The sequence below is a fragment of the Diadema antillarum genome, unplaced genomic scaffold, assembly GCF_040938485.1.
Source record: "Diadema antillarum isolate AM-2024a unplaced genomic scaffold, OU_Dant_1.0 scf00000007, whole genome shotgun sequence".
Lineage (NCBI taxonomy): Eukaryota > Metazoa > Echinodermata > Echinoidea > Diadematoida > Diadematidae > Diadema > Diadema antillarum.
In genome coordinates, this window is record NW_027270896.1 from 1,082,753 (window position 1) to 1,226,931 (window position 144,179).

General features: G+C 38.3%; 3 protein-coding genes across 3 annotated transcripts; 2 read left to right on the forward strand and 1 right to left on the reverse strand.

Annotated features, from left to right (window-relative positions):
- Positions 1-4,426: 4,426 nt before the first annotated feature.
- LOC139717422 (ral GTPase-activating protein subunit alpha-1-like) lies at positions 4,427-104,297 on the reverse strand. Its single transcript, XM_071628925.1, has 44 exons — positions 104,103-104,297; positions 101,110-101,270; positions 89,040-89,097; positions 85,796-85,839; positions 81,077-81,260; positions 78,362-78,477; positions 76,267-76,405; positions 74,817-74,949; positions 73,827-74,088; positions 72,285-72,356; positions 71,143-71,364; positions 69,908-70,069; positions 68,871-69,037; positions 68,442-68,550; positions 67,533-67,655; positions 66,588-66,897; positions 65,342-65,515; positions 63,194-63,274; positions 61,766-62,350; positions 61,204-61,400; positions 60,392-60,646; positions 58,182-58,310; positions 54,390-54,524; positions 53,099-53,266; positions 49,110-49,220; positions 48,451-48,519; positions 47,620-47,745; positions 46,838-47,022; positions 46,684-46,706; positions 46,161-46,216; positions 45,457-45,660; positions 44,830-44,968; positions 44,018-44,187; positions 43,059-43,240; positions 42,195-42,302; positions 41,336-41,407; positions 40,199-40,322; positions 39,213-39,362; positions 38,084-38,242; positions 27,923-28,050; positions 18,192-18,310; positions 15,687-15,815; positions 7,499-7,696; positions 4,427-6,884 (listed from the first exon to the last, which is right to left on the reverse strand). Exons 1-44 carry the CDS (start codon positions 104,206-104,208, stop codon positions 6,658-6,660), a joined length of 6,771 nt encoding a protein of 2,256 aa, XP_071485026.1. The 5' UTR covers positions 104,209-104,297; the 3' UTR covers positions 4,427-6,657.
- An 11,336-nt stretch (positions 104,298-115,633) lies between these two features.
- Positions 115,634-116,884, forward strand: LOC139716433 (histamine H3 receptor-like). The gene has a single exon (XM_071627983.1). It carries the CDS (start codon positions 115,634-115,636, stop codon positions 116,882-116,884), a length of 1,251 nt encoding a protein of 416 aa, XP_071484084.1.
- An 8,880-nt stretch (positions 116,885-125,764) lies between these two features.
- Positions 125,765-134,873, forward strand: LOC139717434 (NPC intracellular cholesterol transporter 2-like). Its single transcript, XM_071628935.1, has 4 exons — positions 125,765-126,071; positions 130,105-130,206; positions 131,127-131,299; positions 132,998-134,873. The coding sequence occupies exons 1-4, from the start codon at positions 125,891-125,893 to the stop codon at positions 133,082-133,084; spliced, it is 543 nt and encodes a 180-aa protein (XP_071485036.1). The 5' UTR covers positions 125,765-125,890; the 3' UTR covers positions 133,085-134,873.
- Positions 134,874-144,179: the final 9,306 nt, after the last annotated feature.

A 144,179-nucleotide genomic window follows, 5' to 3' on the forward strand; every position in this document is an offset into this window, starting at 1 on the left:
TACAGCCAAAGACTCCACTGACAAACTTGTCAGTTTGACCCACTATCGGATCGGAGTGTTGTCCTCCTTATGTGGGCACCATTACTACACCACGCAAAAGACTGCCCGGAAACATCGAGTCTACGTCAGAGTCCACATAATATGAGATTCTATCAATGACATATTTTCTTCTTCTTCTTCTTCTTTCTTTTTTGTTCAAAATAGAAATTGTAAACATCCAGCTTTCAAAAATGAAAAGCAAGACAGGAGAACCTCAAAACAAGAGATCAATTTTTTAAACATTTTTCAAGCGAGATATACGGATAAATGACGAATACAGCAGTTGTATTGACACATTTCTTTTTTTTAACATCACACTTCCCCCTTCGGGACCAGAGAATACATTGAGAGAACGAATATTACGTCGCTTTCCATCCTCTACTATACTATCGCAACTCAATTTTTGGTCTACAATCATTGGTAACAAAACAATACTTGACAGAAATGTGGTGGGTGCAACAGAGATTGACCATCATAAATGATACAGAGTCAATACTTGAAATCAATATGCAAATAAATATATATTTCGAGAAAAAAAACAACAACAAACAAACAAATATACGAGTAGATAGTGCGGAGAAATGCTGACACGGACTGCTAGTGCAGGATTTAAAAAGTGAATAGCATCATTTCTGCGTCCCAGAACCTAAGCGAATGCCACCTGTTTTTTCCCCTTCCCTAGACAATCTCAATGCATCCCAACACCATGGAGTCCAAGGACAGAATATGGAAATTCTAAAGGGAGAATTCGAAATTCCTTCGCGGATAACTGACTTGAGATGTTGATGGGTAAGAAAATAGAAGGAAGAGGAAAGAGGCAGAGAGGCGAGAGAGGGAGAGGGGGGAGTTCCTCGGGAGACTGAGTGACAAAAGGGACGGGTCTGACGGGAGGAAGCAGTGCAGAAAGAACCGGGTCAGCATCCATTGGAGCTTGGAAGAAAAGATTTCCGGCAGCAGCGAGCCAGTCACAGCTGCTCGCATCGCAGAGGTGTCGGCTGCCGAGGCTCTCTCCCAATGCCTCCGTACAGAGTCCTCTTGCTCGAACCCATTCTCAAATCTGTGACGGCCTTTAACACCTTCCTCTATTCAACGCGCCCTACTTCTTGGCAAGCCACTGTCAACATCGCACAAAGTCGACCTCGCACAACACAAGTCGAAGAAAAGTTATAGCCCGGAATGGATATAACTTTGTGTTCATTGTATTTTATATTTTGAAATTCTCCTAACTTGAGAAGTTTTCTCTCGTGCCTTTAAGTGGATTCCACTTAAAACATGGTCGACTTTAGTAACAAACCCAAAATATGCACGCCTTCGAGACCAATTAAACCTTGTAATATGACACAAAGACATATGACGCACACTTCTAGACGAAATATTAGCAGCAAGTGAAATGTAATCTACACATACAAACCCCTTCAAAAAAAAAAGAAATAAAAGGAGAGATACTCGAACAGGGAAAAAAAATCAAGAAAAATATGAGCTATAACAACTTGAAATAACATGAAGTGGTATTCTACCAGTGCACATTGCACAGGGTGTGGGTGCTGGCTTCTGTCAGTGGCAGGCAATGCATCTCCCATGCTCCAATGTGGATATGTGCAGTGTCAGTTTTGGCAAGGTTTCACTATAATCATAGAAATTCTGCCTATTCAAATTTATCACTGACCCTTCAAAGTAATTTTGGTACAGGGATTATCTTAGAATAGATACCTTTGTTTTTCAGGAGGACGCCTAAATGGACAAACATTTCCGGAATAATAACGGGGAATAGGATGATCAGAACTACTGAAATAAGCCATCAAAAATTCACTTTAATAGCAATTCTACTATCAAATTCTGGTCAGAAGTAATTACATCAACTGTTTGAAATATAATGTTTAATGTCTCAATAAAATCATACTCACCAGAAATAATCTATGACAGATGGATATGTGAAAAGAACAGCAACAACAGTAATATTGTTATCAATATTCTATCTTTTCATTCGTCAAGTTTGTCACAATACACTCTAATCTCTGCTGATCCCTAAATGTAAACAAAGCAACAATTAGAAAACTGCTTGTACAGTAAAAATTGATACATGAATTATTCCTTCATCTATTCATTTATATTCTTGTGGGGGGAGGGGGTTAGCTCTCCGATTGCTTGCACTTTTCTCAAGGTAGTCTAGAAAAGATAAGAGTTAAAAATTCATTGTTTGTCCCCTCAAGGTGCAGTATCATCACAAACAGGGGATATTTCTGAGTCTGGTGCCTACAGAATTGCTGCATTGCTTTAATAGCCTGTATAGATCTTCTCTATTGAAATCTCACGACAGGAATTTGAATTTGTTGCTGGATTACGGTCAGAATTGTGTGGCAGCATGTGTCTCTCTCCAATTCTTTCCAGGTGGCACAGCAAAGGGCACCAGGATTTAGACTAATGAACAGGAACTCATTCACTCCCACTATAAAATAATCATTCATTCCTGCATATTTTCAATCCATTTCGATTCTTCATATTAATGCACATTTTCACCAGAAAAGGAAAGCATGTCCATTTTGCTTGTTATGATTTTAAATATTTTTTTTCAAGGTTTAAGATTTCATTTTTCTCTACATGGCTTTCATTTGATCACTCATAAAATGATTTCACTCCATTGAGCAAGCAAAGGATATGAGCTGGCGTGGGTGTGTGGTAAGGGAAAATGACAGCCATAAGCCACAGGACGGCTAGAAACCTCAGCGTCAGGTTCAAAACCACAGAGCAGACCCGAACAAGACCTGGGAAGAGACACTTTGCAGTGGACATCAAGGTATCTGGTCTCCTTCCAATGGAGTAGAGACTAGGCAGCCTAATGAAGGGATGTGCACGAAGAGGAAACAGCCAAACCCAATGGAGTGAGGAGAGAGGATGTTAAATGATAATGGTGATGAGGGTGGCGGTAATGATGATAGTGGTGATGGTGATGACAGTGGTAGTAGTGATGATGGAGGTGATGATGATGAAAAGTGAGAAGGCTCGAGAGCAAGTACATACCACCAATCTCATTTCTTCTTTTCTGATTTCTGTTTGAAGAGCTGCTACACACTGTAGAATTATTCTCATTATGCCAATTCTACTCGTGTATATTGGCTACATACTAGCTCTTCCATGCAAATGTGATGCACAGGCTGTGATCTGTTACTCCCCCCCCCCCCCCATAAAAGTCACTCAATTCAAATATGACACTTGGAAATACAGTCAACCTTGCCTAAGTCAAATCTATTTGGACTGAAGAAATAACTTCGACTTAGAGAAAAATCATCTTTTGAGGGACTAAAATCAACAGAATATAAAGAGAAGAGGACTTGAAAAGACCTTCAACTTAGGTGATTATTCGTCTTGTGCAAGGTCAACTTAAGCGAGGTTGACTGTAGTTACAATATACTTTTGGATGCAGGCAACTCCTCCTCACCCTCTCCAGAAGTTCCATCTTCTAAATTTGTGTCAATCAAAAGAGGGAATCATTCATGAGGAAGAAATAAGAGAGTGCATGAGCTGACACAGTCCTTTAAAGTTAGCAGCGAAATCAGGATTTCATAAACCACAACAAAGTATGTTTAAAGTTAGCAGCAAATTCAGGATTTCATAAAGTATGCTATGTACACAGAAACAAATAATGGGGAACAGAGAGAGAATCTCTCCGAGAGCAATCATCATTTTTCGCGTAAACACCAGGCAATTATTGTGAACACTGTAATGAGCTGCATCACTCTTGAGATATACACTAAGACTAAAGGACCTTGACTTCACATAAATTGGACATCCATCAACACATCTGCATGACAACAGAGGGCATAGCTTATTAATTACAGTTTGGCTTTAAAAATGTTGACATTTACCAGAGCACATTCCCCCCCCCCCCCCCCCCCCCCCAATCACAGGGAGGGGGGGGGGGGGGGGGAAGAAATCCTGTAAGATAAATCCAGTGTGTTTGAGGGAGATGCACACGGACATTAGCACACAGTGAAAAAACAAACCCAACTAAAAACAAAACAGAACAAAACAGAGACACCTGATGTGAAAGAGTGATAAGCTGGATACAAAGAAACTTACATACACACATTTCACACAGTATTGCACTTTCTCGACAGTGGACTCTGCACATGCAAAAGTAGGCATGAAGGAATAAATCAGTCCAAAGTGTAAAATGTACCACGGTAACTAAATGTATAGATTTGGGTAGGAGCATTGTCTTGTATCATCCCTATAAAAAGGTGACCTATGTCACTGCAAGACACGCTGTCACTTTGAATAGATATCGGCTCTTCGTTGCTCCAGACGTTAATCAGAGTTCATCTTGTTCATGTTGACAATGCCGACGCTACTGGTTAATCTGAGTTTATCAGAGCCGTGTTGACAATTTTGGAAATGACTTGCATGGAATAGTGCATATTTGTGTTTCAATTCAGCACAAACTGGCTTTCCACAGACCATGCATTATTGAAATGATCGTTTGTTCTTACATTTAATACTTTGGGTGCTTCACTGCTCATCTCTACAGCTGCAAATCACAATCACAAAACATGTATGTCCATTTGATATTAATATTAAAAAACTGACAAATAAAGAGTGTCCTAATTGGAGTTCTGATATGTAAACATGGCTTATCATTCAACACTATGTTACAATAATCCTGCCCCAAAAGACTATCATGTGCTTTCCTATGAAGAATCTCCCTTACACTATTGATGCAATAAGACAATTGGTGAAATAGGTATCACATCAAAATCTTCCATACAAAATCGTGTAAGTTATGCATGTGAGGACAAGAACATCAGTATTTGCCGAGAATCTTTCACATAAAAAAAAAGTAATAAGCGTTCGTGTATTTAATTTCTCTATCTTTACAAATATCCTTCATGCAATAAGTTACTTATACAAGGTGGCAGTGATAGAAAGTAGTGAATTGCTCTAAAATCTATTGAGGTAACCTGTGAATAGTGCAAACGTTATGCTCCCTTTTTTTTCTAAATCTATGCCAGACACACAAAAGTTTGCAGTCCGCACAGACTTTTCTGCAGGAATCTGAAATTGTAGCTCTGGATGCATGTTCAAATGATGTATCGCCGAGAACCGTGGAGACACGGATGAATCACAGAATCGTTAGCAATCTTATGGAGATAATACTTTGGTGCATCTCAAACGGGAACAAACTTGAGTTGTATCCATGCTCAGTTTCATCCAGTGCACAGATTGATGGGGGGAGGGGAGGGGGGAGGAAAACACAAAGAGTGCAGTTCAAATAAACTGAACCCAAATTTCTTGCAACCGTCAAGTGTTGTCTCTTTGTTGTGTGGCGAAGAAGAGCAAGAAGCTGTGGCATGATGCAAAGCTGGCACAGACAGATAGATGATCTAGTTATTGGTGGATTCACAGCATTGTGGAGGGCATGGGCAGGGAGGCGGGGCAGAGGGCAGGGGGGAGGGGAGGAGGAGGTGAGCTTTCTGCCTCCGGTCAGCTCAGATACAAGATGGTTGCATCGACTGTATGATTAAAAGAAAACCAAAAAGGCCTACTGCTGCTGGTCTAAAAACAACATACTGAATGTGAAAGAGTGGTTGCAAGCAAACCTTGCTGGATTTTATTCTAAAGACACGGTATGGCAGAGGGGATATTAATGTTTTGTTCCTCTCTTGCCTAGTGATGCAAAAAAGTGTATGACTGCATTGTACGATAGGTCAAAAATGTATTCTTATCTTTGCACATTGATTTGGATAGTTTCCTCTTAGCTTGTTTGATAGGGGCATCGCGAAATTTTGATACGGATGAATTACAATCATGAGCAACAAACGTTAAAATTGTCATCATGGACTTCTCTGGAACCGGCCATGGAATATCATTATAGCTCGGTGACCAAGAAATAATGAGACACACAATCAATCAATGCAGCAGTCTTTCAATTGAGTTTGCAAGTGTAATATAGTCTATCTATGGTGCATGGGGTAATTTGGGATCATTACGGTTCCCTGCCAGCCATGCGCTGAGCTGTGAATCTGATGAATTTTCCAAAATACCGGCACTTGCTGCTAATGTGGTCATCGCAGTCTTTGGTGACATTATGAGAAAGATAGACACGAGAACTTGAAGGTCACTGGCTCTCAGCGAAGAGTCTTGCGAGATCTCGACATCTGGAGCCTGAGACTTCCGATTACGTGTATGAGGTTCCTCGTCTTTCTTCTTCTTTCGTGATGGTGTCGTGCCAGCTGATCTAGCATGGTATCACGAGTTTCCTCTCATCTCGGTGGCACAGTTCCTGATGTTCCAGAACAGCCATGCTGCTTGGTACTAGTATTGTGGTGCATGCCACCGCTTTACATCTTTCAAACCATGACCATTTTCACCAGGGAACTTCTGCCACCGTATCTCCACAAGAGAGTTGCCCCTAACCTGAGACTGCACACAGGAGACGCCTCTCCCAATCAGTTCTCCACTTGGGAGTCCTGCATTTTGCCCTCGTAATGGAGCAAGAGGACGAAGAGAACCCTGCTCAACAGCAGCTATCGCAGGTGACATTGTGTTGGTCTCGGCCAGAGTCGGGCACGCACTCCTGTAATGCTTATTTTGTTAGTCCCTCACGACCCTGGCGTCTGCACGTTATTTCTTGCGTGTCACTGGGCTTTCTGGAGGAGTCGTCTCAGAGGTCCCCGAGCCAGACGAGGACTGTCGCTTCGTGCGACTGTGCGGCCTGTTGGGGTTGATACCAGGGACTGTGGTAGACGTGGAAGAAGCTGTAGTTGCCATGGTGATAGAGCTGGATGATGCAGATAGATCCGTCTGGGTGCTCTTCTCTGGAATCTCTCCAGATGGTGTCCTCTCCTCCCCTGGAGAGTGAGAGAGAGAGATGGGGAAAATGAATCACGCCACTTTGTCTTATCTCTACATGAACATGGCATATTGGTGGGAATGCTTTGAAGACATGCTTAACGAACATTTTAAAGGGAAGCTACATCGAGCTGCATAGGGCGATGTGCTACTTCATTATTTGTCCTCTATGTTTGAGGAAGATGGCAAAACATTACATGTACATGATTACAATAACATGTGACCAATGTAGGAATTATGATTACTTTCCTGGACATCTTTTTTTTTTTTTTTTCTTTTTTGGAATGTGTAATATCTAACACAGAGTGATTTGACCTGACCTATGCATAAACTTTGTCAACCACAAGTCCTACACTGTAATGGGCATGGATTCTATCTGTAATATACATCACTCCTCTACTAGGATATCCTTGCCTTTTCCTTGATTAACAGGAGGAAAGATTTGTATGCCCTCCTTGTTTCATTTCACACCCTTTGGGATCCTATCTCATAAGCACACCAATGAACGACCCCTCCACCCACCGACGAGAGAGGGAATCTCTTGAGGCTCAGCACTATGCCTCAACTCATCCACAAACATAGAAAGTCGTGAATCTCGGCAAACTGGACCCACCCCGGGTTTCCTTGTGGCTGCCGAGACGAGGCGAGTGCCTGTCCAGAGTTCCCTGGCTGCCGGCCGCCTTCACCGCGGTCGACGGGGACGCCGATCCCGACTGGCCCTGGATGGCGCTGGAGAGAATCAGTCTCTCCGGCTGGGAGAAACTCTTGGGCCTCGTCACACTCCCCGATGGCGAGGACTGGTGGGGCTTTTCTGCTCAAGTTCATCGGTATCAGAGAGTGGGAGAGAGAAAGAGGGAAAGAGCACACAGGAGAGAGAGAGAGAGAGAGAGAGATAGAGAGAGAATATGATTTACGCGAAAAATGAGGCACAAGACAAATACAAAGACAACAGAGAGACAGGGCAGTGGAAGAATGGAAGAAATGCGCAATTTTAACACACAAAATTAGAAAAGGAAAAGATATAGGATATAGGCAAATTATTGCAATTTAGGATAATTTAGAAAAGATACAATAAAGATACATTACAGAAAAAAAAACAAGACATGAACAGATGATATGCAGAAACATAAAGAGCATATAAGGGGAGAAATTAGGATACAGTTTTACGAGGTAAAAGGAACATAGACGTTTCAAAAGTGGGTACAACAGTTAACATAAACAGGAGTGGTATTGGAGGGGGATATAGAATTGAACACAAATTAACAAGAGATGGAAGTAAACATCAAATTGAAGATAGAGATATAATATAAGATAAGATAAGAACCAGAAGACATGTCAACATAAGTTTATTAAAAATGCATTGTTAGATGGGACATAGGTGGACGGACAGATGTAGTAAAACAAGATGTTGGAGGGCACAGCCAAATGATTGATGTTTAGATGAGTGTTATTTGAAAAATATAACGGTAATTAGTCAGGCACGTATAGATGGACACACAGAAAGAATTACATGGTAGGAAAAAGAGACAAAGTTGAAAGGGGGAGGGGAGAGTTAGAAGAGGGAAGAGAATATAACAAATAATGACTATTTTAATATGATCAATGAAGAACAGAATAAATACTGCTCTCAGGCAAATTATCAGGACTCTGACATATTCATCAAGGAAAGAAACCAGACCTCGATCAGAGCACTCAACTCATTGTAAACTCTGATCTCTATTTAGGGTTTGGGGAAAGATGGATAGAAGTATACTTACCTTTTCCAACATGTTTGCATGGTATAAAAAACACTCGAAAGTCAATACAGAATTCACAATGCATGACAGTGGCCTTATTTCATCGAGTTATTATGGCAATTGGCAACTGTGTGTGTGAAATCAAAGATCACGCTACATCGCACAATGTGAAAAGCAGGGAAAACATTCTGCGAGTACTGAGAATCATACTGACTCCTGTTTAGTCAGGCATTATCCCACCATCTCCCGCGAAACAATGATACACTAGTCATGCAAGTGTCATGGAGCAGCCATGGATGAAATGTTGTGGCAGCTGTTTAACAGGTCGTCCCTTATCTAGTGACTTTGTTGTATTTCTCTTCAAGACTACTCAGTTAACAAAATCAAGGGCTCACAGAACAACAGTAAAGACGAACAATCAATTGCATCTCTATCATTGTGCAAAATAACCATAAGAAATAAAAAAAGGACATTTGTTTGGCTTGACTGTATCACTGCAACAAGTTCAGACAAAGGGAAATTAGATTGAATCTTATATAGACATTCCCCACACATCTCTCCTGCACATTATGTAAATCTGCACATTAGGAGTAAATTTTCAGACACAAAATGAACAAAGATAGTATAACGCTATGTTGTTTCAAAGTAGTATGTTAAATCTAAGTTGAGTGAAGGTTTAAGGATTGTTTTTCGTATTAGAATATTGTTTATTAGTTGTAAATTATAGTGAGGATATAAGTTATCTTAATAAGTATACAGCGTTGGGTAGGGTGATACCGCAGACACACACACGCGCACAGAAGCCCATAGGCAGGCATATACACACACACAGACAGTCTGCTCATTCTGTCAATATCATAATTATGAGTTTGCACCAGTGTAAACTGATCCAGATGATAAATCAGCTGCTTGGGGACTGACACCGGTGAGGTAAGAGACCATAACTAGTGCAGATCTGCATAGCCTACCTGGGTGTTACAGAACCTTACTCTTGGTTAAATTCTGGCACAGGTACAGCAGGCAATGTACCCCTATGTGTCACACCGTAAGAACCCTTGCTCTGTCAAAAACACACTGCACTCAACCACAACTGCATAGCTCTACATTTTGCCTAACACAGACGGGATACAGGCATATGCTTCATTCCAAACCCCGATTTGAAGTTCTCAACTTTTCAGTATTTTCTGGGTCAACCCTTTGTGAACAAAGTTCCAAGGAATTAGCGATATTTGAAAAAGAAGGACAAAAACATGCCATGACTTCACATCAATGAATTGTCCACACATAATTTTCTAATTATACACTTGCCGAAGTTTGTTCTAAGTATTGTCTGAACAAAACAGAACCAAATCTTTAAAAAAAAAGAGAAAAAACTGGCACATGGATGGCAAAGAAGATATCTTCAAGATGAATGATTTACCTCATAACAAAACACCTCTCATGCTATGTTGAAAGATGTGCTGCTAGGTCAGTTCAAATCAAATCTCAATCACTAAAGAAGTTACTGCACAAATATGATCTACTAGGATCTGCATCTGACACCAAAAATCATACACAACACTGTTCTCAGCATTAATGGATGCAGACTTAGTGATGTTTGCCAGCATGCTGATTATTTCATTGCATGTGATGTCAGTGTTGGTTTAGTTGCCACTGGAGTTATGATTACCTAGTGCACTAAAGAAAATGGTAAAAAAGAAATCAATACTTTTGACACAAAAACTTTTAGGCAATCTATACAATTGCATATCAAAATGTGTGGCAGAATGATAAGTTTTTTGTTATAAAAAGAGGTTGTTGATATATAGCTGATACCACTATCTGCAGAGTTATATGGCACATATATTTTTTTTCTTCTCTTCAGCCAATGGAGGATGAATTTCAGGGTGTGCGTTGTAGCAGAAACAAATCAGAGCAACATGCTCATATTCAATATATCCATCGTGTTAGTAGGAATACAAACAGCTAGTGATAGTTAGACACGAATTAAACTGTCAAACGAGATTTTCTGCCTTGTACTTAGCGGTGCGCGGGGCGATATGAATGACCAGCATGTCATGACACTTCTCATTAATCACGACCCGACGCTCATTTCCAGTTATTACGGAAAATGAGCTCCCAAAATTGTACAGCCAGATATTATCTTGTCAATCCAAAGCCATTGGCAAATAGCAATATCATTCTTAATTAGTAACCATTCCACCAACAAATTAGTCCAGTGTTGAGTTTCTCCATTTTTTTTTTTTTTTTAAAGAGTGAGTGTGTCCCCCTTCCATCTTGTGCATTCATGTCGATTGGGGCAAGTTTAGAAGCATCTTGGTGATATAAAATGACAGGTACTTGATTTATGATGCCACTGGGTATGGCTGAGATAAGCGTTAATTTGAATTCTTGGCACCTGAACGGTTTTCCATCATGCACAAACTAATCAAGAAAATAGAATCGCAGTCCTAGGCAAACACAAGCATACTCTGTTGATTCCCCCCTCCAGTGCATACAGATACAAGCAAAAGGAAAATTTTACAACGGCTGCATGTCAGTATTTGCACACATTTTTTTTTTTTGTCTCCTATTTCATTTAATACCAAAGTTACTGGTACGATCCAGCTCATCGAGTGGCTTTCATATTAGCTGAAAGGTAATATCACAAGTGGTTCGTGAGGGAGGGCGAGGTAGTTTGTCGCCACTGCAGAGAGCAAGACAAATTCCAACATGGTTTGATAAATGCATTTCTACATCCTGGTAGCTTCCTCCCGTCTTCTCGCCTCAATTCTGGTTCTATCACAGCAAACATCTCCCCCTGCCACGTCGTACATGTACACTCTTAGGCAGGGCACATTGGTGCCGTTACTATAACTCTGTCTTCCTACCTGCCAAGGTAAAAACATATATACAGTATATGCGGCTTTTGAGCAAATCTCAAGATATGAACGGACTTGCTTTAGAAGACGAGGAGGCGACATCACTTTGAATAAACTTTGCGAGCAGTGAGAAATGAACAGAATCCCAATCTAGACCCATTTGGCAAGTAAAACTCTCCTGAAAGATGTATACCAAAAAGCAGTTGATCACAAATGGTGACAGACACCCTGAAATGAAATGCTAAATGTTGGCATGAGGGTGTTAAACCTAAACCAAGTTGTCAGCTGAAAGTATATAAAAAAACACTGGACTCTCACTTTACTCCTAATACACAACAACTCCAGCAAAATCAAAAGCCCATCATTAGGTGGTGGTGATGTTAGGAGAGAGTGATGCTAAAAAGGGAAGTGGTTAACTCTAAATTGTTCCTCCACTGGGTGGCATCAGTGAGTACATGCATTGATAGAGGTGGGGGCATGTAGACAAGGAGGCGATTACACGTACCGTCAGCTCTGTTCAAAAGGGAACGTACATTTGTTTCTGGCCGACGAGTAATACACCACATCTTGTTTTAAGAACAATGAAAGACAGGAAGAAGACTGTCAGTGTGCATTTATTCAAGACGGCATCAGGGCCTTAAGTAGCTCTAACACTTTATCTACTTTTAAGTATCCCTTTTGGGAGAAAAAGGGACATTGATAAAAGGATGCAAGCAATCATGGACTCTCATTGCCAATTATCAAATTGATCTTCACTTGTCATGCAAATATTTTCCACAGCCCCATCTCACCCACACCTGAAAACAAACAAACAAACAAAACAAAAGATGTAAGAAAAGATCCGCATAGTATTATGGAAAAACTAAGTGGCATTGCTGTCTTGCAACAATGTGGATTAGCTAAGCCACAAACAAAAACCTATGTTATCTAACAAAACATAAAAAATTAAATAAAACAAGACAAAGCAAAGCAAACATACAAGATTGAAATAAAAAACACAAAATTTTCACCCACTCCTAAGATTTGGCAGGATGCCTTTTAAAATGGAAAAATCTGTCCAAATGTTTGACTGCACAATGACATTATATGGTTTGTGGTTGATGTATGAATTAAAGGACTGCATTTAAGTTAATGAACATTTGAAACTTCAAATCCAGCCAGTAAATGTCACAGCAGTGAGAGTAATCATACAGTTGTTAGAGAGCATGAAGAAAGTATGACAAATTCACAACATTTCATGCTGACCGATAAATCAGATCACACGGCAAGCGGGAGACAGGGATTGTAATTTTCCAGCTTCAGTTGGTTACATGGCACATAACAATGACAACAAGACAATAGTTACGTTCAGACGGTGATCCTTAACCTCGAGGATTAAGCTATTAAAGTTTGAGGATAAGCTCGTAGCTAAGTACGGGCGCCAAATGTCGCATGGTCTCTTTCGTCATGAAACGACAATTTTGTGAAGAAATTGTTTTTTCATTGACAAGTGACAATGTAAGCTTTGTCAATGAAATGACAATTTCACGATGAAATTGTTATTTTGTCGATGAAATTAACATCACTTGTCAAAAAACAAAAACAAAAAACCAATTTCGTCATAAAATTGTCATTTTGTGTTAAGAGAGACTATGCGACACTTAGTGCCCCATACTTAACGACAAGCTTGTCCTTGAAGTAAGCTTATCCTCGAGGTTAAGAGTCACCATCAGAACGTCATTTATGTTATAGCACTGACAGCTTTCACAAAAGGAGCTTATCCCCCCCCCCCCCCCCCAAAAAAAAAAGCCCCATGGATATCATATATGAAACAGGAAAACAAAGACAACAAATCAGAATGAAAATTATGTGATACTTCATAAAATCATTGTCTACTTAAGGCAACAGTAAACTACTTCAAATGGTTACCTATGGATACTTCCACGGTCTTAACATTGCTTACAATATGTCCACTATACGGCATGAATACATTGTATCAATGTCCGTGAGAATTTTTGTTTTGGAATATCTACCGGTATGTAAACGGATACTCCGTTGAGTCCTTAGCGGAGTTAGACAGCTTTTTATTCCTCCCCTTCCCCAAAAAAGAGATATTAATGACATCTTTTAAGTTAAAAAAAATAAAAGATTGCTGGGTAGTAAGATGACAATTATGAAATATCAGAATATCATTTTTAGCATGAAAACTGAAAAATTTCTTGACATTTCAATTTTTTCTTATATCCTATGCTTCTTTTACTTTCATTCCGCTGTCATTTTCTTTCCTGAGTTATAGTCACCTTTCAAAGCCAACAAAAACCAACCTGCCATATACACGGGAAAGTTAACATGAAATTAAAAATGTGATTAAATGTACAGTGAAAGTTATGGAATGTGGTGTGCATAAACAGGAATGCCTAGTTGCAAAACCAAGTTATCTTGCACAGTGATGCTATGTAAATCCTCTCACATGCAAGCTAGGCAGTGATTTCTGCTTCTAATTCTCACAAAAAACACCCTCCTAGCTAGTTTAGCACCATTATTTCTGCTGGTAGCTTTTTGAGGACTCTGATTCTGACACATGATACACCAAAGCGCCACATCAACAAAAATCCAGTGGAAATTGAGCCAAGTGTTGTACTCACTAGACATGTTCATGCATGTGTAAGGGCACCACCCACACAAATCTGGAGAGACTTAAAGTTCACTGAGTGCAATATGATAAGTTTAGAAGCCACGAAAATCCTGAGCACCTTCCAATAAGTACAAGATCACAGCACATACCTGCATGCATACAGGGGGACTTTACAAATCTATGAATGTTCCTTCCCACCTTTATAAAATGTACTACTACTACAAAAAACAAACAAACAAACAAACAAAAAACAAACAAAACACACACACACATACACAACCCTCCCCCTTCAGTAATTTAGTTTGTGTTAATGAACATAAACAATGATAATGATATCACATTAATCAGGGTTATTCTGACACAGGATATAAAATGTGACCACACAGAAGAAATCATTACCATGGCACACACTTCAACCTTCAATCTTAACTTCAACCTCCCATTAGTCATGTGCAACTGAACTGGTGTATGGACAACTATATTTCCATGTATACCTCCTATCTACGAACAGTGTAGACTTTAAAGCAGTAAACTAGACAAACACCGCAAGCATCACAAATACACACAACACGCTCAAGAGTGCTGCAAACTGACAGGTTTCTGGCAAGAAATTTAATGAGGTATATAAATTCAACTGTCAATTCTGAGATGCGGATAAGCAATCAAATTTTGAAATTATGACAAACGCTTTTGTAAAGATTGAAGAAAGTTACTTTTTCAAAATCTTATTTGCACTCATATCTTCAGACAGATTCCAAAGTCTTGGATGGTTTTAAACAAACCCAAGCAAAGAGAAAAAATATGCAAAGACCCATATAACCTGATTTGCCTTTCACAAATATCACCATGACGATAAGAGATGATTAAGAAAGTCACCATTCATCTTGATCACATAGAAAGATATCTCTTGCTAAAAATTACCTCATCCATAATGACTGTAGTTTCATCATGGGTAGCTCCCTCAAAGGATCTTCTAACATTCTGTACATTTAAATTCTATTTTGCACTCCAAAACTATAGACAGACACACACCATTATATCATGGCAAACTCAATGAAATAAGTGTAATGCACGAAATCAGGAAATGCATAGTTTTGTGAACAGTATGTGGATATGTGTGTAAATGACAGCAAAAAAATAAAAGAAAAAAATGCAATAATACACATCAATATTATCAACAACAACAACAACAAAAGAAAAAAGAAGAAGAAGAAGCAAGCCATGCAATGTTTATAAGTATACCCCCTGATAACATACACAAATATAGAGGAACAGTTAGCCCGGGAGATACACAGGGAATATTGTGAGACTATCGCAGTGCAAACAAAAAGAAACAAAAGAAAGAAACCCACTCAAACACCAGAGTTAGAGAGTTCAAGTTTCAAGATAACGCTCAGTGACAAATGAAGATAAAGAGAATATAGGATGTAAGCGCTGATTAAAGTTGAAGTTAGACTGATTAAGACTGACCACAAGCTGCACAACAAGGACACCATCAATAAACACGGACTAGTGTCCTCTGTCGCTGGACAAAGCGGTGTGCTCCCCTGACCGTTATGGGGGAGAGATCAGAGAGGGGTTTATTATTACCAGCAGATTTGGCGTTGAGCTGAAGCTTTGTTGGCAGGAAGGAAGAGCTCTTGGAATCAACAGAGGTCAGACCATGGCCATGGGCCGGGGCACTGCCCGATGACTCGGGGCTCGTGAAATACCTGGTGTCTGATGCGTGCAAGGGAAGCGGGGGGTATAAAGTTAATGGAGAGACTACAGAACAGCTCCAATTAGGTCAGAGAAGTGGCTAATGCAAGAATAAAGAGATACATCCATCACTTGGTGGACATGTGCATCTCCATTACTAGCTGCTGATAGCACACAGCTCTGGAGTCACTTTGTTTCAAGCCTATTTCACATCTTTTGCACAGCTTAAAGATTTTTGCCAGCGTGCAGCAGTTTTCTTTCTATAAATGTGTTTTTTTTTTCTCTCCCTCTCTCCTTTCCTTTTCCTGATGCATTGAGCCTATATGTAATTCAATTCCAAAATGAATTCCATCATGTTTTTCTAACATGTCCTGTTACTTCCTTTCCTCTTCTGTTCGTTGGTACACAGGAACATAAAAAACAGTTTCATTTTCCAGGATATCTCTTGACATAACCATGTAGCTCAGAGCAGCTGTTAGTATGGCAGTCCTCTCAAAGCTGGTTACTAGTATAAGACACTGCAACATTCAGGGCAACAAGACGATGGCATCTCACTCTATCCACTGCTATATTTTGGATCAAAAAATCTATCCTCTAATGATTGGTCGAAAGAGCTTCACTTGATTACAGGTATTTTCAGTTAAGTCAGAAAGTTGGCATGTTTGGCCATAAAATAACACGTGCAAAAGGATGTCACTTCTATGATGACATCTCTCAAATAGTATTACTATTTGCAATATGATGTCACAAAGAAACTCTGGAATTGTGCACAGCTTTGTACTCATCACTCTCTGATACGTAACTTTTTTTAAACAAACAATTGTTACATCACAAAGCAATGCTGACATAGTGCACTGTGCCACGGTACTGTCACTCTGTGAAATGTAACAAATCCTAACAAAACAATTATGATGTCATAAAAAGCAATTCTGACATTGCGTACTGCTTCGTACCGTCACTCTGTGAAATGTAACATTTTAAAACAAAATCACATAGCAGTTCTGACATCGTGCCCTGCTTCCTATGATGGTCAATGTAGGATCCCTTCATCGCGTCCACCACACGACTTCTCGCTTTGCATATTCCCCTTCCCATTTCCCCTTCTTTTGTTTAAATTTTTGATCCAACATATAAAACAAATAAAGTTTGCTTAATTTTGAGTTTCTGGTTAAAACTACTGGCCTTGGTGCCTCGAAAAGAACCATTCACTTCAAGGCTGTGCCCCTCACTGAATAGCTCTTTTGGAGTTACCTCTACCCATAGTTTTGACCAGAATCTCTCAAGGAAAAATATACATCTGATGGGTGTATCAGGTAGCACTTTCATCTCTTATGACAATATGTCATCTGGATCAACCGGATTATCCAATGGCACTGTGGCTCTGGTCAGAAGTTGACAATCTTTTCTATTTTTTTTTTTTAAATTGATGTCATTACAAAAAAATGGTTTATCAATGTGACAGCTATTATGATTCCAACCTATTCAGCACGCACATTTCTCAAACATAAAATCACCACAGACTCGCCTGCTTAAAACATATCACTCACTCAATCAGTTGGGTTTCTTGGAATCCTATGATTATTGCAACAGCCGTACATTTCATATTCCTACCCAAAATATTTTTGTGCACATACGCGCGAGAAACTCCAATCACCTAATGGAATGCATGAGGTGATGGGGGTCCAGACATACGACCATCAATCATGCATCTTCACTAATATTGATTCATATGCGATTTTTATAGTTCATGATCACATTATCAACGGAATAAGCATTTTTCCCCTCCCTCTGTGTGAAAGTGCAAAACATCACAGAATGCCGGAAAAAAAAAATGAACCTGAGAATGATTTGTTGCATAAACAACGTATGCACTGGTAACCTTCACAAACCAAGCTATACTGCTTGATCTGCTGTATAAAAGAGAGATACATGTCACCTTTGTTCTTTTTTTTGCTGAACAACAAATTATCATATCAAAAACAAAAGAAAAACAGTCCTTGATACATATGTTCATAATAATGCCTCCACAGCTAAAAAAAACCACACTTTCAATTTTCACACAGGTATGATTTCTCAGAAATTATCCTTTCCAATGAATCTATGTTCTTTTTCTTGACTTTCTAAGACTCTTGGAGAATAAATGCAATCATCAAATTGAGCAAGTATTGCATCATCATCAGTACTCTGTAAAATAATTCAATCAGTATATAGTTCTGTAACATTATCTCTTCAAGAAAAAAAAAACTAAAAAAAGCAAAAGAATACTACCTTGTTGCCTAGCAACATAGAAAGAGAGTACTCTCTGGATTGATTGGGCTTTAACATCAATCCAAAGGGGAAATTGTTCTGAAAAACTATTCAGATTGAAATGGATAATTCAGAGAGAAATGAACTTACTCTGGATCTTCTGCCTGGCTAGTGCTGGCTCAAAGACGTGAGCTGAGAAGTCCTCAAAAGTGGACGAGTCCTTGTGGTTTTTCACGATGGTGTCAAGGTACTTGGCACGTTCCTCATAGCTGAGATTTCACGGTTAAGGAACACATTGAAATATTGTCTTCTTACAACAGTTTTAGACAGAATTATATGTTGGATCAACAATTTATCCTGTAGTGATTGGTTAAAAGAGCTCCATGTGATTGTAGGTATTTTCAACCATTTCATAATGTTGGCATGTTTGATACTCCATGGTATAAAATTTGGAAAATGTCACTTTAATATCACAAATTTCCAATTAGTACATTATTTGTGAAATATAGCAATTGTGACGTCGCACGCTGTTTCGTGTGATTACTTTGTGAAATGTCACAAAGCAATTGTACCCTCCTTCGTACCATCACTGAAACATATTAGTTCTCCCGCGACTCCACAGAGACTAGGCTAGTCTCTAGGAGACATCGCGGAGACTCAAGTCGCCATAAGGTCACCGCCTAGTCTCCAAGCCATGGGCTGGGAGACAAAGGAAACACTGTAGGATTGTCTGTGGTGTCATTTCTTTCATAAACTCACACTCTCAAAGTGACTTGATGGCTGACAGTGACTTTAATCCCCTGTTCAGACGCAAGCCAGTTGATACCAAAACTCGATAAAGAAATGACGTATAAAGAATCATCGTATGGCCGACAGACCATTCAGACGCTAGTCGTGACTGTTCTGGAAAACGTAGAAAAACATGAAAAAATAAATGTGTAGTTTCCCACTGCGCATGCTGTTATGGTCATGAGTGACAGCTATGGGGTCACCTTTGGTGCACGCTCCCATTAAGCCCCGCCCAGTTATACCATTCTATGGTCGTTATACGTTCAGACATACAATGGACACGATGGAATGCTGATTCATTATCGAGTTCTAGTTCAAAATGATGCTCTGACCATTGTTCTATTGTACGTCCTTTCATTAGTCAGCGTTCAGATGTAGAAATTCATCGTATGGATATACCATTTTGGTATAGCTATACCGTTCGAGTATAGTCTATTTTATTTTTTTTGCATCTGAACACCCTGTTACTTGGTACTGTGCTATTTCACCTTGGCATCAGATAACTTCATGGCCCTGCAAATCATGGCAATGATTACTAATTCAAATACTAATTTAGATGAATGCAAAGTACTTGAATTTTTAATTGGAATAAATGCTTTTTCCATCAAATGGCAATTGATAAGTACCATGATAAAAATTTACATGACACATTCTTCATATGTAAAAAAAACAACATGCAAGTACAGTTCTGTAAAATGACCTAGCAAAATTTCTAGTCTTGTGTGCAATCCTAAGAGACCAATTCACTAACACACTCGAATCTCTACATAACAAAGACTTTTCTTTACATCCAGAAAGCTTGATTGAGGCATGCCTGACAAAGCAACAACGTATGAACGCAAAGTGCATTCTGAAGCCATGTTTTAACAGTCCTTACCGCGACAAGGTTGCAACAACACTAAGAGGACAAAATTCCTGGCCTCGGGCAATAAGACTACAGGAGAGAGCAAGGGGTACCATTTTAACAGAACCACACCGAAAAACCTTCTCCAGGTAGGTTTCCACAAAGAGGCTGTGTCCACTGATACGACTATCCCGCCCACCAGCCAGCACCACCTATAGCTAGATTGTGCACATCTAGGCAGGTAATCGTGTTAGTGAACAAAACGTGGTTACAGTCACTGATCTCAACTACATAGAGATCAGTGGTTACAATCCATGCACATGATCAGCATGCGGTGTGTCTGTCATTCTCTAACTGCAATGTTGCACATATATATATATATATATATATATATGCATGTTGAGTATATCAAAGGAATGTTACCATGGTTGCATCCTGACAGAAGGCTTACCCAGGTAATGTCAGGGCAATGTCGCCGTAATTACCTTTATAGCTGGCTTGGGCAGAGTATGGCAAAAGTTACCGTGACAACATCCAAGCAACATTTTGTGGGAACCGTTTTGACAGGCAGGGTAAAAAAAAAGTTACCCGAGTGCTACCTGGACGTTGTCATGGTAACAAGGCTTTGTTACAACAGGGCTTGAGTTTATATAGGTGGATGGAATAGCCCACCTTGTCCTTGGGAGAAAATAATCATACCAACAAATTTAAGGACATGAGCAGGCTGGCCTCTAGACTTCTCATGCATTTCACTATTCTTCTCTCCTAGCTTTATCTTTACAATTCCTATCTTACGCAAAAACAATGACCGCCAACAGACCGTATCTAGTAATGTATCACATTTCATTAATGTTTCTTTTCCAACAGCCTAGTAATGAAGCACTTCATTCACCCAAGCATTCCCTCCCATTATGTTCCAAAGGCAGGAATTCACTTAGTGGTTGCTAGGTAGGGCAAGTCTCCCGGCAAGCTTTGCGGTCGTGTAGGGCAACTTTTGTGAACAAAGCATGAATAAAATCTGAATACATTACAGAACCGGCCTACAGTTTGTATACAGTAGCAGTGTTTGCATGAACAGCTGGTTATATACACATGTATGTATATGTAGATGAAGTGAGTGTATTGCCATTGTGTACATTAGTGTTTGATTGTTTGGCAGGTGACCACTGAGGGAGGGGAAAAAAAAAGGAGAAAGAAGTGGGGGCAGAAAGACAGAGAAACAGTGTAAGGTGGGGTGAGGGGGAAAGAGGAGAGGGCGAGAGATGGAGATGGAGAGGGGACGAGAGGCGAGAGGGAGAGTGAACTTTAGACTGCTTTCCATCAAATTCCACCGGCCCATTCAGGAGGGATATGGGGGGAAGGGGGCAGAACAATGCCTGCCCACTCACTAACCAGGGGCAGGCTCCTACCACCAGCTGCTCCAGACGGCTGCCGCCCCAATGCTGCTGCAAGCGGGCCCTGAAATGCGCTGGGGGCAGTTGAATGCAGGTCTTAAAGGACCATTTCGACTCAGGAAACAAAAGGGGGTAAAAAATCAATTGTGCCCCCCACCCCCACCCACCTCCCCCCCCCCCCCAAAAAAAAAAAACTCACAAAACATAACACAACAAAACAAAAACGATTATATATTCAAGTTCCCCAATGGAATAATCTAAATCTAGAATTGTTTAACTTGTCATTCAAAGTCACAATTCCCTGTTATTAAATGCACAAAATCAATCAGGAATGCAATAATAAGAGTGAAAACACAGCAAAATTTCCTTTTCCATGTTCCATTGATTATGTGAAGACAAATCAGCAATGCAGCATCTTATGTAAAAACATTTACTGGGTAAAACAAATTTAATTCTATTTCTTAAATAATGCCTCCGGCACCACTTCATGGCAGAGGCATAAAAAAGGGGTAACTCTTAGAAGGAAATTTGAAAGGAATACTCCCCAAGATTCTGGGCAAACAGTTCACCGGTACACACTAATGTACTGTACCTCAAAACAATTTGCAAAGTGGGTAAACTACATTTCATCTCTTTAACTAAAAAAGAGAATGAAAGTTTCTTGGTTATAACTCATTGGTGGTTACCATGGCCCCCCCAAAAAAATTGCATATGAAGTACAATCTCTTTTCCATTTATGCTGTGTGGGTAATCTCTCATGCCCTTTGAGCATTCTCACAGAGTCATAAGGGGAATTGCAAATATCCTGCATTATTGTTCATTATTAACAGAGGTTTATTTATCAGTCACTTTTTCTTTTTATTGAATGTCTTGTCTTAAGACATAAAATTCAAGAGAGATAACATCCAATTGTCATTGCATTCGCACATTAGATTACTCTTTGAGCTACATTGAAGATGCAATTAGAAATACATCACACTCAAAGCATGAATGCGGGATAAAAAAATCCTTTCACAAAGAATATTGCATTTGCATTTTTCTTGACAAACAAAGAGACTTACTTCTTCCCCACGTCATATATACTCCAGGTTGCATTCCTGGAGTTAAGTCTTGAAAACAAGAAAGAAAGGAATAAAAAAAAAGCCTTCTGCAAAATTGCAATTATCAAGTTTGATCAAATTCTTTAAATGTCTATTTTGTTGCTAATCTTGAGACAGCCAGACAGAGAGAAGAACAAGACAGTACGACAGACAAACCTCCTTTGTTAAAACACTACTCCTAGTATCTGGCTGGTCTGGAGCACAAGTGTAGTAACCACGGCAACAACAGAATAACAGTGCCGGAAGTCTTCTGAGAAAAAAAAAAGATTGGGAGCCATAAAAATTTTTTTCATTGCACTCACTGGGCCCATTTACATGCAAGAATTATAATTCCCCTCCTCTCCCCCCCCCCCCCCCCCCCCATCGCAATGCAAAAATTGATTATATTCATTCACACATTGGCTAAACTCACTGGGTTGCAAGCAAAGAACTTTAAATCTCCAAGCTGTGCATGCCTAAACAATGAAATGACCGGGATAATGACCCGGGCCACTCTCACCTTGGCTCTGCAGTGCAATGAGTTCAACAATGAGAGGAAACAAAATTCACATCTTTTATTTGAAAAAGACAATTTATTGTGAGGGTTTTAAAAAAATCCCATCAAGATCCATCAATCTGAAGGGCTGATTTTTGCATCACAATGTTGATCAGGGCAATTACCTTGGTAATTATTTTTTGGGGGTGTCCACACACACGAATGATCAACCTAAGAGTGGCATTTCAAAAATTGATTTAAGAAAATCACTTTTGTAAAAATGTGTGTAAATGGGTTTCATGTGATCATTTGATGCTTTGTCATCAGAGATTACTTGAATTACAACAAGAACAACAAAAAAATGCCCCCACATTTGCTTATGTCCTTTTCAAATATGGACAATACTGCAGATATTGAAGATTTTCTTTTCCTTAAAACCTTAAAAAGAAAACAAATGAAAAAAAAAAGAGATTCTTCTGCTTGTTTTAATGATAACCAAAATTCCATGGATACTTGATTTTTTGTAAATGGGCCCTATTTGCAGGAAAATACTGTAATTAAGCGTGGATAGAAGCATAGACTGGATTAAAATTCACTTCTAAAAACCACTTGGTCACTAGTAGTTTTCTTCTTTTTTCTTGGGGGGGGGGGGGGGGAACCCTGTCTCTACTTGAATTCTGGGGCATATCATGCACTAATAATTAACATCATTCCCCAGGTTAGGTTGTATGTCTGCATCTACCCAAAACTGGAAATGGGAATGGAAATATGTCACACACAGGTGAATCAATTCTGGGTTTGGGAGACATAATTACAAGCTGTGCATAAATGTGCTAAATTCAATTTTCACTTGGAACACACAATAAGGGGGCCCTTGTATCAAGTGATCAATTTCTGCATTTGCTTGGTAATAGAGCACCCCTTCTCTCTCTCCGCGGGCCCCTGATTTCTATCTTACATTGTCAATATGATGGCATGCAACATGCAGATATGGCTGCATGAAAATTCATGAGAAAAGTAGAGTATTGGAGAAGGGGGCGGCAACTATTCCCCACCCCCCTTTTCGAAATGCATCGCTATGATTGTTTAAATAGGGTGTCAGATTTCTGTGCAGCGAGGAAACTCTACCTGCGATGATTGTTCCATTTTTCCACTGCTGCTGGTTGCACAAATATTGGGTTGCTCTTGTCGCTCAAGAAGGGAGACACCCTGGATCCATTACACCCTCCTCTTTGCTGCGCACTGCTTGCCAATTTTCGCCATTTGCTGCAGCCAATTGACTACCCACTCACATGTGACCGTACACTCCACAACACTCTCACCTGTGCCTATCAGGTACCTATCACGGGTACGAATGAGCATAGTTCTGCTTGACAGATATCTTTAAGAAACCCATTTCCCTTTGGATTCGTACCGGCCTGATGCTGCCATATAAAGACTTCATGGCAAACATTTGCATCTCACAGACAGAAAGCGTGGTCAACGCTTATCTGTTGTTAATTACTCAAAATAGCGATGCAAAACTGCAATAAGTAATCACAGGCTTTAATCAAGGGGAAAGAGAACATGCAATGTAGATACATCGAAAGTCAGACTACATCGGCACAAGTGCCAAGTTCTGCATGGGAGTAGATACAACTTGTAAAAGAAGTAGAGATCACTACACAGGTTGTATGAGAATACCTGCAGTCAGTGAACAGGGTGTCTGGAGCAACCCTTATGGAATATCATTACAGCAAAGCCACGACGCCTTCTAACAAGTATTCTTGGAGGTAATGCTGCGTGCTTGACCACTTTGCATCTACTCTAATCAATTTTATTAGATGGGAAAGTCTTGTTGATCCATCATTCTAATTACCTCGTGCTAAAACTGACAAGTTTGCTTCGCGCTTTATCCCGTCCTTCCTTCAACCTCAACAGAGGGGTAAATTTTGTCAGTATCAATTAGCTCTGCTCCACTAACCTACATAGCCTAATACCAGGACTTGTGCGCCAGCATCCCGTTTTGCATGCCGAGCGGCAATGTAGTTGCAGCTTCCAATCCTGTAGAATCAAGCAACTGATTAGGATGCTTTTAGCAACAGGTATGACTGATGCCTTGCTTGACGTGATGGGTGCCCCTCGCTCTCCCTCTCTCTCCTTCATTCCACGACAGAGCTTGACAAGTGTTGTGCCTGCCAGGTACCAAACTCTTAACCAAAAAAGCACGAAGAAGAAGAAAAAAAAAAGCAAGACGAAGAAGAGAAAGAAAGAAATGCTGCCTAAATAGAGTCAGCTAGAGGATGGATAGATGGATGACACCAAATCCTACTCAAAAATTCTTCGGAGATCAGCAGTTGTTGATTGTAAACTTCAATATTATTCTCCTTTCGAGGTGTCACTTTGCATTACGTTGCATAAATTGCCCCAGAACTAGCCCCGGTAAAAGGGTAATGTATGATTGATACCGAAGCTGAGGAGTTATAGACCCACAAGAAATATGCCAGTTTCCCGTCCTGCAAGACCAAAGATGTCAGAATGAGTTGTGTGGGGGTTTCCAGTCTCTCCGATAGATAACAACTGTGGAAAGAATGCCCAGTGGCTGGATTGTAATGGAATAAAATCTAGCTCACGAGGCAGTTGTTTTTATCATGCGAGTAGTATCTTCCCAATGATCGAGCCTGTCTGCTTTCTGTTCATCTGACTGCCTGCTTGTCTTTACTCTGTATTACATGTGGAAAGTCTATGATGGAGATTTCAAAATCTTGTAGGAAACAAAAACAAAAACAAAAAACCCCTACCAGATATGAAAGTACCTACATGTTGCAATTAAAATAATGATAAAAAACTGCACTGCATTTTATAATTCCTCTAGGTAACTTTTAAGGCCAGTAAGACTGCACAAGGGACTAAAAATGCAGGACTTTCACATCCCAATACCTCTTCACTGTGCTCAATTAGAGCCATTTCTTTGATTTATAGTTCTCCTGAAGAGCAGACATACACACTTTGAGCGTACGGAAAAAAAAAAGTGGTTACCAAAGTACCAACAGAAAGATCAATACATCTTGAATGACGAGTAAACATGTAAATAAAACACAACATTTAGTCCAGCATTAAAGTGAAAGTATCTGGCATAATCCAATTATCATCTATATAGGATGTTTTAGCGGTGCATTAAAAGCGTGTGTTCTTGTCCACTCAATTTTCACTGTGCAATACGAGAGCGTATTGAACGAAACGCATCACGCCAAAGAATTAATTCCCCAAAGGCAACCGCTGTTAATGGCTGCGCAATAATACACTTTATTTTCTCTTGTCTATTGCGTGAGCGCTTGCTCCTATACATGCGTGCGTGAACTCTTTTTACACTAACAAGCACGCAGACATCTTGCTACATAGTGACATAGCGTAAGCAAGTGCAAGTCGCTCCTTCACAGTGCAGAGTGGACTTCAAAGCCTAGAAGTACGGTACTTTTTTAAAGTTTATGCCCTCTCTAGACAATCATTATAGATGATAATCATCATATTGGATGGCTTTACTTCATGGAATACCAGTACTGGGAATATTGCACTCGTTAGGGCCAATATTCCCTAGTATCCCATTCATTGCCATCCAATACGATAGAAATGTAACATCACTACTATATGCTATGCACATTGATCAAAGCATATCACAAGGCCAATAGATTATCATCATAGATTGTGTTTGAGAGGATCAGAATGACATCATCATCCCACCTTACATTATCTCACCTGATATAACTTGAAAAAAAAGTTATTTTAAACCTAATTGCGAACTCAGAAAACCACTTACATAATTCATCATTTTGTGACATGACAATATTACCTTGTAATGCACAGTAAGCAAATAATCAACATTGGTGAAGGTGATGGGACAAACTATCACTTCCGAGGCGATCTGGATGTAGCTATCTTACCGAAGCACAGCTGAGGAAAGATAGCGTACACATTCAGATCGCCGAGGAAGTGATAGTTTGTCTCATTGCCTGAAACTAAAAGTTGATTATTTGCTTTATATTCCACATCTAGGTTTTTAGATATTCCCATTTTTTTCCCACATCTGAAACCATTTTAGCCGTCTTAGGATATTCTCAGGGCTTAGGCTACATAGTTTACTTTAGACGTGTGCACGTAGATGACAAAACAACGAATTTGCTCCGCGCTCCGCGCCCCGCGTGTGGCACCAAAATAAAAGTGCGTTGCACTGTGGTCTATCACTTGACCCAGGTCAAATGATGGACCACAGTGCAACGCACTTTTATTTCGCGCGTACTCAAAATTGTAAGTTATATCACGCGTTAGGACTGTGTGGACTAAGAGATCAGCGAAACAAAATGACTATCATCATAGAGTGTAACAAACTTTTCTTCTCAAGTGATGTGATGGGCAAAACTACGCTTTATCACGTGATCAGCTCTTGACCAATCCTATAGCAAGATTCTTAGTATGTGGAATGTAATAGAGTATATTATCATCATAGTAGCTCCGCAATATAAATGTCCTTTATTAGTATCATTATTATTACACACTATGCATAGAGAGAGAGAACTTCCCAGAAGCCTGGAACTGTGAAACAACACAAGGTGATGCTTGTCACATTGTATCTTGCTGACTTGCAACAATTCACTCACTAGCAGACTTTTGTATGTGACCTCTAACAACCTTTTCATAAGCCTCGTTTTAACCGAGCCTTTCAAACCAAAGTTACTGCGACAATGTCTGGGCAATCTTTTTTTTTTTTTTTACCCTGCCTGTTAAAAAGGTCCCACAAAATATTGCTTGCATGTTGTCACGGCAACTTTTGCAAATTCTACCCAAGCCAGCCAGGGTAATTACCGCAACATTACCCTGAACAACACTTATGTTAAAACGCTCTCATAGTAACATTCCTTTGACACACTCAACACGTAAGCACAATAGAACAAAACAGAAAAGGTCTGTTAAAACAGGGCTATATAATAGTAAAAGGTCTCTGCAACGGTGTTTTGTGCACTGGCAGTACTATGAATTAGTTTTGCGTACATAATGACAAATTCTGACTTCCAGAAGGCAGACCTGATATAATCCCATATGCATGCAAATTTCTACATCCATAGAGTTACATGAAAAAAACAAAAACATGAAAGTAATATACAAGAAACTGATATTTTGGTTGTCAAATCATAACAAACATGCGCACACATACACATAAACACGCACACACAGAGGAAAATGTCTTTTGAGGCATTACATTTGAGGTTAAGGGTGTCTGTCTGTCAGTTTAATAAAAAGGATACTATTGCTTGTAGAACTCCAGTTGGGACCGTTTGATGCGGCTGGCATTGATGGCCGTTGCTCTCACCAGTCCCGGCAGCACGCGATAGTCCACGATGGCTCCATCAAAGAGTGGTCCGAAAAAAGGCACCTGTGTGTTGGGGACAGATTGGGCAAACAATGAAGACTTCATCACATTTAGCTCTCTCATTGTTCATCATTTAACAGTAAAGTCACTGAAGACAGTAAGTTTGATTTACTGTTTAGAATCAAACATGTGACAATACCCCCGTTGTAAATTTAGCATATGAGTAATCAAAAACTTGTTTCTTTCCTTTATTTCTTTTTCTCCTTTATGCTCTGTGAGGAATTTTTTTTTTTGTGCCCTTTGAGTACTCAAACAGAAATTTGGTATTTCCAATACCCAATATTACTTTCCATATTATTATTTTAATCATTATCACCATTATCATTAGCACGATGATGATGATGATTATCATTATCACAATCATCATTATCATTATTGCTATTATTGTTGTTGTCGTCATCATCATCATCATCATTATTACCATGAAAGGGACAAAAAAGATATACCTGGCAGCCCAGACATTAAATCTTTAGGCATTTCTGCTTAAAAAAGACATCTGTCTGATAAAACATGATTTATTTACCATCAATTACCATTCCCATTTCATCTACCATTTTTATTTTTCATCTTTCATTTTGTCTTAAATACATCTCTTGAGTTAATGCAAATACAGCATACATTGATAGATTATGGACTGCAATAAGAAATGGATTGATACTTTTAAGGGCGTAGAAGTAACATTTATAACCAAGAATGAATTAATGTTATTTGTTTTTATTGGTATCAGTAATTCCACACTGACCCCGCGTTCACATTAGACCCCGAGTCGCGAGGATAGTCACCAGAGATCTTATCTTTTTTTACAACTGACTGTCCACACTGCTATCTCATCTGTCCCCGAGCTGTGGGGGCATTTGGGCTTGGAGCGAGCTCTGCCACTTGAAACCAGGCATAGCGCATGCGCACATTTCATGAATACAGCTGGACGCCATCAATTTCGCCCCAAGGTCACTCTCCCCTCCGAATCTTGTCCCCGTACCCGACTTGCTTCGAGGGGACGAGGGGACAAGTCCCAGCGAACGTTTACATTATGGTTTTTGAGGAGCGTCGCGGGGACTAATGTGAACGCAGGAAGAAGTGCTTTACTTTTTGAAAGAAAGGAAATTTATGACTGTAAATTAAGAAAAATGATACCCCATTTTTATTTATGTGCAAATAGCTTTAGGGAATATCATAACAATGAAAAATTTATTGCAAGAAATAATTATAAGCTGCATGTGTTTCACAAGAAATAGTGTCTGCTTTTACATTTGTTCTCTTGATAAAGTAATGTTATGATGTTATTAGTCATGACAGTTCATAGCTTGTTTTTTAAAGTGTTTTTGTTTCAAATAGAAGTATTGAGACGTATATTTGTTTCAATGAACATTGTAAGCATTTTATAAATATCCCAGTAGTGGGGGAAAATTATTTACCTTCAAGCAACACATAATTATAAACCATATAAAACAGATAGTTTATCAATTCTTCATATCTAACAACAGAGTAAACAAATCATAGATTAAAATTTTGGAAGTATTCACAAGTACAAATGATAACAAACAGAAATGGAAAAAACAAACAAACAAACAAACAGGAAGACATATTTAGGGAAGGCAAACTTACAATCATGGCATATAATGAGAGTAGGAGTAATAGGGTACAAGTCTAAAGTGCCTAAGTAGCATCCCCCTTACTGCAGACACACAGATGCATACATATAACATAGACCCCCTTTACAGTGCGGGGCTGGGCCGAGCCGCGGCTGAGCCGCGGCTGAGCCCAGCCTCAATTGCGGGGCCAAGCCCCCCAATTTTGTCTGTTTACACTGCCGGGCTCGGCCTCGTTTTTAATTCAAACCTTTCAATATTTTGTCGTAGTGGCGCTCTGCTTGTAAACAAACGCAATTTGGTATAGTCTGGTTTTCAGACCCTTTGCCAACTGGATTCCGTGGCAACGAAGTCGCCGTTCGGGCAAAGGTCTTTGCCGAAGGAAAAATCCTTTGCAGGACAAAACCACCTTAAACTATACTAGTTTTCGATGTTGAGGGGGTTAATATCGTGAATAGCGAAATAGTAAGGGCAGAGGGTCTGGAAGCCAGACTAAAATTGGCCGTGCATTTGGCCCAGTTTGCGTTTACACTAAGAAGAGGCAAAACACGAAGCGGCCAAGACCACCTCCAGAGCGTGGCCAAATGCGCGGCCAATTTTGGCCCCGCATTTGGCCTTTTGGGCGTTTGCACTGAAATGAAGGCGGGCTTGGCAGCGGCCGAGCCTCGCACTGTAAAGGGGGTCATACACACCCACACCAGTTACAATCTTTCAAAATGTCGCTAAAAGAAACCAGCATTCAGATCCCAATGATACGGGATCAAGGTGCTGGACAGGGAGGCAGTATTTTTGCTCGAATGGATGAGATGCAAGAGATATTCCATCGAAAGGCACTGGGCACGTTTCAAACTTTCAAGGTCATTCAGTGTGGAAAACAAACAAAAAAAAGAAAAGAAAATAAGAAAAAGAAAACTTTCAATACAGGATTGAAGGTGTATATCATCCAGGGCCCTGTTTTATGAAGAGTTATAATTGATTATAAAGTTGATTTCTATCATAAGTCTATGGCAGCCTGTGTGATAAGAAATTTACAATTGATTGTATCTTTTGATAAAACGGGGCCCAGAGGGATAAGATTGAAGGTATCGCAGTTAAAATGCATGAGTAGGAGGCTCACATATTTCAGAAATGTAGCAATGCAATCCAATATAATACCATGTGCTTAACGAGGTCACCTGGGCAGAATTTATGCCTGCTTTCTTCTATTACTCTGCTTCCTTGAGCCCCCACTCATGCATTCCTATGGTGAAATTGCTATGTTGTCATCCTTTTTCATTGTGATTTGTTATAAAGTTATTACTTATCCTAGTCACTATAAATTCTGAAACTCTGTACTCAGTATATAACCAATTTATAGTTGTTCAAATGTAAAAGTCTAATGTTGCAAAAAGAAAAGAAAAATTCAAAACATCACATCAGGCAACGCATGTTTTGGAGGAGAAGTTTTCTTGTGCATTAAATTTGTTGAAATGGATGCAAGATATTCTCTGAGTATCTTTTGTTTGTTAGTCTAATGTGGAACACTGCGGTATTAAAAGGTACAATACACATCTCATGCAGCTGCCCGTGGCAATGATTAAGTGAAATAAAAAAATAGTCTATATTGATGTTAAAACTTCACAGAGACAAAGATAAAATGGGTAGGTAAATTGAAATATTTCACAGAATCTACACTATAATGTAGAGTAAGCATAACCTAAACAGTGCAAATAATCAAACAAGCACACACACACACACACACACACACACACACACACACACACACACACACACACACACACACACTAAACACATGCCAAAATTACAGATTAAGAAAAAAAAATGTACACCAGCAACAAAAAAGTGGTTTCCTAGAAAATCAACTGATAAGAAAGTAAGGCTATGATTTCCCTCATGGAAGGAGAAGGATGCCAAAGGCACAGTATATCCAGGTTACAAACAAATAAATGTGAAGAAAACACAGGATCTTTCAAGTTGACCAAAGACCAAGCTACTGTAGCTGTAAACAAAACAAAACAAAAAGGGTTGTTGTCAGTTTTCCAGAGCCTGGTTATGAAACATCCTGCTTTTGTAGCACTTTTTCATTCCTTCTTTTTTTTTTGTTTTAGATTCCAGAGAAAAAAAAAAAGATGTAGAAAATACATTTTTATATGTAAGAATAGCAGGAAATCTGTTGCTATTTTAATAGCACCAGTGATGGATGGCGGGTAGCCCCTAACGACCGCCTGTACATTGTTGTGGTGGTGGCTGGGGGGTGAATAACCGGGGAGACGGATGGAGAAGAATCTCCTAATTGCCTCCTCTCTTCCATTTTCCCGCCAATGAATATCTCATGGTGCATAAATGGCGTGATTATTGATACAGTGTTGGTATACACATGACAGCAGATTCCCCTAACAAGTATTAACAAAAACAACCAATAACAAAAAACAAAAAAACAAGCACCTTCAAACCCATTTGCATAATTTTGTTACTTTATTTCCATCTTTGTTTCTTTTCTTCTTTTCTTTTATTAAACCTCCGGAATGTTTTTACTGGGCTGGCCTCCAAACGATAAGTTTGCATAGTTATAAAGTCAATGACCTGGCGGTACTGAAACATGCAAATCCTCAGTATCCCCAGTCGGAGTATTTTAGTGATTTCGCTCCATGTCATTAAATTTAACAGTTAATACACTTACACAGAAATGGAAATCCCTTAATGTGAGCTTTGGGCAATGTCTGTACCTTTATCACACTCCAGACAAGCAAATGAGCGGAATTTTTACCCCTACCTCTACTTTACACTAATCTGACAAGTACTTCCTGCACAATATTCATGTCTTGTGCATGGGTGCATGTGTGTGTGTGTGTGTGTGTGCATTGTGCATGCGTTTGTCCGTGTGTTGGTTGGTGGTTGGATGTGGATGTGTATTTGGCAATACTGATAACTCTTGGGATGATTAGAAGCAACCAGAACAAATGGGATCATAATACATTCAATCCAGAGCTACAGAATGTTTTATTGTGTGTTCACAAAAAAACAAACAAACAAATATTTCTTATGTAATCTATACTCTGTGCCTAATTTTCACAAATTTTCAATGAAATCAATGTCTCACATATATAGATAGAATATCTTGAGTAGATACAATAGAGGATGATGTTGCTGCTACTTATTTCAAGTCATTACTCTAGCTGATATCCACAACACAAAATTTGCAGAAAATACACACAGCTAGTATAAGGCCTGCCACAACAATATTCCCCATTTTTAGAATATCAAAGGCAAAATCCTCGCGGTCAATCTTGTTACGTGGCACGAGCGTCAACGACCTCTGCACCTTTTGAATATTATTTGGTAGTTGATGGCTTTTCACATGTGACGTTGGGATAGAACCCCGACCAAAGAGTGGTCTACCTAGCCCCAAGGCTGGCTACAGTGTGTGAAGCTATAAGATGTTTGCCATTAACCTACTCATCATCCTCTTCTGGGGGCTATCCAGAGTGGCCAGAAAATTTAAAGACAATGATAAAACCAAACTGCTACTATACAAATAGTGAATGGTCACGAGTGCGAGGTGAAAGATAGAGGCGCTCTATTCAACTAGGCGAAGCCAAGTTGAATAGTGCGCCTCATCTTTCACCGGGTGTGAAATCTTGTTCCATTGCACGAGTAAAGACCATACACTATTTGTTTATACAACACCTCGAACGTCAACAGATGTGGTCCACACAGATTCTTGAATTTAGCTCAGAAATGGCAACCATTTTCTGTGAAAGACGAATAAGTAGCCGCAAAGTCACATTCACCGTGTATACGTGCATATGCAAAGCCGATCGGTTGAAGCTGTTTATAATGAGTGACAGACGTACGCGCTTTAGCACGCTTGTAATTGTCGAGCACACATGGAAAATGTTTGTTTATTGTGACATCAGAGCCGTGCGATGGAACAAAAACTTCGAGTCAATAGTGAGTTTAACACGGGAGTCAGCAGAAATGGGCGACGTCAACCATGCGCTATCCATTTTTGTCCAAACAAAATTGCATGGCTGACAGCCATTGCGTGCTATGGAATTTTAAACTAAACTTTACGTGATGGGCAATTGACCAATCGGATAGCTACATTCTTTTTAGGTGTTGTATAAATCCATAGAGTGCAGAACTGGCAACCATCTTGCATGAAAAGAGCATGGTTCGACATTGTATTGTGGCACAGCCCTCAATATAAGCGATCAGTTAAAGTAGTTGTTGACAGTAAAATGAGTGTGTGCGGCAAAGGTACATGTGTATGTTGTGATGTCACAGGCGTACAAAGGTGCAAAAACTACTTGTTGAATATGAGCCTAACATGGGAAGTAAATGTAAACAGTGACGTCGGCCATGTAATATCCAATGTTGCTCGACAAAAATTGCATACTCATTAGCAATGATGTGCAATGGTATTTTTAACCACATGGCGCATGGTGAGCAAACGACCAATCGGAGAGCTAGAATCTTTTTCGGTGTCGTAAAGTTACACACTGCTATTGTGGCAGCCACATTTCAGCTATTGGTGATAACCATCCTAGTGTCAATTCATCCTTGCAACCAAGTGTTAATTGTAAATGCAATAATGATGATAAATTTGGTTTAATTTTTTTGCAAAAATATTACCATTTTCAAAAAGAGATCATTTGGAGGGATTTATTTCATGTATTACCACTCATTTATTGCATCATCAAAATCACTGACACAACAAAATCTTCTTGTATAGAGCACAAAAGTTACTTCCACCCATTTTATTTTTTTTTGAAACCTTCAGTACAGCTCAAAAACAAAAGCAAAAAATACTAGAATATCTGGATTATTGCTTAATAACTTCTTTACTACTTGCCTACCCAAATAAATGTTTTAAAGATCTATTCTGAACAACATTGCTTCAAAATAAAAACAACAACAACTGGGGTTTTAATTTCAATTCAATTCAATTATGGAGCTCCTTTTAAAGGGGCTGTACAGTACTGGTTGAGGCGGGGATTCATGTTTTTTATATTCCTAAGTGAGATAATGAGAAACCTCTTTTGAAATATGAAAGAGCATGTAATTTTAAGAAGGATTCAACGTTTATTTGATGAAAATTGGTTTTCAAATGGCTGAGATATCCAAAAAAGTAATAATAATAAAAGACTACAGACCACAACTTTATTAGGATCTCTTTGTTTCACGTTGTTTTTGGATGTCTCAGCCACTTCAAAACCGATTTTCATCAAATAAACTTTTGATACCCCTTAGAATTGCATGCTCTTTGACATCTCATAGAGTGGTTTCTGAATATCTCGCAAAACGTTAAAAGCTAAATCCTCACCTCGACCAGAACTGTACACACCCTTTAAAAGTGCCATCAGCTTTATTTGGAATAATCCAATTCTACAGGCACTAAGAAAATATGTCATCCAATATGTCGAATTTGACAATCCTTTTGCTCATGACCACATCAGATGTTTCACTCTCATTCAAAATAAGTTGGCTTAACCCATTGAGGACCAGTCCCGAGTATACTCGGACAGAGTCGACATGAAATGCGTGCTGTAGCAAAACTAGCCCGTCCTCGATGGGTTAATTCTTGTCTGACTGCTACCAGTATTTTTTTTCTTTTTATATTTCATGTATTTTGCATTTCCCTCCACCAAAATCTGTAACTGCCCAAAAGTAGGCCTTCCATCTCAGTGGTGGCATGTATGAAAAAAAAAAGAATGCGATAAGTCCTACAAGGTAGCAGTACCCTTTTGTTTCTGGCTTGAATACATGCATTCCTGATAATGCTACCACAACTTGGGCACAGGGCAAAAATGTTCCTTTCTCGTTTGACACTAATGTGACTTGTCCCACTTGATGGACCTAAACAGATGACAAGTAAAGATCGTTGTCTGTTTGTTTGTTTGTTTGTTTTTTGAAAGGTATTCAGAAGGCATTTTCACTGCCAAAGAAATTCTCCTTGCCATACTTGACAAGAACAACCAGCATGGATTCTGGTATGCACTTTAGAAGAGGCATTTTCCACCTGCTATGCAGATAGATTGGACATAGCCTACAATCGTACATGTAAATCTAGCCCACAAGGGATAAACGCAATCAATTCTCACTTGATATGTCTTTTCTGGTTCAATGAAAAAAAGAAAAAGAAAAAAGATGTATATCAGTAGTTCAGAGATAAAAGGGTGAAACTAAAGAGTAGTCTCATTAAATTTTGTTTCTCAAGTAGCATTCCAAGAAATGAGATTGACCGTGAAGTGCGAATCAATCGTATCTTGAAGCAGGAATACTTTCATGCATTAAAATACATTGAATTTCTCACTATTCATCCAGCTCAATGAGCAGTGCATAAGTATCCTGACAATAGTTAAGTGCCAGATTTCCCCAACAACAAATGTATATATTCCCATTGTTTCTAAATTTCTATCTTTTTTTACCCTGATATTATAACCAGATATTAAATGCGGGTGGGAGGGGGGGGGGGGGAGGGTACAGAGATTTATCATGCCTGCCCAAGAAATATCAAATTGTGACAATCCATGGGTAATTAACATCAAACAGAAAAGCACTAGGGGAGTGCAGACCTCTGCAAAGCAGCTCATTTTCACCCATATACACAAATACATCTATATGCTAAAAATGGCCTATTTCCCAGTAATAAAGAATCTTTTCTAGTGTCTCGACCTTAGCTTCCTGCTGTGCATCAAGCATGCACTCCTCAAATATCCGGAGCTTGAATCCCTTCATTTGCTGGCCTAAAACAATTAACAAACATTTTTTTTTTTTTAATCCTGGGTCCAGACGGATGTCCACATCACTTCCAAGATTCATGTTTCAACAATCCACAAAACTGTCACAAAACCTTCACAGGAGAGGTACCAACAAAATCTCTTAAAGATCACAGGGGCGTCCATAGAATAAAGCAAATATTTTTCACGAGTAGGGACGCAATAAGCTGGGAGAACCAAGTTTAACATAGATCTATGTATGTATTTGCAAGCTTTTTTAGTCCAAGAGCACCTCAATGTTGACTCTAACTTTGACAAACACAATACCAAAAGCACAGAATATTTAGTTTCATTTAAGTTAAAATGATACAAATTCAGGTTTACAGAACTGTCACATATATACATCATATGAGGTGATAATGTAAAACTTCATATTTTTAGAGATTTTCTTCGTTTTTTTTTTCAAATACAAAGAATGTATTACATCCATTGGATCATATGATTGCATGGTTGTCATGACGCAGCCTTGTGGACATAATTCAAGGGGACTGCATTTGATAAATCATCCCCCAGAAAAATGATATGCATGCTATTCTCATAAATAATCCAATACAACAGCTTCAGGCAATTTTTGTTGACTAAGCTTTCTATGTAGGCAACTCTGCAACTGCACTCTTCTCTGGTACAATCAGATCCTGGTTGAGTTTGATCGATGCATTTCTTTACACAGAAGTGCATGCTGCACGTGGGGCACTCATAAAGCAGTATGACCTGAGAACATGTTCTGATGCACAGAAATGACACTGTATTGCAGCGACTAACACACACAATTTGGACACACAATACGTTCAATCTTGTCACACCTACTCCACATTGTCAAGGTAGCACATCTATTCCACATTGTAAAGGTAGCACATCTATTCCACACTACTAAGGTATCACACCTATTCCAGACTGTTAAGGTAGCATTCCTATTCCATACTACTGAAGAAGCACACCTATTTCACACTGTTAAGGTAGCAAACCTATTCCACACTGTCACAGTAGCATACCTACTTCATACTGTCAGGAAAGCAACCCTATTCCCACAGTCAGAGTAGCAAACATGGCCTCTCCATTACAGTTCTAGGACAATTACTCCCTGGACAATTACCCCAGACCCTTCCCCCGGCCCATACCCTAATCCTAATCCTGAACCTTATCCTAACCCAAATCCAAACTTCAACCCTAAACCTAATCCATATCCTAATCTTTACGCTAACCCTATCACTAACCAGTATTTAGCGAGGGGGTAATTGCCCTTGGCGGGTAATTGTCCTGATCTGCTCCATTACCTATTTTTTCATGACTTTCATTTTGAGGGCAAGCTGCCTCACCTAGTGGGGACATTTGAATACTCTGAGGCAAGGTGCAAATACCTGTACACACATGTGCATTTTGCCCCTAAATCAGTGTTTCCCTCGCCTTTTAGCACTCAATTTAGCAATAATTTAAAGTAATGATCTTATTTTCAGCAAATATGGACATAACTGTTTAAATCTCTGAGGAAAATTCTACTATATGTAACCTTCTCAGATGAATTATTCATGCGATTCTTACAGTGAGCATAAGAACCATTTCTTCAGACTCTATACTTATCAGGTGGGTAATATGTTTTGGCAGTGCCAGACAGTGAAAGGAATAGTGATTTAGAAGATTAGGAAAAGCTTGTCAATATAAACTCACGTCTCCCTTGCGCTGAATCTGGATCCTGAATAATTGGTTCTTCAGCGGGTAAATGACGATGATGACATCCCCAAACTCTGTTGCTATGATACCCCTCCGGTAATCCCTGGAGTGCTCGGACCAGACGATGTGAACTTCATCGTTGCCAAGGTGACGCATCTGAATCACCAGAGAGCAGACAAAATCATTGCAATCAAGTTTTCCAGAAGAGACATGCAAAAGGAAAATGTGGGCGGCACAACCACTTTATCATGGGACATTATCATCAGAGCATTGATATCTACTGCTGATAGAGACATGGTCTCCAACCATTCAGATTATACATTCTAAGGGTGCACTTGACATCTCTTTCTACAGCTGCAGAAGATACAGCAGCCACATAGCCTTTGCAGCTGCCACTGGAAATTCTTCCCAGGGAAAAACGGTGCATCAAGGCCCTTGAGTAATAGTAAGCACTCGTAGGGCTCACGACCTCTGCAGATCAAAGTAACATACTACATTCACAGTGTAAAAAAAAAAAAACACCACAAATTCTGGAGTAGAAAAATAATGTTATGGTTTTCAAACGGGAATGTCTCACATACCTAGCATGCTACATCAAATTTCTGGAAGACAAATTTTGACAAAAAACAAACAAACAAAACATACTAAGCATCTAAAAAATGTATTATACACACTGGCAGCTCTACACAGGTCCATCATGGCGAGCAGTTACTGTATACGCCAAATATTTCGTGAGGTTTTTATATTTCTGAATTTCGCGAGTCACGTGCTATTCGGGAAATTAAAGACATGCGAAAATATTGACTCTGATCCAGATGTGGATGTGACGTACGCGTGTACATTTCTCCGTTCAGTACAGGACTCCACGATCGCGAATTTAATTACTCGCAAAATCATCGGGAATTCCTGATTCACGAAAGTTTAGACTCACCAAATATATGGCGTATACAGTATTCACTACGAAATCTTACATTCTTGGTAGCCTGGCTCAGTTCTGTATACATTGAAGCACACACACACATACACAAGGAATTCAAATCTCCATAGCAACATCTATAAAGCAGGGATGGACTGATTGCCCTGAAACTTGGTAGGCTTGTGAGAAGTAGAGGAGGCGCTGACTTACCTTCCTGTTGAGATCTGGCCCAGAGGGCATCCTAGTAGAAACATGGAAGACAACCTCCACGGTGGAGGTGGCATAGTACGGCGCCGTCAGCCCTGTGCTGCCGTTCTTTTGAAGGCCCCCAAGAAAGCCTGGATGGGTGGTGAGATCAATCTACAAACCAGGTTTCAGAGATAGAAAGAGAGGAATGACAGAAAGAAAGAGAAAATTAGACCCATAGAAGCTTTACAACTGTTACAGCTCTTTCAAAGAAATTCTCTTTATGTTTGTCCTCTATATCAAATCTATAACAAATATGAATTCCAGTATGTTCCGAGGTCATGCATGCCTCCAGACTAAAGCTTACTCAATGACACAAACTTGCTACAAGCCTTTCCAGTTGGTACTACCACAGTCAAACCATATTCATGACATAATACAACACCACATTTCAGGAAGTATACCTTTACTCGTCTATTTCATATAATTGTGTTTTAGATAATCATTCCCATGCAGTATAACCAAAATGCACTGCAGAGCTACACACATGCACATACACACAATTTAGAAATAAACTTATTCATTTAATGAAACATTACATAGCTTGCAATGCAAAAGTAGTTTTAAGACAGCAGGGTTAAACAGGAGCACTCCTATATCTTTGGGTCTTTTTGGTCTAAAAAGTCTAAACAATTAACTCCTGTAAAAATATCACTGAAACAAAAATCAACATTTGAGGAAAATTTTCCCACCTCTGACCTAGGTTGATCCATAAGGCATACAACCCTTAAAACCTCAATTTGTAAGAGCAATTTAGAGACACATACTTTGCCCTTGCACATGACATGTAGTTGACTATGTTGACACTCAACAGTCCAAACTTCACTTTAAATTGGTATTTATGATTGATACGCATCATATTTTCTGCAGCCCAAACAGATCCAACTTCAATGGAGTAAACGGTATCTGGCCATCTGGGTTCAGACATTTGGATGATAAAGAAATGTTACCTCCCAGCCGAGTCCAGCGATGAAGTTTTCGTAGGCCTGGCTTCCCCCACAGTTTGACAGCACCGACTGCTTGTCCTCCTGCCCTTCTGCTACATACAGTACTGCAATCTTGTGCGTTTCACGGCTGCAAACACACACATGTAAATCACAGAGTTTCAATATGGAATTTCTTCACTTCTCAGTGGATCGTTAATTACAGTCAGAAAAAAGCTTGACTCAGCAATGTATTCTCAAAGACTGTGTGAGCCCTTAACACAAAATCTGCTATGTGACTATGATGGAGAAGGGGTGAACCAGAATAACAAAATAGTCAGTTTGCATTAAACAGTGATTCAAATTATCACCTACAATAGAAATGCACAGAATGCCACTGTCAACCACTGAGTGCTTGAGAGAGATAAAGAAAATATATTTGGCAAATCCTGGGTCACACCTATGTACAGTCCTACAGAACACAGAACAGCACAAGGTTACATGTAGAATGCACAAAAGTGTGCAGAATAATCATGGGATTCAAGAGTATTATTCATCATGATACCTTGCCATGAATGCAAAAACTGCAAGTACATCACACTGTGTTCTTCATGATATATGGATTGTTACGTAATGTATACGCAAATATTTTGCGAGTCAGCTGCTATTCGCGAAATTAAAAACACGCAAAAATATTGACTCTGATCCCGATATGAATGTGACATACGCGTATACATTTCTCCGTTCATTACAAGACTTCACGATCGCGAATTTAACCACCCGCGAAATCGTTGGGAAGTCTTGTTTCGCGAAAATTTCGACTCGCTAAATATATGGCATATACAGTATACAACTTGGTATCTTGGCCTAAAATGCAACACAGAAGACATTTCGATCAAAGAGCATATGAAGAACAGTTAGGACAAATTATCTAGGTCATACAATTTTGATAAAAATACATCGAGTCCAGAAAATGGAAAGGAGGGACAATGAAACACAAAATGTGTACACATTTAAAGCCTTGTAAGCATCTCCCAGTTACAGCTCCGTGATCTCAATGATGGTAAAATTTGGGAAATGGAAATGAATTACCATAATAGCAGTTAGCTTTGCCTCATTACATCCAGAAAAATTGCTCAAAATGAGGAACATGACCGAACTCACCACTGTCTCGAGTCAAGATTCTTCAGTTCTCTCGCAAACTGCTCATTCTTCTTCACAATGTCGATTTCACCCCTGAAAGAAATGGAGTGCAAAAGTGTCGATGTAAATCAAATGCAGCACACCAAAGCTAAAGAATAGCAAACCAGTAGATAAAGAAACAAAACTCCACAGAGGCTGACCCGCTATCGATCAGACTCATGAAGAAAGGCACACTGGCAATAAATATCCAAGGACTATTATAGGTGTATGTGACTGAACAATATCCCCCTAATTTTGGAACCCCACCCCATAAAGAAGAAAGAAAAAAAAAAAAAAAACCACACCAAAGAATCAAAATCAAAACACAAACCCTTTTGTTAAACATTAGTAAACCTGGAGTCAGCATCAGTTTGATTATCATCATGCTTTTATGGTTTCTTTCTGCTTTAAAGAAAATTAAGGAAAAGACAAATTACACTTCATGGCACTATCAAAACAGACAAATAAAACTACACTATCTATTAAAAGCTAGGAACATCAAGGGGGCATTTCATGAAGCATTTTGTGCGACAAAACGCTTAATGAAATACCCCCAGGTAACCTTTATAAATTTATACAAAAGGAAAAGAAAAAGAACATAATAACTGACAGTATCACCGCTATGACAGCAGAGCATAGGTAAGACGGAAAAAGTATCTGTGATCATCCACAGATACAAGGTTTTTAATTCTCCATGGTTACTGTCCTAATTATCATGCGGGACTTATCGTCACTGACAACTTTTACCCAGCAACGGACACCAGCCAAAACAAAAACTGCGGGTTGAGAGGAGGAGGAGGGGGTGGGGGTGGGGAGAAGGGAGTAAAGAGTGTGTACATACCTCTTATCCCAATTCATCATGCCCAGCTGAGAGATGAGCTGTCTGCACAGGTAAAACTGGGACTGGGGATCCTGGTGTGCTGTCTGCCAGCACTCCTCAGCAACCATACTGAAAGAGTGAGGGAAGTCAGGTTATAGAAATTAAGAATAACAACAAAACAACCTTATCTAGTCCTGACAATCTTAACATTCAACACTGTGGGACGATCCTTTTTTAATTCATCATCATCATCATCATCATTTTTTTAGTATTATCATTATTTTGCATTTCTCCTAAAAGATTGTTGTTTTCCCCCTTTTTTCATGGACTGCCATGTTTAGCTTATATTCATCTTCAAGGCATAATTTACCATTTGAAGCTGAAACAAAAACTCAACATTAGAGCTTTAAAATAGTTCTTAAATGTGAGTTAAGGATAAAAACAACCACCGTAAAAATCTGAATCGGTAAAATCAATGTTGAGTATTGTTAAACATACAAAATGTAAACAATAGTTTTGATAAAAATGTTTCAAAACAAAACCATCTACAGTTACGGTTTATTGAGAAAAATACAGATATCTCCTTATATTTTAGGCTAAATTTTATATGATAGGATGTTTTGTGGTACAACAGACCTACACATATGCACTAAATGTAATATCTTGAACATTTTTTTAAATCACTGTTCCCAAAGGTAAACAGGACCTTTAACTTTAACAGGACGAAGTGATTTGCTATAACACGCATTTCCCACAGACACCCATCCAAGTATACTAGGGAATATAGTCTTCAACAGGTTAAGATAAAGGTAATATATACCATTATGGTATGAAGCCATGATAGCAATAAAAAAAAACATGGAAATTTCCCTCTTAAGAGCTTACCTCTCCTCCTCTCCATGTCTTTCCACATACTCCACCTCCCTGTCACACTCCTTCAGGAGCGCCCCCATGGCATAGCGTTCCATGTCAGAGCACATGTCCGCTGGGGATGGGAAGGGGATGTTGAGGGGCACCCCGGGCCTCAACAGACACTCCGGACTGGTGAAGCCGATGTACTGTTGGAGCTACGGAGTACAGAGAAAATGGTAGACTGAATACAACACAATGATATTCAAGGAGAAAGCACAAGCCGTTATTCATAGTCAATTAGCCATATTTCAGAATCCATCAAAATCAACACTGCTTATAAGCCAGTTTGAAGTAAGCTCATGTGTACACGGGTACAAATAACCTTTCTTTTTTTCTCAGTTGGTTATGCACTTTGCTCCTTTCAAAGCGACATAATGCATAAACTTGCCTAATGAAAAAATGAATGGAATTCATAGATCCTTTTCAAATAAATAAATTAGGTGAACAGAATGGTCCTTCAATTAACACTTGGGAAAACATGCATTTCATTATTTTGCATTGAATGTATTTAACAATCTTTTTTTATCGATATTGCCAAAGACCACTTTTGCTGTAAGGTGGATATGCTGGCAGGCACCATTCATAAGGATTGTTGGTAGAAATTTCTTTTTCCTGCTCATGCGAAAAGAGGAACCCAAAAGTGGCTTATTCATCTACCACAAAGTATTGCCTGCACAGTCACATGAGACGACTATCTAAATTTGGGGTGACTCACTGGGATCTTTCTTCTTTGAGAGACTAGACCAAAACTGTAGTATAATGGGCATAACTGCAAAAACTGACTGGAATAATACTAGCTCAGCTCGAAGGAATGAATGGGTAGTGGCAAGCAGTATCGAGAGTGCAGGTTTAGTTCTTGGGTTGGTAACATAATGAGTGAAGTCGTTGGACAAAGTGACGTGAGGGTGAGACCACGGAAGCGTTGCACGCACCTCATTGAGGACGTCCAGAGAATCTCCCTCCTCCTGCCATGACGGAACCGTACTCCTCGTCCTCCGGTTGTTGGTGATGATGTCCACCGAGAGCTTCTTGGTCTTGGGGTGTAGCCAGAAGGCCGAGTCGTTGTCCTCCACTGGAGCTACTGGAGTCTTTCTTAGTGACACTGTGAAGGAATGGGAGGAGGGGGGGGGGGGAAGAAATACACAGATTGACTATGTTTAGCCAAATGAGAGGATTGTTTGCACAGGAGACTTGTCATTTTCAGCAACCCTATATGCTTGCAGCTCAGGTATACTTCTGAGGAAAGAAAATGCAATTCAACAGACTGACCAAAATATATTCCTAACGGTCGTCTACTCAAAATATCCCTCATTTTCATGCATGTGAGGACTACAAAATCAGAACAACAGCAAGCATTCTTCATCTATTTCATATTAGTCTTCATCACAGTCACTTCATTTCATCACACTAGCTACATGTATAAGGAATATTACTAGTGATGCATCAAGAACTCCTTCACTCATAATAAGTGGAACTACACAGTATTTCAAATTTGTTGGGTGAGACATAAATCTACTTCATTATCTTGAACAATGAGTTTGGAGAAAGTAAATATCACCAAGACATGAGGAACATCTGCTGCAGCAAAGTCAATGCCTGCTAATACATTCAGATGGACTGAACGTACATGTATCTTTCTTCCAGTCAGAACAACTCATAGATTTCCTTGGGAAGAGAATATCTGTGCTACTTTTACCAACACACAGTGTCACAGCTAATGCGAGCAGCTGATGGGTGTACTGACCTAATCTTGTCCTCTGTGCCTTGCACTCGGCCGGGCCGTAGATGATCCTTCCGTCCCAGGCAAACTTCCCCGTCACATTGCGCACCACCACACGGAGGTCAGAGGTCGCCAGTGAAAGATTAGACTCGGAGCCATCATCCTGAACAAATAAAAAACAAACAAACCCCAAAATGAAGTCCCACACCCATGTTGATGCAGCATTCCACAAACAAGGAATGAAGAAGCTATGGTACTGCAGCCCAGCTCTAGATTTGAACAGACCGAGAGCAGCCCCATATCGCACTGCAATTCTTTTAGCACGAAAAAAAAAACCTCTTCAGGGATCAGCTCAAGGCCAACTTCATGTTAAATGTAATAGTTCAAAGAGGTCTGAGGCTTAGGTGCCTCTGGTCTGATTGACGCAAATCAAATCAAATCAAATCAATGATTTAATACATTCCCTCCAAGGACAAAAGCACGCACGAAACAGGCGTACTGTGCACATATGCATGTCAATGTGCATTCAGCATTGGACGTCTATAGGCATATATGATATGTTATGACAATTTGTGCAATCACAGTTTGCATAATCTACAGGCTAAATTAAAACTACTTTTGTGAATGTGGGTCGTGTGTCTGACGACATACCAGGGGAGGCAGCTGCTCTACAGAGATAAGGGCAGCATCATTGTAGATGAAGAACTGGACGTTCTGGGACTCAAACAGGCGGGGAGTGATGTCGTCCGTCTCGAATCCTGGGAGGTCATCCACCTCGTTGACCAGTGATGTCACACACGCTGGCCCTCCCCCGAGGGGGAAATGTCCAAGTTTGTCTACCAGATGGGCTAGCACCTTGTGGTGCAAAGAATACAGAAGCATAACATAACATGTAGAGCCAGTGATTCATACAAAATCCAGTCTATGCTAGCAGCAAATTCCACACAACATAGAAACTCCTGTGCCATGCCCTGAGATGTTACAGGCAAACAAAATGGAGTGATTGAGCAATTACTATAGTCCTCTCTTCAAATGAAAGGATACCTGACATCAATGGAACTTAAAGGTGTCATATTTGTAATTATGATGAAATACCATCGAAACAAGACATTTCAACAATCAATGGAACCATTTCCATCATTTATTGATGTATTTTGCTGTTGCTCTCCGAAATATCTTAAAAAGTAATCATCTCGTTTTCAGTTGATACAACAGAAGTAAAGCCAATTGTTATCGAAAATGAACACTATCATACTCTTGCACATGCTCAGCAACATTGCTTTTTATCATCATCATAATAATCATCACCACCATTTAAATCAAACCAAGCCCAATGCCCAGCGAATCACACTTACTGTTTTTGCTGTTAATCTTGTCAGCTCTGACGGGAAAGAAACTGAAACCGGCTCTGCTGATGAAAGAAAGCACACCATATTCAGTATTACAAGATGAAAATACATCACCTCCAGCAATACTTATGACTTGCATCATGTTCTCACAGAAAAAAGTAGAACCAGTGCTGAAAGTACAGTGAAATTTCTTCAACCACTGGGTCTATCATTCACATAATTTCGACTGGTAATACCTGCTCATGCAGGTGAAAAACACAAAAATAGAATACTATACATTCATATAAATTGAAATTTTGCGGAATTCTCTTTACACTATTTTGTTAACCTAAAGTGATAACACATATTGTTGTAGTATTCTCATATATCAAGCATTAACTGTACTGAAAGATAAAAAATTCATAACTATTGAATGGATAGTCTAATTTTCCTCAAATTTCACTGATTTGTTCTGCTAACATTTCTGCATTTACCTGATTAACACATATATTTGGGTTTCAACTCCTTCAGTTTTTGATGAAACTTCTACTGTTCTGTATCCCTGATTTCATTCTATTAAAGTCCAATTATCATGATGTGAAATTGCTTTTTTTTTAAAAAAGAGCACTCACAAGTTCAAAGCATCATACAGATGAAAAACATGCTTGCACAATTACATGATGTGAAGCATCAAAGCAGCTCACTCACCATCCTCGAAGGCGTACTCCGTGAAGTCCGGGGTGTTGTTCTTGAGGGCAGGGTGGAGGGTGTGTCCATCCTTGAGGGCGTCCAGATTGATGTGGGGGTCATAGTCTGGTGATGCCAGCTCAGCAAAGTTCACCATGCCACGGGTGTCCTCCGGCATCTCCTCTGCCGCCGTCTGCAAGACCTGTATAGACAAAAAAATTAGCATTGCTGCATGGATGAAATAATTATGTGGCTCGTGTATTGACGATGCATTAGAACTGGGTTTTTGTGATTGTTGTTTTGGTGTTGTTTTCTTCATGGGGTGGGCTCATCTCATTATACAAATCACTAAGTATTCTAAAAGCATCTTTCTTTAGTTGCATCAGGTCCTTCAATGAAAGTTCAAATTCCGGGCGGGTTTTTGTAGTTGTGTTGTTTTGTTTTTGAGGGGAAGAGGTTCGCAGATGTAGCTATCATAGAGATGATGGCTGAGTAAATCATGCAAACTCCTATTTGACAGGGTGTGCAACAAATCTGTTCCGATGAACTGTCATGAGAGCCTGACAACATTACTTCTTGAATACTTTCTAGCTACATGCATAAGGCTTTACATTGACAATCATCAGCACATCTTGAAATTGATACAGAATGACGCGTCCTCTGCCTCAATATCATTGTGAGATACAAGATCTCTGTGTCTTTGAATTTATTCACTATCCTCCCCCCCCCCTTTCCCATGGATGAAGCAAATTCATCACAGACAAACAAATACTACCCGTGGCCATGCCGACCACCTCACCTTGAATACTGTGTGAATGAGTGGGCTGTTTTCTCGCTTGGACTTGTTCTCTGCACTCTCCTGCAGCACACCCAGCGGGACGGCCATGCACCACTCGGACAGGCAGAACATCAGGGACACAATCAGCTGCGACAGAAAGCAGGCCATAGACAGCCCGGTGAAACCAGCTCAATCTCAATGTGGTAACAACTATGAGCATTCTCTTTCACGATCCTACCCATCAGAAATATTCACTTAAAACGATGTATGTCAAATTTATTAATTTCATTTCCGGTGAACAACCTATTTTCATGATCCTGTCAACATGTATTCTCTTGTATGATGTATGACAGATTCATTAAAGTCATTTATAGTGAACAACTTTTGTTTTTCAGGTCAGACTGGTAATATGAATTAACATATCAAATTCTTTCCTCTCAAGAGTGCCGTGTAAAACATACTGTAAAACATGATATATTCGTGGCATGAAATTTTTGCGAATTGGAGCTGACAGCCTTCTTCCTGGCATGAAATTTTCCCGTATTGCCACTGGCGTTCAATGCATATAGTGTAGACAAAAACTTTTGAGTGTATTTTAATTTCATGAATCTTGGCGTTCACGAAATTCGCGACATTAAAATGCACGCAAACATTCCTTGTTTTACAGTAGTCTCTGTTTCATACTTGAAATCTTACTAAAGATATGCAGGATTCATTCACCTGTCAGTGCTTTGATATTATTCTCATCATCAGCATGACATTCCATTGAAATTATTCCAATCATTATTTTGCATGATGAGTATAGATATGGATGGATATCTGGCAAGAGCAAGAGAGTTATTCTGAGCTCACCTTTCTACCCTCTTCATGTTCTGTCATCTCCGTGCTTGGCAAGAGACTGGCTACTGTCATGGCTATCACCTGGGACAGGGAGAGAGAAACAAATTACTTGTACATTTCACATTATATTCTCAGAGAGGCAGAAGGATCAATGTGACAAAATCCAAAAGCACAAGTATGGGGAGGCTAATCTCTATGTTTATGTCCTTGGATCCTCTACAACACCTACCTCTCAATTCACAAGGAACAATTGGGTTTATGTGGGTTGATTTAGCATGTGTGTGTTGTTATCAGTGGCAGTCACCAAGAAAGCCCCCGAAGTGGTGGAGCTTGTGCAGTGTAGACATGGGTTTGATCTCAACCACAACGGTAATAATATATGCTTTGAGAACCACGCTGGGGTAGGGAAAGTGATGTATGAAAAACAGCTGCTGCTTTTACTATTCTTCTAACCATTGTTAGCATCATCAGCATCATCACTTCTTTTATCATTATCATCACTGCTGTTGTTATGATTGTCAAAGAAAAGAAACTTGAAACATAACTCGAAAGGTTGCAAGATTGTGTATTATCAAGTTTGGGGTATCGCACAATAATTCAGCAGCATAAATTTCAGGTCACACCTACTTTGTCGGCACTATGGGATATTCAGAAGGCCGTATGTCACTCACTTCAATGATTTTCTTTGGGGCTTCTGGCATATGTCTCCTCAATCTCTCAGCATGGTCACATATACACAACAGCATGTCACAGGCAACCTGTCCCACCAGCTTGTTGTGGAACTAAGTTTGTTTTGAGAGAGAAATCATGAAATACAAAACCACAAAAATATTAATTATTATGGAGATACAAAACCTAGAAATGTGAACATTTGAAATGGGGCAATAAATAAGTATTTAGACAGAAACAGCAGTTCTGGATATTTCCAAGTGAAGACTAGAACTATCACTCATTGTGATTAATATACCCCCACCCACAACTGAGGAAATTAGCTCAACCAGGATTTTTTTTTAACTTTTTAATGAAAAAAAAAATTACCAAGGCAATGCACTGTCCAACAGTAAATAAATGTATTGCTCACTGTTAGTCAAATGTCCCACATCTCAAGTCAAGTGCTTAAAAACTGAGTGAGCAAGATAAATAAACTGACGATTTCTATGGTTTTTATTAAAAATTGTATAACCACGGCGCAACACAATGTTGGATATTAAGAGAAAAATGAAGTTTTGCACAACTATACATGTATCATAGCCATCACATGTGCCAAATTTCAAGCCAAATGCTAACAGGATGAGGGGCTTAGTTGAATTCAAAATATTAGTGTATCATTTTCATTCAAAATATACTGTTACCATGGCAACACATTTTCAACACTGACAAAAGAGTTTTTGCACATCTAGGTAATGTAGAGGTCACATGTGCCAAATATGAAGCCAAAACGCTCTAAACATAGAGAGTTAGGATCTAATCGAAATGTTTGTATGATTTTCATTCAAAATGCACTGATACCATGGCAACACACTGTTCGAAAATGATGAAATACAAAGTTTGCATATCTCTGTACTACAATGGTTGCATGTGCCAAATTTCAAGCCAAATGCTCAAAGACTGAGGGAGTTACCTGAATCCACAATATTTTAATATTGATTTTCATTCAAACTATGCTGTTACCATGGCAACACAATGATCAACAATGACGAAAGGTTAAGTTTGCACATCTACATACCATAGTGGTCAGGTGTGCCAAATTTCAAGCTAAATGCTCAAAGACTGAGGGAGTTGGCGGAATCCACATGCTTTTTGGTGAAAAATTGTTGTTACCATGGCAACGCATTGTTCAACAATAATGACAGATTAAGTTTGAACATCTATATGCTATAGTGGTCACCTGTGCCAAATTTCAAGCCAAATGCTCAAAGACTGAGGGAGTTAACTGAATCCAAACTATTTTTGCATGATTTTCATTCAAAACATACTGTCACCATGGCAACACATTGATCAACAATGACCAAAGACTATGTATGCTCATCTACGTACTATAGTGGTCACACGTGCCAAATTTCAAGCTTAATGCTCAAAGACTAAGGTAGTTACCTGAATTCACAATATTTTTGTATCCCTTTTAGAGAATAGCTGCTGTTACCATGGCAACCCATTGTTCACCACTGACGAAAGATTAAGTTTGCACATCTATATGCTATAGTGGTTGCATGTGCCAAATTTCAAGCCAAATGCTCAAATAGTGAGGGATTTAACTGAATCCACGATATTTTTGTATGATTTTCATTCAAAATATGCCGTTACCATGGCAACGCATTGATCACCACTGACGAAAGATTACCTCTGCACATCTACGTACCACAGTGGTGTAATGTGTACCAAATTTCTAGCTAAACGCTTGAAGACTAAAGAAAGTTAGCTGAATCCACAATATATTTGTATTTTTTTTGTTAAAAAAAGCTGTTACAATGGCAACGCATTGTTCATCACTGACGAAAGATTAAGTTTGCACATCTATATACTATAGTGGTCATGTGTGCCAAATTTCAAGTCAAATGCTCTAAGACTGAGGGAGTTAACTTCATCCACAATATTTTCGTATGACTTTCATTCAAACTATGCTGTTACCATGGCAACACATGGATAAAAAATGACGAAGTAGTAAGTATCCACATCTACATACAATAGTGTTCACATGTGCCAAATTTTAAGCCAAATGCTTGAAAACTGAAGGAGTTAGGCTAATCCACACATTTTTGTATGATTGGTAAAAAAAAATTCTGTTGCCATGGCAACAGATTCATCACCACACACATCAAATGTGTTTTGCACAAATATACATTACATTGATCGCATATCCCAAATTCAAACTGAATTGCTACAAAACTAAGAGATTAGAGCAATCCACAACATTTTGTAAGATTTATATGAAAATCTTCCGTTGCCATGGCAACGCATTATGAAATAATCACGAAAAAGGTCTCTTGCACATCTGCCTGTGATAGCGGTCACACATGCCAAATTTGAAGTTGATTGCTCCAAAAATGAGAAAGTTGTTCGATCCACAAGTTTTTATGAAAATATGCCGTTGCCATGGCAACGCATTATGCGACACTAATAAAAAAGGTGTCTTGCACATCTACCTTTGATAGCAGTCACACATGCCAAATTTGGGGTCAATTGCTCAAAAAATGAGAGAGGAGTTCGATCCACAACATTTTGCTAGATTTTAAAAAAATTTGCCGTTGCCATGGCAACTCATTATGCAATACTAACGAAAACGGTGTCTTGCACATCTACCTTTGATAGCAGTCACACATGCTAAATTTGGGGATAATTGCTCAAAAAATGAGAGAGTAGTTCAATCCACAAGTTTTTTACGAAAATATGCCGTTTCCATGGCAACGCATTATGTGATACTAATGAAAAAGGTGTCTTGCACATTTACCTTTGATAGTGGTCACACATGCCAAATTTGGGGTCAATTGCTCAAAAAATGAGAGAGGAGTTCGACCCACAAGATTTTGCAACGGACCGACCGCCCGACCGCCCGACCGCCCGCCCGCCCGACCGGCCGACCGACCGACCGACCGACCGACCGACCGACCGACCGGCCACCCGACCTCAGGATGATTCCTATATACCCCCCCTACACACTATGTGTGGGTGGGGGTATAAAGACTAACCTTTTATTCATCACATTTCTAACTATATACCATATACATGAATATCATACTCATAAATGACAGAGTGTCATATCATTCTATACCTGTGACAGCTACAAGATTGTTAATAGTCTGTCATTCCGAAAAGAGCTCACTGTCTTTAATGCACACACCAGTTCAGAGAATGCATTTCTATCTGGTCTTGTGAGGAATCCTGCTGATTATGATCAAATATTAACAAAATACGACCCTGATGCTAGTCTCGCACTCACTGAGAGCACAAAAGATACCACAGACCTGAGACAAGACCCAGAGACTGTCTTTCACGTAATTCAAGGCTGGGAGTTAAGATGATGGTCGTTTAGCTCAAGATGTTTTTTGCAATCTTCTCCCATAAAAACCTCTGATATTTCAATCTAAACATGGATGCCTGCATCTGGATTTGCATCAGCAGTTAGGGTAGAGGATAGAGGAAAATTAGGAGGACAGGGTTCAATCTGACCATTTCAATGGATGCAATTTGTTGACATACACCGGAACTGCCTCTAGACATGATTAGAATATAAAATCTTGTGTACATGTGATCAATACTTTGACAATTGAAATGCACATATATTCATTTGTTCTCCATAGCGATGCATTTATGAGCACTTATTGCCTGTTACCTGTTTTGACCAGCGACATGATATAAAATGAATATTGTGTGATTGACTCTTTTCACAAGCAAATATTTCTCTTCATAAATGAATAGAAAAATAAAGAAATAAAGAAATAAAGAAATGAATGAAAGAAAGAAAGAATGAATGGATGGATAAATAAACAAACAGATTAATTAATAAAGAAATATATATATAAGGAAATAGAACATATATTATATAACCCTGTCACATACACATAACTTATGTTGAAGAACACTTTAAAAATAACATCAAATAGAATTGTTATCCGCCAGCTTCGGGGAGTGGAAATGTAAGAATTCCTTCTCTTCGACTGACCTTCAGGCTGGCTAAAAGGACGTTGATTGCTTCCTTTACTCTGGGGTGAAAGGTCGTGTGCACAAGCTCCTCATACACAAAGATGCCAAGTCCACAGAGTGCAATGCAGCGGGCTTCACAGTTAGGTTCCTTCTTGCCGCACTTCAGCAAGATGGTGATCAAGTGATCCTGATGGCAATATTGTAAAAATTAAACCACTCTCATTACCAGGTACTCTTGAAAATGACACTTCCTTAATTGATGCAGAAGTCAAGGGCTTACTTTCAGTTCTAATCGTTCTAATGTTGTGTCTTTGCACACAATCTGGAACCTTTTTCTTTACAGCATAAACGTACAACGCGGACAAGCCAAATCAACAGCATCTGTTCATTAATGATTTACAGCAGAAAAATAATGGAACTTTTTGAGTGATTTGAAAGACAGTTACTGATCTTCAAATATGCACTAGACATTCTCTTGGCTACGACATAACTTCAACTGCACTGCAGCACACACAGTTCCAATAATGTGTCAGCATTTAATTGTGACATGAATGACCTCCAGGCCTTTTGGCACTGTCTGTTCTAAAAACTCACAGAGTTAATGGTGTCATGGCTTATGGAGTTACAGCTTTCTAAAAATGCTTGCATTTGTTCAGAGTTTAAGGTCATTTTCAATGAAGCCAGGAATTGTCTACCACAACAATTTTATTAATGCCCTCTCATTACACTCCTCAGGTATTTGAATTGAAAAACAAAAAGCATAATTTCATTCATTTATTGATAGAAGTACTTTGTTATATAGTTGCCACTGTCATTTATATGGATGACACTTTGCTTCAGTTTCTTTTGAAATTACATTGTACTTTTGTCAACAAAAAATGAGTTGCAGTATTGCATTCACAAACCAAACAAAGATTCTTAATATCAGGTTGTGGGCATACATGTATTTCCATCTTGAAAGTCCAGCATATCAAAACACATAATCCATCAGCAGGCATTCACACTTTGAGATGGAAACCATGATTGGTTGAAATAGGTATAACGCAACCAGGGGGTGGGGGGTATTTCATGAAGGGTTTTTGTCTGACAAATTTGCTTGCTGCCATTCAGATGCAAAGATTTCAGGAGCTTATAACAGTTTGTCAGATACTTTTCCTCTCGGGGGGGGGGGGGGGGGGGGGGGTATTTCATGAAGCATTTTGTCAGATATTACTTTCTGACAAACTGTTATAAGCTAATGAAATCTGACAACTTTGTCGGGCAAAATGTGTAATGAAATGCCCCCCTGGGCGCACTCCCACTCCACCCACCTTGACCGGCTTGATGTCACTGCAGACCATGGTACTGAGATCATTGGAGGAGGGCTGGAACACCGTCAGGTTGCAGAACATGTTGGGAAAGCACACCAGAGAGCCTAGGAGGGAGAGCGCTTCGACCCGCGGAGCCTGAGCGTCGAGACAGAGAGGGGATAGAATCTGTCAGATTTCATAAGATGGCCAACATTCATTTCCAGAAGTATGTGAGGTTCATAGAATGGGTGTAACAGGCAACTTATGTAACTTAAACAAACTAACTAAAAAGACCCATAGAAGATGAGTCCAGCAAAGAATATATTTCTACAGTGTAACTTAAAAGGAAAAAAAAATCAATCATCTTGGCATTTTTATTCAACTTCAAACTTTATGTCAGCCTCAGTTGCAGTGATTCCATGACACAAAGTGAAACCTGCTTGATTATTGGTTAACATGGTCTTATGACAATTTTTTTTTACAAGTATTCTTTCATTTTGTTACATTTCTAAACAAATGCTAAGACTCTAATTTTAGCTTTAAAAAATAGGCAAATAAAAACTTGTATTTGTATATTTTTACAAATTTGGAGAGATTTCAGCACATAAGATTAAAAAAGTCATACTTCCATATATGTGGAAGAGTTTGAACAGACAAATTGAGTCAAAACTTCTGTATGATTGAATAATGAAATTTGAGGAACATATTCAAGCCTGAGTCAAAATGTCTTTGTTATGGCACATTATACATAAAAATGGCCTAGTTGTTGACATAAAGTGTGACATGCACTGAAGCATACAAAGTAATGAATGCTACACCATGGGAATTAGAAATAAGGCCTTGCAGATGAGATACTGCAGGATTACTCTGATGTAAAGAACTCTATGCAAAATGACAGCACATAAACAGTAGCCCAAACAACAGTAATTTGGCAATGCTGTTAGGCTAAAGTATTGAAATTAGGAAATAATTTTGGTGTCCACAGCAATGAGCATTACTGTACAGCTATTTTTTCTTCTTTCATTTTCCAACACTTTGTGAATGATGTTCGGCACATTGTGGGAGCCTGGCGCCTTTGAATGTTTCTACAGATAAATGGCACTACATAAATGCTGTTTCATCGTCATCATCATCGTCATCATCAATTTTGCAGCCAAAACAGCTCATGGCAGTTATCTAGCACAGATAAAAAACAAAAGTTTAAATCCTGAAGATACTGCTGCAACTTTTACTTTGGTGTCCGTCCCTAACGAGGCAATACAGGTTTATGACAGATTCGAAAAATGATTACCAAAACAAAACCAAACAAAAATTGTCTCAAAAGATAATCAATGCATAAAGACTAAATCTAACATTTAAACCCCCCCCCCCCCAAAAAAAAAAGGAGAAAAATAAAGAAAAGAAACAAACTTTTGGCTTTAGAAATTAGGAAGTCTCTAAACCTTACAAAACAGCTGTTACAGTTGACACCAAGCATAAAATGATATAGATTTCCACTGGAATGCATGCAAAATTTGAGCAATTGTTTAAAATTTCATAGCCTATCTCTTCCTATCATACAAAGCTTCAAACAAGTCCCATGAATATTTCACATGTATTTTGATCATTTTCATTAGAAATCGAATCATAAACATGTCACACTTCCATTGACCAATACTGAAAAAGGACTCACATTTACACTCAAATTATTAACCATTAATATAAGATTCACGACTGTTCCAAAAAGACTGCCGCTATACTACCAAAATTGCCCTCTCGGGCTTTCAGGGGTATAAAACAAAGCTTCCTGAGATAAACATGACAAAACAAATAACATAATGTAATGTTTTTAGTCAAATGCAAAGCACTGGAAAAAAACCAACACACTATAACTTCCTTATCTATGTCCTATGGGCTCATGATACATACAAAAAGAGAAACAGTAACATACTTCACAACAAACACTTCCTTACGACCACCACATGATTGACAGCGGCACATTCTCACACAAAAAGTTAGAAATAAAACTAGAATTTGGTATTTGTATTTGAAGGACTCACCACTAACAGCTAACTACTACGCCTTTCGGGCAGCATAACAAAAGTCAGCTGATCTTTGAAGTTCAGACAAGTTCACATGAGCATACATCATAATTCAAGTAGAAATGCAAAGACAAGATATGTACTATTACATACAGAGAATATGCACTAGGCTTCTTTGCACAGCTCACAACAGCAAATACCATAAATACAACACTTACACGCACAGTGAGAGCAATTAATCTTGCAGTGGTGACAATTCAAGGGGCGCCTCTCGAGTTTGTCACGTGGAAGTTACTGCCACTGGCACTGAACTACACGGCGATAGAACTCGGCGGCTTAACTGGCTCTGCACTACTATCCATCTTGGACTTTGCCAAGTAGGTAGCTATTTGTATCTTTCTGTGGCAGCAATACGGCACATATAATAGATATCTCACAGCCATGAAATGACAGGAAATAACAACTGCCAAGTGGCGTGACTGAATCACAGCACAGAGATACTCAAGTCTGGCCCAAACACAGCACTTTTTTTTCTCTCTCTTCTTTTTGATAGGACGTTGACAAGGATTAGGGTATGCAAGTCAAATGTCAACATCGATGAGCTTTAAGTGTGTACATGCCAGTAAGGGGGGGGGGGGGGGAGGGGAGAAGGAGAAGAATTAGGCCAATGCTTTTCCTTTAATGATGACTCAATGCAGTAGGATTTAAGTGTTGATCTCCCTTCCAGTGACAGCATGATGATGCAAGCTGCTGGAAACACTCACTCATGATGACTACCCCATATTCTGATGCAGTGTATGCACAAATGCAAGGATATATTAGGGAATTTTACATCTGCATGTTTGTTTTTGTTATTTTTTTGTTTTTTTTAGGGAGGGGGAGGTCAACTCAGAGTATGTACATCTACAATGAACATAAACACAGAATTACTATCCCTTTTACTCTCACATCTGTAAATGAAGGTAAATTTCAGTCATATTAAATGTAAGTGGCATCCACACACCTTTTTTTTTAATAATCTTCATTTGATTTCTATAATTTTACAAGAAAAAAAAAAATTTAACATGAATGTACAAACACAATATACAATCAGCAATGTTCGATCAACTACAAAAAAAAAAATACTTATAAGGAATAGAAAAAGCAAACACACATACATGCATATACAAACATATACACACACATACACACATACATATATGGATACATACATACAGTGTACATACATGAAACCAGGTATGTAGACTGGACATATAGGCAGAGAAGCCAACAGGGAGATAACAGTACAGCAAACATGTTTCACATGAACACACACACACACACACACACACACACACACACACATACTTTCACAGGAGTTATGTGATCAAAAAAAGAAAGCGCTACCGGAACAGGTACCTGGGCACACTAGTAAATAATTATACTGCAAAGCAAGATACTTTTGCAACATGAAATTTTCGCAAATGGCAAGTTGCATTAAATACATACAGTCTAGACAAGAACCTTCACATGAATTTTAAATTGCAAATTTCGGGCTCTCACAAAAATTAAAATGCATGTGAATATTTCTGGTTTTACAGTAATTAAACATAGTCAGCTCTCTCTCCCCACCCCCCTCAACAAAAAAAATAATAACAATAGTAATAATGATAATAATAACAATGATGATGACACATAAATTTACAAAAACACACACATGCACACATAGTAAAAACAGCAGGCATCCAGGCCCAAAGACTGTACACAACAACTAGAGAAGAGGAAAAGAGGAGAGGAGAATAGAAGTACTCACTTCCAGGTCATTTGTGGATGCTATCATGTTGGCTGCCTGAATGAAGTCCAAGATGAGGAGGGTAGCACCGGGCAGATCACAGGCAAAGAAATCTGGGGCGCTGTATTGCACTATTGTGTTGATCACATCCTGTATGAGGAGAACGAACAGGGGATGATTTCACACAATTTCCACAAGAGTTCTTGCCATATTTGATGCTTATGTTGAGAAGCAGGGGTGTGCGAATTCAGTCGTCACCTCTTCAATCGCGACGAATCACGAGTATGAATTTAGTCAGAAATTGAATGACTTTCTCAGTTTAAAGCTCAGAGTTCACGACATGGGCCTTCACATCACACCCACACACACACACCTGAATATCACTACCAAGATCAGACTGTACATGAATCTGTATGCCTTCATCAAACACAACTTCCCATTACTTTTGGCAGCATATTTTGTGAACAGAAACTAGTTTCTCGGGATTAATATGCACAAATATGAATATCAGCACATTTTATCTAGACATTGTAAAGGCTAGATCCAGCATGCCAGTAGACTAGTACAGGACAATGATAAATTTTCAGCTACTGTTAAACATTCTTTTATATATGCAGGTTAATGAGGATATTGCAAAATCCATGCCACGTTTTATTGTAAATCTATTGAATATTCCTCCTTTGTAAGGATGAATCTTATATATTCTTTTCCATAAAAATGAAATTAAGTGTCTCATTTTACCGATATCTTCTTGTTGCATAATACCCAATGCCCCTGTAATGATACTAGAATAGTGTTCCCTTTCATCCAAGTTATAATAAACCATGGCATCTCTATTTCTTTGTTTTTCACAGACAAACACACTAAATGCAAATCTACCTCATCAGCAAAGTTGGCCTTACAAGAATCAAAAGTGTTTATCATACCTTAACATTTTCTGGTGTTTTGGTTCTACCAACATCAGAATAAAAAGGTACTTGCTATCAAAACAGCTTCACTGGGATGCAACTAAAAGGAAATATGGCTTGTGCAAACATAACAGAAGTATTGCCTGATAAATGTTTGATTGTTTCTCCTGTATCAATTCCAAAAGTTTGGTTTAGATAAAGTTGAGATTTATCAAGAGAGTATTTTAGTATGCTAGAGCTCGATGATGAGAACACAGTAGAAAGAGAAATGCTTGACCCAACTTGACATGATTTTTCATGTGAAGCTCTGCATATTGCTTTGCAATCCTGCATTAAGAATATGATAAAGACACAGTATCATCAACTCATTTGACAGACAAACAATTTGTTATTTGGTCATTTATCACATCCACCTCATTGATTTGTACAGCTGCAATCCCCATTTGTGTCATTGTTGTTGTTTTTTTTTTATCAAATCAAACTGCACAATACATCAAACAAACAAACAAAAACACCTTCTGACTAAAATCAACATCAAACATGGTAGCTTTTTTCATGTTTGAAACACTGATGAGAAAACAGTTTCTGATGACAGATTCAACACATCATGACAACATGCCCATTGTTGTGGCCTTCATGGCTTTAAAAGATGGACAACACTCAACATTTAAAACATTTCTTGGCACTCACAAAAAAAAATGGTGTCATGCATGATTACAAATCATAGTGATCATAAGTCCTAATTTCCAGTTCATACTTCTGAGTGTTCAATCCAAGAAAAAAAAAATGTATGAGCTGTATATAAACTGCTGCTGCCATGGCAACACATTTCTTGACACTCACAAAAAAGGTATCTTGCATAATTACACATTAATCATATGTGTCAGATTTCAACTGAATTGCTTTTAAACAGAAAGTGATTCAATCCACAACATTTTGGTATAATTTTATGAAAATGTGCCATTACTTTGGAAACACATTATTTGATACTGATAAAATAGGTGTCTTGCCCTTCTACTTATTAAGAGCAGTTTCTGTGCCAAATTTTAGATTAATTGCTCCAAAATTGAGGGAGTAGTTAATAGATCCACAAGATTTGCAAGGGACCAATGGACAAAACGGCCATTTGACCTCAGAGTGATTCCTATATACCCCCATACTCACAATGTGTAGGCAGTGGCATAAAGAAAACAGTATTTAACTACTGTAATATTTTTATTGTTTGCAAACTCATCCATAACTGATGTTTTACTTTTATTTCCCCCTCCCAATCATGTGCAACTGATCTGACACAACAGGATGAGACTGTGCTGAAGCACTCACCTGATCTGTGCCGATAAGCCCATAATGGAGGATGCGGTAGAAATGTACAAGGTGGTCCTTAGGGAGTGAGTGGTCCTGTCGCCTGACTGTCATGGCACACAGCTGCTTGTAGGCAGACAGCCGCCCGTGCTGGTAGCCAACGGGGAGGTAAGTGGCCCGGAAGAGCCAGGGGGAGAAGAGCAGGAGGGGCGGAATGTTTTCTGGCGGGGGCGGAGTGGTTTGGTTGTCGGTACTGATGCCCTGGTTGTCACGGATCTATAGGAACAGCCAATAAAGAGTTGATGGTCAGAGTTGATTGTGGGGAGGAGAGGGAAGGGAAGAAGCAGAGACAATCCACACCAAAGCTATATCAAGATAAGCTTTCTGTTCTATGAAGAATCATCTGCCCAGCTTTTGGCATACTAGTAACTTGCAATGCATTTTTCTATCCTCCCTCAAGCATGCTCTAATGCTACATTTCCCACCTTCATCTTACCGGAGCTCTTTCCCTGTTTCCTTTCTCAATTGCTTGGAGTAACATGCTCTGATCAGAATATGGTTCGTTTAGCCATACCTCATTGCGACAAGTGGCTGGACACTGACATATGAATGAAATGCCATTTTTCCAAAATGAATATTTTGATAAAAACTCAACCTAATGTTTAGAAGTTTTGCAACATTGCAGTCCCTCTCCTGATGTTTTCATTTTCGTGACAGCCACATTGACTCAACAACCCATCAGTTTCCAACAAAACCTCTCTCCACGATAACTAAATTCACTTGACTCGTGGATGACTTGTGGTGGAAAGGGATGAGACTGTTTCCATGGTTACCTTTGCAAGCATCTGCCAGATGTCCCACAGACACTCTAGGACCACCCAGTGAAGCCGCGGGTCACTGATCTGGTTGATGTCGCCTAGAATACCCAGGAGCCTCCTCCACACCACCACCGCCACATCGGGATGCCATCCGATCCTCGTACCCCCAGACATAACACTGGCATCGGGACTCTGGACGGGTCCTTGATTACCTGCAAAATAGGCGGTGGATGTTACAATATCATGACAAGTATGCAAAAGGGAAAACATAATTTTTTACTGATACTACCACTACTATTACTACCAGTGTCAAAATTTACAATGCAGATGCAAACCCTTAGCCAGGGCTCAACAGTAGCGACAACCTGGGACCACTAAATATTGATGACGGGCCACCACATTTCTGAAAAGGTTATCTTTTGTTGGTCCAATCGGGGAACTAAGCTTCAAAATGGATTGTTATGTTTCCTCCTTGAAATGGTTTGTTATGGTTCCTCTTACTTCCAATTCATTTATTTTCCAGGTCACCCAAAAAAAGTTACTGTCAAGCACTGTAATAACATTGGGTAAGACATACCAGCATCTGTTTTTTCACCAGCCAGTTCCATCCTGTCGTCTATCTGGATCTGCTGGTCATCATCATCCTCCAGCATGGGCGACTCTTTGGCCAAGTCCACCTCGACTCCATTGGTTTCGAGTAACCCCAGCAACGCCGTCTCCCTGCTACCCGCGACTGAATCGTGGTAGTTGTTGCCTTCTCCCGGTGACGTCCCTCCTGATTGGAAAAACCCCGGCCCGCCAGGGGAGGTCCCGTCTGAGTTGTAGAGGGGTGTGCCCAGCACAGGTGTTCCCCCTCCACTCACGTCACTAGCACTGTATGGGTGCTGCTCTGCCACCGGTGTACCCGGGCTGCTCCCCTCTAGGGAGAAGTGCGAGGCTGTCATGGCCGGCGACAAGGCGATGACCTCCTGGTCGATCTCTTCGATGAGGCTGCTGGTTGGAGTCAGCCGACTATTGTCGGTCGGCGTCGTGTGGTTGGTGGAGTCCGGAGACGGAGCGTCCAGGGAGCTGTCGTCAAGGCTGAGGTCATCGCGGGGTCCAATGAGGGGCGTGAGGCTGTTGTTCCCAAGACTGAGCTCATCCACAGAGTCCTTGTCATCACCTGCAACAGACCAATGCCATTGGACCATGTATACATTAACAAACACTCATGACATTCAAACCAGCTCCAGTTACGAAAACATTGATACTGTATACGCCGAATATTTCGCGAGGTCTATATTTTCGCGAATTTCACGAGTCAGGTGCTATTCGCGAAATTAAAGACACGCAAAAATATTGACTCTGATCCCGATGTAAATGTGACATATGTATGTACACTTCTCCATTCAGTACAGGACTGCACTATCGCTAATTTAACCACTCGCAATATCATCGGGAATTCCCGATTCGCGAAAATTTAGACTCGCAAACTATATGGCGTATACAGTATAGACTGTTTGACTATTTCTGAAATTTGGGCATATTCATATGATTTGGAAGTCATTTCATTGAAAGGAGGAATATATTCACAACAATAACAAATAATACTGCTGGCTTGGAGAAATTTAGTTCATTGGATATGAGTCAATCAGATGCACTGATGCACTGCTTCAAGCAAGAGAAAGTTTCTACAAAAAATTATCACTTCATATTCAAGTTCATATTCCATTCGCAAATCAAGAAATCTACCCTAACTACATCTTTGTACAGAAAAAAAAAAAAAACCACTACACCCTTATTTACTAGTCAAACTTGTTTGAACACTCTCTTCCTCACTCAATGTAGGTCTTAAGAACACATGATCAAGAACACCCTTGAATTTGAATGGGTAACAGCACGAATGAACTCTTTGGCTTTAAAGAACTCAGTGAATGCTTTGGCAGTAAAGAGCTCAGTGAACTCTTTTGTAGTTAGGAGCTCAGTAAAGTGAACAGCTGAGACAGGCAGAGAAACTGATACGTACCATTAGCTGGCAGTAGGGTGGTGTGCCTCATACCCAGGGGGAACGTTGTGGACTTCACCATACCTTCTCGTTCCCCATCTCCTGAGCAGAAATGACAAATTCAAACAGATTCAGAAAGCACATACCCAATAAAACAAACATGAACACATTCAGTTGTGAGAGAGCAAAAGCGCACCCAACACTCATACAATTCCACGAACTTACAACAACAACCAAAATCAGAGCTTTGGAAATAGACAAATGTCATGAGCAAAAGCATTTGATATTCATAAAACAAAACGATAACTAGAAATATCACTGAAGGTGATTAATACCCCCGCCCCGTGACGACAGTCTTACCCAAGGAATGATCTTTCCTTGATCTTCTGCCATTTAAATGCCGTTACCATGGCAACGCAGCTTCCGACACGTCCGAAAAATATGTCTTGCACATCTTCCCACCAAGACTATTGTGTGTGCCACATTTCATAAGCTTTTGTCAAAAACTGAGGAAGTAGTTCAATCCACAAGATCTTTCCTTGATCTTCCGCCATTAATATGCCGTTACCATGGCAACGCAGCTTCCGACACGTCCAAAAAATATGTCTTGCACATCTTCCCACCAAGACCAATGTGCGTGCCACATTTCATGAGCTTCAGTCGAATACAGAGGAAGTAGTTCAATCCGCAAGATCTTTCCTTGATCTTCTGCCATTTATATGCCGTTACCATGGCAACGCAGCTTCCGACACGTCCGAAAAAAATGTCTTCCACATCTTCCCACCAAGATCAAGGTGTGTGCCACATTTCATAAGCTTTGGTCAAAAAACTGAGGAAGTAGTTAAATCCGCAAGATCTTTCCTTGATCTTCTGCCATTAATATGCCGTTACCATGGCAACGTACTTTCGGGTACTGTCAAAAAATGCGTCTTGCACATCTACAACCAAAGGCACACATCTGTACCAAGTTTCATGGAAATTGGGCAAAAACTGAGGAAGTAGTTTGCAACACAAAATTTTCCATCATTTTGGCTCATAATATGTGAGCTGTTACCATGGCAACATACTTTTTGTCACTGTCAAGAAATGTGTCATGCTGACCTATATCCTAAGACAAACATTCAATATGAATTCCATGAGAATTGGAAGAACACTGATGAAGCAGTTTTGCCATGAAGCATTTTGCCCTATATTTTACCAATAACATGCCGTTACCATGGCAACGCACTTTTTGCCACTGCAGAAATATGTGTCTTGCACATTAACATATTCAGATGAACATCTGTACCTAATTTCATAAAAATTGATCAAAAACTGTGGGAGGAGTTCGCGACGCAAGATTTGTACCCATTTTTGCCCATAATATGCCGTTACCATGGCAACGTACTTTTGGGTACTGTCAAAAAATACGTCTTGCACATCTACAACCCAAGGCACACATCTGTGCCAAGTTTTATGGGAATCGGTTGAAAACTGAGGAAGTAGTTCGCGACGCAAGATTTGCAACGGACCGACCGACCGCCCGACCGCCCGACCGCCCGACCGTCCGCTGATTCCTATATACCCCCTTCAAACTTCGTTTGGCGGGGGTATAAATATAGATGTAATGAGCACGCAGCTTTACAGAACCCTTTGAAATCCATAAACAGAGTAACTTAGAGCATATATTCAGGGAGAGAGTGTAAGTCCGAAGAGGAGAATTAAAACTGACTACAAGACGGTTACAAGTCATAGTCATGGTTATGTTACAGGTCATAGATGACAGGTTAATTCTTTTTAGGGGTATGGGAACAGCTGTTTGGGAGCCATGGTTCTACTCTCAAGGGTACATTGAATTCTGCACATCAGAAACAACCTGGTTTTTTCAGGGGGAGAGTAAAGAGCAACGAAGTTTTATATGTTCCCCTTTTAGCACAGGAAATGTTGAGGTCAAGTGTTAACTACTACCATTATAAACATTTGAGGTATGATATATTCGATTTTCGCAGTGGGAATTGTTGAGGTATAATGTTCTCTTTCTCATAAAGAAACATTGAGGTCTGATAATCTCTGTAGACATTAAGAGATGCCAAAGTGTGTTATGTTTTCTCCTATAATTCAAAACTGCTGAGGTCTCTTGTTCCCTTGGAACATCTCAGCCCTACTGGGGTACTTGCAGTAGTGCCTCACCTCGATGTCTCTGCAAGTTGAGCTCATCAAACAGCTTTCCAGCGCTGCTACTCCGAGGAATCTGGACCGAGGCGGGCGGAGACAGCTCCTCCCGCTCCGTACTCACCGGGTCCACGGTCAAGGACCGCTGGCGCGTCAGGTTGGGATGTGATGAGTGGAGTGATATTACATCACCTGAGAAGCGAAACCACAAGATACCGTTGCTAGATATTCCTTTCAAGCCCTACTGCAATAACACATGATCAATTACCAGTCCAAACAGCATTCAAGAAATCTGTATGGCTCCTCGCGAAATTTTGCCAAAATTTCATACCATTGTTAGAAATTCCTTCTGTGCAATGATAATCTCAAAATTTGACGTTAAGTGACCTGACTATTAGTTATGCTATGTATATTGTGCAAAAAATGTTAACTAAACAAAATTTTCTGCAAAATGAAATTCAGCATTTAAACCATGAAAATAACAATTTTCCAGAGGGCTCATACTCTAATGACAATGAGTAGGTCATGAGGGATCATCTCTCTAAATTTGGTGTTTCTATCCACTATGTAACAGTAATTTCATTAAAGCAACCTTACTATAAATAAACAAAAGCAAACACCTTTCAAATTTATAAATTCTTGCATCAAGTTTATCTTTGTGGCAACTGGTTGACAAATTGCCCTTCATCGATGTCAATGAAGGGCAACTTGCCAATCAGCTGCGATAACAAACACCTTGATCCTAACACAATGTAACTACATGGTCTTGATCCATTCATCCCTTCCACATTCCACCTCAACCTGCACCACCTAACGTCACACACCATCATTCACACGTTCTATTTGAATCTCACAAGCTATCAATTCGATATCAGGCAAGTATCATGGCATAAAGATACAAACAGCTGTACATGACCCATTGCACTTGCTCACTCAGCTCTGTGAGTCAAGGGTTGAAAAGATCATGTTTCTTTGATGTGCGTGGCTTAACATGCTTGCAGACAAATGCTATGAATACAAACAGTTTAGTTATGCCACATTTGACGAGACAGAATACAACACGCTAAATCCAACTATCCATGTAGAAAAATTTGTTCGGCCATGTCAGAGGGACTTACACATTCTTATTTCTTCGTAGCACTGCAGTGTATTATGATGACATAAACTGTTTATTTACTCTCCAGTCACGCACCTATTAATAACAAAAATATGTTAAAGTGAAATAACAACTGCAGAACCTTTTATAGGTGCTCAATGAACTCACCGTCATCTTTGGCCTGCCGAATCTCCCGCAGCCGCGAGAGGTCGCTCTGGCTGCCCACCGTGTTGATCCGGTTGCGCTTGCGTTCCAGCTCCTCGGTGCTGCAAGGGGAGGTGGAGTCGCACCGGCTCCAGCCGCGGGAGAAGGAGCGCTCGTGCATGCCGCGCCGCAGGTCCGTCTGGAGGGGCTGGGTGCGGCACGTGCCCCGGAGTCTCTTCTGCTTCTGCTCGCTGAGCTTGTCCAGCGGCAGGCTGCTGAGGTCCAGGTGATAGACTCTACGGGCAAGGACCCTGGTCAGTGTCTCCATGGTCCGCTGCATTTCACATTGCAGATAAAAGGAAAACAACACACATAGCGTAACAAAGGAAGTAAATTCATAAATGGCATCCTCCATCTTCTGAACAGTAAAATGCAGTAAGTCTGATGGATATGGAAAAGCACAAAATCAACATCAAATACAAGAAAGGCATGCACTGCATATTCTATAAAAAATCAGTCCTATAAGATTGCGTTGAAACAGCCCAATTTAAAGGAACAGTGTGGCAAAAAGGCAAATATCAATTATTATTGTTATTATTATTATCATCATCATCATCACCATCATCACCATCATCACCATCATCATCATCATCATCATCATCATCATCATCATCATCATCGCTATCATTACCAAGCACCGTGGTATGCTGCACACTTTGATCATAGGTATCGTCTTCTGGACTCCAAGAGCTGGACCTGATATAGGTAGGAAGGACTCTCACCCCTTTATCATATGATCCATTCGTGGCAGTGATTTAATGTTATTAACTATTTTACGAACTCCACGATTTCCACGAACTCCGACCAAGACGGCAGAAAAAGCCAAGACCTCATCATGAGGTCATCCCATACAATATCTTTTAAACTCGCTGTCTGCTCACGTGCAGAAGAGTTTGGGAAAGAACTTACCGACCACTCCTTGATGAGTTCCTCCCAATGTGTAAGGGAGGAGAGAACCCGAAGGAAGTCCTCCCACAGACCAGTGGAGACCTGGATCTCAAGGTTGGCCTTGATCCACGTCACTATCAGTGTCTGCAGACATGAGAGAAAATAATGTCAAATGGCATGGACTCTGCACAGTATACATCTCCCATTATCGATACAATGCTCAGACTTTATGGTTTCTGTACACTGCACAGCAAATATGATATTCAAGAGAATGTGAAATTTAGAGAAACAGAATTTAAAGCAGAGGTGACAGAGATCATCTACAAATTTGCAGATCTATCTGACAGATCATGTGCACAGTTCCTGGCATGAGTGACAGAACAAAGTTCTCTTTTACCAACCCAAAGGTGGATACATCTCATTTCAGGAAAGGAATGTAGTGACTACTGCTCAACTCTTATCCAGGGATGCCAATTAGAATGAAAGAGAGAGCCTAAAAATATCTAAAAGAAGCTACTTTGTACATGAAAGAGCCTGAAATATGATTCTGCCAGGGCCTGAATTCAGGCTTTTTGTCTAAAAAATGGTATCTCTGCTTATCTCTCATGCAAATTAACAAGCCATGCAAAAATTCCATCTGTATCATACCTAGCTTTTTGAAAAGTCATCCACATCACTTAAACCAAATACACTCCTATATTGTCACCTTTGGCTTTGTTGACATGGGTTCATCTAGGGTCACACACATGACTAATAACATCAAAGCACAGCTTAATGTAATGCAGTATCTTATAATATATATTACATTTTGTAAAATGAAGCTCCATCTCCAAGCAAGTAAAAACATAAGGCCATGAATTCTTCACCTTGGTCTCACTACATTTTGACAGGTCACAAGTAATGGGAATAATTCTCCAAACAACGGTTTACCTGGAACAGGATGTGAGCAAGTTGCTGGCCAAGAGCTAGGCGTGGCTTGCTGGGAGTGCCTCCCAGGATGCTCTCCGTTACCCTTAGCAACACCATCAGCAGCTGCTCCCTGAGTGAGGACAAGAGGGATAACGATGAGCATTGTGGACAGGTCATATTTGTCAGACTGACAGTCCTGCCACTAGTTGTAATACAAGGTACAGTCAGAAATTGTAAAATACGCTGCACACATTACCTATTCATAACTCCTAGATGGTGTGCTATAAGGCTGTGACTTTTCAGAATTATCTGTTATGAAAGAAAAAAATCTCACGACAAATAGCAAACAAACATGTAACCATAAAGTAGTATGATCTCAATAAATGTCTAGTTTCATGTATTAATAATGACATTGCTTTCAAGCATGGTATGAACCCGTTGCGACCTTACCACGTTGTTTTCTCCAGCTTGACGTTCATGACGATGTGACGATAGCTACCCAGCACCCTGCGGCATATATCCGCCTGTTCTCGGATGGGACGGGCGGGGTCTGGAGCACCTGATGCTCCCCCTCCCGGCTCCTGGAGGAACACATTGGAGGAATTTGTGATGAAGACCTGGAGGAGAAAAGAAAAAAAAAAATGCATCGTAATAAAACATAGGAGCATTGCATCATCACAATTGCCATAATGATGCCCTGTCAATTCTGCTTTAAAATATCTTGATCCAGAGCACAGACAGATACTGAAAATAGAGTAGATGATCCTCTCTGAGCACTGTAAATTGAAGTAATTGCCAAAGTCAAGCAAAGCAATCCAAGCGGTAGATAAAAACAATAACAAAGTAATGTTGCAGTACATTCTCATGCCTTCATTCATATGTCACAGAAGGGGACAATTGTTCCACCTCGTATGCGTATGCAACTATCTCGGCCATAAAAACAGTGCATATGCCATTACCACAGCTCACAGTATACCAACGTGTTGACAGAGCAAATTGGTATGCAGCCATGCATGGCAGCATAGCTTTTATCACTTTCTCATGATATGTGTCCGTTTACAGGTACTTGTCTAGTTGCTGTTATTATATGCATGTAACCTTTGATGATTTCCGGCAGCTATCCCCAACTTCAGTTTATTTCCAACCATTTTGTCACTGCTGTAGCTTTGAGCATGATTTTTTTTTTTAAATGCACCCTGAATATGCATGAATTGGAAATTGGGTACATACTCTCATACAATGTACACTGTAAAATTTACCCCAAAAAAGTCAAGACTATTTAAACAGAAAGCAACATTCCATTAAATCTCCAGAAGGCAACACTGAGGTGATTATGCACACTTTAATAATATTTTTTTTTCTTCTCAGCTTCAACCCTTTTCAATACAGGCCTAGATGATGATGGTGACGTGGATGATGGGTGTAAGGTGTAAGTGTGCAAAATGGTGTCATCCCCACCACACTAGGAGGCACTTCATAGCCATTACCTGGACTACTTTCTGGAGTCCTGCCCCAACATTGCACTTGCCCATATCGTCACATATGGCTTGGTTTATTGCACCAATGTACGAGTTGCTACGCCTGGCCTTAGTCCCGTCCGACGACACTGACGCACTCTTGACCAAGGGTGGCACCCTAGTCTCGCCCATCTGCCGGAACAGAGGGAAAACATGGGCTACTTCGAGACAATTTGCATATGGTATAAATATTCACGAGATACGAGTAGTCACATTGTAAGAGACTGGCAGTTCCAGAATCATTTTGTGACACCTACTGCATTAGTCTCATGAACAGAGTCATACCTGCAAGTCTGTAAACACAAGCAAATCAAATACTGCACAAAGGGAAGAACCTGGCGATGTGCACTCTGAGAAATACTGTAGATGCCGAATAATTTGTGGGGGTTTGTTTTTCCAAAGTAACAAAAATCCCCACATCTAACCACCCGGCGAAATATTGCCCCCACAGATTACATGAGTAACTAAGTATGAGAGCAATTTACGTATAATGCAACATGGGCAGGCAACAGCTGCACACAGATGCCTTGCCTAGTTTACGCACATGCACGCCTACATGCTGAGCACATGCGAGCATTTTTGCGTTCCCAATCAAGAATTCAATCACACACGAAATTGTCTTACAACTACCAATTTGTCAAATCTTATGCCTGCTGAATATTTGGCATCTACTGTGAAGTTTTGAGGACAAGAATGACAAATCATCAAACAGCTGTGTATTCCACAACTACAATCATGGTAAGTCAGTTGTCAGCCTTTAGATTGAAAAGAAAAATTACATATTTTGAAATGTGAATTGTTGACATAGACTAAAATCGTCTGACTACCAGGCAATACATTTGATAATGAATGGCTGATAATTCACAAGGAAAAAAAACACAGGAAAATCAGATCAAGATATAAATCATGAATATAGATAGGGACAACCCCCCCCCCCCAACAAACTCTGAATAAAATTAAACAAAAATATAAGTGCATTAAGAAAAGGAAAACAGAAATAACAAAATAGACACTTCAAATTTTAACTTATATCACACACACACACACACACACACACACACACACTCACACAAGCAAGAATCAGAGATTCCTGTGAAAACAAAAATAGAACAAGGTATAGCACCAAAAAAACAGAAGCTCTCAGTTAACATAACACATTAGACAGGTATCAGTCCATACGCCATTCCAGAACCCATAAGACTTACATCGACATCAGGCCTATAATTGGCGAATGTCTTGTCCACTGTTCCCTGGGGAGGGCTGTCGACTTCGGAGACCCCGCCCTCGTGGGATGCCTCCAGGATGGACGTGATCTGGCAGGCCAGGGACGAGGGCGGGTCAATCTTCTTCAGGCCAGCGTTCTCCTCGTTGGCACCTTCCTCCTCCACCTCAGGCTCCTCCATGAACACCGGCTTCACGGAGGTATTCTAAAGGAATTGGTTGGCATGGAAACACAAATCAACACAGTGGCTCTCACAGAATAGCAGGGAGGTTACCGTGGCAACCAACATTGTGCGCAGACAGACAGCAATGCCATGCTCAGCTGCAAGCAGCATACAACCTTTACCAGTACATTGACTAAATAAGGTTTAAGAACCTAGTGCTGAACATCACTTTGTCATCTTCTCTTCTTTTCTATAGACAACATCTTCAGGGCTATCACTGAGCAGTTAATACCTATTATCACTTCTTTTCTGTTTCTGAAACACTGTTGAAGTGCACAGCCAGACCTGAAAGGCTCAATTAACATCCCTGACCTATTAAAATGTAAACTTCAAAGCATTTCAATGGCATATGAAAGCTGTAAATGTCATTCAATAAGGGTAAGATTTGCTGCTACACATGGTGATCTAAATTCCCCTTTAACGACTGTAGCACGCTTTTGCAAGCACTCAGTCTGTCAGGATTGCATTTGATGCGAGAGGAATGAAAAGGGCAGGGAAGCCACTGCAGACGCAGTAGACACATAGAGCATGATAGGGTAATGTGCTCAGGCTGAGAACTCTTCCTGTATTGTCACTTAAGATGGAAACAGTCAATTTAACACAGCACAGAAGTCTGGCAAGTGAATACGTTAAAACATGGACACAGCGTGTAGCATCCGATGGATATAAAATACTTATAAACCTTGGCAGTTACACTTCTCTTACATTTATAAAGCCAACAGAATGATCTAACACTCTGATCAAACACTTGAAAACAGGTTTAAAACATCTACACACACAAACACACACATCAATCTTTATGAACCTGTAGACCATTAAAGGACAGAAGCACTAAGAGACACACTACATCAATCTGTACTTGACCCACAGTCTTCACCTGGACATCAGAAGTGACGTCTTACCTGAATCCACTCATTGTAGACCTTCAGCGATAGCTTCACAGCCCTGGACTCGCTCATCGGCAGCAGAAAACCCTGTGAGATCATCACATGTGTGAAGAAATGACAACACATCTCTTGAAAACAACATCAGGAGGGGATGGAAGGTCTTCAGTTACTGAGAGAAAGATCACATTACTTTAAGCCAGGTCAGTTCTCTTTATCGATAACAAAATCTATCTAACCTGTGTGGGCAAGTTATAGACATCCCAGGCAAGTTTTCGTTTTTTTTTTTTTCCATTTCTCCTGTTATAAGAAGATGGTATTTGAAATAAAGAAAAAAGCTTGTACCAAATTACAGAATTCTTGCACAGAGCAGAGAGGAATCAAAGGTTGTTACCGAATTTTCTTTGGGTGGCAAGTTATGTGGAGTTAAACAAAATCTGTGGCAGTCACAGTGACATCATTTATGCTAAAATCTAAATGTGCATTGAGCACATAAATAAATAAAATATTATTAACTTTTTTTTGCATGGCTGAAAGAGAATCAATTTTGTCAGATGTTCTGCAAGGAAAGAACACCTTAATACTATGGACATCCTGAGCAGCCAAGGATTTGTGTGTGTGTGTGTGTGTGTGTGTGTGTGTGTGTGTGTGTGTTGTGTGCAGGAGAGTGGGAATTTCAGCTGACATTCCATGATCAAATCACACTGAGAGTCTTCTCCAAGTGACCATCATAGGCACATGATTGAGGTGATCATTTTCAAGTGCCCATTTATTCAAACCACGTACCAAACTACTGAATGACATTTATAGCATCATAATTTCTTCACTGTCTTCACTATTAAAATCATATCTGTACGACACTGCTTTTGCTTCACTTCATCACTGCAAAGGCGACATGTTAACTAGGAAAGATTTTTCCTTCCGAAACATTTAGCAACACAGCAAAACACAAGTACAATTTACAGTGCAGCAAGTAAATGATGTATCACCATATGAACTCTGCCATTCTTATAGGTAACCTGGTTTTGTACAATGGCACTGGCATTGACAGACGATGCCTCTGAGCGGGTTAAGTTACCAGTTATAGAAACAACACACTTTTGATTCCTGTTTCCTCAAACCCACCATGTATGTGTATTGCAATTATTCTACAAACTTTTTTTTTGCAGCTCACTTGTCATAAAAAAATAAGGACAAACGACAAGTAATTGAATTAAAAATCTACTTTGTTAACATATATAGGAGTTCACAGAAATATTTGTTAATTCTCATATCTTGGGAAATAAAAGAAGAAATGAATCTTTGAGTTTAAATGCTCTTTAGCAGCTTTAAAACAAAACATGTACCTATAAATTACATCAGAACACACACAAAAAAGTCAAGAAATACTTTTTTTTTTAAAGTATGTAAAACCTTCCTGAAAAAAGTACAGAAATCCTTTCAAAAAAAGCAAGGAAAACCTTTTAAAAAAGTAATGAGAACCTTTGAAATCATAATGACAACCTTAGAAAAAAAAAGAATAGAAACCTTTGATTACAAAAAAAAAAAAAAGGAACTCACCTGTCTCAGCACCTCCTGGACGAAGTTAATATTCTCCCTGGTGGAGTAGAGCACACGCTGCACCAACTCTTTCCCAGACGTCTCCAGGTCATCCTGTATGGGGACCGTCAGCGAGATGGTGCTGGTGCTGAGGGACAGGGTGGAGTTGGGGCTGATGGTCGCCGTGGATGAGCCAGAGTCACTCTCCTTCAGAAGGATGGTGTCAAGCTTCCGCTCCAGTGAATCCCTGGTCCCCACCTCCGGCCTCTCGGAATGAGGGTGGCTGTGACGACGGATGAGAGAAATACGAGGAGGACTGAATTACCATTAAATGATGGATATACCTTGACAGTGGATTTTCTTACATGATGGATCAGAAGGACTCATACGTGTTGCTTGTTTGTTTTCTCTTTAAAAAGGAGTTTCATCTTTTTAATGGAAGATCTTGTTAATATCAATTTGAAGTTAATACTTAAATAATTGATATTTCTTGGTAGGGAGATGGATTTCCATGTCAGATGAACAAGTCACCATTCACATAGATGCAATGATAAATTCAGTTTAGTAGAGTCCTCACTTCAAATAACCTAGCAATAGTTCAGAGAAAGAGCAAGGTTGGGTTAAGTAAGCTGTTTTTCCGGTGTTAAGGGATTTTTTTGTTCCTTCCTCATGTCAAATCATTATTTTGTCACCTAATCCTTACTTCCACACGATATCCCGCCACCAAAGTTGGACTGAAAATGAATATGTACACTAGCACACTGGTTCCCCCTTTATTAACTTGTATGTTCCTCCTTGAACTATGCAAATACTGGAAAATAATCTTTAAGCATGCAGCATGGACATCTCTCACAGACACAATATCACAGAGTCTTCTAACTTGCACTAACAACCTGGATTACAAACATCATGCCATGTCAGGTACTCAAAGAGGTACTGACTTGACATTTAAAACCAGTATTGAAGACAATGTCAGGTCATTGAACTCTAATGCCCAGATAGAAGCTTTACCTCGATTTTGATGAGCCTTTGCGTGTAGTGATGAAACCAACCACCCAGTTGACAACACTGACTCTGCACGCAGCAAGGTTGTTGGTGTAGCTGGAACTGCTGTTGCTACAAGTACTTCTGGCCTGAGGGATATCTAGAAGTTGATGTTTAAATTGGGAGGAAATAGGGTTCTCAGAGCAAAAGGAAATCTACACGGTCATGTGCAATCTTTCGAGGCCCTGGAGCAGGAATCCCACTTGGCTGATTTCTATCCAGTCAATGCCTCTTTGCTGTCTATTCACTGTTTGTTACAAATACCACTTTGTCACGATGCATGCAGTACTGTTATTGAATGAATACTTTATATGTATCTGCATAAATAATCATGTGGCATACAAAACTCCAATATGGTCATATATTCTGAATAACTTTGACCCTGTACAACACCATGTGGGAGGTATGCTCACATAAACAAACTCCAACAACAAACTCCCCATTGCAGTACAACTGTCTTCGTCTCTGAATATATTCAAAACAAATTGTTTAAGATTTACTCGCATGCTTTAATTGTTTTTTTCTCCTATGAATCCAAAAGTTCTAATTTTCTTTTTCATTAGACATTTTTTTTTTTTATAATAGTTATATGCTCTTTCCTTTTCCAAATTGCTAAGGCCCTATAACCTTTGATGTACCCAGTATACAGTATATAAGTAACAGAAATGTACAGTAGTTAAGTTTATTTCTTTTGTTTGTTTATGTCATTGATCTGAAATTGTCTGAATCGTGTTACTACAAATGTATTGTTATTTTATATTTTGTGTATATACAGGGCACCATTGTAAAGCAGTTAGCAAACTGAATGTGCCTACCCTGTATCTTTTTAAAGAAAACATGAATAAATAAAGAATAACCATGATGCTTTCATTGACAAAGAAGTGCACCACACAGTTACTGTATCAGATTAAGACTGCTTTCCAGCAGTTATAGTACAAGCTACCCATCAAAATGTGAATAAGATAGAGTGTACCTGTGTTCTACAATCATTAATTCAATTTCTCCGATTGCTCGAGTGCTCCTCATCAGTTTGTAACTGAGGCATTGCTTTCTGCCCCTTTGAGGAAAGTGTTACCAACAGACTTTTGATTGTCCATACCTAAAGACGATTCCTGTCTGGTTTGGCTGAAATTCTGAACTGGCAACTTTTGGTGGTACTGTGATTCGTTGATACATTTTACTTTGTTCTAACTTGTGATATCCTGTTGAGGAGCATATCAATAAATCATGGTGCATCTACTTGTAATTCCTCCTTGCTTCCCTACAAATACCTGGTGGAAAAAAAATCAAAGAAAGTCATTCTTTTTGTTATTGTTATTCACTTGTGTGTGTGTGGGGGGGGGGGGGGGGGTCAATTACCAAACAGTGCCCTTGGCAGCCTTGGTGTTCAGGCAAAAGCAAAATGAATACAACATACCTAGTATGGGCGAATACAAGCTGGTGCTATGAAGAAACTCTGGAAATATATGTGGCAGATAGAATCTCTTGAAGTTCTCCAAAAGAAATATAAAGGAGTCATCCTTCTTGCTTGGGTCATTCCACTCTATTCTTGGTACCTGTAATTTTCAAATGAATTTCAAAGAAAACAAACACATGGCAAAAGGAAGGAAATAAGTTGCTTACGTACATTCCGCCAAAACACACAGAGCGGATTCATTAGGTGGCACGACAGTTTCCATTACATACTCTTTTCTTTCTTTATTTCTGTCTCTCTTGCTTTTTCCCTCTCCCATATATTACTTTACTTTATCTGATGATTTCGATGTTGTTTCTGTCTGGTTGATAATGCCCACAGGTTTTATTTTTCTATTTCATTCTTAATAAGTGGACAGGGCTGTGAGCACATCAAGTTCATTCTACCCTGCAGCTCCTCCCCTTATTTCTCTTTAACTGTAATGTACCATCACCAAATTCTCAAACAAGGTCATGCTGTCCATGAATTGCCAAACCAGCCGAAATGGTGGTGTCTCTCAATTTCGTGGAAAAGAAAAAAAGAATTAATAGATATATCAGGTGCTGGAAATGCAAGATTGTGTAAGTGGCAGATGGTTTTCTCTACCAAAGTGGCCCACAGAGTTGCTATCCCTGGGCACTGTGAGCTTGGGCAAAGATGGTTAAAGCTAAAGCATAGTTCTCAGAAGGGCTCAAAGTTCATCTTCCATCACTTGGCGTTTACTTCCAATACATCAACAACGTCTACCGAGAAATTTTCTTCACTGACAGGATTTACCAGAATTGAGCATTTAGTGGGAGTGTTTTGAGATCGAAAGCATTCAATAATTTCAACTGCAGTATATCATTTATATTCAAGAATAGCCATTAATATCAACCCTGCATTCAGAATTGCAGGAAGGTAGAACATAACATGATGATCTATCGTGTGCTTGTAATCATATTTTCAATCAAGCTGCATGCGATTCATTCTTGCACAAAAGATTGATGGATACAGCTGCAGTCTGATTTGTGAACTACCAACAATTGATATGTAAAATAAGCAGCAACCACCATGGGGTAAGCTCTGAGATTATGGACTTCTGGCAAACCTTTTGGGCTAATTTTTTTTTGCATTTTTATTACCCAGCTGAAATTGTTTTATTACAGCATTATTTCATACATTTCTTGTGCAGACATGTACATCTTAGAGCAATAATCGACAGCTCTGCTGGTACAAGAACTATGTTTTTGCTTTATTTAATAGTGCCGCATTTCTTTCTTCTTCTTCTTTGTTTTAAAGATATTTGTCCTTCTGTAGTTTTTGTCTTTTTTGTTTTTGTCTTTCAGAAACTAACATCACTTTGAGGATTCTTCCTTTTGTATGTCTCCCAGAATGAGAAAGAGACACACCTACCATTCAATGGGATCATCTATGAGCATCATTTAAATCCTGATGGCAAAAAGGTATGAAGACAACTGTGTGCTGACCGCAGGAGCACTCCAGCATTTACAAACCCCTATGAACATGTACACTTATCACAGAAATATCAGGAATTAAAGGCTGACCCAGTGGAGTCAAACAAAGGCAGTTCGTGAATTGCATAAATGTTTTCATACCAACAAACACTTGAAAGCACTGTCTATCATAGGTGAATTTAACTCTACATGACATTTGACAGTTTAAAATGAAATAAAGGTATACACTTTACTCTGCATACTTAGAATATATATTGTGGTAGCAAGAGTGTTTTTAGTTGTATTTCAAAACTACACACTCTCAGCTGTTTCTACCAGTATAATTAGATTGATATTTCCGTAGTCCCACATACTGAACACTTCGAGAGAAACAATGTCATTACAAGAACAGGATGACGAGCTCTACCTATGTGTGTCTACCGTCACCATTGTATTCGTTATGAAACCGGGTACTTCAGTGGACAGATTGTTCATTATATTTTTACAACCGGTGTTTGTATAATATTGTCATATATAGCCCCGATGAGCTGCGGTATCTTAATGTAACATGCTAATTGACATTAGCACAGTTTAATCAATACTTCCTCTACAATGCGACATACCTGTGTGACTGTGTACTCCAGTAGTCTCTCTAGCAGGAGTTTTGTGAGATTCTCTGAAGATTTCTCCCCCGGTTGGGCTGGTACTATGGGATTTATTTCAACCTCAAGTACAGGACCTTGTGCGCAAGCAGACAAAAAGGAATGTGAAGACAAAATGACTCATGAACCATTTGGGGTTAGAGAAAAGTGCGTTGTTAGATGCTTAACACCAATCATCCTTCTGTACTGGAAATTCTATCATTGGCAATGCTCTGACATTAAAACACACACACACATACACACAAACACACACACACAAATAAAGGCACTGTTTACCATTTGCAGATGAAACAAAAATCCAGCTTCAGTGCTTTAGAATATTTCTAAAATGTGAGTTAGGGATAGAAACAAAAAATGTTAACATTTGAATAAGTATAATCAATGTTAAATATTGTTAAATATACAAAATGTGAACAATAGTTATAATAAAAATGTTTGAAGACTAAACTGTCTACAGTTATGGTTTAGTGGGAAAAATAGTGATATCTCCTTATATTCTAACCTTTACTACCACATGTTTGTTTGTTTTTTGTTGGTTTTTTGTGATACAACTGACCTACACATATGCATTAAATGTGATTTCTCGAACATTTTTCAAATCACTGCTTCCAATGGTAAACAGTACCTTTAAGACAATGATTTTAGACTGCCTAAGTGTTCTTTCGTTTGGGCAACAGTGTCTGGAGTGGCAACTCTACACTAGGTTTTGTGCTTTAAAGGGAAATTCCATCCTGATATCATGTTACTTTGTATGAAAACAGAAAAATCAAAGAAGGAAATCACTGAAAATTGGGGAAAAATCAGACACATAAAAATAAAAGTTATGAACTGATCAACTTTAGAGTAAGACACATGGCAACTCTGTGTGATGTATGTGTTTAGCAGCTCTCCATTTGTTTTCACACAAAATTTCCCTAATTTTCATTTTCTCACATACTTTGGCACAAACAGAACTTATCGACCGAGGAGGACACGCAAATATATATTACTCTTATTATTACGCCAAGAACAGATCTGAAGAAAATTTTCCTTGTGAAAAAAAAGAAAGAAAATCTGTGACTTACAGGGATCGTATAGTTTTGGTTGAGACCTGATTTCAGGTTTCTAACATTTTTTGGTGAGATAATGAGAAACCTCTAATGAAATGTGAAAGAGCATGTAATTCTATGAGAAATTCAATGTTTATTTGATGAAAATTGGTTTTGAAATGGCTAAGATATCCAAAAAAGAGCGATTCTAATAAAGTGTGGTACCCACACTTTATTACGATCGCTTTGTTTTACTTTGTTTTTGGATGTTTCAGTCATTCCAAACCCGATTTTCATCACATAAACTTTGAATTCCTCTTAAAATGGTATGCTCTGTACTATCATAAGTGTTTTCTTGGTATCTCACAAAAAGTTAGAAGCCCAATTCTCATCTCCACCAATACTGTACTATCCCTTTAAATTAAAAAGTAAATTGAAATTATGAAAACTAGCTGGAGACCAAATGTTCTTCACATCACCAGCATGAACAATGAATAATGAAAACTGCAAGCCGGAGATGACTACTCCTATCTCCTTTATCACCAAGAATAATGTCAGCATGGTTATTTAACAGTTAATATTTCACTTCAAAACAAAAAGAAATATGTATTTTCATCCTGACCTATTTGCTGAAATTTGTGTAATGGTTGCCATGTAGACATGAGATTCTGGTGTATGAATCAGTATTAGACCCACAGGGAAGGAGGTGGGAGGTCTTTATGCATCCATGCATCCCTCACAGGTAAATGTTAAGGTATGGATCACCTTTATGTCACCTGCTTGTTTCAAGCCATTGTCACATAACAAGGAAATTAAGCAATAGCAAAGTTCTGTCCTGTACACTATACATAGGTTTCCCATTGGTTTGATTTTACCGGTTGGCTGAATTATATCTAATGAATGCAACAAATCCATATTTGGTATTTGGTAGGCAAAACTACTGCTTTACAGAGTTCATGTCACAGCTGCCTCTTCACAACCCCCCCCCCCTTTTTTTAAAAATGTATGCTTTAAAAAGATATGAACTGATAATAATGGTGGCAACTTATATTGCATAACTAATAAGCACACATACTCTACTGCACTCATAACATAAAACTCAAGTATTAGAACATGCTTTCAAACAATACTGTACATATGTGATATTTTGCAACTATTGGAATTTGACAGATATTTGTGACATAAGCCCGGAAAAATATTGCCTCCTACAACACTTCATAATATGCATTGTATATGGCCTCCAATGAGGGAAATGGCCAATGTTTTCTATAGACAATTGAACATGGTTCTTGATCAAGGGCTCAACCAATGGTACAATTATTTGACTAAGTCCTAATTGGCAGAACATAATTAAGGCGTACACACCATTGAAAAGCAATTACTCTGACATACGGAAATAGTACTTCTCCTCAAATGAAGCCTCTCATGATTAACAAAGCATGCACTTTCATTATTACACTACAAACTGAGTTTGTTTGTGGCACGGTGTACAAGTCCAGAAGCCATTCATCCCATAATCTCAAGAAAAGGGTCACGGATAGCACACTGTATGTATGCAATTTCCTTCCAGTGGTAATGAATATTTCCTGAGCTACAAAACAATGTGGCTTTCCTGAGACCACACATAGGACGATTTCACCTCACTTACTGTCATAGTTTGGCGAGGTTCTAGAAGCGTGTGTCATGATGTGCTCCAAACTGGTTCCGTAGACTCCGGTGGGGACTGGGAACCCCGGTACTAGGGTGGCGTAGAGGAGATAACATTCCTCCGAGGCGTTCTCCTGGAGGATCTGGAACCACAGCAGGAAGAGACGCATGCCGTCCATTCGGTGCTGGGAAGAGTAGGAGGAGGCAATAACCAAGCAATCATTTCATCACATTTGCTTTTGGTGTCACTACCACCATTTTATCAACATCATTATCATCACCCTCATCATCATCATCATCATCATCATCACCTCTATCATCATCATTTTTAGCTAAGCAACATCATTACTATCATTATCACAATCATGCCCATGGTTGATTCCTGCTCAGTCTGCAGTCACTTTTAAAGAGCACTGGTAATATTCACCTGATAATGGGTCGTAATTACCCAAATTTATTATACAGTGCACTCCCGTTATAACCAACACAGTTCTAACGAAATTCCGGCTACAATGAAGTAAAAATTCAGGCCATGGCCATAACATTATCCACTCTATGTGATTTTATCGTTTATCTGTTCGGTTATAATGAAATTTCGATAAAACGAAAGAAAACTGCTGGTCCCAAGGTCTTTGTTATAGCGGGAGTCCACTGTATTGGTTTCTAATGAAAGAGGCATAAAGCAGCTTGGCCCATTCTTGCCTGAGCATTATTTACGATGATCTAAAGATCAGCCATATCACTAAAACAGCAATGGCATAACCTACTTCTTTGCCACGGCCTACTGTAAAGCAAGATATTTTCGCGGCATGAAATATTTCACAAATTGGACCTGACAGCCTTTTTCGGGAATTGCCACTGGCATTTAATGCATGTAGTGTAGACGAGAACTTTTGCGTGTATTTTAATTTTGTGAATCTTGGCCCTTGAAATTATAGCAAAATTGAAATGCACAAGGACATTCCTGGGTTTTTCAGTACCTTAAAACCCTTCTTTCCTTTAATATTGCTTTCAGCCATTGTACATGCTCATAAAAGGCCAATAAGGATGCACCTATGGCAATGTGGAATATTCAGAAAAAAAGAAAGAAAGTGTGGTACACATAATATTATTACCTCCGCCAAGGGAGGAGGTTGTTTTCATTACCGTTGGTTTGTGTGTTCGTTCGTTCATTCGTTAGTTAGTTTGTCCGTGTGCAAAATAACTCAAAAAGTAGTTAACGGATTGGGATGTAACTTGCAGGAAAGGTTGAGAATGACACAAGTAACAAACAATTAACTTTTGGTAATGATCCAATAATTTTTGGGGAATTTATGAAGGATATTTGATGTTTTGGCAGGTAGGGTCAATGAACTTGGGAGTTCAGGCTGCGCGTATTTGAGGTTTGCCTGCGCGCACTAAAGTGCGTGCTCTAGTTTCTGCTGGGGCGAGGCGCGCCGTGCAGCTGAAGGCTTATGACGTAACAAAGGCTTCTATATTTGGAAATCTGGCGACTTTTAGCACTGATGTTGTGTGTGCATATGATATCTCTATGGAAGAACAAGATCAGTGTAGTGGTGGAAATAAGCTTCCTGCTTGGCAGAGGTCTGCGCTCTCATACCCCTTTCATAAACTCATCCTCCAATTATCCGCCTACGAATAATGCGGACATTTCAATAAAAAATGCGTTCACAAACTCTGAAAATTATCCGCATTATTTCTACGAGCGCCCGTCCTGAAAAAGGCGGATAATCGTCATGGTGACTGCACACGTCCCTCCTGCCGGAAAGACAGGTGACGTTTTGACCGCACCCCGGCAATTATCCGCATTATTTGGGTTTGCGTTCACAAACTCCAAATCTGGTCCAGATGCTGCTATTATGCGGATAATATAAGGGTCGAAAAAAAAGCAGATAATTCTTCCCCCGCTCCGATTTTACGACCAAATGATGCAGATATTATCCGCATTATTGAGTTTATGAAAGGGGTATCAGAGTGCTTTTCTAGTTAACCTTGCTAAGCTTTCCGGACAAATTACAGACAATGAAAGACAGTACAACTCTGGCTGATATTTTGTCTTTCCATCATATGTGCAGCTACAAAAAAATAAAAGATGCAAGAACAAAGACAGCATTTTCTCAGAACCAATAAAAATTTTCTTAAGTCCCTGCCATTTAACAGACAGGGACATAAAGCTTGATATATTAGGGGATGAGAATTAATACAGGAGACACTGCAGCTTTCTGACATATATTGCTTCTGGAATTGATTACTGGAGTGCTTAGAGGAGAATTCGCTATTGTCTTAGCCCCATGTTGACACAACTTTTTCCAGGGGCATGGCTGTAAACTTTTCTCAACAGATTAATAGTGATCACAATTTACAGGCCAATGCCCTGATAATGAGCAATTTTGTTAATGCTTTTCTTATTGTGAATGAATGATGCAGTATTCAGTACCCTGGGGTACCAACTGAAAAGCTTCCATTCTGTTGGGTGTACTGTACCCTGAATTTCCTAAAAGTGGGTAAAAGTTATCCTAGTGCTATGCATGCATGAAGATTCTGTTGCATTAGCGTGAATGAATGCTTAACATCAAGCAATGCTTTGATTTAATAAGTTTTTTTATTTCACTCTCTCTATCGCGCTGATTACGGTACCTTGTATTACAGTGCAACACTGATGCCCTGCCACCATGATGGCATAGGCAGTTCTTGCATGTGCCAAATTTTCAACAACAGCACCAGAAACACTGCACTAGCATTACCATTCAAAAGCAAAAAATACACATAGTCATGGGCAGGCAGTTAAAAAAAAAATAATAATAACATTTATCTCTTTCTTGCTGTATATTTGTTAGACTTATGCTGTAAGGACGTACCCCTCCTCCATACTGCTGCGTTAATAACACAAACAATACAAAGAAACCCTATACATGTATTCCGTAAAACACAGATAGACAGACACACACACACCTGTATACATTTATATTATCGTTGGGGCGACAAGACCTCAAATCTTAAAAATGTCAAATGTTCAGGAGAGCAAGAAAACATGACAGCCAAAGCACAATATCAAATGGGATAGACTTTCCTCTGACATGCTGTGGTGGCTTCTTTCTAGGGGTAAGACAGCTAGGATTTGGGCAGGACATCACTTAACTGATTATCTGACCATTTATCCAAAAGTCATTTTCACCAAAATTTGAGATACAAGGTCTCGTCACACTAGCGACGATATATGTTTACTCTTATCCAGCACTGCAATGCAAGAAATATCTTCATATATTACACATCTATATGTTCCACATTTGCGTGTATCTTTCACACACAGCAACTCTGCGACATCAAAGAACCATCCCATTGCCGATATTTGCACCAGCTGACGGGAGCAATAGGCATTCTAATCATGCTGTGTAGCACATACATGTGATATTTGTGTGCAGCTTGAGAAGACACTAGTACTTCCTTAAGATGCTCCAAGTGAGTGGCTGTCTTAACCATATGGAACCACAGGACAGCACAGGGTATGTACATCATTGGTATCAAGTCCTCCAGATCATTGTGCGCTTAAATGGATGTCATATTTGCCAAACCATCATGTATTTGTACAACTTCCTGTTCATTTCTTTAGAACTGGTAAAATTGATGGTGAAGTCAGCCATAATTGTGATTTATGCCCATAACCTTACTTATAACAACGGTATTTGAACTTTATAACGGAGAGAGAGAAAAAATATATAATGATGGTTCATGGAGATATGATGGGCCACATCAAAGTCCCACAGGTGGAGACTCTTTTCTACGAAAAAAAAAATGACAACAACTGACAAAGGCATGGCCACTGCTGAGTCAGACAAACAAGAAGATTCCAAATTTATGTCTGACAGTGAGTGATCATGAAAATGTACCATGTCCATTCCTGTTGATGCATTCATTGTTCACTGTTCTTTGTTGTTGTTGTTGTCGTCGTTTGATTCACATGTACATAAATTCTATTTATAAAAATTTGGTTCATCAGTTACTTTGTGGCACTGGGAATTATAAATAGCTAGTTTCATATCATAAATCTATCACACAAAAAAAGAGAAAAAAATGTATAATGAGCTTTCAAATAAAAAATAAACTTCCCTAGACTACTCGAGAAGCTATGGGTCCACAGATGCTGATGAACACTCACAGACAGAAAAAAAACCCTTCATATTTCAGCAAAAGAGGCAAGATCTCCATTTATAATCAGAAAATGCTAACTTTATGATCTACTCTGATTGCAATAATTGGCCTGAATTAAAGTTGTTGAGCATATCTTCATGACAAGTATCCATTTTACAGAAGTGAGTCAAAACCTTTTTTTTTTTCCTGTCACTTGAGTTTAAACTTGAACTGCATTTATAAGAGTCATGCATCACATCGTTAGCAGTAGAAGGCTTCAAGGTACACCACATATTCTTTTTTGAGCATGTGTGTGGCCCTGAAAAGGGCCTATCCACTCTCGACATTTAGTGGAGCATGTTCTTACCGTTCTCTTGAAAACAGTATTAAAGAGCATGCTCACCAAAACGTCCACAGTGGGTAGGCCCTTTTAAGTGGCATGATTACTTCAACACATAGTCAAGTGCTTCTCTCTGCCAGCTACACACAATTTCAATTGCCATTACACAAATCTTTGCAGACAGAGTATACTAGAACTCAAAATGAAACTGCACATCTCATGCCTATCACTAAAACAGTCAGTACATTTTACCTTGAGTCCATTGCCAACATGCAGAAGTTTCTTCATGATTCGACCTGGAAATAGAGCAGTCAAGAGAATGAAAGGCTGTTACTGATGACAATTAACAACATTATTGACATCAATACTAATTTCATGACACCTCATTTGCTTCTCTTTATGCAACATATGAAATAAAAACAATATAGTTTACTTGCACTTCACATGGCTTTTGAGAGCATTGTCACTCACCCTTAATCTCTCACAGAACCTTTTGATATACCGGCTTCCCTGTTCCTATTTTTGGTAACATCTGCTGATTGTGACTGCATATTAACTCTATCCAAATGTGAGATTCCTTCAGTTCTAGGTCAAATGATATCGTCCAGTATGAAATTCTCTTTCACTCATCATAGCCAGTTCACACTGTAACATCGGTGATTTACACTCAGAAAAAAAAGAAAGTAAACACTTTTTCGAGATTATATTTCTCATATAATATTTGGCTAAAAGTTAATGTATTATACACCATATTAAAGATAATTTAATTGGCTATCAACCCGGTAGGTCAACAAAAAGGAAAACTTTACCCATGAGTGAACACCATTGTTTTTCTCTTCCAGGGCACAAAAGTAAAAATTGCAAAACTGAGCAAGTTGTCATTCATGCGTAGGCGCTCTTCCATATAACAATGTGAACAAACAAAAAATTTCACACAAAAGGCAACGTGACTTAACTTGCGAAAATAAACCTATGATCTCTAAGATATCTTTAAAGCCTAAAAGATCAATGAAGGCTAAAAATAATGGAGGAAAAAGAAGAATCTTCTGTCAAAACTAAATTCAAATGAAATAAGAAAAGAAGCAATAATCAACCAAAATGGCAGAAATTTTAGTTGTTTCTTTTTTCAAATTAGAAAATTGTCTAGAATGTTTAGTTCTTGAATTTGTCTTATGAATTCTTTAAAAAATGAAATAAAAAAAATTCTGTTCATGTAACCATGTTTACGCATATTACTCCCTATATCATTTGAAGTTTGAGTTGACAGAAAATTCTTATTTTCCCCCTTTACTTCCCCACTTTGTTTTTGTTGGAGGCTATAAAGAGATAAAGACAACAAAACCATATTTTTGCTATTTCATTCATGTATCTCATTGCATTAAACTGGTCTTTTGTTGTCATTGTTATCGTGAAGGGCATTTGCAAATGAAAGGCAACATGTCAATTTTTGCAATTCTTACTTTTGTGCTTTGGAGGACAAATAACGAATGTGTTCACTAATGCATAAAATTTCCTTTTGTATTAACCTACTAGCTTGATAGGCAATTAAATTACCTTTAATATGGTATATACTGTATACGCCATATATTACGTGAGCCTAAATTTTTGCGAATCGGGAATTCCCGACGATTTCGCGAGTGGTTAAATTCGCGATCGTAGAGTCCTGTACAGAACGGAGAAGGGTACAGGCGTACGTTACATTCACATTGGCATCAGAGTCAATACTTTCGCGTGTCTTTAATTTCGCGAATAGGACCTGACTCGCGAAATTCGCGAAAATAAAAACCTCACGAAATATTCGGCGTATACAGTAATACATTGATTTTCATCAAAATCTTAAATGAAAAATATGAACTCAAAAAAGCGTTTACTTTCTTTTTTTGCTGAGTGTAGAATCTGATCATCACTGTGGACAGCATCAACATCCAAAATGGCCTCTTAAGGTGATTTCTAGAAGTAAGCAGACTACGATTGTAAATTATTGTCAAAATTATTCAATTCACTGTTTTAGATATCAATTGATTACTGTCCACTTGCATTGCTTTTTGGAAATTTAGAAACACTGACAGTTTTTAACACACTTAGATACCAGACTTTCACGAGATAGTAATTGACATGTTGTGATTTAGGCATTTTGAAAGTACATGTAAGTATTTATAAGAATTTATACAATCAGGATGACTTCAAAAAGATGTAATGATAGGGCACACACAATATTCACTTTTGTACTTTAATTTGACAGCGAGTTCATACTTTTTTCAGCATATGTCTACACATAGAAATGTCAAAGCCTGTTGTTTTTGGGGCTGAAATGGTGCAGGAAATCCATAGGCAAAGATATATCAAAGAAATGTATGATCCCTCGGCCATCTCCAGGAATAACTAACCCAGGAAGGTTGGCAAAATCATAATCACTCTATGGGACAGAGATTGCCTTCCAAAACAGATCTTTGTTGAGGAAGAAATGCATCTATCATCCCAAACTTCAGTGTATGCTTACAGGAGAGAAAAAATATGTGTACATGTATGTACGCCTTTATGTATACATACAGTATACATATAAAATGTAGGATACAAAGTCATATTCTTGAATTTTAAGCAGACAACACATTTTTATACATATTTTAACGATGATATCGCTTAGCTCTTGAATGTTTGAATGGTTTAGCATTGGATACTGTACACTTGTAGATACTTTGTATGCACAGCTGAGTGACAAACTATTGAGATTTTGTAAGTAGCTGTATTTCAACCATTTTTTTTCAACCAATTATACAATATAAATGACTGGAAATTTTGTGTATTGCCAAGTAACTTGCTAACACAGAAACCTGGAAGGCATCTTCACTTATTCTGAACAAACAAAAGGAGAACATGTATTGTAATGATGTATCACTCATCTGCCTACTGTGCTTATCTTTTGTTCATACGATGTGGTTTAATGGTCATTGCACTACATGTACGTCAGTGAGGAAGGAAGAGACTCTAAATCAAAGAACTGCGTAAATGATACGCGTTGAAGTACAGAAAGAAAATGATATCATCTAGAATTGGGCTAATAAGGGAGAATCATTTTGTAATCTCAAATGCATTAAGTGCATTGATTATCAGGGTTTTGAATAGAATGGATCTTTTTTTGTTTGTTAGAAAACATAGTATAAACACAATAAATATCAGGAAAATTTAATGGGAAAAATACAGTATACAATGGCACATGACCATTACCATGGCAACTGAAGTATCTGAAAGGCAGCAAACACGAGGGTCTTCTACAAATGTGATAACACGTCTTCTTTTCTCAAATCTTTAGAGCAAATTCAATGGAAACATGTTGTGCCCCAGAAGTACAAATTCCTGACTTTATAAAAAGCAATACCAGGAGGAGAAAGCAGCAGGCCAACAACAAATAACATTCACACCTCATACTAAATGCACACATGTGCATTCATCAATATACTAGATATCGTATGTACGAGTCAGGAGGTAATTAACTTACCTATACTGTGGAACTGCCATCTAGCATGTATCAACTCGGGCACGTAGAGGAAGATTTTCTGGAAAACAGAACGAAAAATAACATTTTATCAGATTTTATTTCTAATATCCAGAAGATTTAAATACAATTATACTTCTACTTTAGAAGAAAATTACAAAATTTGAATTTGTGCCACACATTTTTTATTTGTGGCCTCAGTTTTAGAAGCCACAACAGAAATAACCTGTGCAAACATGAAACAGCTCCATGAAATGATTCAGAGTGCAATTGTATCGTCCCCAGCCATCATGGCTCTGCTGTTATAAAGTATGCCTACTCCGTCACACTCTGAAGGGTTGGAAGTTGATGGCCTGTTTACCTGATTGACTGCCCTCTCCCTTGTCAAGATATGTCCACAACTTCCACACTTATTTTACTTGTGATAAAATTTTGCTGCCTTTCATATATACCACATATATCTGCTCTTATCTTCAGTGCACAGACCACTATGATTCACTGATGATTTGGCGCACCTTTCGGAGCGTTGGTAATCATGGAATTAGTCTGTACTGTGGCCATGGTTTGCATGTCTCCGAACAACGCATATTATTCATTCCACAATGGGGTGATAAAGCCAGGTGCCATGATTGGAAATTATCTAGCCGCAGTCATTCCAATTTTCCTGCTCAGTATGCGGCAGATAGTGTAACAATCTGTCACAGTGTCCCAGACAGTGTACTATGAGTATTAAACAGCATGCCCCCGATCACTGTATATTAACCCTCTGGTGCCCTGAGGCTGCATGCAATGTCAAACCTCCACCAGCAGACATATCAGTACATCTCACACTTTTGAATGCCAGGTTGAAAAACAAACAAACAAACAAACAAACAAACAAACAACTGATTATGTAATCGTGGAAGTTAACTCACAGAGTTGGGTGATACAGGGATGATATGAATCAGGAAACTAAACCACAAAAATTGTCACACACCCAAACACCACACAAGCACACACAGTTTGATGGCATGCACACACCTATGCCACACATAAGGACAGTTCTGCAGGTAATGCAGTGATTGTTGAGAGGGACAGCTTTGAGCTGATCAGGGGCTTTGGGGTTAAATTCTTTCAGAAAAGGCTTAAATTTTGCAATACTGTCCAATAATGAGTGAGATATATGTATACATAGAGCAAGAAAATATACAATCAATGTTACCATGGTGAAGAATAGTACTTTGCTTTTATGAATAAATTCAAACAAACAATACAGGTCTTCAGTATCAAGACCATGAACATGTAGTTTAAAATACAGCTGTACTCCTTTGAACAACAAAAAATAAGTGCGAATATCTAACACAATGGTGAAAACAAATCTGTTCTATTATCCATTGTCAGTGAGTAAGAACATGATTGCTACTGTACAAAGTCCTACATATGTGTGAAATGCCTACTTGAACACTTGGTACGTACAGTACAGTCTAGATTGTTCAGATACATTTGTTCAGTCTAAAGTTTCCATAAATGCCTTCATCAGGTGATCATCAGGAGTGTAACTTCAAGAGTGTATTTTCTTGCTCTATGATGGGGTTGTATCTTTTCTTTTGTCAAACACTGTCGTATTAGCTTGTATGGCACCAAAATTTTCGTCTTCAGAGAATAGCCTTAAATATAAATGATACCTTTCATGATTAAATAGCATATTAACAACTAACCAGGTGTGAGCATTTCAACTGCCCCCTTGAAAGTGCCAATTAACAACAAGTGAAAAGATAATTTTGACACTCATTTCTTTCTGAGATATAATGACAATACATGTCATACAATGTAAGTCCTCCTGCACACAGTTAGGTACACCTGACATTGAGTTGTGATGATATGTGATACTGAAAGTGAAATAGGCGGCCAACCTGTCATCTACATGAGAACAGTGTTGACCATGGTCACTGATAGCACAGATTGACAATCAGGTAAATAAAATGATCCTTGATTTGTACCATTTCCATTCTCTGTATACTTTGCAGTTTCTGTGACAGTGGACATTTTTGTGTAAGTAATTTTTCCTGCTCAGCCAATAAGATGAATTTTGTGGATGGTCCAGACAATTCAGTGAGCACTCTAAACAGCTCAATGCTGTCACATCAGATAACAGCTTTGGCAGCACAAACATGCTTATTTTTGTGCACTGTAGTTTCATGTTACGCAAAATGTGCAGAAATTTCCACATGGCCAAATTTTCCACTTTCACAGTATAATTTGTAGGTGTACAAGTTGTACATGGAGGGTAAAATACAGAAACAAAACAAAACCAAATGCTGGTGACCAGCTCTAAGGGAAGTCACTTTTCTGTTTCTGCTGGGTGATCCCTATACATACTGTACAAATTATACAATATACTGAACTTGATTCCAATTTTAATCCTGGAGTCTGCGACATTCATGTATTGACAGAGGAAAGTCAAGCCTACATTAAGAAATTTCAACCAAAAAATAAAAATGTCATTAGAACTCTTGTATGCCTTATTTAGCAAACTGCTTCATGTTTAATAAGTAACTACAGTCAAACCTGTCTATAGCGGCCACCCAAGGGATACGGGAAAAGTGGCCGTTATAGACAGGTGGCCGCTATAGACAGGTAACATGTATCATCGTTGTATACATCCACATATACTTACAGGTACATGTATGTGTGTACGTATACACATGTGTGTATCATGCTTAGAACAATGCCGGTGTTTATGAAATTATTGTTGCACAGTACATGTAGCATGTGCACAGTCATGAAGAAAGCTTAACACTAGTGCATTATTGTGACTGAATGAGTGATGAATGCAACGGTGGCGATCACTGAACGTTGCCCAGGAATGACTGACACGGCTAACAAGCAGAAAAACACTCTGAATTATCGGCTCGGCTACGGCTCCATCGGGTTTTTGGCCGCTATAGACAGGTTAAAATCTACCGCGGGAAACAAACTTTGTGGCCGCTGGCCGCGTTAGACAGGTGGCCGCTATACACAGGGTATTTAACATTGCTTTTCTCTCGGGGGGATTTTTCAGTGGCCGCTATAGACAGGTGGCCGCTATAGAGAGGTGGCCGCTAAGGCAGGTTTGACTGTATATAATGGAATAGCTTAGATTGACAACGAGCACGTAACAGAGCTTTGACAGTGGTCTTTGCCAGTGACACACTTCTAAAGAATTTAGTAGGCAGTTGAGAGTTCTGTTACATGTAGAGATAATCAAGCACTTCCATTATACACAATCTGGATTAAGGTTGTTTTACAGCTCTTCAATACGCTAACATTTTGGACTGATAAATCAGGTTTAAATGCAAATGCTGCTGTCCTATCATTACAAAAAACCTGTGTTGTCAAGCAGACTGACTTCAATGTGTGTATGTGCACAGGTTACACTAGTGTATGTGTTGTATACATATATCGGTTATACATGATACATTGTAGCTACTGTATGATTGTACAGTACTACAGTACAGGCTGACTTTTATGAAATTTAAGACTGATTACATAACACTTGCACAGGTGGAAATACCAAGAGGATGGTGGAGATGGGTAGATAAAATGGCTAGATCTGTATTACTACAGTATTATTGATGGGTAGCATTATTTCAAAGGTACAGTCATTGGAAAGAAATGTGGAATGAAGGGAGGGGGGGGGGACTGCACTTGTAACATTGACATTATCCTTCTCATTACATGGGTACACACATACAGATTTGTATGGGGTTTAATATTCTAGCTGTCATTGTGCACGCCAAGTGTCTATTGTGATCATACAATGTACCATGGTATACATGCACATACATGCACAGCAAGCACTAGCTGCTGATGGATATTCGATGGAAAATATGAATAATTCACCTGAAAAAAAAATACCGCCTTTCTGCCAACCGTTCACTTTCAACAGGAGCTCTACACTGTGCTGGAGCATCATACATACGATTGTACCTGCCTGCATAAAGGCACCATTTAAAATGTTACCCCTTTTAAAAGTGTGAGCTGCATGATCTTTAATACATGCTACCTCTATCTCTGACAATGTACCAAAATTAAGCTCTCTACAAATTGAAGTTGAAAATAATCATTAAAGGCAACACAGCAAAATCCAATATGAAAATCTGTGTGTGATCAGATTTACATTGTACCAATACCATTCTCAATATTTCCCATATGCAGTAGAGTACACAAACCATTTCAGAAACAAGTCTACCCTCACTGTAATATTTGTTAACAGTTACAAACTTGACAGTGGTGGAATATTGTATTTCATTTTTTTTTTTTGTAAATACCAGTACCCAAGAGTTATTTTATCTACAGTAGTTCAACATCGTTATACATACATTGTATCTGTCTGCAGATTTCACACACGCTAAACTTGTGTTTTTAAGGTTTGGTAGCACACTGTTACCACAGTTTTTGTTTTTTCAACTGCAGTATATATCTGCACATACAATGTAAAATCAATCTCCTACTAGCGCTTGTCTGCATGAATTATGTTGTCAAGGACACATTCTATAGTCCCATATACTCATTTGTTGATAAGAATCCTAAATGTGGACAATTAGATACCACTACAACAAGAAATCACCATTCCTTTCCAATACCTTTCATAACAGTGATAATTGGAATCTGTCCACTGGCATTTCACTTTACAGACCATATTCCTTAACAGCTTACAATATAGCAGAGTGGAGCATTTAAACTATTTCATCAAATGGGTAATAACCCAATATAGTCAGATATTGACTCTACTTGTATTGCACTTTTAAAGGTATGCGATAAAACATCTTAAAGATCACAACAGACCCAAATACAAAAATGAAGGCTGACAAAAACTGATCGAAATCAAGCCAGAGGTTTGTTTCGTATCCTTTGCGTGGTTAAAGCTGTGTACACTATGAATCACAATATATCTCTTTCCACCTCCCTGATATCACACAGTACAAGGGTTTGATAAGGACCTTTCTTTTTTCTCTTTCTGATTTTACCAGAGCAGTGGGAAGCCAGCATTCCCGCCATAACCCTCAGCAGGAGGGGCCATCATAATTTCCTACCCTCCCTTGCAGTCATGTCCTCCCCACAACCTCTCCCCTCTTTTGCCCTCACTGCCAGCCTCCTATTCCTAGCCAAACACAGAGCACTGCTGAGAAGGGCCTTCTTGGAGAAACAGCTCCCCCCACTCTCTATTTCTCTTCCCCATCAAGAATTGCAATAGCCATCAGTACGATCTACACTCTTGCATGAAGTGTTTACAGCTGATCACTCTGCAAAATACTCTACTAAACTTACATTGTGTGTACATCCACGGACTGTCATCATCTTAACAAATTTGTTGAAAACGTTAATCCCACTAAATAATCGTATCTCTTTGATATTGGTCTACTTTTAACTAAAGTGCTGTAAAAGGAGGAATATTCCTGCACATGTTCATTTTCGTAACTTTTGCAAGAGCCAAGATTCGTGAAATTAAAATGCACATGAAAGTTGTACACTATATGCATTGACTGCCAGAGGCAATTTGTGAAAATTTCATGCCGTGAAAAAGACTGTTGGCTCCAAATTGTGAAAATTTCATGCTGCAAAAATATCTTGCTTTACAGTATCATTTTTATAAGAAAAAAAAAATCTTGCCACCAGCCAAGAATGTGGAGATTGAACAGGGTCAGAGGTTATCATGGTATCTAGGCACAAGGCAACACATTACATGGCTTGCTCTGGATGAGGTGCTAGCATCCTACGGCATATGAGATCAACCATTTACCAACATTTGCCAAGTATCAGCTACACCTGTAGGCAGATTGGGGTATTGTAAGATATTTAGCACCAATTTGTGTGTTCTAAAGCACTCGTGGAAAAATTTCTAATGAAATGTCATTGGTCTAAAGTTCAAATTTCTGACAAAATTCTAATCATCAATTGTCTTGTCTCGACTCTCTACATTAGACAGCATGTTATGATTATATCTATTGTCATATATGATCATGACAGATCTGCTCAGCAAAAACAAAGAAGTACTCATGTGTAATGTAAAAGAAAAGTAGTTCTGATCTCAAAACGAGCAACAAAAGCAACAAAGTCATGACATTTCTTATGAAATGCATGAGGGTTTTATACAAGAAGAGAGTCTCTGTAGTGAATGCCCTATCCTACCATCTACACTTAAGTCTAAAATAAAACTGACACTGAAATATGGAATGTCAAATTGATGATCTGCTGTTTGAAGTTGCTCTCATAGTCCACAATTCTAAATTTGCTTCTTGGACAATGGAGCGAGGCATATCTACACAGCCAACTGTTATCTTCCCACACTCAAATTACTGTAAACCAAAGAATGATATTTCACCGAAGATATACTGTACATGTGATTGAACACCATCAGGCCTGCATACCATTCACTGTAACTAACTTATATGCATCTTTAATGAAAAGCACAACTCATCTAATGTATCTAGTTCAGAGGTACATGTACAAGTTTTGTTTATCTGGCATGATCATTACATGTCACCTTCACTGTAAGGTACAATGTGCTGCTTTCATCTGCGTGTCATGAAACTTTCACCATTGCAGCATTCATCTGCCAACACCACTGTGGTCTGTTTATACCTGATTTATGTTGGTTACATTCTGAACTCTGTCATAAAAATACTTGTGAAGTCGACTCCCAGACGTGTGTTCTGATTAAATTTTGCCTAGAATATTAAAGTCCTATAAACTTCTGACAGGATATGCGAGGTACCTTGGCATTATATCTGCTTTCATACATGTAGGATAAGAGAGTTGTTGTCAGTCATCTTTTAACTACAAAACATAATTAACTTGCAAGCATTTTTGGGGGTGGGTTTTTTTTTTTTTTTTTTGCAACGAAGGAACAAAAGCAAACAAGACAGTGGATCAGTGCACATCACAACTCTGCATATATATGCATGTATTTAGGATTCTTGATAGTATCTAAGTTGTCTCTTCTGTTCAAACACAACTCGAGGAAACCATAGGACTATTGTAAAATTGCATTCAATTTCACAACTTTTTGATTCAAGTAGTAATAAAAACAAAGTTTAGACAAGAAAATCACTTGGAGACCAAAATTTGACAATGACAATCATACTTCTCACAATATTTTATGTCACACAAAATACTGGCTGACAAGGACAAGTTCAGTCTTCATAACGGATTGAGATTATGCAGTGGTGCATAATATATCGCTTATTGCTCAATATTTCGGTAAGTAGAACACATCAGTGAAAGTTTCAGGAAAATCAGACAATCCAATCAAAAAGTTATGAATTTTTAAAGTTTCTGTATAGTCACTGCTGGATGAGAAGATTACAACACTGTATGTTGATGATGTGACGTCACATGTGTAGAACAATATAAGGAAAATATAAAGAGAATTACACTAAATTTCATTTCACGAAAAAAGTACACATTCCCTCAGCTTGTAAATGACATATACCGGTATGTTATTAAATAATATCATTCCCCTGCCTTCTGAAAGAGGCAAGTCATTTGCTCCTTTATTATGCAAGGAAAGTAAAAATATGTTGATTTTTCTTCATATCATCATTCTACGTGTGACATCACAAGCTGTGGCAGACTTCACATCCAGCAATCACGGAACAACTTCAAAAATTCATAACTTTTGAACACATTGTCCAATTTCACTCAAACTTTCACCAGTGTGTTCTACTAATATTGCTGCAGTCTCTTAATCCACATGTTTATCAGATGGACCTGTTCTTTAAAGTGTGCAGTTTCTAGCATACCTGATCTTCAACTAGACTGTGTGATTTTAAATTTTAAAAGAATTTGATATATATTATTTGCATGAACACAAGGGCTTGGTAAATTGACAAGAAGTATGTTTATGACATGGGGAGTAACATATGTCACATGTACATATAGTATGTGTATGTAGGAAGGAATTTAGTGTAATGTTTGGTGACCATAGTGGTGTGAATGAATCCTGAAGTACATGTATCGTCAGACATTTTCACTGAATACAGAAAAACAAATACTCTATTACTCCGGTACACATATAAACTAGTTGACTTTTTATATCATTTCAATCAGCCACTAGATATCACAAATTACCCAAAATCAAATTGATGTATGTCAGTAACACAACAAACAATAAATAATAGAGTACAGTCTCATAATGGATAATGATGGAATGTTTGGACCTAGAATTATAGTTTATACAGTAGTGTGTCTGTGATATATGTCATGTATGACTTAGTAAAGTATACATGTATGTATTTTGTTCATGATTGCATCTGTGTGCATGCAAATACCCTAGCAACTGAAAGTGAACCCACAGTGTCGGTGATATTACCATGATCTTCCAATGCACAACATGTATACATTTAAGTTTTATGTGTTGATATGCAACATATTACGCTGTGTGCACTCCATTGTGCTTATTTTGAAAGTCGACTGCTATTGTATGTAATTTACGAGATAAACAATACACCAAAGTGTCACCTCGTTGTACATACTTGCACCATATTTACAATGTACACACAAAACAGAGGTCAATAAAAACTTGTATATTATACGTAATGCTGGTTGACAGCATACTCCTGAGGCATGTGGCAGGCCAGACTGATTGAGTACACAGGGCTCTAGTACTACTAAGTCCTGTTTTCATTTAAACACAATGGGCAAGAATATGTATACATAACAGAAGGAAGCATTTAAGAGACATGATTTACTGTGAACTCCAACCGTTATCACAGTAAGACCAGTGTATCCTTCCCAACACTTTGTCCATTAAAAAAAAGTTTGTCCTAAAAAACAAAATGGTACTCAACATTGGCATGGATAATAGTCACCTCAGAGCACAGCATGCATAACATACAGTATTCTATGCATGCAGATTAGAAACAACTGTATGGTGCACTTGTACAGTAAAGTGGGTATTTCATTGGCCTGGACGGCAGGTGGCGACAAGGTGGCGACTCAAGTCTTCGCTGGTTGCGGAGATGTCTCTGTGACGTCTGCTGGAGACCAGCCGGGTCTTAAGGGAGTCGCAGGAAAATCAAACATGAATAATTTTGTTGTTGTTGTTGTTGTTTAGACTTTTTCCAGTCTCCAGATCGTCTCGGAGATGTGAACTCTGAAACCTTGTGGAGACCCATGGCGACTTACTGGCGACGAGGAGGAGACGTCACACAGACGTTTCCACAATTGGATCTTCAAGAAGTCCCGTGATGCCGCAGATACTGCAGTAATATTTGCACGACTTCTGGGCAAAAAGGTTGTCACCTTGTTTGAAGGCATCTCTGACGTCACCTTCTTGGTGTGAGCACAAGCCATTTTTGGTCTTTCCAGTTGCACTTTAGTGAACAGGACTTTAATATCAGTCGCAGCAGTCGTAGTGATGTCTCCTCCACTGAGATAGGCCCTTAACTTTGCTCTTGCACGTATGTTTTTTGGTATTCATGTCAAATGTTGGGATAAAAAAATATGGCCTTTCACCACTGGCACTTCCTTTACATGATCATGGAATTATACCCACAAATGAATTACAGTAACTACAGTGCAAAAGCAAAAGTGGATAAATCTATCTTTTCCAGGGCAGAACATCACTTAAACTTTGATCCCTGCAACACCTATTTTTCAGTCCATCACTGTGGTTCTACATTGTATATCAGGTCAATCAAGAAATCTACCACTTGATATACATGCCCCTATTCACAAAATATAAAGTCTGCAAAACATAATCAGATGCAGCATATATATTCCTAGGTATTACCTGTACTGTTTTACAGTTCATATGAGAAAGTTCATCTTGTACTAAGGTTTGACCTCTGTATGCTGCCAGTGTGGGTTGAACATTGGTTACTCAATACTACACACAGGTTGCAAAGGTGTTTTCAATCATATCTTTTTTTTTTATTATTCATCTCATCAAATACAATATCACATTCATCAGTGACTGCCAGGTATTCATTCACAAAGAGGCTTGAGACCATACCTCTGTATAATGTAATATTCAAAAAGTTTTATTCTTTGGGCACTGTTTTTTTCTGACTGTGAGGAATCCTTCACTACTGTTGTTCAATAGCATCTTGTGTTGCTGTTTCAAATACAGTCAACCTCGCTTACCTCGATGTCGGATTAGCCGAATATCACTTACCTCGGGGGCAAAATGAAAGTCCCGATTGTTCCTATATGGAGTTTCCGTGTGTTAAAACTCGCACAGCTTGAAAAAGTAACTCGAAGTTCGGCTACCTCGAAGGGAAATCTACTGTCACGACAATAATTAACTTATTGTTTTTCCAGCATGTTGCTCGAATCGAAATTGCAAACATCACTCAGTATTTCTGATTAAGCGCGCGTGGACAGCGAAGACATGTCACAAATCTTTTCACACTGTATTGTATTCTGAGACCAGAACGATCGTGCGCCCAAAGCAATACACGGCTGGCAAGAAAAATCCCCCACACCTACACTGTACCTACGGATCTGTACACACGTACACGGTATGCACATACAACGTGTAGCACCTGTTCCAATAGTGTGCTTATGATAGCGCTACGCTCTGCCCCAGCATCTTCTTTTCTTTAACCACTGTGTTCTGATTTGCCATTGTGATAGCCATGCCGTGTGTGTAGATTTCTTAACCATCTTGGCGCACCTGCTTGGGTGTTGACAGTTATATCTTTGGCATTAATCATGGTCCACTGTCCGAACATCAATCTCCTGCATAGCGCTTTTCTACCATTTCTTTTCACGAAGCTTGTTTCATTAATTCTCCCCTGAGAACGCAAGCACTGAATACTTTTATTCAATGATGCGATTATGAAAATACGGTGGTATATGATCTGGAAGTAGGCCTAGCATAATTAAGAATAGATACGATTTAACAACAGTTTATTTAGATAAATTTAGATGTTATGGAAATATATGCTGCACGATTGTCAGGCAATTATCATTTACCAGTATTTTACCCCTGTTTTGACTTACATTTTATTTGAGTTTTCAGTAATTTAAAATTTTCCCCTTTTCTAGCACAATCGTATCAGCCCCCTAAGTTGTTTCTCTTTTTTATGCGAACAATCCTTTTTGGTAAATGTTTATTATTACAGTAATAGCACTGTACTCGTAGCCCCAATCTGATCTTGCAATATTACTCACTACTGTTTTTTGGCAACCAAGTAGCCCATCCTTTGTGTGCTGCACTTAATACTGATCGCTGCTGTACATGTTGTTTAAATCTGGTTTTGTTTGAATTTGCGCTGTACTGTCGGCCGTGAGTCACCCTCTACGCGACCATTATTCTCCCAATCACGCATCTGTGCACGCATACAAACACACTGTATGATGTTCGCCACGTGCACAGTGCGTTGCCATTTATTGCGCCAGTTTCTCATCCATGTATAACCACGTGTTCATCTCGTCAATACAGCATAGCTAGCTAGGCACTGCTCGCTGACTGTGAGAGCTGCTGGTAGACACACGGAAGACTGGTGTGTAGCGGTGCGACATTGCCGTCGCTCCCTGTAGCTCTAGATGTTCTTGGTGAGCTACTTTACATGCACACCTATATGTTGTGTGCAATATTAAAAGTTTGCAAAGCTAAGAATGTGATTCTTGTGTAACTGTCTGCTTGGTAAATTTAGTTTGTGTTTCGATGGGTTTCTCCACATTATGTGTATGAGTATTACGCAAATGCCTACACGGTATTCTGTAGACACACCACATCCACACACAATGTACATTCAGCATGCATGTTCTGCAACCTCGTCTTGCACTCGATTACGTACTGGTATTTTCTTTTTGCTTTTATGGTGATAGGTGATTTAATTGTCCACCAGAAAATAGTATTGAAAGAAGAACATCCATTTCCATTCAATTCATTCATATTCAAGTCAATTCAATTCCAATTGACAAGCATGCAAACAATCGGTATGCACTATAACAGATATTATGTCGAACATCGATAAACGTCGGATAAGTCGAAGAAAATTTGACGTACGCGGACCTCGAAGTTCGCGTATGTCGAACCATTTTCTTCAGTCCCGACTAATTCGAGGTATGCGAGGTTGACTGCATTGCTTTAGTCATTTACCTCAAACACCACCAGGATGGCCTCAAGATCCTCTCGCTGAGCCTTGTGCACCCTCTGCTTGGGGCTGGAGTCCAGCAGGACGAAGTTCTCATAGAACACATGGTAAATGTGGGAGAAGTACTGCTCGAAGTAGGACCGCAATTCAGATGTCTCGGCATTTTCTGCAAAATTCACAGGGATATAAACTGCACATTAGACTATGCTGACAAATGACTACTGTTGTGTTATCAGTGCTGCCACAATACAGGGATAATTAGAACTTTGATAGAGAAATTATATATGTTTAAAATATGGCTGAAAGGCCATAGAAAGTATTCCAAAGCAAATAAGTATTTTTTTTTCACCCCTTACACTTATAACACAGAAAGAATCACACCATAAAAATAAAAAAGATATGCTCGAGCAAAAATGAACAAGTACCTACATACACAATGGCCCCACATGACAATTATGCAACTAGTATTCTTTTTGTTGAGAAAAATGATAACCTTGTCAGCAGTGGCATTTAATCATCAAATCACATTTGTTGTGGCTATGCCTTCCTCATGGGATAGAGGTATAAATCATATATTGAGGTCTAATTACAATGACTTTGTCTGTTTTTATCATCCAAATAAGACCCTACACAATTGTACGTACTCGACAATTTAAAAAAAAAAGTGTAATTACCACTGGATAATCTACACTGCACTGAGAATGACCCATGAAAGGTGTTACTGTTAAACGGGTATGCAAATGTACGGGTATCATACATTCACATCTTTCGCTCAGCTGGCATAACAACACTTCTCCTTTAAAACATTTTCGTCATGATGACTTTAAGCTATGCATGACATTGATGGGGGGAGGGGGACAGTAACTGAAGTTAGCTGTGTTAAAATCTTATGCGAATGGGGAATCAACATAGGAGCTATAAATCAAATCAATGTGCAATGATTGTGGTAAGCTGAAAGAAGTCAGATAGTGAGATATGCGTGTGTGTATGTGTGTCTGTTTTACCTGTTTGTCTTTCTGTGGTCTTGTGAAATCTATGAACTGCATTTCTCACCCAACTTTATGCAACTTCCCATACGCTAAATCCTTCGTTGATTTTTTGCTTTTGGATACTAAGGAAAGATTTGTTGCATAATGTCAGACAACTACATGTAACTTCAGTTACAGATTGCGCAGGCAGCATACACCCTGACCATTCGCGAAGAGTGACCTGCCATGAGCAACAACATGAAAGTCAATGTTCCAGATGTCAATGACAGATTTGGTTCAAATTTATGAAAATGATTGGAAACAAGTAACGTTGATGTATCCTGTGACTGAGTTTGGTGCAATTTGGTTCAGTGGAATTTGATTGAGATAGCCACGTGCATACGAAAGTACATAGAAATGTACCATACTTGTTAAGTGCCAGGAGTATACTTGGGTGACCCGCACCTCGTCATAGTTAATGTTTGCCAATAATTGAATCAGATTTCGCCACTGAAATTCTTTGAAATCCAACTCACATACAGGAAAAATGCTTAAAATTTCAATGGAATCACAAGTTCACTGGTTGATATTGAAAATTTGCAGCTATCGTCGTCAAAGGCGAACGATGCGAAAAAGTTGCGCGCTAAGGAAGGGGCCCGCAACTCGTCACCCGCTCTCCCATAGACTTAGCACGTAAAAGACGTGTGCGGGTGACCGTGATGTTCCCATAGACATACACGTAAAAGATGCGTGCGGGTGACATAACACGTATTCCTATAGCCCTATTAAAAATTTCAGATTTTCGCGAAAAACTGTTCGGTTTTCACCACAATTTGCTTGGTTTTGGTAGCCCTGCCAAGTTTCAAGCGTACAGAACACAGTCCCGGCCATACATTTTTGTTCAGTGCGCTCAAAACGATTTTAAGCGGGGTGACGGTATTTGGGCCCCTGACGAGGTGCGGGCACCTGGCTATACTAGTAGGGCCAAGATCTACTGTACCAATACTTATTAAAGAGTAGATCTAGAGACTGTAGTGTAACTGTTAATTGTATCACCACTACACACTGCACTACTACTTTAGTATGATTGAGGGTACCACCTATCGGCACCCTACGGATTTGCAACTCGTTAATTCAAAAAGTAAAAAACGAATTCGCCTAAATTTTGCCAGGAGTATGCTGTAAATACTGCAGTTTTGAATCCCGTGACCATTCTGTTGATTCTGAATCTCCGTTGTAAAATAATGCCATTTTAGTGCATGCGATGCATTTTCTTTGCGCGACCTATAGTCTAAGGGTACCTCACGATCGGCACCCCCTCCCTCCATAGGTAATACACATGAATTTCACAGTCATGCGTCGTAACAGAGCGGATGTGTAATTGATCCGTGTTTAGTTTGGTTTGTTAGTTTGTTTATGAGTATGTTTTTCGTCTCTTCATTATCAATGGCGCTCCATCCCACACATACCTTTTCGATCAATACGCAAACAGCCATGATACTGTAACCAGGGTGTCAATGTCAAGGCTACCATGCCGATACGTGGTACCCATGCCTTGATACTTGCTTGATTTTGATAGATTTTTCATTTTACACACGATACGACTAAATGATAGGACATGCATGTGGCAACACTCTTCCACTACTTCCAGCCATGCAGTTATTGCGTTATACAGTTACAGTGCCTCAATCTAACTTTTGATAGGCTCTTCAAAAGTGGGTAAAGCTGTGTATTGACTATTGTGATAAGGGCTAGCTAGGCCCCGGCCCCTCTCCCAAGTTTAGCGCATTAAAAACTAAGCAGAGACAGGACAGGATACTTTTGTGTTCAACCTCACTTGACATTAGACCTATTTCACGAGTATGCCACATTAGATCTCCAGCCTACCAGCAGTAGGGCCTTCTTACTACAAACAACAGTATACTACTGTTAGTAGTACTGCAACGAAGTGAAATGAAAGTATACTAGAAATGCCAAAACACTAAGCACAAGATAGTAAACACAAGTCATAAATAAATTTAATGACCTACCAATCACAATTCGCAGGTGTCTCAGACGGGCAACCACATCTTTCTTCAAATCGAGAACCTTCTGACCAGATTTCTTAAAGTCACCGTGAGATTTTTTACTGAACATGACTTATCCTTCGTCACTTTTGCCTTGATTGCTTTGAAATGAATGAAATTCGCAATTAAATCCCATTCTTGGCCTGACAGTCACATCACTTCACACGGCCGGGATAGGTTTCTCTTCAGCTCGTACATCGTACATTGACTGTATTCATGTTGACAGCGCATGCGCTCACTCAGTCTACCGACAATCTTCGGCAAATTGGCATGTTTGACACCATGACATTAATCTAAATTTTAATCTTTCACCTACTTAATAGATGCTATTTCATACTTACATAATTACAATCAGATATTTTTTAGAATTTTCATTTCATGGAATTGAAGACAGTAAAAAACATATGGCGCCAAAATACATTTAAAATACATTACTCGGACGAAAAGAGGGTAGTGGTTTAATGTCATGTGATATGAGTCACCTTGAGTACCTCTGACTGAACGGAGAGGAGTCACCTGTGTGTAATGCTGAAGGAAGAGAACATTTCGGCAGTCAGACGCTCGGTACTGCTTAGGTTTCCAAAAATTTACAAGGGATGTGACAAGGTCGCTGATAACGAAAAGGACATAATATTACGCAGCTTTATTAGCTTACTATTAGGTGTTTAAAAAACCCCCACAAATTTCCAACTTTTGATGCTTAATAGCTCAAGAACTATATATTAGATAATACTGTCATTGATATGAGTAGTAGCTGAAAAAATGTACAATTTAGTTGGAGGTGATTTGAATATGAAAACCTAAATCAGTTTCATGAAATCCATGATTACTTCAAAGTTAGGTTCCAGATTTTGGTCAAATCTTAATCCTCTGTTATATACAAAACCTGAACTTTACACAGGAACTAATGATGTGTATGTGAGTGTGTACTTCCACAATGACCCTGAACAATGGACCTGGATGCCATCTGTTCAGAGCTCTGCTCCAAGGCACATGAATGCTTTATTAATCATTCATAATGGATTGCCCTGGGCACTGCTAGTCTGAATTCCTAGCAAAGGGTGAAATGCATGCACATGAAAACAGGAAGCATATGGAAACACGTGCTTGCATACACCACATTCAAGAATGAATAAAGACTAGCTGTGATAGTGGAATTCCTCATGAATAAATAATAGAGCATTCAAATCCTGGTCATTGTCCAGGACTATTGTCTGGGTGTCAACTACACACTCCAATACACATCAATTAACTTCTGTGCAAAGTTTAAGTTTTGTATATCATAGGCCTATACAGAAGGTTGAAAATAGAGCAAAATCTGAAACCTAACTGAAATATTAATGTTTAGTTTAATGAAACTGAATTATGCTGTCATTTTAAAATTGCCTCCAACAAATTTATACACTCTTCAGCTATTGCTCATATAAATGTCAGTGTTACCTGATATATTAAACTATTAAGGATCAAAAGTGGGAAATGTTTTTTGTAACACCAAGTATCAAGTAATTGTAGTAACTACTGTGCATTACAAAATACTAATATTAGTCAATACATACATAATTCCAACTTAAGTAACCTCCGATGTAATTTCAGTGTGAGACAAAATAATAATTTTTTATGCAACTCGCCAAACAATATAAGTCATCACTTAAAGTTATCATATCAGAAACATTATACGAGAATTGGCAGGGTGATAATGTATTTTCCATCGCATAGTACTTGTTGAATTTTCATTAATATCAATTGTTTTTTTTCTCATAGTTTCCCATGGTCCTTCTTTTTTTCTTTCTTTTTCATGTTTTCGTTTAAAATCGTCCATTTTGTTTATCATTTTCTTAGCATCCTCAGTCCCATGGAATATGTAAAATCCTAAACCTTGATTTCTATGTTTAGGGAATGTCGTATACTTGTCTGTATAGCGTATATACTGTCACTTTCCCTTTTTTCAATGCTAATACTGAGTCCACAGGTATCCATGTTGCTGGGCAAACCCATGATGTAGATATAGATATAGATATAGATACAGATACAGATACAGATATAGATATAGATACAGATATAGATATAGATATAGATATAGATATAGATATAGATATAGATATAGATATAGATATAGATATAGATATAGATATAGATATAGATATAGATATAGATATAGATACAGATACATAGATATAGATATAGATATAGATATAGATATAGATATAGATATAGATATAGATATAGATATAGATATAGATATAGATATAGATATAGATATAGATATAGATATAGATATAGATATAGATATAGATATAGATATAGATATAGATATAGATATAGATATAGATATAGATATAGAGATACATAGATATAGATATAGATATAGATATAGATATAGATATAGATATAGATATAGATATAGATATAGATATAGATATAGATATAGATATAGATATAGATATAGATATAGATATAGATATAGATATAGATATAGATATAGATATAGATATAGATATAGATATAGATATAGATAAAAATATAGATATTGTAACAAAATTGGCCTTTGGCCTGAGAGGGCAGCAGACGGTTAGAAGTCAACTGTACTGTGTAGAACCAATGGATGATAAACACACACGTGTGTAAACGAATACTAGTGTGTCCAGTGTGGCTAGCACCCCTTGCCACTTGGCCTGGGGTATAAAAGGTCACGGCATAAAACATCAAATACCCAAAATCGCTACAAGATAGAGATAGAGATAGAGATAGAGATAGAGATAGAGATAGAGATAGAGATAGAGATAGAGATAGAGATAGAGATAGAGATAGAGATAGAGATAGAGATAGAGATAGAGATAGAGATAGAGATAGAGATAGAGATAGAGATAGAGATAGAGATAGAGATAGAGATAGAGATAGAGATAGAGATAGAGATAGAGATAGAGATAGAGATAGAGATAGAGATAGAGATAGAGATAGAGATAGAGATAGAGATAGAGATAGAGATAGAGATAGAGATAGAGATAGAGATAGAGATAGAGATAGAGATAGAGATAGAGATAGAGATAGAGATAGAGACAAAGATAGAGACAGAGATAGAGACAGAGATAGAGTATAGAGATAGAGATATTGATATAGATCTAGATATATAGATATACATGTAATGTATACATATATAGATATAGATATAAATACATATATAGATCAGTATAGATATATACATAGATACAGATATAAACACATACATGCAACATTATACTTGTCATAAAATGCAGTCATGATTTTTTTTCGGGGAAATCTATCTCAACAAACTCTGCTTTTCAATTGGTCACTTTTTCCCATAGATTTATTTGCTTTTTTGTTGCCACTGCAAACGAAATGCAGTGTTTATATTCATTTGTTCATCATAATATTCACCATATATACCTGTATACAAAATCTATGATCTGCATTGCTTATATATTGTTAACAATATTATCAATGCATACTTTATATTTGTGTTACTTTTCTGTTGGATGGAAATAAAAGGTCACTTGAATAGTTTCCATTTGCGGGACCGATAAAAGAGTGAATACACTTATAACATCTGTAATAAGTCATCATCATCATGTCATTTTATATCTTTTTAATAGATTCTATTGACGCATAATATCATTCTCAATATCTTAAGAGACTAGTCATTTCACATATTGATTAACTGAGATTGCAAATATAGCTTAGCTTGCAAGAAAGTATATACGGAACTAACTGAGGCTATAGGGCCTATAAATTTATGAAAGTATAAAGAAAATACTCTTATTTTAAGGCAGAAATCACACACTGAAGAGAATGAAATATTGAAATTAACACTATCTTTGGATGAGTACACACGGTGCTGAATTATTCAACTGATTAGTTAATCTTGTTACCCCTTCGAGGTAAGGGAGCGTGTTTTTGTTTTTGCATCATTTTAGCATCACAGTACATTTAGACTGAGAAAAAAAAAAAGGAAAATGCGCAAAAAAGTGGCGATCAACGTGAAGCAGAGTCATAATTCCGACAGAGTATTAAATAATATATTCTCAAAATGTGACTTTAGGGTATGTGTGCCAGTAAATCCCTTCGTCCGCCTTATACAGATTGAATATTCAGGAGCGGAGGTTAAAGGAATATCATAATTATGATAATAGTAGTGAACGTTGGAGGGGGATTATGTTTTACTTGTAGGAAGGCCAAAGTATCATCTTATTGTATTCGTTTACTGTGAAATGCCACACCACGATCGTGCTGATTTAGACAAATAATTCTAATGATAAATCTAAACAAGACGGGAGGACGTTTCATTAAAACCAGTCTTAAAACAGCACAGTTTCTTTTTAAGATTACTGAATTTTCAAACAGTCACATTATGCAAACTGACAGAAGTAATGGCATCATCGTTTCATAAGTCTTCCACTGAGATGTGCAGAAATCGTCGATATTCTATTTACTTATTCAGTATTGTTCAGTCATGATTACTGAGTATACACAAAGCCATATTAAAGTTGACAGTTGCTGGCATCGATCACCTCAACACTTCGGCATGATAATGAGTTGGGGCATATATTTTCGCCGTTTGAAGGCATGTGAAACTTTGAAATTTCCACAAGTATCTTTTTTAAAAAAAAAATGATTAGTTCTTTTTATTAACTCCATGCAGTGAAGACATATTGAGCAGACAGCGGCTTACATCTTCAAAATAATCTGTTCCAGTGGTATGTGGACCAGGTACGATAAAAAAAATAATGGTACAATAATAAAGTGTAATGCATAAGTCATAATTATTGTGGATTAAGAAGGGAAAATGCCACACATGGTGTATATGAGTATATCCTTGAGTCCATCTTTAAGGAGTTTATTATCTAACTGTTTTATTTCTACTCCTCTCTCTCTCTCTCTCTCTCTCTCTCTGTGCAATGTAAAGGACTGCATCAAAATGTTTCGTTTGTATTGTATTTTTTTTTACTAATCTAAGTATTTAATGATGAAATGTGTTCGTTACATACTTCTCAGTTGTATCACCTGCGAACAAATAGTTTTCAAAGCTTATATAGGCAAAAGAAAAGCGAATTTCAGTCTGAATAACAACAATAATCAGATAATGTTCATTAGCCATGATTGTAATCATTACTTTCAACATCATCAGCATTATATTGGTATTAGAGATGCATATGGTTCAAAGTTCAAGTTCAAATTTATTTTCATTTCGATCAAATAAACAGAGAAAATTATATGCCATGTATAATAAGCATATTAAAAACCATGTATATGCAATATTTATATAAGTTGTATTAGGATTATTTTCGTTTCTCATTTATTCTGGATTTACCCTTTGAGTAAAGAGCTCTGTGAATGAGGGAGAAAAGTTTGCGGTGACACCATTTGTATGTAGTTCTTAACCGGCAGAAGAAGAGCCTAAAAAAAGGAGAATTGAAGAGGGAAGCGACATGGGGGTTGTAAGGAGGGCAAAAAGTCAAGAGTGGGGGACGACAGTAATGGGCTGGAAGTTGAAGTTGTACTAGTGGAGATGGTAGAGAAGGGAACAGAGAGAGTAGTAAGGAAGAATAGAGTGAGAATCAAGTAAGATGTTCGGACATCGTTAGAAGGAGAAAGATGAAATAGAAGGGAAGAGGAAGAGGGAGGAGTTGAAGGTTGGAAAATCATGGAGATAGGAGAGAGAAGTGAAGATTCATGAAACCAAAGAGAAGAACGAAGTCGGTGAACAATGTGGACTATGGAATGCGGAATCAATGGAGAAAGGATGAATAATCCCGCGAAGGAAAGGTAAGTCGAGGAGAGGTGGGACTATGTTGAGAGAAAAGAGAGAGAGAGAGGGGGGGGGGAGGAAACCAAGAGAAGAAGAAGAAAGAAAAAAAAAAGAGGAATGAAAGTAAAGAAAGTAAAGGGGAGGGGGCTTGGGTGGATCCTAAAAATGAATGCTACAGATTATCATTCCTCCAGCTGGGTTAAGTATGGGACATCGAGGGGAGAACATTGTAGTTCAAGATTCAAAATATAGATCCCCAATTTAAGAGTCCAAAGTCCAAGTATATTAGTCCGCTAAACCATTGTAAAATATACATGTTGTCATTACATATTATGCTGAGACGAGTCAAGAAAAATAAGTTAAGTCGTCAGCAGCATCTTTAAAGTCTAATGAATAAATGAGGAAGTCATGTGCTCCTGTTCAACTTTAACAGTCTAACAAAGGCGCATACGTATACTTACGTCCAACATATTTACACATTGCCATAAAGGATGCATATACAATTATGTTGAAATAAGCAAGGAAAAGAAAGAAGGGAAAAAGAAAAACGAAGCGACAAGTGCCCACAGATAATGTTTGATATCTTGTTAAGATATCTAACGAAATGTTTGCTGCATTTGTGTTGTACGTTCATTACATAGATACATTTCTTAATTCCTTTCAGGCAGGTTTTTTTTTTTAATTCTATGTTTTTATTTCATTTATCTAGACACAGTTGTGTGATTGATCATTTTTTACAAGGTACGAGTAGAAAATAGAATGATCATAGCATACAGAAGAGGAACGCAATATAACATGTGTTGTGTTCTATGATGATATGACGAAGGCAATTGTAAAACTATTTTATACCATTAGTCAATCATTAGTTAAAGAAATTTTCTCGCTAAGTAGCTTGCGGCGTCAAATATCCTCTTCTAATTATGTGTGAATATTTAAATAAATGCCTACATGCGTACGTCTTGAATTCATCCCCGGAGAGCAGGAGATGAGAGAGATTGGCTGCTTCCATCTTTCCGTTACCATGGCAACTTAGGCATCACGAGAGTTCGAGACCGTGTAATTTTCGTTTTCCCCGGAAGCCCGTATTGACTCTCTTTTGAAAACCAGTAAATGGTATACTTGCGCTCATATTAGGACTGAGACTTGGTGTCGGAATAGTCAGATGCTCACATTGTGTTTCTCTTTCGCTCTACGGCACTCCTCTCGATGACTGGCTGCGTTCGCGATAAGTGCTCAGAAGTATAGTATTCTTCTTCTTCTTCTTCTTCTTCTTCTTGATTCTTGATTCTTCTTTTCCTGACCGGAGCTTACAAAACCATTTAATACCTAATGCCTTTCCCCGAACACTAATTCACATTCAATTGCAGAGAGAGAATCGTTGAGATCTCCTCAGATAAATGACCCAGACCGCGTAGAAAGAGAAGGAGAGGGAGAGAAGAAAGGACAATTCAAGTTCACTTGTGAAGACTCATCGTATAATCATTACTACAATCATTCCGCGAAGAGAATCGTTGAGATCTCCTCAGATAAATGACCCAGACCGCGTAGAAAGAGAAGGAGAGGGAGAGAAGAAAGGACAATTCAAGTTCACTTGTGAAGACTCATCGTATAATCATTACTACAATCATTCCGCGAAATAGCAATTGTATTCTACCATTATCAGGTAAGTCATGAAGTTGCGCAATACTTTTAAAGAATGTTTTAAATAAACAATAATACCGTCTTGTACTATGTTTGGGCTGTGAAAATCACCTGCATTGTAAGCCGTCTATTCCTGTCAGTGTCTTAGGATATAGCTTTCTTTCCAAATTATTCAATCAAGAAGTAGGCAAATCCTTGAAAATGTGTCACCGCCATATACATGGAGGCTGTGATACGGAGGGTCTTGCGCTTTCATTGAAAAAGCATTTTATGTTTTACATCAAGATCTATAATTGCTCAAAACAAAAATGTTTGGTACATCACTTTGATCTGGACAAGTTGTGCCTTGGTGATTTTGTTCTCTGAGGTTGATCAGTGTATCGAAACTAAGCTTGCTGCTGCAGCTCCTCACTTCACTTAATTTTTAGATGTATAAGATGCACTTATAATATAGGAACTGTAATACTGATTGAGTTGCTGATTGTGTGTCTGATTCTGTGAGAATAATATAGCACAATTTCTCTAACTTTTTAAAGTGTACACCGTGTATAATAAGGGATCAATGATTGTTCTTCTTCAATAACATGTTGAACTTCTAAAATCTTTACATCCGTTTCTGTTTTATGATCTTGCATTGATTTTTCCATTTCCTTGAAGGAGAAATCCAGTCCAAATATATTATAAGTTAGTCTGATAAGAAGGAGCAAAATATTACGAGTTTAACGGTATAAATGTGATTAAAATTGGATGAAAAATAAGGAAGTTATGACATTTCGAAGTTTCGTTTTTGTTTTTGTTTTTTGTTTGTGGTTTTTGTTTTTGTTTTTGTTTTTGTTTTTGTTTTTTTTTGGGGGGGGGGAAACAGTTCTTGAACAGTCGATATGAATATGCAAATGGTAAAGTGAGCATGTCATTCCCTCACAACTTACATTATATTTTGTACATAATTTTGACATTTCAATTTTTCATTCAAACGCAATTATGCCCGAGGCTCAAATCCTCATAATACTAACTGATCACTATTGTAAAGTTATTCAATCAGGAATAACGTCATGTTTCAGACTTGAATGACATTTTAGAAACATTGAATTTTTGTCATTTTTGTTGTTGTACACGATCAATGAAAAATTGTGAGGGTATGACATGGTTAGCACACTCATTAGCAAATTCATACCCTCTGTACAAGAACTGTTTTGGAGAAATCATCAAAACTTCAAAATGTCATAACTTCCTTATTTTTCATCCGATTCCAGTCAAATTTTACTGTTGAACTCGTACAAATTTACTCTTTTTTATCAAACCAACTTATGTTTGGACGAGATTTCCTCTTTAAAAGATTCACTCCTGCATATATTGTATGCAGAAGTGGACAATATTCTGCCAAAGCTTAACATCTATCATCTAGTGTCATCAGCAAAGCGAATTGATCACTTTACGTCAGGGAGTTGGGAGCTTTCCCACATCATCACCTAATCTAGTTTGCATATTTATTGTGACCAATGTCATCTGCCAAAGTGTATTAAATTTCAAAATGCTATTACAGTCAATCTGGATACGGAGTTGACTTTCCCTTCTCCCTATTCAAATGATTGGCAGCATCTTATCATTTCATTTACTCTCCCTCTCCCCCCCCCCCCTCCCCCTCTTTCTCTCTCCCTCTTTATATCTTCATACCTGTTTGATAGTAACCAGGGAAAGGCAAATCAGTCAGGAAATGAGGTTTATGAATTCTTTAAGGTAGACACACAACTAAAAGCGATGGTTCTTATACTAAGTTTCCTTCACGTGTCTTGTATTATAAGCACAGTCTGCCTGCACTGCATGGGACACTCACTAGTCCCTCGATGCTACATTCAGAGTGAAGGATCCTGTCGAGTATCGAAGTAGAAGTAGAAGTAGAAGTAGAAGTAGAAGTGGAAGTGGAAGTGGAAGTGGAAGTGGAAGTGGAAGTGGAAGTGGAAGTAGACGTAGAAGTTCAGTAGACGTAGAAGTAGACGTAGAAGTAGAAGTAGAAGTAGACGTAGACGTAGAAGTAGAAATAGAAGTAGAAGTAGACGTAGACGTAGACGTAGACGTAGAAGTAGAAGTAGAAGATGCGATTTCGGCCTGTGATGCCAGAATCGTTTAAACCATCCCTTTCGATTTGTATTGCAGTTATATCATGGCTTTGTGTGTCTATACAGTAATTATGGCAACGGACGGTAAGAATTTCTTATTAGAACTTACCGTCTGTTTTTACCAAACGGAATCAGAATGCGAACAACTGGAAATATGGAAAGCATGTTGCTGTTGAGACTTACTTTTTTTTCTTTCTTGTAACCGAGTTTGTCATTGTTTGTTACTTTGTTTCGGAAGACCATTCTTTATTATTCAGACGTACACTGAATTCGCATTAAGGATGCAGACCTACTATTGTTGCAGGTTTGTTTGGGATTGTTTATTTGTTTGTTTTTCAAGCTACAAATGTATATGTAAATCAACCATCACTCTGTTAGACTGACATGTATAAACGATCGTCTTTGCAAAGCCTTATAGCTTAGATTTCGCTGTGCAAATGAACTACAATGTAATTCAAAAAAAAAATAAACAAAACACAAAATTGTCCATATCCTACCCGGCAATCCAATGAATTTCCCTTGCCTTTGACCTGGACTATTTTTGCCGAATCTGTATTCTCTGCTCTGGCCCTAAATGTTGGAATTCTCTTGATAGCAATATAAAAGAATCTCTAAGTTTTAGCGTTATACCTTTACCTTTTAACTAAACTTTTAAAGTAAATTTTCACATTGCGGAATGAGTTATACTTTTGTCAGGCTTAATTTCAAGTCTTTTTTTTTATTACAATATTGTTTATCGTCTTCTATAAAATCCTCTCTGTAACTCGTTATATTTTGAAGGGTGAGTTTGTAATTACATTGTATATCTCATGCCTCACGTGCCCTGGTTTTGACCTATCATCTCCTCTTCCTTCTCCCTTTCCTCTGTCCATCATAGTCTCTTTCTGTCATGCATTTCACACTTACTTTCTTTTCCTCTTTTTTTAAGAGAGTTGTCTCGTGTTTGCTTACGTGTCTGTATGCGTGTGTAGGCCCCTGCTTCTTTTCTGGCTTCCTTTCCCTCTTTTTTTTTCAAGCATTTTGCTCAGTTTTGTAAGTTTTTTCATTAGATATTCTTTATGAGGGGACTGCAATCTACAAACCCTGCTTTTTTAGCAGCCCCCTATCGTTATATTCAACAAAGTTTTTCGGTATTTGTTATGAAATGTACAATAATGTATCTCAGTTCACAGTTTGTTTGTTTCATTACATTGCTTTGTTATTATGCGTATCATGTTTACAATAAATATCTGTTGGAAATGAAAAAAGCGACAACAAACGAAACGAAAGGAAATAAAGAATTTATAAGAAGCTTTGGATGCTTTCAAAGACCTAATGAGAATGAGAATGAGACTTTATATGATTAACGTGGTGACAGTTTTTTTTTTTATAATACCAATATTCGTCTTCTTGACTGGTAAAAAGAATGACTTTACTTCGGATAACATGTCAGATGATTACCGTTGATGAACGCACTGAAAGCAGAATGTCAAACATTTTCAGAAATAGCCTGAGGTTATTTTTGGACGAAGTAAATTAATGTGAATGCGGAAAAAGCGCATATATACAGACCTTAATGAAGTACACCGAGAATATACCTGTTCAAAGACAGCCTATACACTTGAAAACACAGCAAACTCGAGTACGTGCGTCATAAGAAGGGACACTTAGCACAAACAAAAGCAGAAAAGCATCTGGCCGTCATTTTAATACCCCGGTGATAATTGTCGTTTTGGGATATTTTCTGGGGGAAAAAGTTATGAGGCATTTTGGAAAGCGAGACCTGAAAACAAAAGAACGAGCAACATGACAGCACAGTGTACATGATGTAGCAACACATCGCATGATGATGATCCGATTACGGACTGGCATCGTCGATACAACGCTACACAAAAATCAGCAACAGGTGGTTGAAGTTTTCATGCTACATTTTAATTTGTCTTTACTATGTTCGGCCTTCTTTCTTCTTTGCAGGCCGAAGCTGAATGACAATCATGGCAAATGAAACCAACACAGAGGGAGTATCAGACATCCTCCTCAACACCATGAACAGGAACAATGCTGCCTTCATTTCCCGGCTTACATTTTCGGTGTTTTTGAGCGTCCTAATCGTCTGCAGCAACGGGGTTGTCATGGCAACGTACCTGCTCGTGGAAGACATCCGAAAAGATGTCACCAACAGGTTTATTGTAAACCTCTCTGTTGCGGATTTCATGGTAGGGATCTTCAACGTGCCATTCCTTGCAGACGCCGATTTTTCGGTGCGCTGGCGATTTGGGGAGGTGTTCTGCAAGTTCAGGCAGGCTTTGGCGTACGTTATCACGTTCGTGCCTGTCACCGTCATCATACTGATGTCGATATTTCATAATCTCCGGACTTCGAGAAAGCCTAGATATCGACAAGCCATTAAAGCAAAGCATGTCGATATTCTCATGGCTATATGCTGGGCAGGAGAAGCAGCATTTGATTTCTTCTTAGCGTTTGGCATTCCTGCAATGTATGGAAGGAGTGTGATTGATTATGACTATTTCTGCCAGATGGAGTTTATATTTCTGAGTCCAAATTTCGTCATCTTCATTATCATATTGAAGTACGTATTACCCCTCGTCATTCTTTCTTTCTTCTGCTTTAACCTCTTTCGTACGATACGGAAAATTTCGACTCGCATCCATCTCACTAACATGGTGACAGAGGGGGCATCAAACTCAAAGACTGCATGTCCTTCAAAACAAACTTCGGATACCAGGACTAACCAGGACACGGCTCCGCCGGGTGCAGCGCCAGGTGTGTCAGACGGGAGTACGAGCACAAGTCTGGCGCCAAAGTCCGGAATGGCCGTTGCAGGTACAATCACACCATCCCGCAACCAAGGTGATCCGGCGGTATCCTTGACGACGGGAAATCCCCGACAGCGCCAGGCGTCTTCTTTTCCCACTGCTGCAGGTTCGAATGTTCCAGTCGTGCCGAAGAAAACCAAACTCCAAGGACATCGAAAGTCAGCTCTCAGACTCGCAGTCCTTGTTGGAGCATTTCTGGTCTTCTGGACTCCAGTAGCCATCGCTTCGCTGGTGTCCCTAGCTTGTCCTCACTGTGTTAGTCCGCTGGTGATGTACTGGGCCTACATGGTAGTCTACATGAATTCCGCCGTCAACCCGTTTTTGTACGCCCTAACAAATCGCCAGTACAGGAAAGGGTTCGCCAAAGTGTGTCGGTACTGCTCCAATTGTCATGGTTCCGAGAGTTGATTTGATATCCTCGCCGACTGTTTGCACCTTTTAATCATTCGTTGTTCAAAGGAGCTATGGACACCCATATCAAGAGGTTGTGGTTCTTGTCACCTATTAGGCATCAGAACAACATCACTTTAGGCGAAGTATGAGTGTATTATGAGGATGTTATATACGAGACGAATCCGAAGTACAACGGTTCCATACTCATCTTGTGACTGGAAAAAAAAGAACACCCTTTTTATGCCTCCGCCACGAAGTGGTGCCGGAGGCATTATGTTTTCGGGTTGTCCGTCCGTCCTTCCGTCCGTCCGTAATTAATTTTGTGGCAAGCATAACTAAAAAACCTTTAGAGGTATCCTAATGAAACTTGGCATGTATGTGTATTAGGGGATGAAATTGTGCCTATCAACTTTTGGAAGCACATGCTCAAGGTCAAAGGTCAAAAGGTGAAGGTCAAATACATAAAATTTCACTATTTCCTCCATATCTATGCATTGCCTGAAGATATTTTCTTGAAACTTAGTGTATACATGTATTACCCAATTAAGATTCTCTGGTGAAAGTTTGGGGTCATGAGGTCAAAGGTCAAAGGTCAAAAGGTCAAGTAAAAATATTAAAATTTCACTCTTTCTCTGTACCTTGGAAATTGTTCAAGGTATATCTTCTTGGAACATATCATTAGGTATACATGAACTGACTGGCAGTGATTATCAAGAGAATGCAGGGTTCATGGGTCAAAGGTCAAGGGCAACACTTCAAAATTTTACTATTTCCCTCATATTTATGCAATACCAGCAGGATTATTTTTTTTTTTACACTTGGGGTATGCATGTATAACCCAATAGAGATTCTCTGTTAAGTTTCTTTTCTTCTTTTTTTTGCCTCAAAGGTCAAAAGGTCAAAGATCAGGTGAAAGTGCTGAACTAACTGTTTCCTCCATAATACTATCTAGGAAATGGTTCAAGTTATCTTGAAACTTACTACATATTTATGCATGTTCTGCCTGACAGTGATTATCTTAATATGAATTTTAGGGTCAAAGGCCAGATGAAAATGGCAACAATTTAATACAGAAATTGCATTTTTTCTCCATACCTTGAAAATTACTCAGTGCATAAACTTATGAATGGATCAAAGTCAAGTTAAAGTTCTTAAATCTCCAAATACATGCTCTCCTATTCATCCAAATAAACCTAGGTCAAGGAAGGTGAGCATATAACACATTTGTGACAAACTTGTCATTTTAATATTTTGCCAATTTTGTGAAAATGTAATCACACATTGTCCACATGTATAGACCTATTAGGAGAACCATGCATTATGGCGGAGGCATACCAGTCGCCGTAGCGACATTTCTAGTTCATTTATGGATTGCATTTTAGATGGCGTGCTATTATTCGAGTTAGGTTATGTTTTCTCCAGTTTATTATAGTGTCTACTCTCTCTTTTTCCATCTAATTTTCATGAATTTTTGTCATCTTTGCTGCTTAATTTGAAACATTTTGATGGAGATTGAAATCCCTTTGATTTTCAAACAAACATAAAGAAACCCCGCAAATGATATGAATAATGTCGCTTCAATATAGAGAAATCAGTGTGTGCTACTATCACTGTTTGACTTTTTCATTCTGTAATTCAAATTAACTACAACATGAAATGCTTTGAAAGATGCTCTTATGGTATACGTAGATAAATTTTGCATATTTTTATTGTTGTTTTTTCGAGTGATCCACGTTTTTCATGTTACGCTCTTCAGTAGATCACTCTTTTCCATTGCTATGATTATGATTATTCTTTGTTATCATTGTAAAGCGTGGATTGTTTCCTCGTTCTATAATTGTTTGTATATATACCCTGTATTATAGTTAAGACTCGCACTTTTTTATTATTGTTGAACAATGTAAATCGACAAATGTATACTTTGTAACCTGCATTAATATCTTTTTGTTTGATGGAAATAAAGCGGGCCCCTAAAATAAGGTTGAAAAATAAAAGATGTATCCGAATATTAGAGCAATTTGCTATTTATCTGTTTTATTTTTTCACTTTATGGTTAAAGTAAGGACTCCGAATTGAACGTACACAACAAACATAAACATTAACACATATTCACAACTCATTTCCACGCAAACATATCACATCTTGCACAATGCACCGCTGCACTTTTTCCCCCTCATTCTTCCCTCCCTTTCTCTTTATCGCCATTCAGTGGGTGGAAACTTGTACAGTATATTATACATGTTATATTCTTACAATGTTGTATTGTATAGACAATCATTTCTGAGGCCATTGTCCTCGTCAAACGTTTGCTTATGATAATGATCTCCTGAATTTCTGTACATCAAGAGTTTCCTACTGTCTTTGAGCAAAAGGTATACTGTAACTTATGTTTGCACAAATGTATGCACAAAATAGTTTATTTTCATTTTCCATTATGTCAGAAAAAAATTAGATATTTGAGTTAATCATTTATTTGTTTTAACTGTCAGATTCAAATTATACTGTGCGCAATTCGCTCAATCGACTTTTTTTTTCATTTATGTATGAAAAAGAAATTCAGAAACAAAATCAAAATCAATCAAATCAAGATAACTACAACAACTTACCCGATGTGTGGCAGATGATAATATTGAATTAGTCCTGTATACATACAATTAGAAACGTTTCAATCGTGTAAAGCTGCATAGTGAACGTGGGCACCATGGAGATTCACTGCAAAACTTGAGTCATGAAATATATTGATGAATATTTGGATTGGCATCTTGTCTGTTGGAAAAAAATATATACGTGTAGTATAAATTGCAAAGGAAACAACATGGTAGCCGCCTATTACACACGCCGTTGTAGTGTAAAAGATACAGTAGAGAATTTGTGGTTACGAAGCTTTGATACCGCGTTGAATCATGTTCTCTTTTTTCTTTTTTTATGATGGAAATAAATAAACTATTGAATTGAATTGAATTGAATTGAATTGGTCGTTTACGAAATAAACATTGTGGTCATCTTTTCAGTCTTTTCCCATCGCTCTGTCTCTCTTAGGATAGATTTTCCATTGAGCTTATTAAAAAAAAACCAAACAAGTTTTAACATGTTTTAGTTATAAAACTTGGGCTTGATACTTGCCGCTGGCTACTCTTCGCAAATTAACATTGGCATCTTGCCATCGCAGTGAAAGGTTTGTCTTTAAAAAGCGGTGCATGAGAGTCAGTTTCATACACTTGAGTGCGCAAAGTGCTTTTGATCTTTGGGATTTTAATTTAGAATCGCATCATATTTCACCTCTTTTTTTTTCACTTGCATGAAACAAAACTACAACTTGGTTATATCATCTGGAAACCAAAGCAGTCATACTGAACACAAGGCAGAACAAGACGGCTCATCAAAGCACGTCTACTGATGCAGACAATATGCAAAACAGTGAAGTGGCTGTTATAGAATATATTTATGAAAATTCTTATACACGTCATCTGCTCCTGGAATTCGTAATTACCCTTGACGTCTTAATGGAAGGCAGCATAAGCGAGATGTGTTTGCTCAAAATGGTCCAAAATATACGCGCGTACACAGTATCTTTGATGTGATATTGCCCAGTCAAATATCTATCAAAACTGATAGAATAACTAATAAGTAAATCTATACATAAGTGTTGATTCGGTGTTATATATCTTTTTTTTTTCAATCTGTAAAGCACTGAAATACATTTTGTAATTGATGCCAAACATTGGTGTGTGTCATTTTATTACACATGTATCATTATTTTCATTATCATTGATGACAAAGCAGGACAATTATTTATTGATGGTTCACCAAAAGACGTACTCTATTGATGGTGGAAAACGAGTGACGTGCATGGCTGACATAAAGTATATTGATAATATCATAAAATTTCTTTTACACGTGATCTTTTCCATGGAATTCGTCATTACCCTAGACATCTTAATGGATGGTAGCATGAGCCAGATAATCTTTGCGAAATGGTCGGCAAGCAGCGGGTGAAGAAAATGAAATGACGCCCACAAAACAAACCATCAGCACCTAAGATGCGGCAACGTGAAACCTGACATTCTGCAACTTTTCTCTGTCATCTGCTGTGCCATTTATTTTGCGTAATTTACACAGCTGATTAGGCTGAAAGAATACATACTAGTGAAATTCAAACAGAATATTAACATCACATAAATAATAGGGTACCGGTAAACTGTGGCTGTGTGCAAACTGATTTGATTTGGCCTAATGATAAAGTACAGATGATTCCATTGGTATCATTATTATATCAGAATTTCTGCCTCTGGTTTTCACTGAATTGTAACTGGTACATCTTATACAAATTTTATACTCTATTTCCAAACAACTGTTATTACTGAATTGATGTATGAATTTCACGAATTGAATTGAAGTTTGTTTGTTTGTGTTTTTTTGTATTGTACACGAGCAATACAGAATTGTAAGTTGATAACATCGCCACTTTACTCCAGCATTTATTCAAATTACCGCTCGAGAACTATTTTTGAAAAAAAATAGGAAGAGCTTATCTTTAACATTTCTCTAGCTTACTTAATATGTCTAATCCGACTTTCATAGGAAAAAAAAATCAGGGTTGTTCATGTAAATAGATTGTCTGTATCATGTATTAAAATCAAGTATCTCTGGCCCTTTAACAACAACACATTGATTAAATATGCATATATACATTTCCAGCATATTCAAGGGGCTTGTTTTGCTGTGTAACTTTCGAAGCATTAAACACACATCCACCTCCTAAAAATATCACGAGTCAGAGAAGTAGTTTATATTTCTGCTGAAGATGTGATCAATCATTATCACCCATGTCGAGGGAAACCATTGTATAGGCCGAAAGACAGTAAAAGACATGTAAGTAAGAATTTCGTCAATACATTATCATCTGATATAATAAGAGATACACTTTCAAAGTTTCTCAACTGTTGATGATTGCTTTAGTCGCAACGACATAATGAAATTTAAATATATGTTGTAATGACAACATCTTCATCGGAAGCAAGAATAAGTCTTCACTGATTCATTTTTTTTTCACATTGAATCAAACTTGCAAACGAGCATGTATCCTCCCGATCATATTGTCATAATTATGCTTTTAGGGGAAGAGGTTGCAGTTTATGAATCATCAATCCATCAATAAACTTAAAGTCTTTGTGTGAAATTTTACATGAAATCAAGCTTAAAGACATTGTATCATTCCCATCATATTACTTTTATAATTAGTAAGGATGATATTTAGGGGGAGACGTTGCAGTTGAAAAATCAGATCATCGGTCCATCAATATGCGGTATACCCCATATATTTTGTGTACGAATCAATGGCATACGCAGAGCTAAGAGGTAAATGTACGTTTCTAGCAATTAATAGCTTTTTTGTCAATACTCATCTTTGCTATACCACTCTATACATTAGACTGACCGTCTATATCCGAAGTACCAGTTTCTAGACAACAATCGCCATCCTGTATGTATTATCCTTGACCCACTGCTTGTCTTGCTCATATACCTTAGAAAAGTTGGATTGATTTACTCACTCCACAAATCACATATGTATAAATATCACACATGCAATTTGAGAACTGATATTCAACCATCATGGTATATTTTGGTAAACTATGAACATCTTCCCCCCCCCCCAAAAAAAATGATATTCAATATTACAAGAACAATGTGAACGACTGAATATTGTAGTGACTGTCTCGCTGCTCATAAGGCCATTGATTTATTAAGTCATTCATTGCAATCTTTATAGAGAGTGGCCTCTGATCAGCAGAATATATGAATATATATATATATATATATATATATATATATATATATATATATATGAATAAGCTGCAACAAAGTTCATGCTGTATTCACCAACGGTTTATTTCCAATAAACCGTTGGTGAATACAGCATGAACTTTGTTGCAGCTTTGTTACTTATCTTTTTATCTTGCCAACACGTGGACTACCTTATCAACATATATATATATATATATATATATATATATATATATATATATATACATATGCAGCATAAGATAGACAAACATCATACGTTCAAAATGAAGTATAGTGATGCAATCATGCAAATCTAGAACTAACTACCCGTCTTCCCCAGGGCTCTGTTATTTGTTAAAACCTTTTCGACATGAAAAAAAGTATATATATAAAAATATATATACCATTCAAAATCAATTTTAAACAGGAAAAATAAGAAGAAATACCCTTGACATTTTCAAAGCGAGTCATATGATATGATTGATAATGTATTGTCAACAAATTATGAGAATATTATTAACATCTATAGAAATACAACAAGTCGATCAAGTGCTTGCACAAACATTGTATACAAGCAACAAAAAAAAAAAGAAAAAAGAAATGGCCATGCGTGGCAACGAATGATATATGAGCATATTATCTTAATGGCGCTAAATGGGTGATTTTTCTGCTTTCTGCATTCAAGGCACTTTACTGTCACTGCAAAGGCTGATAAATTTCATTTACAAAATCCTAAAACGGTGATGGCTACTGAAATCTATCAGACACACTGGACCCGATATTTAGAACTCTCTTCCTTCTGAAATTCGAACTTTAAAGTCTATGTATTCTTTTAAGAAAGCTGTAAAGACAATGCTGCTCTCTGGATATCAGTGATCTTATAATGTCATTGTAATTTTATTATGAAATTCCCTCGTGGAATTATCACCGTTCTGAATTTCTTGCGTAATGTTATGTAACCGACCATGACCTGTAACTGTCGTCTGTTCACCTGTGCCTTGGTGAGAAAATCCTTTGCCATGCTTTACTATTCAGTGATCCAGGTGATCTAACGTTGTGTATTAGCGAAAGCAGACAGACCTCTCCTCCCTCCTTTCTTCTATCCTATCTCTATGCAAGTCATCACTCCCTCCTATTTTCCTATAATGCTATTATGTTATGCATTATGTACGAGGGCTGCATGCAAATCAATCAATGCTTAAGCTGTAGCCCTTCTGCGTTATTCATTGCATCGCTGATATGTTCTGTTGTACATTGTAAAGGCAATGAAGAAACTGTATTGCTGTATATTCTAAAGGTAATGAAGAAACTTAGTTTGTTAGCAATTAATGTTTATGTATATATATATATATATATATATATATATATATATGGCACCATCAATGTATATAATATATGTGTATGTATCTGCATGAGCAATGATATAATGCAGGAACCAATAAAATCAAATCAAATCAAAAATCAAATCAAAAGTCTTTCTAAGGAGAGTGAAGTAGTAGTGTGTATATAATATACTCTAGTTATACCTTATAATGAACTCACTTTACTTCTCTCATAAAGAGTAAACTCTATAGGTAGAGAGCATGGTGGTGACAGTGATGGCACTCGCACAAAAACACCAGAACAAAAGGGGGGGGGGGGAGGGTGTTTTTACCAAGGTACAACATTGTGGAACAATGATCTACACCAGTTAGAATTAAGAAGAAAACAGCAAGATCATGTTTGCGTAAAGCTGGGGGTCATAGAACTTTTAATAGAACGTTAACATGCCCAATGAGATATTGTTAACATAATGTACTAGTATCCTATAAATATTTTCTTTTTGTTAGTATAGTAGACATTGTGTATAACATACTTATATTACAAGTGTCAGTATATTCATCGTGTGATGAATTGTTTATTTAATCATTTTTCTTTTATTAGCACTAGAATATACTTAATGTCTTATTGATAACTATCTAACCAGCAATCGTGGTAACACATTACTGCACATGCAGTTAAAAAAATTAAGAAAGAAAAAAAGACTTTGAAACTGCCTGAACTTCAAGGGGCCAGACTCGACTATAGCATTCATGCTATTTACTGGTTCCTTATTATCCTTACATTTTTTCCATGTGACTGCATATTTTGTAAACATGTAGGCCTCAATGGTTAAGATATTAAATCCATTGGATGATAAATTCAAATTCATTCATTCATTCAGTTTATAAGGGGCTCTTCTCTATCCTTTCAGACAAGAGAATAATGACAACAATGATAATGTTATTATGATCATGATGGTGATGATGATGAAAAAGATATCGATGGTGATGATGATAACAATAATGATGATGATATTGATATTAATCATTAAAGTGATAGTACACTTTCACATTTGTCTATACCTATCTCTATTGCATAGATATTTTTATTATACATGTACACTGAACTCATTTTATAGGCCTATAATTAAATAGCAATTTACTTTATCACCTTTTTTAGAAAGCAGGACGAATAATACCACCTTTAACATATGTCAGTAACATGTCATTAAATAAAAAGTGACACTTTTTTGGTGCTCTTCATTTTTGCTTTTTTTTGCCTGATTCTCCTCAAACTTTCACTATGTTTTACGAGTAATGGAAGGAGTATACGTACGTATCGCTGCATTCATTCAATCCACATGTCACATTTAGAGAAAATTCCCATGAAATACTTTGTGGGCGTTTGTTGAAAACAAATAAAAAAGCAATAGTACCATTTTTGGATATCTCGGCGAAAATCATGTTTCACAGGGATGGTGAGCATGACATATTACACAGCGAAATTGGAGACGAGACAGCACTTCCGCATAACAACGCTGATTTACTTTTTTTTTTTCAGTTACATAGGCGGACTGAATAATTATTTGCGCTTTGCTTCAATCCTGCTAGAGCTTCCCACATTTTGATGCACCCAGCAAATCGTGTGTTGTTATCTTGCTCGCTCGCTTGTGGCGTGGGTGGGAACCACCAGATCGGAAGATCACATGTTTTGGTCCGAGCAACTGCACTGCACTGTGACTTCATGCAACTCCACGGATCCACATCCTTTCGTTCAACTTAATCTTTCATCGGCAGACACTGCACTTGGATTGGTCTGGTTAAGAAGGAACTTGATTCAGTTCACATTATTCGGCCATAGAGAAAGGTTCGCGCCAGCCAGCACCTACAGACGTTTTTCCTCTTGACATCATATTGCAGTGTGCAGCTATTCATCATGATGAAGGCAATTTCCTTTGTAGTTTTGTGCCTAGTTTCAGTTATTGGCATGGTGCAGTCAGCTCCTGCTCCGTTTAAAATATCGATGGTCGAACTTCGCCCTGCCGAAGTGATCAAAACACGGCCCATTGAAACAAAATCAGCCGGAGCCATCTACAAAGATTGTTCAGCCTCAACTGGTGAGACTTCTGTCTTCTGTTCGTGTTGTCGTTTCTCATTGTTGTGTTTGTGTAGTAGTAGAAGGCCAGCCAAAATTGCATCATCATCATCACTGATCACCATCATCAGAAACTAAATTTACATGTAGACTTCTAACGTTAGGTGTCTAGAGGTCTAACCATCATCATCATCATCCAGAGCTACCAAGTCTCACGCATTCTGCGTGAGACTCAAGCATTTCAGTTCGGGAAACCCACTCACAAGGGGGGCCCCTCCTTATAAGTAACCCGTCCCCCTTATAAGTAACCCCGTCCCCCTTATAAGTAACCCCCGGGGCACCCCTTATAAGGAGTCTCCACGCTTTTTTGCAATGCAACGCGAAAATGAAAGGACTGCGGCAATTCGCTTGATTATGTCCATAAAGCTTCACAAGTTTCCTAGTTACTCACGAAATTTGAGCAAAATCGGTTTGAGGCATCATATCTAAAATCATGGATTTAAATGCGATGTCAAACGACCCATGCGAATGCTGAAATGCGAGCGATTACTGGCGTGAGTGTCGCCAGGCGCGGCGGCGCGGCAATGCTTGAGTGCAGACGTGGCGACTGAGTACGGAGACTTTCGGGTTTCCCGAACTGATTTAGGGGCAATCTCACGATCTCACGCATGGCACCCATTTTTCTCACGCATCGGGCCAAGTCTGCAACTTGGGCCTATAATAATGAGTATAGCTCAAAAGATTAAAGTAATAGTCTAGAGTCTAGTTGCAAATGAAGGTGTATTTCCCTTTTGTCTTTCAAAATAAGCAGGGAGGTGTCACCTCCCTGAAATAAGTAAAAAATAGTCACTTAAGTATGCACCTAGCTGATGAAATTGAAAAAGTTCCCTAACGTGGGACTCGGGCCACAGGGGGAAAAAACCCCACCCACACCCTTGCTCGCGCACATATTCGCATGCAGAGATGCCGAGTCATGAATATCTCACTCATAATTTTTTTTTTTTTTTAACTGGGCATCCCTGCATCATCGTCATAGTCATACATACTTGTAGTACTAGTAGGCATAGACGTCTAACACTAACAGTCTACTGTAAATAAATTACTACTCATGGCATGGACTACCTAAGTTTTAGATCAACCAACCTGGCGCAAGGACTTTCTCGCCATATAAAAATAAAATAAAAAATATGCGTGCCTTGCTTGGGATGCGGATGGGGCGCAATACACTGGAACATTCGAATATAGATACAAATCACCAGAAATTACGGGGATAGATGTACAGCAGCAGGTAAATACCGTAACCCAAGGAAACAGGAGGAAAAAGAATTGATGAAAATCATCTTGGTTTTCACGTCTTTGCCATTCACTACACTAGATTTAAATTACATGCTTTATCAATGGGAGAACTGGTGGTGGTCTATAGGTAAAATGATGAGCTTGCACTGGTGCACAGTAAAAAATATCTCTTGCATTTGTCAATGAGAATTCCGCACATACTGTACGTTGCAAGTCAAAAGTCAGTCTGAACCGGTGATATGAATCTGTGGTAGATTCTACTGGAAAACAAGGAATGTTCGCATGCATTTTAATTTCGCGAGAGCCAAGATTCGCAAAGTAAAATGCATGCAGAAATTCATGTCTACACTATAATATCATATGCATTAAATGTTAGAGGTAACTCGCGAAAATTGCTGTCAGCTCCAATTCGTGAAAAGTTCATTCCGCAAAATATTGTGTTTTACAGTATGAGTACATGTATTTTCTGCCATAGTGAAATTGAATTAGGCCCCTAGCTAAGGTGAAACTGAAGAATATTTTCTAAGATAGGGCTGATCACTGATAAGGAGTGGTCGATGAGTAGTAGGTCCAACCATAGGCCATGTGTATGATGTAACCATCACCACTGCATTAACAATGGTGAGGGTCAGCATGATCAGTGTATACCGGTATTCATTGGGTTTGTTTTCTTTTTTTTAATCTTTGTGTCTCCATGTAGTCCATGTTTTGGTTTTGTTCAGGAGAGGCTTGCTTTAAGAAACCCTTCTATGGTTGTAATGGATATTTGCTGGGTTTGTATGTCGTAATCTTTTGAAATAAGATGTGTTCAGCATCTCTCAACAAGCAGTTGTAAATCCAGAATTATACCCCTCTGAAACCAATGTAAAATGTCATTGAATATCAAATCTAGCAGTGTCTAGTTTAGTGATCACTCTGTTATAGTCGACTTTTAATTATTCCATTTTCTTTCTTTTTCTGTTACAGCCAATAAAAGGTGCCAGCTTGTGAAATGCTACATGAAAAACATACTGATATTTTCTTTATGCTACACTATTGAGTATATTTAAAAGGTCTTATTTTTTTAATGCAGTGTGCTCCATTTATAATTAACACAGTTATGATAAAGTTTGAAGTAAAATAGTCACATCCCAAACCTATAGTCCATATTATCTTCATAATACAAGTAATATGTTTGGCTATAACAGAATTTCAATATAACAAAATAAAACTGCTGGACCCAAGCAGTAAATAGATGAACATCTGAAAAAGTTTGTACTGTATCCTCATTTTCAAAGTTTAAAGTATGATATAGTATGGGTTGAGGTGAGGATTGAGCTTTTAAATTTTTGTGAGATATCGGTACCAAGAAACTACTTATGAAATAGTTGAGAGCATACCATTCTAGAGGAATTCAAAATTTAAAAGAAAATGGGTTTTGGAATGGCTGAGACATCCAAAAAACAAAGTAAAACAAATCCATTGTTATAAAAGTTGGGTCCTACTTTTTATTCGGATTGCTCTGTTTGGGGTATCTCAGCCATATCAGAACCAATTTTCATCAAATAAACTTTGAATTCCTCTTGGAATTACACTAACAGGCTCTTTTATATTTCATAAGAGGTTTCTTGCTATCTCACTCAAAAATGTTAGAAACCTGAAAGGACAAGTTCACCTTCATAAACATAAGAATTGAGAGAATGTAGCAATATTAGTAGAACACATCATTGAAAGTTTGAGAAAAATCGGACAATCCGTTCAAAAGTTATGAATTTTTGAAGTTTTTGTGCAGTAACCGCTGGATGAGAAGACTACTGCAGTGTGTGAAAAACTTAGACGTCACATGCGTACAACAATATAAGGAAAATATAAAGAGAATTTCACAAAATTTCATCTTATGAAAAAAGTATACATTCCCCCGACTCGTTACTGACAAATGTTATGGGTAATGTTATTCCCCCTGCCTTTAGAAATAGGCAAGACAAGTGCTCTTTTATTATGCGAAAAAAGTGAAAATATGTTGAATTTTCTTTATATTTTCTTTATACTGTTGTACGCATATGACTCACAAGCTGTAGTAGTCTCCTCATCCAGCAGTTCCAAAACAAAAATTTTAAAAATTCATAACTTTTGCATCGATTGTCCAATTTTCCTCAAACTTTCACTGATGTGTTCTACTAATATTGTTGCATTCTCTCAATCCTTATGTTTATGAAGGTGAACTTGTCCTTGAAGTTAGGTTTTAACCAAAATTATACGATCCCTTTAAATACTTGTCCTTAGTCTTGATCATTTGACTTTGTGTCTCTATATTTTATTGATAGGTTTTATAAACATTTTTGTGCATTCTTAGCTCCTTGCAAATTTACGTAGTACGGTGTTACCTAAGGAGTCTAAAAGGTCACATCACATTCACAAGGCTCCATTTACATGTATGTGTAAACTGCACATGTTGATGTATACCCCTCTTCTCAGATTATTATTATTCTTATTCTTCTTCTTCTTCTTATTATTATTATTTATTTATTTATTTAGCAATTCAACATGCAATACAAATTGACATAGAATACAAACAGAAAATCATATTACATGATATAAAGTTTGTGGTAATTCCAGGTGATATGACAATAACACATATATTCATTTTTATTTGTTTTCTTATTTATTTGTTCTTGTTTTTTAGAAATATGATGCTAAAACAAAATGCTATTTCACATAATCATGGGACAAGTATTATTCCTTTATGGCTTGTGCTTGTGCTTGTGCTTTTGTTTTCACAGATAAGTTCAAGGTAAAGAACGTCATTGTAGAAGGTTGCAGCACACCTCCATGCATTCTGAAGAAGGGGACTAATGTTTCAGTGCAAATTGATTTCACTGCAGGTGAGTGAAGTGGAAATCAATTTAATTATGCTCCGCTTAGCCTATGAAGGAATGCCGAATGTGGATTTGATTCCTTGTGCTTCAGGTAAAAGAAAAAAAGAAATAAACTACATAGCAGCATCTTTTCAGTTATGGTCTGTTATCCTAATGTTTCTCATGCTCGACACTAACAAGGTCAGCAAAAACTGTTGTTAAGCCATGAAACTACTTGAAAGGTAAACTTTGATGAGGCACGTTCTGCAATTTGAGTCTGACTGTATGAATTATACAGTATAGGTATACATTCTTGTTAGTTGTAATAATAATGTAAAAATATCAGGGCAATCTAGCAACATGCCAGTTTTCTTGCATGGAAATGTCAAATCACATCCATTGGAGTAAGCAATTGCACAGTGCAAAATTAAGAACCTGCAAAATATGTTTTGAACTGCCCAGTGCATAAAATTAGTCCCGCAAAAATAATGATGTCTCTAGTATCACGTTTCAAAATACAATCAAACCTGTCTTAGTGACCACCTGTCTATAGCAGCCACCTGTTTTATACAGCCACTAAAAACAATTCCTGCCAAGAGAAAAAGCATGTTAAAGAACCTGTCTATAGCAGCCACCTGTCTATAACGGCCACTTTTATTATCTCCCTCGGGTGGCCACTGTAGACAGGTTTGTCTGTATGTGTCATTGCCTGAACAGAAGTACCATTGCAGGTAGAATTGAAGTGGCCATTTGAGCAGCTAAGCAAAGATGCCCTGTGCAGATTTATGTGTATCATTCATGTATCCACGGCCAACTCTCACATCTACCAGTTGATGTTGATGTTCTCTTCACTGACCGTCTACATTCATTGCCATCATCACAAGCTTACCAGTACCTTTATAGTAGGTAATTGCGAAGCTGTGTCTTTTGTTCTCATTTTGCTGCAGAGGAGGTCACTTCCAATGTGACTGCACAGGTCTATGGTGTCATTGCTGGAGTGGACGTGAAATTTCCGCTCCCCAATCCAGATGCGTGCACAACAGGCGTCACATGCCCCACTAAGTCTGGTGCAACTTACACATACAAGAACAACCTCTTGATTGAATCCGTGTACCCAGACGTAAGAAAGCTGAAAGGGTGTTATGTTTCCCTGCATTCATCTTGAAAACCTTTACGGGAGAATGAAACCCAAACATATGTACATGGAATTGAGGGAATGCAGCAGTATCGGTAGAACTAAATCAACAAAGAGTGAGGAAAAACAATATAAAGAAAATACAACAAAAATTCTATTCATTTCTCTAGCATAACGAAAGAATACTTGATTTACCTCTTTCAGGAAGTAGAGGGAATAATATTACCCTCAACATTTAAGTCAGTAGCAATTTGACGGAATGTGTACTTTTCATGTAAAAACATTGATTGTGTGGCCTTTTCTTTATGTTTTATATGATAGTTTTCCAGGCGTGACATGAACTGTAGTAGTCTTCTCATTCAGTGATGGCTGCTCCAAAAATTAAAAAATTCATAAAATCATAATGGATTCTTGGATTTTGATATCGCTGCATTCAGTCAATCCACATGTATGTGTGCGTTTCATCCCCCTACAAGAATATGGATGTTGTGATTGTGTTAGAATGAATCACAAGTTCTATGGAAATTATATGGTGAAATTAGATTTTATTTGAATAATCAAGTGAAGAAGAGATAACATGTACAGTTATAGTATATTGGATGACAATGAATGGGATACTGGTATCAGGAATTATCATCTGCATTTTCGTGGTGCTTTAAAAAACGCCTACGTGTATTGTTGTCCGCTCAATTTTTACTGTGCAATATGGGAGCGTATTTAAGGAAATGCATCTATAGGCCAAAGTATTAATTCCCCATAGGCTACCATTGTTACTGGCCGTTCAATAATTATTTTATATTCGATGGCTATGAATGGGATACCAGAGAATATTGCTTGGGTTAGGGCCAATATTGCATGAATCAAAGATGAGTGAAATATTGGCCCTAACGAGTGCAATATTCACTGGCATTCCATGAATTAAAGTCATCCAATATAATTATTATCATCTACAATCATTGTCTAGATATGGCATAAACTGTAAAAAAGTACTGCACTTCTAGATTTTGAATTTGACATTGCACTGAAAGAGGAGGGACTTGCACTGCACTTGCGTATGTAGCAAGATGTTTGCACACTTGTGAATTGTAACAATTAGAGTTTGTGCTCTTAGTACATACCAAGCATTCACCAACGAGTTCACTGATGAGCCAATGCAATACAGTGAATTATCGCACAGCCACTAATGACAATAGCCTTTGGGAAATTGATGCATTCACGTATGGATGTGCTTCATTCAGTATGCTCTTGTATTGCGCAGCGAAATCAAGCAAACAAGAATATGCATTTTCATTGCACCGTTAGAAACATCCTATGTGTCATATTGCATGACTACAGACAGATTGAACCCAGTGATAATTGACAGATTGCTGCCTTGATTGACTTTTAAAACAATTTTCAAAATTGTTATTTAAGCTTTGACCTTCATATTTGATCCAAGAAAAATGAAGAAAAACTATTCTGTAATGACTGTTCAAGTAACAACTGACCAATATTTTAGAGAGTGTGCCATCAATTTGTACGTTTTAATTGCTTTAGGGAGGTTAGGCATTAATTCACAGGAATTATGCTGAAATAGGAGAATTTGATGGTATGTGAATGCATCAAGCTTAACTTCATTCATTTATTTTACTTCTTGTTCATGCTCATTGAAAAGCTATCACTGTATTTTGTTTCTCTCTGCAGATACAGTTAGTGGTTCTGTGGTACCTCTATGATGGACAAAATCATGAAGCCCTCTGCATCGATGTGCTTGTGAAAATTACTTCTTAGTACACTGCGACCACCACTCAGCCCACTTGAGCTTCCATCTCTACACACAATTCCGACAGCTGATAGTACGATGATGGGCAGTTTTTACATTTTGAGAAGTCGCATAGCTTTCCTGTTCCCAGAAATCAGTAAGAGCTCATCCTCTGTAGATACAATAATTGGAGCCATTTCAGTCTATAGCCCATGGGGAAATGGCCTCAAAATTGACACTTGTGGACTGTGATGATTTATGATGATGACTTATTTTGTAGGCTGATCGTCCAGTAGAATTATTCTGACAGCTTAGTGAGTATGCCTTGCTGGTAATTTGATCATGAACCATACATAATTTTAGGTAGGTCTCTCATTAAATAATTCATGATACTTCAAAATATAATAATGCCTTCTGTCGAGTACAGGCAACACCGGTATAGGTATATATATCCCTATGGCTCATTTTGTAATTGAGTGCAACATTGAGATAAACTCCCATTGTGATACTTCACAGTGATGTTGCTTTTTCGTCTGTGGTATATTACTGAATATCTGCATTTTACCTGAATCCATACTCTTAATTTGCCGTTCCAGATATGCTGCTAGTTGTGGGGAGCTGGGGTGTTTCTCTGAACTTACAGTGATTGGTATTATACATTAATAAGGATCTAATAAGCCAGGGCTCCACACTAACTTTTATTTTTGGTGGCCCAAAGGCAAACATCCGACCTTTTTTGATGGCCCGATCAGGCCACCAAATTCTTCATTTCTGAAAGTTTGATGGCCCCAGGCCACCAGGCCACCGTTAGTGTCGAGCCCTGAATAAGCATATTACTTTGAAAGCTGTTATTTTCTGCGTACAATTTTTCACGAACGAGGAGGTCATGGACATTTTTGTGAGATGTTGTTTTCAGGACTTGATGCCAAGCCTCTTATAGGTGCAGTGATACCCAGGTGTGTGGTGAATATCTTTGTGTTGTTGAATTAGTGACCCTACAGTGATCCGTAAAATTCGAGAAAATTCAACCCTCGTGAAAATAACAGCTTTTACAGTGCGTGAGTATTGTATTCCACAATTTCAGTTCTGCTGATAGAAATGTTTGTCCTTGTAAATGCTGTCTTACAGGTTTGTGAGAAACAATTGCAGAGACATGCTGTCTTAGTGGCTTTAGTGAGTTTATCCAGAGGATAGTGTGTGCAGTTTTAGATGCAGAATCAAGGTACAATGTAACTGCTACATGGAGGTATACATGTACATTTGTTTGAGGGAGTTAATGTATTTAGTTATTAACTGTTAACGTAATGGACTTTGGCCTTGATTGTGTGACACAAGCATAGCGTAGAGAGATTTAAGTGCCATCCATGATGAAGTACATACAGTTTAATCAGCAGTGGTCAGAAGGCTAAGGATTAGTCCTTGATGAACATCCCTCTGATAATGTTTTCTGTCAATAGAAGGTTCTGTAGACATGCCAGAGTAGTAAGTGTGTTTGTCCTTTGCCTCCATCATGTGCCAGAATGACACATACGAGGATAGTGACTAGATTCCTGTTATGTTTATTTGTTTGTTTTAATGAGATGCAGATTTGGATCATGGCCTAGCTTTATGTTTGTGGCATGAAGCCCACATAGTGTTTTTTGATTTGTGTGCTGTAGTTTGTTCAGTTGAAAGTTTTATTTTGGTGAGGGTTTTTTTTTTCAGAAAACTTTGTTGGACACTTGTGTGTACAGCCTACTTTTTGGCCATGCCACAAATGTCTTTCTGTACGTGATAAAATCTGTCAAATATTGTCAAGTACCTGGTATATGAGACTTAAGAAAAGGAAACAACTGTTTTTGAATTTGTAATAACAGTTATGAAGGATTTCTGATTAGGCGAAGTAGTAATCAAATGCCTGTTTTGAGGATTAGAGAAGATCCCCTTTATTTTATATTTGTACTTTAAGAAATCACATATGAAGGAAAAATCAAGCTCACAGTACTGATACCTTATGAGCATACACAGATTGATCACTCTGTAACCTGGTAGATTCATGTACATTGTATATTTTATGCTGCTCATGAAGGGATGGTTTAAGGGCCATTTAATATGCCTCTGTAAGGACTCCAAGCCTGCTACTGATAGACAATAACCAGTCTTTTGACCCCAAGCCTGTGTTCTCTATACCTATCTACTGATCTATCTTTCACTTTTTACATCAATATTAACCCCTTGTGTGGGAAGTACTTTGGACAGTGGGTACAATGTACGGTGCAGTAGGGTTTTTTTGTGCCAAACGGCACTCAAGGCCCTCAAAAGGGTTAATGTGTCTGCATTTACATTCACCAGCAAGATATTTACCTTCTGACTTGTTTTGCTAGTTTCTGCATCAATCAGTTGGAGTGACTAAAGTGAGACAGTGATCATGATAATATTTTGTGAGTGTTTTTGTTCCTGTATCACTTTTGCGACATGGTCATTTTGTCACTGAAGGCATGCAAGCAGCATTAAACACAAATATAAAAGCTACATAATGTATTCTGTATGCTCTGCTGAGAGTTTTAGGAATTCCTGGTCAAATAGTTCTTTTTGTTATCATATAAATTATGCAGAAGCTTCTCAGCAAGTATTGAATTTATAGCATGAAAATTGTACTTTTGATTTATGTGGCCCATGCCAGTGAGGAATTTTTTTAGCTACATTGTACATGTGATAAAGAGTTCCTTGGGTGGCGTAGATTAACAGTCACATGTTTTGCTTTATGCTAAGCAAATACAGTGTACCTGATATGTTTGCCTTGTTTGTTATTGTGATCCTTGAACTCCTGTGATTTCCATGAAGAGTATAATCCATGAAAGAGCTACTTAGTACTTGATTGAATTTTCATGTGATGTAGTCCACTGTTGCAAGTTGTAGAATTTAAATTTTGACTGGATCTTGGTGTTTATTCATATTGTGCATTGTTTCTCACAGTCACTTCTTTGTGGAAATAGGTACTCTCCTCCCCCCCCCCCCCCTCTCTCTCTCTCTCTCTCTTTTGTAACGTGTATTTTAAATCAGCAAGTTATTTTTCTACAATGCTGATGCCTACATTAAATGTTTATGCTTTGTATAATGCAAAAATTCTTGAACTGTACAATTTTCAAATGTAATTAACCAGTGACACCTATTTTTGCACTTTCTTTTCGTTATGTGTAATTTGTTTAATTGATGATATCATGATGCTAAAGCCCATAGTGAAATTTGATTCTTACATTATGTTGGTTCCGTCTGACAAGTGTGTTATCTGCATCAACGTTATTATGCTGTCATTTAGTAATCAAGTGAAAAGTTTTGATTTGTGTTGATCTATTGGGAATGAAGAGCCAAAAATGTAGCATCAAGAGGGTATAAAGTGACAAAAATGACAAAAAAAAATATATCTTGAATTCTAATGATTAATTATGGAATATTTTGTGATAGTTGATATATATTGTTTCTGATTTCCTGTCCAATGTTTGATTATTTCTATTGTCTTTACTTTGTGATGATTTATTTTATCATTTCAGAGGTTGAATTTGGTAGAGGAATGAGTATCTTTATACAGAAGTTGCCTTTGTGAGTGCAGTGTCATCTGCTACACAGTCCCAAGCACTTAGAATCAGTTGAAACTTATATTTCATAAGCACAAAAGTATTGTTGGTCATAGTATCATATGATTATGATATCACTCTTCTAGGATCCTGTTCTATTAGAGATACATCCAAAGCTATATATAGGCTTGATGCTCATCTGTCACTGATGATGTGTGAGTCATGTATGTAAATTTGATATGGTTGTACATGATTAACATTGATAATACACCTGATAATTATATGGAAGCATGTGGATGCGTAAATGATAATCACTTTGCAATAAATGCTCACTTTAATATTTCAAACAGTGGACTATGAGACAGTTATTATAGTGGGTATGCTGGTATGAAACTGATGCATGTGGTGACATGAACTCCCCACCCCCCCCCCCCCAAAAAAAAAAAAAAAAAACCCAAACAAGAAGAAAGTATAGTTGGTATTCCTTTTGTTGCATGGTTTGAGATCCATTGATTTTTTTATTAAGCTGTAGAGCAGGGTAGGTAGATGTAGGTGTAGGGCAGGGTGGGTAGTCAAGCATGTTGTCGTCTGTGGTGAAATGTATTGTTTGAAAATCGCCACTTACATTAAATTGTACTACACACGTTCATTTATGAAGGCATCATAACACCAAGGATGGTGATAGACCTGATAACCATGATTTTGACATATATGTGTACATATGATACATATGATCCTTCTTTCAAGGAAGAAAAATTACAGTGGGAGACTTGTTATGCCTACCAGGTAGTCTTTTATACTGCCTCACTGTGGCAAATACATTTACACCCCAAAAATGGCAAATCATCTGGATTCAAGTTTTGTCTATTTTCTAAATTTTCATCTCGGTGAGAGATAGTCTACAATCAAGACAGGGATGTTGATTTGAATGAAATACATTTTGTTTATCACCAGGAAATATCAGTATTGTCACGTGTTGCATTTTGCGGCCGTAGGCTAGAATATCTGTATCGTCTTTGTTAATAGTGATTGAGCTCTCATTTTTTTTTCTCCTCATTTCCAACTTCCTCACCTCTTCACACAATCAAAAGCACATTGTAACATGTATATTTGATCATTCAGAGAAGACAAAGAAAACCCAGAAAAGTTTTCAGAGAAAGTCATCTTGAACACCATAAGAAACATAAGTGCTATACAAATCAGTAGAAATGTGGACAGCATTTGCCAAAACACCAGGGCAGCACATGCAGATATTTGAATGTTGATATCGAATGTTTATCTGCCATCTATAAAATATATCATTAGGTAAGGACCTGGTGGATTTATGTCATTCCTTTTAGATAGTTAAGGCCTACACTGTATTAATGTGAAAATGTGGTCAACATAATCAATACTTGCTTGCCAAATACATATATGCCTATGTTTAGCGTATATGCCATCCCAGGCCAGTGAACAGGAAAGTTGATTATGTAATACAATGTGCCATATAAGTTTTTTTTAAGTTTTTTTTTTAACATTATTTGATTCTCACTACACCAGTATACCTATACAGTGTTCTTAGTAATAATGTTACCGCACAGTAGGCCTATAGTATGGCATACACACAAAACTGTTGAAACATTTCAGCATGTATAGTTTTGCTCATCAGATGTCACTGATATCTCAGAAGTATACGCTCTGCCAATGATCTCATTTTCAATCCTTGAACAATCGTCTGACTATTTATTGATCTATGTTTATAGGTCCATAAATATCTGAATTGTTAGCCACGTAATGAGCTTTCAGTTACAAGGTTTACTTCATGACGTCACATGATGTACACCGCTCGATCAACATCGAGTTCCTCATACGATGCTGATCCGCACGTATTTCCGTACGTCGGTCCAATAATGAACGATTATCAAATCACACCATCAGTAATTACCACCAGAGGTCACGGCTCAGAGATAGGCCCTACCGTGTCAAGTTGCAATAGAAGACCCCATATCTGAATGATAAAACATCATTTACACCCCACGAAATACTGGACGCGGAGAACACTATTGGTGTTGTCTTAGAAACATAAAATCTACCTTACCTATAGGACTTGTGGTGAAGTACACACTGTACTTAACTAATCAAAGAGGTTGGATCTTAATTCCTTCCTTCCTTCCTTCCTATATTATATGGATAACCGGTGAACTTCTTAAACGAGGAAATAACATCTTCCCTCTCCCTCTTCCTCTTCTCCCTCCTCTCTGTCCATCTATCCATCTATCTATCTGTCTATCTCATCCTCCTCCTTATTTCTCCTCCGTCTCCTCCTCCTCCGTCTCATTTTCTCTTCATCTCTCTTTGTGGTTTGATACATATCAATACACCGGGGTTGGGGGCATTCCCTACACTTGGTTTTGACTGTTATTGGCAATCATTTCATAGGTCGTAGACCCTATATGGATACGATCTCCGACAATGGCCCAGAATGGCCAGGTGATGATCATAATGCTCAACTTATCACACTCTTGTTTATTGCCGTCGAGAGATGAGAGACTCAACCCTGAACTCACACACGCACACACACACACACACACAAAATCTCAAGATAAGACAGGCAACAACAACAAAACAGAAACAAACCGGTTCATAGCCCACAATAATATGGGGCAAGGCTAAGCACGAAGACAATGGCCGACAAGCTTTATGATGCAGTAGCAGCGTGATAGGTCATAAATACGTCCTTGCAATGTCATGTATCGCTTCTCAGTTACGTTCGTGTGTCACTGATCTCTTGGTGGTGTATCTACAAACTCCTTTCAAAAAGTTCTGAAATTCAGTCTTCAGCTCTGAAGTATATAGGTGCATGTGTATATATGTCTATATGCATATTATGTATCATGTGCGTGGATTGTGTACAAGATTATGTATATGCCTGCGTGTTTACTTTATTGTATGGCGTCTAAACAATGGATTGAAATAATTCTCTCTTTTCAAAATCTTCTGTAATATTGTAAGTTCTCTGAGTCTCATGAAAAGAGCGTGTTATATTGTATTGTGTCTGTAATTGTCATAGGAGCAATGTTGTTAATTACAGGCTGGAGGAGAAGGAACATTGGTAGGAAGAAGGGAAGTGCGAAAAGAAAGTTTAAGGTAAAGTTGCAATAATAATGAAATAGTGAATAGAAGATATGTTATAATATTGACATAGTTATGAGTATGAGTACAGTAGTATGAGTTATGAGGATCATTTAATAATTTCTATCATCATCATAAACATCATCGTCGTTATGATTACCATTATTGTAGTAACATCGATAATCCAGTTTCAGTTTCAGTTTGATTCTATCGTTGTTGTTTTTTTCATGGAAATCATACTTAAAATGACGACGCATGTATCAGAACAAAAAGATCTGCATAATACATCCACACCATAATGATCACAATGATAATCTTCAAAGCATTTGAACAAAATACGATGAAATCAGAGAAGTCAACGATCAGCTATTTCTATAGTTTAGGAGGGGAAAATGAAGGAATCTGCCATCTTAGGCAGGTGCTTTGATATGAAGTGGTCTTACCCTCAGAGGAAAAAATATACAGAAAAGGGCAATTTTGCGACTAAAACTTGTCTTGTGTTCTAACTTAATGATACCGCAAAGGGAAGCGAATGGGCAAAAGAAAAAAAAAGAAGCAATGTAGGGGCTATACATGTATTAAAGTGTGCAGTGTATAGTGAATTACGTGAATTTTAGGTAAAATGAAACGTGCTGTACATTATTTTTAATGAAGATTAATTGGAATGCATTGCCTAAATAGAAGACTGTGTTGTGTATACGAATGTTTGAATGGTTGTGTTTATCCTGCCTCTCGACGAAAAAAAGTGATCATGAGTGTGCATTGGTTCATATTGAGTACATGTTTGTGTGTGTGTGTGTGTGTGTGTGTTTGTGTATATATGTGTGTGGCTGTGTGCATGTTTGCGCGTGAGTTAGTTGATATATGGTTTTGAAAGATTAAGAAAAACCCTTGTTGGTTTTGTTTTGACATGAAAAAAAAATGGTATCTTTAAAAATCAGAGAACGAGTAAGTAAGGGGTAAGTTTGTAGACCAAAATTTGATAAAAACTGTTTCGTCACAATCAATATCGATGATGGTTTGGAAATAAGAAATTTCTAAAGATACTTTAAAGAAACTAAAAATAGGGAATAACTTCAAAAAGTGGGGTTGTAAGGCTTTCAACGCATCCGGCCCAATTGATCTTTGAGCTAAAATAAAAGTGTAGAATTATTTAGTTGATAATCATGGCAGCTAAAAGGCGAGTGGGATAAGTGTGTATATTTTGAATCAAGAGTGTACACTCTAAAATAGGATGGAAGTCAACCTATGTTTGAACATATTTGATATATCTCTAAAGTAGGGATATCTTGTATTCTTAATGTATTATGTAGATGATAAGGGTTCTGTGTGAGACAAAATTGGTGCTAATGATTATACAAATCGCTCGTTTAAGAAGTAATAACAAATACTTTATTTTGTTGTGCTGCAATGTTTTACAATATTCAACAGTATGAAGTATGAGATAGAATTAATAAATCGTATGTAAAGTAATTATTAAGAGATCTTTCAGTGAAAAAAAAAGATTTGTTAAGTATTTCAGTGTGTCTTGATGGTTCTTGATTCGGATCTCTTTGTATTAAGCGTATATAATATGATATTCAAAGCTCACTCGTTGGCATACCACTCGCGCGTTCATAACATCAACAGCATTTACTTGACGTGAATGATTATTATGTATACACATTGTGTATATATACGCGCTATATGTGTGCTATGTGTTTTAGTGTGCTTATCAAGACTTGGTATACTAGTAAACATTGTTATCAGGGGTGTGTTTCATGAAGCTATCACATAAAAGTCTTTACATAAATCTCAGAATGGCGAAAGTCGCTCATAGCTAAGAGAGACTTTCAAAGAGAAGTTAAAAACCATTTCATGAAATCTGTCATAAGTGTGTCTTACGAGAGAGAAAGTCTCTCATAAGACCTTCATGAAACGGACCCCAGCAATTTGCCAGGAAAGGACAATTTGCTATTACTGCTTTTGTGGGCAAAACTACCCAATGTCGTGAGTAACGAATTGAGTTTGCTGGTTAGCTGAGTGTCTGTACAAGAAGGAGGATTCAGCTAGCTACTTAATTTTTGCTCTGCTCGCTATACACACAAAATATTTATACAATACAAGACTATTGAAAATTATACTGAATCGGATATACTCGCACTTGGAAGGTGATAGTTTCAATTTTCATTTTCAGTTTGTTTTATTCCTCTACTTGTACAAATCAAATCATTATGACAAAATCCATGTTTCACATCAACACAAAAAGTACTTAAAAGAAATAGATAACTACGTGTAGTAATATACAATATACACATTTCATCGTACCTTACGGTATACAGATGTGTAGGAGACCGTTATCGATAATGGATAACGGCCTTTAGGCGATAAGATTTGTTATAATTATAACTTAGTTTTAACTGAAGGAACAAAACACATACATACACACACAGATAGACAATGTGAACTTCCGAGTATTTTCAACGTCATTTGACCAAGGAGGATGTCGCAATGATTATATAATAAGACAGAAACGAATTTAAGGGACAAACAAGGGAATACCTGAATAAGTAAAAGTTGAGAGAAGAGAAGCGATAGCAAACAGTGTTAAGGAGTTTGGAACTATGAACACTAGTGTCACAAATGTACACACTAGTAGTTATGTACATGTATGATGTACTGTTATATGCATGGTTGTTTTGATGTGTGTGTACACAGGTTGACCAGATTAATGGAGAACATTCTATGTGGTATAGATATAGTACATACAGGCTGACCAGATCAGAGGAGAATTTTCTAGGTGGTATACAATGTAGCTATACAGTACATGTAACAGGAAAATACATTATAGCTCACTCAATCTCGAATGATTTCACCCATTCCAGAATGTTCTAGGAAGTACTAACATGTTTGGCTGAGTGAGGCACTGTCCCTGTAGCCCAATGTGATTGGTAGTTAATTTTGGCAATGATGTTATGCAGTGAGTCATCCAGGTTTCCTGGAATTTGGACTTGCCAGTATGTTCAGGTGTGTGGCCCCAGGTTGGAGAGAGTTATAGAATGTGCTAGAAGGGGGTGAATAGATAGTATATAAGCTAGAGAAATTCTGCAGTAGGCAGAGTACCCAACACCTCTGCTCTGAGAGTTACGTCACTTCTGGCTCTGAAACGACTTGTTATAGTCAGTCCTGTGTTACCTGCTGACCTGTTATGTTTGTGCCTGTGGAGATAAGGCCTGGGAGACATTTTGCTTGCAGAGAACTTATTTGCCTACATTGGAGATAGACTCCATATTTTAATGTCAACGGACATTGCTACGGAAAAGCTGTGACGGGCTGGATTCCTAGCTGACATTGAGCGAATCGTCATCGTAACGTTGGATTCTGCACGTTTCGCTGTGGACATTATACCGTGGATTTACGTTGGAGGAATCATTCATTGGGGCATCAAGGACCATTCACCCGTGCATCGAACATCGTATTTGGACATCACCAAGGGACTATTATATGAACCTCGTGACTAAGAATATGCTGTAATGCGTGTAAGTCATTCCACTACTGTTTTATGATTGTTTCTATTGATCATTATTGTACTGATGTGAAACCGATTGCCAGTCTGTACCCACATTTATTATCACTGTTAATAAACCGCCTGAACATTAGTTGATTGTTTCTTTTGTGCGATCATTCTCAGTGTGATTTTGGTCGTAACACTAGTGAAAAGACAACATATATAAACTTTCCCTAAGAATTTGTTGTTTTTTTAAGCTGAGAATTTTACAGTTTACCAAACGATGCTTTGGGGTATGAAATGGATCTGTGGGCAAAATAAATTCAAGTGTCATATTGCGAAAGATATGTAAAAAGGATGATTGAAAACATCGTAGAGAATGCTGCGTCTAAGACCGTCAGAAAATGAATTCCATACCTCAGGTCCATGGTATCTTAAAGGTTATTTTTCAGCTATATGAGTCGAGGATTGTGTACACTCTAAAAATTGCGGGGTTGGATTTTGCGGGGTCAAAATAATTTGACCCCTTTCGGGGTTGTTTCGTCTGATAAATTTTCGATCGATTCACTGGTGACCAGAAAAGACGGGGTTATTGCGACCCCGCAAATTCTCTGGTCGAATATTCGGATATTAATAAACAGGGTCACAATGCTTGCGAATCTAATTGCAATTAGAAAGTAACAAGATAATAAAAAGTACAAAATAAAGCGATTGTTTCATTCAGTAATTCAGAGAAGCAATATGTCAAAATTATGATTTTTCTTGGGACTATTTAATTTCGCGTTAGTCATGGAATTCTATATGCAGCGCGCGGTGATACATAATGTTGTATGTGTGCTGCACGCACAGCCGGCCTACAGTACATCAACTGCGCGATGCGCGTCGAGGCCCCTCATGTATTTGTGGTTGGCCGGCCGGGTAGATGGGGCGCCGGGCACGGACAGCTTTGGGCGGGCCATGGGGATGAGGCCT

Coding starts and splice junctions, on each gene's coding strand:
- LOC139716433 (XM_071627983.1), top strand. CDS start 115,634: ATGGCAAATGAAACCAACACAGAGGGAGTATCAGACATCCTCCTCAAC.
- LOC139717434 (XM_071628935.1), top strand. CDS start 125,891: ATGATGAAGGCAATTTCCTTTGTAGTTTTGTGCCTAGTTTCAGTTATT. Junction 126,072..130,104: donor AGATTGTTCAGCCTCAACTG/GTGAGACTTCTG, acceptor TTGTTTTCACAG/ATAAGTTCAAGGTAAAGAAC. Junction 130,207..131,126: donor GCAAATTGATTTCACTGCAG/GTGAGTGAAGTG, acceptor ATTTTGCTGCAG/AGGAGGTCACTTCCAATGTG.
- LOC139717422 (XM_071628925.1), bottom strand. CDS start 104,208: ATGTTCAGTAAAAAATCTCACGGTGACTTTAAGAAATCTGGTCAGAAG. Junction 81,261..85,795: donor ATGTTGGCAATGGACTCAAG/GTAAAATGTACT, acceptor TACTCTTCCCAG/CACCGAATGGACGGCATGCG. Junction 28,051..38,083: donor AGATTCAGCGCAAGGGAGAC/GTGAGTTTATAT, acceptor CCCAACACACAG/GTGCCTTTTTTCGGACCACT.